At 37.6% G+C, this 144,179-nt stretch overlaps 1 protein-coding gene across 5 annotated transcripts; it reads left to right on the top strand.

The window, feature by feature from the left end:
* The first annotated feature begins 566 nt into the window (after window positions 1–566).
* Window positions 567–115,238, top strand: LOC128855342 (uncharacterized). 5 transcript variants are annotated; one of them, XM_054090187.1, is made up of 11 exons: window positions 567–1,196; window positions 34,143–34,447; window positions 34,516–35,098; window positions 85,102–85,634; window positions 88,298–88,524; window positions 88,597–88,793; window positions 99,224–99,370; window positions 99,581–99,665; window positions 103,482–103,563; window positions 103,633–104,441; window positions 110,460–115,238. In XM_054090187.1, the coding sequence occupies exons 3-11, from the start codon at window positions 34,825–34,827 to the stop codon at window positions 110,839–110,841; spliced, it is 2,736 nt and encodes a 911-aa protein (XP_053946162.1). In that variant the 5' UTR covers window positions 567–1,196; window positions 34,143–34,447; window positions 34,516–34,824; the 3' UTR covers window positions 110,842–115,238. The 5 variants fall into 5 exon arrangements, with proteins under 5 accessions (XP_053946162.1, XP_053946161.1, XP_053946165.1 ...); XM_054090186.1 differs by having other exon boundaries at window positions 34,143–35,098; XM_054090190.1 differs by having other exon boundaries at window positions 34,143–35,098; window positions 103,633–104,413; window positions 110,460–110,565.
* The last annotated feature ends 28,941 nt before the right edge of the window (window positions 115,239–144,179 follow it).

Genomic DNA, 144,179 nt, shown 5'->3' on the forward strand with positions numbered 1-144,179 from the left:
TTATTCACTTTATTTTTAAATAAAATTACCTATGAGGAAATAATCAGACTTACAAGCCTGAAATGAATGAACTTTGTACCCTGCACAGTCGCTCAATATAGACTGCTGCCTTATGTTCTTATTCCAAGAATTAATTTGAAATGAACTGTAGAGGTAAACAATTAATTTTTCGGAATATTTTGTTTCAAACATTTCTCTGAAATACGAGTATTATCAAAACTAAAAATAGAATTACTTATAAATACTTAATAAATCAACAGCATTTTTTAACGAATTCTTTTTGACACATTATTTTAACTAACTGCGTGAATTTTTGTAGTTAGTTCATCAATAATACCGCCAAAATCAATTTCCGCCTCAAAATCTCTCTCTTCCGTCTAATCCGCCTAATTGGTCTAATTTCATATTTAGGCATAATATTACCTCTTCACTAGTGGCAACACCAACAAAGCAACAGCTGTTGCGCAGAGTTGCATTAGCTGGCAAAAAATTATCCTCCAGCTTGTGTGTGGGAAATTTATTTTGAGTGATTTTCTTATGCGCATTGTTTGTGGAATTTAGTCGAACGTTAGTTGAGTGCTAATTCGCTGCTGATGAAGTTTAAATTGCGCTGCGGGTGATTTTTCCAAGTTAACGGCTCTGCATTGGCATTTTATTCACACCCACTAAATAAAAAAAAGCGTTTTTCCAATAGTGTTTCATGTTCAAAAGTTTAATAGAAATCGAATTATATATAAAATAACATATAATAAAAAAGGCTTCCTTAAAGAAAAAAATTCTAGAAATGCTTTGTGTTTTGTTTTGTATTTTTGTGTGATTATCGAGGTAAGAATAGTGGCTGGAAAAGTGTGCAAATGCACACAAATCAATTAGCACACAGAGTGCAAAACGAAATACGTAAAAATAAATAAGTATTTAAGTACATATGTGCGTGCGTGTGTTGTGTTAAATAAGAAGCACAAAGCAAGTGATGCAGATCTGTGCGAATATCTGTGAAGCAAAAAATATAAGCAAATTTTAAAACAAAAATCTTGTTTGGAGATGTGCTTCTTCTTCTCTATGTGGCGGTCGCTGCAGCTGTGAAGCGTAAATTTTTGTGTTGTACTTAGTGAAGTGAAAGAACCTACACTGTTGCTGAATGGAATTTTCAATTACTTGCTACCGCATCACCGAATAGCAGATAAACAACCAATAAGGTAAGAACGGGCCTTCAACACTTTAGTTGTCGTGGGCTCAATAAATCGATGATAATTGATTGCAAAATTGACCTCACTTTATTCAAAAAATATGATCAGAGAAATATACATACATACATAAATACATGCAAGCATAGGTTTTTAGTAAAAACGTGTGCGTTGATGGCCAATCTTTGACATTTCCAAATGGCCAAATACAAAAGCAACGAATGCCAAATAAAACAAAATTCAACATCGATTTATACATTCTGCTTTGGTTTTATATACATTCACACATACATACATATACTCAATTAAGTGGCAGGCCTATGTTAATACATAAATACGAGCATGCATTTGCTTCGGACATTTGTTGCCATTTTATTTTGTCTACGAATTGGACTGAATCTCAGACAGCTGAATCTAAATACATATCTGCTCATCCACCCGCAACATCTGCCCTCACTGACCAAAATACGTTGCTCATATGTATGTATGTACATACATATATGTAATGTAAGTGAGTACGAACATGCAAGCATAAATACAAGGGCGACTCAGCTGTAGAGGAGCGATATTGGGGGCACAAAATCTCCGGTGACGGTTGGGTGCTGAAAGAGCACTCTTTAGATTAGAAAAAAGAAAAAAAGTGATCCTAACCAAATTGTCATTTATATTGATTCGCTTTTCAAGACAAATAAAGGCGTAAAGTTAAAATTTTAGAAAACCAAACTTATGTATATCCATTTGAATCTTGTTTTGTTGCCAGGAGTGGCTTTTTTTCGTAGGCTGTTTATCCATCTTTTAGTGAAGATTTTTGAAATTAGAATAGGTCGAGTCAAGGAGCACCAGGAGATTTGGTGGCTCCTAAAACACTCAGGCTAAAGAGCCCATTGTATTTAAAGCTCTGGAAAGGGGGTAGATAGTCAAGGAGGGAAGGAGAAAAGTATCAGAGAAAGAGATAAGAAAGAATAGAGACAGAGATAAAGGTAGTTAGTCCTGTGAGAATTTTCCAGATTCTTTGGCAAATCTGTAAATATCCTCTAGTTTTAGAGAACGAATATTACTCATTCTCACGATATCGGAGCAAAGGCAGGACACTCACAGAGAAAATACTCAGTGATATTCGCCTACTCCAAGCAAGACAGGCACATTCATCGACAATTTCGATTCCTTGAACACCGGAGTGTCCTGTATCCCATATAAGTATGTACAAGCCTGTTCTGTCTTGCGACAGAATTAAGCTTCTTCTTACATTCTTCAACAATCTTTGAGGTGTGCTTCGCGTTCTCCAAGGCCTTCAGTGCAGCCTGACTGTCACTGAAAACTCCAATCTGTTTCCCGCTCCATCTCCTCTCGATTATCCATTCGGCTGCTTTGAGGATGGTAAAAGTTTACGTTTGATACTTATTACTATAGTTTAAGTACCATCCGGCTCCAGACTTTATTTCATTCTTGGACCCATCGGTAAAGAAAATATCCATCAACCCTCCCTGAATACATTCTGAATTGCCTCTGACATCAAGTTTCCTTCCAAATTAAACTATGGGTATTAGGTTGTCTTTAGGTGCCAAAAACAGTGGATACTGCTCAACAACTTAAAGATTTCACTGTGCTCCGAAGTTCCGTCTTCGTGACAGAAATCATATTTATGGAGTCTACACATTGCTTTTATTGCTTTCTGTTGTATAGTATCTTAAGATCCAAGGGGAACAAATCAAGCATTGCATTTAGGGCATCGCCAGAGGTTGTAATCATGACACTTCTTTGCAGCCTGTGTAGTTCCCGGTGTGTGGTCTAAACCATGGTCTGTCGCTGTCCGTGTTGTGTATATCCATAGGACCACATCAGGTTTCAGATTCCAGGTTTTACCAAAGGCTCTGTAGTGAAACGTGTGTCTCCCAAGTCAGCTTCTTATCCAAGATTACTTCTAAATATTTAACTTCATCGGGAAGACCGATACCATCTTTTTGTAGTTTTCTACGAACAATCATGTCAGAAACAATGAAGTTTACCTCTTCTTTAATTTGTATGTCTCACTGCATGAGATTCTCTTTGGAACATCTTACAATTCTGCGACCGCCTTGCTGGGAAGTTTTTGATTGCATTTGAAATCATTTTTGCTGAACATGAAATTTTGTATTTCTGTGTAGGATCTTCCATCTCCTGTCAATTTCAAAATCTGCTTTCGTTGTTCTCTAGTGCAGTCTTTAGCTTGACCCACTTTAGTCAAAACATAAGAAATATATGCATGACACTCACCAAAATTTAAAAATAAAAAATAAAAAACGTACTTTCGTCTAAATACTTTTCCTATTTGTGATGTGTATTTTGATGGTTTTCCACAAATGGAGGAACCTATAGTAAAAATTACAGTCCGAAATATCTACAAACATTTCTATAGTGAAATCGCTTCATTCATAGAAATACTCTTCGAAAGTAGTGGTGAAGTGTTATGAACAATGAGGAATGCTCGCAAAGTTTTTCTCCATAACTCTATCCTGGGTGTCGTAACTGTAAGGTGAATGAGTTAGTTAGACTCGGCGCTACGGTCCAAATTTCTCAAGACAAAATTGATATACTTATACCCTTGGCAACATGTAAGCTGCAAATAGAGAGATGCACCTTAAGTATTGCCAACAATCGCTAGAAACAGTTACATGTCTGTAGCATTAGTAGCCAAACCTGGCCAGAATGGAATAGGGGTTGCACTACCAGTCTACTTAAATTTAATGGAAAAGCCTTAAGAATATTAGTAGGACTCCTATCTGGGGATTGTCTTAAAGAAAGGCATGCCAGTAGAATTGGGGCACCATATTTTGACTTTTGCAGAAGCTGTCAGGATGTAGAAGAGGAAGAGACAGTTGAACACCTTTTATGTGGGTGCAGAGCTCCGTGTAGAAGAAGGTTAGATTTGCTCGGAATCGCTTTTCTGCAGATGACTTTTTATGAGGTGCTTTTGCCCGGTGTTTCATGCCCGGAGATTTGAATTGGAATTGGACTTCACAAGAAGACATGCTGGCGAGACAGCTGACATGTGGCGTGATGTTTCTTGAACTGACGTGTCTAAAATAGTTTGTATGGCGGCACGGGCTCACGGCAATAGATTAGATGTCTACCTGATGCCGTAAATCAGCCTAAAAACCACTAAACATGAGGACCAAAAATTATGGTATGGGGATGTTTTTCATATTATGGCGCATCGCCCACTACAGAAAATTGATGGCACAGGGGACACCAATATTTATGTGGAAAGAATCCAGAATGTTATGATGCCGTAGTGCAGAGAGGAAATGCCAATAATATGGCTCTACCAGCAAGGTAATAATGCTAAACACACAATTCGGAAAGTCAAGGATCGGTTTCGCGCAAATAAAATTGAGGTTATGGAACGGTCAGCTCAGCCCACCGATTTCAATGCTATATAAAATATATTGGGGGAACTAAAAAAGAGCTGCACAAAATGCCAAACCGAGTACAATCAACAACTTTTGAAAATTGTTAAAGGTGCATGGCTTAAGATTTTTAAGCAGCGATGTGAGCAATTGGCTCCGCCGTTGAGTTGCTGTAATAAAATATGCGAGAAACCCAACTATCTATATATTAACAGTTTCAACTTTGTAACTGCAAACTTTGTCGATGTAGTTTTTCTATACCTTTTTTATAAACTTGGTCAGCAACCTTTACAAATCGTAAAATTTTTTTACGAAAATCGACGCTTTGTGAAAAGTGTTGAGGTCAACTTATGCTGTTCATAATGGTGACGAGGCCTATTTTTGGTTTAATGACCACGTCAATAAGCGAAATTTCCATATTTGGGCTGAAAAACAACCGGAAGCCATTCAAGCCATTAGATCCATTGAAAACAACCGTTTATTGCGGGCTATAGGCTGTGGACGGCGCCACGGTACTCTGACATTAATTAAGTCCATTGTACTACATTTGGATTCCCTTTTAATTTTCTTTAAATCTATTCGATCTCCGAAGAAATCTGAGTAGATCTTGTGGTGCCAAGGAGCGAAGGTGGTCGCTTCTTAACACATCAGTGCCAAAGACCTCAAACCTGATTCGAGGGAAGGCGCGGCAGACGCACAGGAAGTGGTCCGTCGTCTCATCCTGCTCTTCACAAGCTGGACAGAGTACACTGTCTGAGCTGCCCACCCTTTCTATGTGTCAGCTGTCTGCACTGCCTTCTATTTAATGACAGGAGAGTTTGCGACAGTCGATCAGACATGACAGGTAACATCAGTTTAGTCCATCTGCAGCCTCTCTCAGCTTGCCAAGCTCGCTTGTGGGTTGTAGTAACCCACTTGCTAACTGTGTCTTTGATGGCCGCAGAAGGAAGTGGCAAAACGGGCTCTGGGCCAAAGAAGTTGGCCTGAGAGCCCATCTTAGCTAAGGCGTCAAAGGTCTCGGGATCCATGTTAGCATCAGGCTATTATGCCTACCGACATAGTTTAGCCTAGATTTACAGGACTCGACTACCCCTCATGCGGTTGGGGGGCTGTCTAAGGCCATGAGCGCAGCTTGCCTTACGCTGTAGATACATATAGATCAGTCACTCCATCGGTTTTCCACAACGTTCATCGCTTCTTGAACAGCATACACCTCCGCTTGAAACACATATGCATGCATTCCAAGAGCAAAGTGCAGTTTTGCCCTGCTGGATTCCTCGTAGACCCCAGAGTCGAAGCCATGCTTTTCAGAGTTTGTATCGCTTTTCAAGTACGACTCTTGATGGCATGGAGTCAAGGGGCATGGAGAGTATCGTTGGATCGAAGTCCATGCCATCTCTGTTTTCCAATGCCGGACCGGCGCCGTACCAGTTCCCATTGTGTTTCAGCCTGCAGATGGCCTTCAAGACCTCTCCTTGGATGAAAGCATCAAGTGGTGGTAAACCAATCAGAGCAGCTAATGCCGGGCCTAAAGTAATCGGAAAAGCTCCGGTGCAACAGATGGCCACAGTGCGCCACAGGTAATGATGAACGCTATCACGCCATGATAAACGACTTTTTGATGCCGGAAATTGAAGGCCGTGATCTCCACAACATTTGGTTCCAACAAGCCGGCGCTACTTGCCACACAACCCGTGAAACCACGGATTTACTGTGTCGTTGTTTCGGTGAGAACTTGCCTTTCGTCTCGGACCAGTGGATTGGCCACCAAGATCGTGTGATATCACAACTTTGGATGTAAAGTCCAAGTGCTTTGTGCGTAAACCTGCTTCGGTTGAGGCTTTAGAAGCCAATATTACTAAAGTTATTCACGAAGTACCGACCGAAGTCCTCAAGCGAGTGATGCAAAATTGGTGTTTACGGATGAACGAATTACGGCGCAGTTCCATGCAACATTTGAAAGGAATTATCTTTAAAAAGTAAATGCCATGAATGGTTCTACACAAAAATAATAAAGATTGCCCGTTTGAATATTCGTTGTTTTATTTCAATATAAAATCTGATATCTAAATTTCTATTTTTTGTTATACAAATTTTTGTTTTTGTTATAGAATTGATGCTATATGTAGATGTGTTCAGTTAAAAAATAGAATGATATTTCAAAATAGTACACTTTTTAAAATTTTTTTGAAAAAAACTAATTTTTTTTTGGTAGGGGAGAATGGGGAGTTGTGAGACATAGGGAGTTGTGAGACATTGTTACCGTTCGGCATTATTCATTTGTTTACATTCGATTTTAAGTGTCAACAAGTGTTCTCGATGCGATCTCACTTTTCAGCTAGCATTGGTCATATTTACACGCATTCGACGCGTCTCTACAGTTACTGTGTTTTGGAATTTCTCGGTAAGTTTTTTTCATCATTTGTTTTGCGATTCATTCGATCAGTTGTTGAAGCAAATTGCAAATGGTAATATATAGAAGTTATTAATTGTCCTATTAGCTTTGAATTTACACATTCACTTGGGCATGAACGTTCGATGTGTTTATGACTACGCGGCCATTTATAAAAAAAACGATTTGGGGAGTTGTAAGACAACAAATGTGGGGAGTTGTGAGACACCGTTTTTTTCGACGTTTTAACGCATCTTTCATAAGTACCTCGCAATATTCATGCATTGTTTGTACATATGTCATGAAATTTTTGGTTAAATTTGAGTTTTTATTGTTTTTCCGCTTTTAAAGTTAAGCAGAAAAAACTCCATTCATTGTAATGTATGCGATCGAGCTGTGCACCTAAAGTGTGCCAATTTACGAACTGGTTATTATACAATACATGTTCTCACTGCGAATCATCAGATTGATGGCATTGCATATTTATATAACAATTGTCTTCTCTTTTTTATTTTTCATCTTAATAAAGAACTAACAACTAAAATAAGTCATTTATATTGATTTAAACCATGGTGTCTCACAACTCCCCACATTTTTGTATTTTGTATTATATTTTATATTATATACAATTTTAATTTTAAGGAAAATTGTAGTTTTGTTAAATAGGCCATACCAATAGCTTCCAGTATTCATTGACTAAAGATTCCATCGTTGACATATGCAGAATATTAAGATTTTGAGTAATACGGGTCCAAAAACAAAACCCGTCTCACAACTCCCCATTCTCCCTTACTACTATTTTCGTGTTCGCAACTTTAAACATACCGGCATACATACATACATATACATATATTTACATATTTAGATTTATATTCTTGATAGTTTGGCTTTTCCACTCTTATCCGATTCAGGCTTCACTGCTTCTTTCTCTTTTTGCTTCTGATTATTTTGATTTTTCAAGTACCATAAAATGCTGTTGTATTACTCGGCATTATCTGCTCTGACGGTATCAAAGCAGCAAGATTGAACAGTGCGTCGAACAGCGTCTACGGAAAATAGTAAAAGGGGAGGGGAGCAAAATAAGAAATAAGAGGAGAGCAAATAGACAATAAAAACACATACACATAGTAGAAAAAGTCTGCGTTCACCTATGCAAATATTCTTTGCATTAGAAAAAGTTCAAAACAATAAATATTTCAGAAATTTTTTTTAATGAGTTTTATTAAGTTCACTTAAACGTAACTATCACACATATTTCGCTACCAATAACAAAATCAAATTTAAAATGAGATCACATAAAATTAAAAAGGCCATTCAAACTAAACGGAAAAAGTTTGCGTTCACTTCAGTAATAATAAAATAAAAGGCTTAAGATCATTGAAATGTTTTAAAATTAATAGCTAGTTGGATATCCCCGGCTTTTTATGACTTCTAGGAGGCGTCTTTTCATTGATCCAACTAGGTTGGCTGTTATTTCTGGACTTATGGGTACCCATTCCTCTTTAAGCGCGTTCTTAAGCATTTCCTTGCTAGTTATTGTACGCTCTCGTATTTTTTTTTTCTAGAACGTCCCATAAGTGCTCAATGTCGTTAAGGTCAGGTGATTGTGGGGGTGTGCGAAGTTGTTTTGGAACATTATACAACAACCACAACCTAACAATCTCTGCTGTGTGTTTCGGGTCGTTGTCCTGTTGGAAAACAAATCTTTCACCGAGTCCCAGTTTGATTGCACTTTCTCACAAATTCGTTTTTAAAATATCGAGATAATCATGTCTGTTCATTGTCGACTCAAAAAACTGCATATTTCCAACGCCCGAACTAGCCATACACCCCCATATCATGGCACCTCCTCCCCCATGCTTTACCGTAGGTACCAGATTTTGCTTTCCAAGTGCCGTTCCGTTTTTCCTCCAAATAATTTTACGACTTTTTATCCCGAAAATGCAAAACTTGCCCTCATCTGAAAAAATCACACTATTCCAAAACTCAGGTGGCTTGTTTACGTATTCCTTGGCGAAAGCCATCCGCTTAAGTCGATTTACTCGCGATATGAAGGGTTTTTTTCGGGCCACTCTGCCGTGAAATCCGATTCTTTTTCGAATTTTTCTTACTGTATCTGGATGTACTTTCTTTTGGTATTTTACTTCTATGTCTTTTGAAATTCGATTTGCTGTTAGTCGTGGATTAGAATTCACAAGAATAGTTATGTTGCGTTCTTCTCTTTCCGTCAGTTTTTTTGGACGCCCAGAACGAGGCTTAGACTCCAAACAATTCGTTTGCTTGAAGTTGTTTATCACTCTTTGGACCGAGGAGTATTGCCTCCCAGCAATTTTCGCGATTTCCCGATAGCTCATACTATTTTGCCACAAGCTTACAATGATTTTCCTTTCACCAATATCTATTTCTTTTCGCCTTTGGTCGATAGTAACAAAAAATGTATTTCTAATATCAATTTTTCCCTCTTTAGATTTGTTCTTAACCGCGTCAACTACATGAATGATTTAAAATTTAATTTAACGTAATTGCCATGCAAATAATCGTCACTATTCGAAATGAACGCACACTTTTTCTGCTTAGCCTATTTAAGTAACTGTACTACAATCCCGTTGTCTGAACACGACGCAGCTCAAACTCCAAAAAATTTTGTTCATAACCTCTATGAATAATTTTCTTTGAAATAAGTGAAAAGAAATAACTGAGAGTTTTAAGATAAACACGTTAAATTATTTTAATACTTTATAACAGTGGGTGAACGCAGACTTTTTCTACCATGTGTATGTACATGCACACAATGTTATGTAGATTGGAAAATTCATTCACATCTATGTCGGTATGTATGCATAGTTATTTCCTTGTTTTATAGCCAGCGGCTTCCTATGCCGGGTCAATAAACGCCACACGTTAATCATTACCGCTACCGCTGCTGTTGTCTTTGGCGTGGCTTCGCTGGATTTATTTGATGACAAGTGAGCGTATGGAGTGTAGCGCCTATCAGTAGCGGAGCAAAGTCAATTAAGTAAATATACACAAGTATGTATGTGTGTATGTATGTGCACATATTCTTTCAAAACAGTCCCACCCCTTGGCGGATGCCTTTAGTAGTTTAAATACATTAATATGTATGTATGTATGCGCATATATGTGTGTGTGTGTATGTACATTTAAGTGCTAACGGTTCGGGTATGTGAACCACTTTCTTCATCGCGTTCGCTTCTGCTAATTTAGAAGTATCATCAGCATAATCAAGGTGCGCCTCTGAAGAGAAAATAAAAGACAACAACAATGAGAACATCAAATTTAAATGCCCTTCCTCTGTTTTCATCAAACGCCATTGACCATTGTCACGAAACTCGAAAACTTCTTTGTTGTTGCTTGCCACTGGTTTTCGATGTTTCTTTCTTCTCGTAAAACGCTTGTTTTTTTAGTTTATACGTTAGAAAGTTTCACACAAGCTTCCTACACCATAGCCACGCTAATTCTTGCTTTGTTATACGTGCGTATGTGTGTGTATGTGTGTATGCTCTTATATACAAGTATTTAAAACTATTTTCTTGTTTTTAGTTAATTCTTTTTCGCTTGATATGTCGCGCGTGTCTTTATAGTATTGCTCAGTTGTTGTTGCTTCCTTTTTCTCTGCTTTGCCCTTTGGTACACTTTCTGTGACATCAACAGCGCAATGTAAACAAATTTGCCGATTTGACTTACCTTTCGCTTGTTGTTGTTGTTATTGTTGTTGCTTAATATGTGTTTTATTGTATTTGTACGTTTATTTGTCGCTTTTTATGCGTTTATTTGTCGCTTTTTATGCTTTTATTCTACGCTCATTGGCAATTAGTTTTTTTTCACTCATTTTATTATTTGTACTGCTCTATTTTAAATCAGCTGAGGCTTCAAAATCGCTCAATCATCCACTCTTTCAGTGGTTATGCGCTTGCGATTGCGGAATTCGCTGTTTCGTCTGCGTTTACTATTACAAGCGATTTGCTTTTTGCTGACCGTAACGCCTCACTTTTCACGCTATTCAAAATTGTGTCATTCGTTAACGGTTTTTAGCTGACTACAATTTTTTTCGGTTCAATGATGATTTTATTACTTCACGCGATAAGTTTTCAAAGCCTTTTGTATACTAGTTTAATGAACAATAATACTTACAGTGGTCAGAAAATTTATTCGTACACTCACAGTTTATACACCTGATACTTAGCACGATTTATATTGTACAAAAGAGAACAATTTGGATATATTCGTAAAAAATAACATTTTTATTCAATATTTAAGGAACAAAAACTTACTAACTCATTTCTGAAATTAGAGAATTTAAGGCAATAACAAAATAAGGCACAATTTTATGCAAAAATATTAATCGTACATAGCCGTCAAAGAATATTTTATTTATATATATAAAATAATAGAAAAAAACGAGTATTCAGTACTTTTTTGGGCCGCCTTTAGCTTTAATAACTGCTTCCAAACGTGCATACTTTTCACCAATACCTTGGTTTCATTAGCTGCAATTTTCCCCCACTCAACACTTAAAGTTGTCTTTAATGACGCCTTGGACATTATTTTGTGCTTTCTGATTCTCTTTTCCAAGAGCTCCCAGACATACTCAATTGGGTTCAGATCCACTGATTGAGGTGTAGTTTTAAGCTGCTTCTTCTTCTTAATTGGCGCGATAACCGCTTACGCGATTTTGGCCGAGCTTAACAAAGCGCGCCAGTCGTTTCTTTCTCGTGCTAACCGGCGCCAGTTGGACACACCAAGTGAAGCCAAGTCCTTCTCCACCTGATCTTTCCAACGCAGAGGAGGCCTTCCTCTTCCTCTGCTACCACCAGCTGGTACCGCATCGAATACTTTCAAAGCCGGAGCGTTTGTATCCATTCGGACGACATGACCCAGCCAACGAAGCCGCTGGATCTTTATTCGCTGCGCTACGTCTATGTCGTCGTAAAGCTCATACAGCTCATCGTTCCATCGCCTGCGATATTCGCCGTTGCCAACGTGCAAAGGTCCAAAAATCTTACGCAGAATCTTTCTCTCGAACACTCCAAGCGTCGCTTCATCGGATGTTGTCATCGTCCACGCTTCTGCGCCATACGTTAGGACGGGCATGATGAGAGTCTTGTAGAGTGTTAGTTTTGTTCGTCGAGAGAGGACTTTACTGCTCAGTTGCCTACTTAGTCCAAAGTAGCACTTGTTGGCAAGAGAGATTCTACGTTGGATTTCAAGGCTGACATTGTTATCGGTGTTAATGCTGGTTCCTAAATAAACGAAGTCTTTTACAACCTCGAAATTATAACTGTCTACAGTGACGTGAGTGCCGATACGCGAGTGCGCCGACTGTTTGTTTGAAGACAGGAGGTACTTCGTTTTGTCCTCGTTCACCACCAAACCCATTCGCTTTGCCTCTTTATCCAGTTTGGAGAAGGCAGAACTAACAGCGCGGTTGTTAAGGCCGATGATATCAATATCATCGGCATACGCCAACAATTGTACGCTCTTATAAAATATTGTGCCTGAGCGATTAAGTTCTGCGGCTCGTACGATGCTCTCCAACATCAGGTTAAAGAAGTCACACGACAGCGAGTCACCCTGTCTGAAACCTCGTTTGGTATCAAACGGCTCGGAGAGGTCCTTCCCAATTCTGACGGCGCTGCTGGTGTTGAGCAACGTCATCTTACATAGCCGTATTAGTTTTGCGGGGATACCAAATTCAGACATAGCGGCATACAGGTAACTCCTTTCCGTACTGTCGAATGCAGCTTTGAAGTCGACGAAAAGATGGTGTGTGTCGATTCTCCTTTCATGGGTCTTTTCCAAGATTTGGCGTATTGTGAATATTTGGTCGATGGTAGACTTTCCAGGTCCGAAGCCACACTGATAAGGTCCAATCAGTTGGTTGACGGTGGGCTTCAGCCTTTCACACAATACGCTCGCTAGAACCTTATAGGCGATATTTAGAAGACTAATCCCGCGGTAATTAGCACAAATTGCAGGATCGCCCTTCTTATGGATTGGGCAGAGCACACTTAAATTCCAATCGGCAGGCATGCTTTCATCCGACCATATTTTGCATAGGAGCTGATGCATGCACCTTACCAGCTCCTCGCCGCCATGTTTGAATAGCTCAGCCGGCAGTCCGTCGGCGCCCGCGGCTTTGTTGTTCTTTAGCCGTGATATTGCTATTCTCACCTCGTCATGGTCGGGTAACGGAACGATAATTCCGTCGTCAACGATTGGGGTATCGGGATCTTCACTTTCTCTATGACATTCGGTGTCGGATTTGTTGTGGGAGAGAGACTTTAAGCTGCTTACAGTGGTAAATAAGCCATTCTTTCACGAGATAAGGTGAGTGTTTTGGGTCACTGTCTTGTTGATGCAAAAACCCTTTAGCATCCAGTCCAAGTTTAAAGGCACTACTATCATGCAAATTTTTCTTTTCAAAATGTTAAATTACAGATGTTTGTCCATTTTGTCATCAATAAACACCAGTTTTCCTACTCCAGATGCAGATATGCACCCTCAAAACACTGCATTTCCTCCTTCATCCCTCACAGTAGGAATACGATTTTTTTCATTCTGTTCTGTATTTTCTTTTCGCCAAACTTTTGGAGGGCCATCTGCTCCGGAAACATTAAATTCCGACTCATCACTGAATATGACGTTTTCCCAAAAAGAATCTGGCTGATTTATATAGCATTTGGCGAACTTCAATCTCTTCTTTCTGTTCATATCTGAAATGTAGGGCTTGCGGCGTGCCACTCTGCTGTGATAACCAGCATTTTGCAGACAACTACGAACTGCTTGTGGGGTTACTTTTTTATGCAAAGACTTTTGAATATTTCGGCATAGTAACGTGGAAGTTGTTTTTGGATTTTGTGTGACTGATGCTACCTTGTTGCATTCCGCACTTCGTCCCATTTTGTCACTTTGAATAGAGATACTACGCGCACCTGAAACTGACTCGGCGTTTTCTTCGGCCAGGTGATGCCTCCCTTGATCTCACCATCGGCGATTGGATCTTCCTCTTCTTCGTCGTCCACCAGTGGACTCCCTCTCGAAGGACTGCCGTGCCGGAGCACTTTCGTTCACCCTCGAGGAATGGCCAAGCCAGCGCAGCCGTTGTATTTTAATACGCTTCACTATATCCACATCTCGTTATAGCTCATACAGCTCTCTGTTTCATCGGATACGGAATTCATTCTCGGCAATGCGAAGAGGACCACAGATTTTTCGGAGAATTTTTCTCTCGAACGCTCCCAGTGCTCTCTCATCAGTTGTTGTCATCGTCCAAGTTTCTGCGCCATATACAAGGATGGAGATGATTAGGCTTTTGTACAACGTTGTTTTCGTTATTCGAGAGAGGGATCTGCTTCTCAATTGCCTACAGAGCCCAAAGTAACACCTGTTGGCGTCGTTCTGGCTGTTCACACTGGTTCTTAAATAAAAAAAGTCCTTCACCACTTCAAATTTGCGGTTGCTAATAGTGATGTGTTGTCCAAGACCCGAGGACTCAGCAGGTGATGGGACTTTATGGAAAACCTTGAAAGAAGGAAGAGATGTAGGTAGATTAGCAGGTTATACCGTGTTTCAAAGCGGTCTTGGACCCAACTGCCTATGCTAAAAGGCAATCAAAAGCTTTGTTCGGTAAGAAGTGATTTCAAATTGATAATTGACGAAGGCATGATGACGAATATATGTATGTACAATCATGCCCCGAACTTAAAGCTCGTAGAGTTTTCAATAAGAAAGGGACAGTTACAAAATCCGAAGTATAGTATGGGTCTTTATAGCAATTAGCAATTTTGTATCACAAAAACAGAGTATATATCTAAAAAATTATAATTTTTTAAATAGTAAATCTATTATTTCAATTTAGTGCAAACGGTTTTTTTTGCAAAAAGTTTCAATTTTGTTTTATGAGTCAAATTGTCTCACTTCAGTAAAAATAGGTATATAATTAACACTCGTAGTCTAGTCTTAAAATTGATTTGCTTCGCTTAATGGAGACGTTTTTAAATCCATATGTTTTAGTCGTCGGCGAAGAGTTCGGGTATATATTTCAGTACCGCCATCTTTTATGAACTTTTTCATAATGTTGTCACTATTTTTGAATCGATGTTGCATACTGATGTGTTCCAGACAGCGTTTTGCTTTCACTGAAACCGGTTCTCTACTTCACACATCCAAAACCCTTTCATAATTCTTCAAGAAATTTGTGACCCACGTCTTTGACATTTAACATTTTTTCCTTTTAATTTCCCAAGTGGCATAATATTTATCTCTTGTTTCTCTGGCCCAACATGTTTGCTTTGGTAAATTTATTGAAATTCGGCGGACTTGAACTTTCAATGTATTTGTGCAGATCACTTTTCACTTCGTTACAAGTTTTATGTTCGCTACTGTTTTCATTAATGCAGGGTGATGAATTGGCCTAAACTCAATACAAAATGTGGTAATATAATTTTTGATGTGAATAATTATTTGTTTTTGAGGCTATGTGTTCCAAGGTCATCGTTATTACTGTTCGTATTTTTTCTGTGTGCACAGATTTGCTCCAAATTTATGCCACCGATTTTCTAAAACAAATGCTTACAAAATATAAATTTGTTTGGATGTAAAGTCACTCGAAGGTGGCTGCTATATTCGTAGTCGAATGGTGTGTGTGTATGCGCCAATTATATATTTGTATAGTAGATATGAAGTCATTCGAAACTTATCTGTACAACTTTCGATGTTTGAGGGATTTCAATACCTAAACTTGCATACTATATATCCATAATTTATAATTTATATGCTGAATTATATTTTTTTGTGCGAATATAATTTTATTATCACTTTACTGGTAAGCGACATGGGTCGACTCCGTCGACAGTAGGTTCTACATCACAGTAATGACACGGATTTAAATCCGGCCAAAATCTATCAATTCAACAGTTGTCAATCAGCTAGTGGTTAAGCTATATTTCCATTCTTATAAAGAAGCCAAAAAACGGTTCGATATGTAAGGTTAAGTTAAGGTTTGGAGGCTGTCGCTTTGCATGGTTGGTAAAGAAATATTCTTGGATCCAAAGAGTTGTGTTCTCTTGTTTTCTGAAACGTAGGCTGTTATAGATACTCGCTAATTCTTTGTTCTTTAGGTATACAAAGGAGAATTAGCGTGACGGAAAAGCTGTGGTAAAAGACGGAATTGGAAGCATTTCTTATTCCACGTACAGTCAATACTGTTCTATTTCACCGTTCACCCAACTTATAGCCAGATGATCAAGATAGGTGATTTTTGGTCAAATTTGTCGGATCACCCTGCAGGTGGGTTCCAGATAGGCCGTCATTTAGTTCTTGAATAATGGTAGGTAGGTAGGTATGGTGATTGTCGTAATGCAATACCAAGAGTGCGAAGCCTCCTTCTGTCTAAGTCACATAGAAGGTGTCTGATTGCTCCCTCTTCCTTTGCGTTAAACGTGGTATGGGAGTCCTAACCTCCTGGCATGTTCTGGAATGATGCTGGAATGCTTATACTTTGAACAGTAGTAGAAGACAGAAGAAAAAAATTCGCCTCTCTTCTTTTTAGTTTATTCGCGGATAAATACTTCATTTATCATATTAAGAAATATTGGTGAAATATAACCTCGTCTTAACTCAGGTTCATGAAATATTTAAAAATAAAAAGATTGTAATACAAAAATAACAAAAAATGCTATGTAGTCAATTTCGCTCGGCGATAACTTCTATTACATACATAAAACTTAATATTAATATTTTGTCTACAGACCTTTGGCCTTAATGATGGTATTTATACGTATTGGCGTGCTTTCGACCTTCTTCTTCTTCTTGAACAGAGTTCGACAATGTACCATGGGGTCATATTGTAAGATGCTAGCCGTTTCTTTAGATTAACTCATACATTTTCAATTGGGTTAAAATCAGGACTTTGAGCTGGCCATTCTAAAAGCTGCAAGTGTTTTTTCGCGATACGCATCGACTCGGGCTCTTTTATTTATTTTTTTCCTTGTTCACTCCTCTCGGGAGCATAGGGCCTCAGTCTTGCGTTGGTATCGCTAATCTATTTTAATTTCTGGCAGGGTAGCTGATTAGCCTACCGCTACCAGTCCTAAGTAGTGGGAATGCTCACCTGTCGTCGCTTAGGAACGACGCCTTCTTACTGCTTAGAGCGCCATCTGCGTTTTAGACTTTTCTGGCAGAAGGATCGCACAGATAGTTGAGTACTTCACTAAATTTCGTGTGTCTGCGTTATTACCGCGATCGCCCCCTTCCTCTTGCTGGCGCCACTAATGCAATGTGTAACTGCGTGTTTTCCTTTGTTTTTGCTTCTTTTAGCAGCTACAATGCAAATAATAATGCGCAGGAATAGGGATGGAAAGGATAAGATTTTGGGGTTGAGGAATGATTTTTTTTTGTAGAAACAGAGAAACTAGGTAAATTTGGAAAAGTGCGAGGACCGTGATTTACGAGGGACTCGAACCCACAACCTCTGGGATTGCATGCAAGTGCACTTACGCTAGACTACCGAGACCACCTAGACTACCGAGGCCGGTAGGCTCTTAGGTCAACAAAATTCGTGCTAGTTTATCCGCGTCCTTGAAAGCAGGAACTCGTCACCCAAAATTTTGGAATGCCGGATCTAAGAACTGTGGCAATCTTTTTTTATTATAACTAGCTTGTTACCGAGATATTACTGCAGCTACGTGCATACAGTTATATTTGGAGATGGCTTGATAAAAGTTCAAAAGTGGGAGAAAAATCCAAAGGCCTTGGGAATAGCTTGAAAGTGCGCTATTGAGATTTCGAGGTTTTATTAGTTGGATTTAGTTTCTATATTTAGTGCCGTAAAGTTAAAAGCAATTCGGAGTAAAAATCTTTGCGCTTAGTTATCTAATAATGACCTCAACATTTTTTTCAAATTTCAGCCTGTGCGATAAGATTAGTGGTAGGAAAAATATTTTTTTTTGTTTGGAATGAAATATTGCTTAACGTGTATTTTATGCTATCAGATAAACCATGTTTCGTCGCGCTGATTTGAAGAAGAATAGACGGTATAAAAAGACTTTGTTTAATCAAAAGCTATTGTTTAATTTATTAGAAGCGAAAAGTAAATTGGAAATTCCACTGACTGCTTGAATTCCGTGAGATATAACTCTAAATTGATTAGAGAAATGAATTTCTTAAATAAAATAAAATTTTTCAATTTATTTTACTGAGCATGTGTTGTGTATACCAGGTACGTTTATTAACAAAAAATGGTTACAAATTTAATCTTCAAAATAATAGCCATCGCTAGCGGCACATTTTTCCCATATCTCAGGCAATTTGTGGATGCCACGCCAAAAAAATTGGCCATCTTTGGCCGCAAACCAATCATCGAGCCATTTTTTGGCTTCTTCGTGAGAATTGAAGCGCTGCTCGGAAAGTGCGTGGCCCATCGAAGCAAACAAATGATAATCGGAAGGCGCCAAGTCTGGTGAGTAAGCCGCATGCACCAGCGGTTCCCAATCGTACGTCTCTACCAATTCCCGTGTCGCTCTTGTTCGATGTGGCGGTGCATTGTCATCAAGAAAAATTACTTTGTGACGCCGATCGGCATATTCTGGGCGCTTTCGGTGTACTATATAGCGCTGTTCAAATCGGCCAATTGTCGTTGGTAGCGTGCACCGTCAACTGTTTTACCTGGTTTTAATAGCTCGTACCAAATTATACCACGCTGATCCCAGAAAACACACAGCATTGCCTTGCGGCCGGGCGGACCATACGATCGTTTAGGCTTGGGATTGGAGAAATACACCCATTTTTCATCACCGGTAACGATTCGATGCAAAAAAGACTTCCTTTTGAACCGGGCGAGAAGCATTTCACAAGTGGTTATTCGGTTCTCAACGATGTCCGCAAATCGTAGTTTGAAGGCACGAAATTCGACAGTTTTAAGAACGATAAAAATGCATTGCTGTATGAAACGTAACAAACAATGAACTGAATATTGTTGGCAGATGACAGACGAAAAAAACAAGACATTGGGGAAGGTTTAAAAACACTCCTAGCGACATCTATGGACTAATAGCTGAAAATCTCATTTCATAGGTATATACCTTGTGCACTCTTTTCAATCTCCATAAATTGTATGATTTCGCATTTTAAATACGCTGAAAGAGTTTCAGAGTTTTTCGGCCTCATTCTGATTGTAATTAAAGCTTAAGCTATTGCAGCTCATCCTTGCTAGCCGCCGGAATTTAAGTCATTTAACTATGCAGAAATCTACTTAAAGCTCATTCAACTCACCCAGCTCAGCGTTTCAACGTCATTTAAGCTCTTTCTTTGGAACGGAACATGCATACATATACATATTGGACGTTATTTGGGGATTGAGTCTGGTTTTTACTCGTCGAGAAGGGACCTGATTCTTTAAAAAAATAATAATTGGCGTGCACACTTCTGTTAGGTGTTTGGCCGAGCTTCTCCTTCTATTTGTGGCGTGCGTTGATGTTGTTCCACAAATGGAGGGACCTACAGTTTTAAGCCGAGTCCGAACGGCAAATGGTTTTTTTGTGAGGAGCTGTTTCATAGTAGAAATACACTCGAATTTCAATCTAAAAATTTGCAAGTATATTTTTGTAGGTATAAACTATCATGACATAAAAAAAATTGATTTTTTTGAAATTCTAGACCAGAACGGTGCGTTAATTGTCATAATTTAATCGGATTTTGGGAATTTTCGATGGCAACATTGGCGAAAAATGACAGTTACTATCTATTGTGAATGGAAAATAATCTAACTTTAAAATAGAAGATCAAAAAATACGAAATTACATTACAGTTTGAAATTACATGAATCGATTTGATATTACGGAACAGTTTGCGAAATTGCAATTTAAGATTTTTTAAATAAATAATTATTTCTTAGTATCAGTATTCAGTATCAGTTTAGTATGCAGTTTGAGAAATCGTAATTTAAGATTTGCTTTTAAATAAAGAAATATTCTTTAGTACAAGGCAGGTAATATCCATATTTCTTGTCCGGAGTCCACCTTTTACTGACAAAAGTATCCAATAAAAAAATCAGCTGTTCACTAAACCGCGTAACAACCGTCTGTTACAGTACAATTTTAATCAGAATTAACTGCGCCGGTAATTCCGACAGTGCAATAACAGTCCATTCTAGCCACGAGTAAGGCAAAGCTTAATTTTTGAATTTTCACAATACATTTTATATTTTGTTGTAATATGAGAAATGCTGTTCTTATGTTACACTGTATACGAGCAGCGTCATTCCCCTTCTCCAGTCTTGCTGTTATGTACGAGTATACGAGCAGCATCATTCCCCTTCCCCAGTCTTGCTGTTATGTGGCGTGATGAAGAAAAATTCACTTTCATCTACATTTCGCGCTACATATTACTCTATAAATATGCACCTATGTGCTAAAATAAATATGTATGAGAAGTATTCTATGTGCATGTAGTGCTCGCATATATGTACATATTATTCATAGGTATATGTACTTGTGTGTACAGCTAGCATTTCATTTAGCAAGTATCTTCTGTAAGACACTTGATATGCGCAAAGCAAAGTGCTGCCTTTTGTTGCTGTTACCAAATGTTTTGTTACGAATAAAGTGACTGCGCGAATTTGGCATTGGATCAGTTGCTATATACACATACATACATACATATGTACATACATATGTGAATGCTATATATGCTCGCTCTACTGTATATGCTTACCTGTCTATCTATAATACTTGTAGATGTGGGCGATAGCGTGACTGCAGTGCGGTGTCGGGAGTTTCATTGTAAAACTAGTTTGTGTTGAATTTATTTATTTCTAGTGGAGTGTAGGTATGTAAGTATGTAAACACATATTTATATGCACATACATAATTGTAGTCGTAAAGAATGGAGAGGGGCACCAAAACTCCTACTGTGCGATGCTATATGTGCCGTGCCTTCTTAATTCACTTTTCCACAAGCAGTTAACTCGAAAGGTAAACAAATGCGCTGGTTTAAAATCCCATATAAAAATATAAAGTTTGATACAAAATATTATAATACACTTACTCATACATATGTATATGTATATGTATGTATAAGTTATTTTTCACAATCCATGGGAATATGCGTAGAAAAAGTGACTGTTGAATAGCTTTTGCTGGCACACGAATGCGCATTTTCTTGATTTTTTCCACCACAGGAATCTGCACAGATTTTCACTTTTACTAAAATAACTGCAGTACCCACTAAGCCAACTTGTTTTTCTTATTTTATTTTATGCATTTTTTTCCTTTTTTCGTTTCGTTTTTTGTGGCATGGCATTTTTTCTTGCAACTGTGTTGTATTTATTTATTTATTCTTTTTTTTTTATTAAACATGTGAATGTGCAATTCTTGCTTGTCGGCGAAATCTTTGCATTGCCTCAAGTGCAAATCTCGGAAATCCGCTAAAGAATGCGGTCGCACCGGTATTGGCTGGGCGCACGTCTGCTGCCACTAAGTTGACATGAATACGTTGAGCTCTGGGGTACAGAGGCGCGTGCGTGCATTAAATAAAAAATGGAAAATAAAATAAAAGTGCAGACACTTAAGCCAAACAAAAGCATAACGATTTTCCCTTTTTTTATATTAGCATTACAGGTACATACACATACATAGATGTACATATACATACATACATAACATGCAATGCATGCTGCTCCTGCTCATTTCGGCTTTTCTCCGCTTTACAGAATTATCATTCCTATACAATTTTTAGCCCATTCATTCATTCATTTGCATGCATGTGTGTGTGTGTTGCAAGCGCATATTAACCATTTTAAATATATGTGCATACATACATGCACATATGGACACGTATACAGATGCCACAAATGGCACGATCATGGCGTGAAGGGTTTCTTCTTGGGAAGCTTGGGAAGTGCTTCAGTGTGGTTCATGCCTGCTGCATTGCTTAGCTCATTATACGAGTTACGTGTAAGTGGCGAATGCATAAAGTGAAGCTGTAAGTTGAAGGAGTGTGAAAAAAATCTTATTAAAAAAATAAAAAAAAAAAATAAATAAAAAAAAATAAAAATAAGTAAAAATTAAAAAATAGGTTTGAAAAATAAAAAAATATGTTAAAAACATTGAAAAAATATAAAAAAAGTAAATAAGTAAATAAAAAAAAAAAAAAAAATAATTTTTATAAAAAAATAAAATAAATAAGTGAAGAATGAAAAATAAAAGTGTGCGGGCATATCTTCGTTTATAGCTTAAAGGGCACAAAGAAAAAAAAAACAAAAAGGTTTGAGAAATGCAGCAGTACCGGGCTGTGCCAGCGCAATTAAGAGCTGCTGATTATTTTTAATAGGTCTGTTGAGGTGCATTAAGCTAACAAAACACTTCTTGAAACTCAATAAATTAACCATCAAATTAATAGGAGTTCTTTGGTAGTCGTTTTGGGGAGGAACAAAACGTGAAACTTTCATATTTTTATTTATTCAATTAATAGTCTAAAAAATACAGTATTTCTTGCAGACTATGAAAACAGATTAATGCTAAATTTTAAATTAATCAAAGTAAAATTAAACTAAGAATAACTTATTTCAATTTTAATGAGTGAAAGAAAAAGATAACACTTCTTAAAACTTACAGAGGAATATTATTAGATAATACTAAGAATTTAGTTCAACAATTCGTTTAGTAACAATTTGAAGTGGTTCTTTGAGGAAGAAAAATCTAGGCCAGTATCATTTGAAAGTAGATGGGCTGCCAGTTGCGGTCTCAGGGTCAACTCTGACAAAACGGAGTTGATGCTATTCACCACAAAATACAAGCCTCCACCTTTTAAGCTCCCAAGACAACAGTGTCTTACTCTTTCATCGGAAGTCAAGTATCTTGGTGTAATACTTAACCCCAAGCTCCACTGGAAGCTGCACATAGAAAATCGAGTTAAGAAGGCTAATATAGCCTTCTACGCCTGTAAATCTATGTTCGGCAAAAAATGGGGTCTCAACCCACGTGTCGTACTTTGGATGTACAACTTAGTGATTCTGCCAATTTTAACATATGGTTCCCTAGTTTAGTGGGTAGCTCTTGAGAAGGGCTACAACACCACTAAACTAGAGAGAGTGCAGAGAACTGCATGTGTGAGCATCACTGGTGCGTGTAGAACATGTCCCACTGCTGCGCTCAACGTTATTCTGCACTTACTTCCTGTGGATCTGCAGGTTAAATCCATTGCTGCTCAGAGTGCTATTAGGTTGAAGGAAATTGGCCTTTGAAGACAACTTCCTGTAGGACATAGTAGCATCTTGAAGCAGATCTCCCCTTCCTGCTCTGTTATTCGCAATGACCTCTCCATCCGCAAACTGTGCTTTGAGGGTTGTGCTAGGGCTATCTCTCCGAGCAGGCAAGATTGGAAAGAGGGGAGAGTTGTTGCGGATATAGATGCCTCTGTCTTCACTGACGGATCCAAAATGGAGTCTGGAGTGGGAGCGGGGGTTTACTCTAAATCAGCCAGCATTTCGGTCTCCTTTAAACTGCCGGAAACAAGCAGCCTTTTTTAAGCAGAGGTCTTCGCGATTATTAATATTTTTTCCGATAGTCAAGCTGCGATCAAGGCCCTGTCGTCGCCGTATTGTAGTTCTCTTCTGGTGAACTCCTGTAAGGAAGAGCTCAAACGTCTCGAACGTGCAGAAAACATTTCCATTATCTGGGTTCCTGGGCACAGGAATATAGAGGGAAATGAAATTGCCGATGAGCTTGCCAGGAAGGGGTCGGCAGAACCGATCCAGCTGTCTTCTTCTCAGACATCGGTGTCCTCTTGGCCGTCGTTAAGGGGAAACTACACAATTTCTTTCTAAAAAAAGCGCAAGACAGATGGAAACAGAACGCTTAAGGTGATGGCCATTCAATTTCCAAACTCATTGCGGTGTTCACTGGTCACTGGGTGATCGGTACTCATGCGGAGAAGCTTGGAATTCCGTACAAACCCTATTCTAGAAGCTGTGGGGATCCTGCAGAGAAAGATACTGTGGAACATTTTCTCTGCAAATGTCAGGCTCTGGCGGCTAGGCGCTTGAGATACCATAACGTGCCCTATGGGGATGACTTGAAGAAATTCTCCAGCCTAGATCCTTTTTCCCTCCTCCACTACATTAACAGCACTGGATGGCTGTAGACGGGGTTAAATCTTTTCACAGGTAGTGGTCCACATTATGGTATCAAAACGGCACGTAAGTGCTACTTGAAGTGTACCTGGGGTACTCTTGCCATCTTACCTATCTACTTATGATTTGAAGGCGAATTGAATTCTCCCAGAGTTCTAAAAATCGAAGCATTGGAAGCATAATTAGTTTTTACCATCCCTAACCAGAAAAATATCATGATTCCGTAAACTTCTCTGAGGAATATTAAAATTAATTTTCTCGAGTAGCAATGGGGAGTCAATAACCCTAATTATTAAATCGAAAAGGAAAGTAATAGAGAGAATAGTCCTTCTAATATCTAGTGATTTTAGATTTATGAGCAAGCACCGACTTTTATAGGATGGAATTGGATCAGTGAAATTTAAAGAACGCAAAGCAAAACGCAAAAAAGCTTGCTGGACATGTTCAAGCCTACTAATAGGACAAGCATAATATTCCAACTTCGAACGCACCAGAGACGTATATATAAAGTCCGAAGTAAAACGTCGAATAAATGCAAGTGCGGAATAAGACTTTGAAATTGTGTAATATAAATGTCTTTGAAAAGAGAATTTAGAATCAAATACGACACCAAGATCAATAATTTCACTTCACAACAACGTTATCTAAATCAGATTGAATGTTTAAAGAGCATTGCCTGGCGGCCGAAGCGATTTGGTTTGGCCGTTGTTTTTGGCTTGTGGCCGGGCGCACCATACGATCGTTTACGCTTGGGATCGGACAAATACACCCATTTTCCATCACCCGTAACGATTCGATGCAAAAAATAATTCCTATTGAACCGGGAGAAAATCATTTCACAGAAAGTAAAGGAATTGGGATTTAATTTAATGTCCGATTCGAACTTAAGAGTATAATGTCACCTTAAATTTCTATCCAAAGATTTAAATTCTCTAGAGAAATGTATATATTTATCTATATAGAGTGAGAAAACTTTAACTTTTTGAATTACTTACTTCTCAAATTTTAAGTTTTCCCAGTTGCTTGGTATGCCACGGTACTTTATAACTAGTCTTTTTTATCACAGGTGTATTATTTTTGAAAATATCATACTAAAATATATCCCAATCTAAAATATCAACATCTAAATTAATTATATTAAAATCAAAGTTTCCAAATTAAAAATTAGTAGTCACATTACCAGGATTCAAGTCATTAAACTCATACAATTCTATATGAAGGATAAGTGGTACATGATGCAGACCAAGTGTAGACAGAGGGTCTACGCATTATAGTAAAGAAAAACTATTTGAGAAATAATTTATCGGAACCAGTTAAGAACTTAAGAATTTGTCAATCAAATAAGTTTCGGATGTACCACTAACATTTCTGGACATAAACTAGACCATTCAATATTGTTCAGATTGAAGTCGCCAAGAACACAAAAGTTTCCATTATTTTAGGTAAGAGCTAAAGCGTTATCCACATGTGTACTTTATACAGTGTATCAATACTTGACGGAGGAATATATGACGCACAAATCAAAATATTTGAAGCACCATTCACAGAGATGCACAGCTGATCCAGGAGTGTATCATTGTTCTTCAGAGCTACTAGTGAGGAGCGGTACTTTTGAAACAAATTTTATATTTTATAAAATTTTTTTAAAATTTTTCATTTCACTTCTTGCAAACTTCTAAAATTATCTCATACGAACTTTGCAATTTCATGATGTCTCGACCGTAAGTGGTTTGAGTAGGACAAGCCAAAGAATGCGAATGGATGTCTTTATTTTTTTAACTTACCAGTACATAGCTAATAACCGAGGGTCATTGGAAAAGTCCACGCAAAGTCAGAGAAATGGCACTACTGGCGCGTATCGCGGTTATGTTTAGTTAGTGGCATCGTTTCTAAAAACACACTCACCAAGTTTCACCCAGATCGGTATATTCACTTAGTCTTGCCATCAATTCTGTGATATTTAACTCTGTAGCTTACGATCCCAGAAGCAGAAAACGTGATCTGCTATAATTCTTAATATTTCGTGTCTGGGGAAATGTAATCGTTCCCCAACCTCTAAGCTCGCACAGTCAATATCTCTCGTAAAACCACAATCCACAGATTGCGACCACCGCCTACTAATTTCACTAGCAGACAATGATAAGTAGCAATTTCGGCCTGCACCATCACTTAAAACTACAAACTGCAACAAAACGGCGTGCAGCAATAAACACCGCCGTGTGGCGTTTCGAATAACCCACCAGAGCCAGCATTGATACCCTTTAATTTCAAAGTTTACTCTTTACGCTCGAACTTTCGCGCGCCGCTATTAAATTACAATACTAACAAAAGTAGATAATCATGGACCCGGAAGATGTGGCTCACATACATACATACACATAATTGCATACTAAAATCTCACCTTTCCCATCCGTTGTTTTGTTTTTCTAATTTGTATTTTTATTTTATTTTTTATTTCATTTTCGCTTTTGCAACATAAAATTAACTTAAACGCCTTGAACTCGCATTAAGTCGAGTAATCGTTTAAATACTTAATTCGTAGTGACGTTGCTACTTTCATTTAAAATTACAACTACAATTAAAAAAATCCTAACAACGCTCACCTTCGGCCATTTTTGTTTTAAATTAATCGGCTCAAGAACTCGTTGATGGACATTTGGACTGACATGTGTATATACTATATGTGTGTATGTATGCATGTGTGTCCATACGCATTTGTTTAAAATTGCACACTCGCACTCCAAGCTGTACTACATTTTTGCTTTATATCTACGATTGTAAATAAATCTATTCACTCGTGTTTCAGGAGCTGTCTGCCATCTATGGTTGTTTGCCTATTGTCATGGTATTGGACGGACGTGTCTTGCATGGCAATTTGTTTGTTGCCGCTGGGTCCGCACTTGTTAAGGTTTATTGAACCTTTCTTCGCTGCTGTTCTTTTCGAGTCTTCCTCAAAACGAGTACTCACATTTAATTTAGCTGAGTTTGTAATTTGTTTATAGGGCGTCAATAAGCTTCTAGCATTACATTTGTTTACGTTTGGTCGCCGGCAGGTGTTGGTCGCCTCATTCACTGCTAGAATAAACAAAACCTGAGCGAAACACTTAATCGACCACCGATCCATTGCATATCGCGTTTGACGTAATGAAAATCTTGTGTATACTCGTATGTATGTGTGCATGATATGAATACTAATATAAATACATACATATTTATGTATATTCAGGTGCAGTATAAAGTTCTGAAAAAGTTCGACCGTCGTAGGCGAGGGAGTTTGTGCATGACTACCAGTCGGTGAGTTCGAGTTCGAATTCCATTTCCTGAAAATTATAAAAAAACAAAGCTCTTTCAAAAGGTGGTTGCCAAAAACAGAAACAAAAAAATGTTTTTTTAAATAACAAACAAAAGTTTATTTTTAAATAAAAAAAAAGTCTTCGAAAGTGGTATTTGTTTTTTTTTTTAATAAAGAAAAGTGCGTGTAGCGTAGTACACATAACAGAAGTGAAACTTTCAAAGGGAGAGACCCGAGAGAGAATGAGAGAGAGAAGAGAGAGAGAGAAGAGAGAGAGAGAAGAGAGAGAGAGAAGAGAGAGAGAGAGAAAAAGAATATATATCTATCAGGTCGGTCCATAAGTTCGCGCGTTTTTTAAAGGTGGTTTTAAAATTAATAAAAAAGATGTTTAAAGTATTTATTAATCAATAATATATTTTCCTTCATTATTTGCAATGTCTTCCCAACGTTTAGGCAAATTTTTAATTCCCGGCTCAAAAAATTTTTTGTCCTTGGAGCCAAAATACGCTTCGATATCCATTTTTAAAGCTTCTTTTGAGGAGTAGTTCTTGTTACTCATATGGGATTGAAGTCCACGGAAAAGGTGATAAGCACAAGGTGCAATATCCGGAGAGTATGGTGGATGCGGCATTAGCTCCCATCCGAGCTCGTTCAGCTTGCCTAATGTTTGCCTTGCGGTATGAGGTCTTGCGTTGTCGTGGTGCAACAAAACTTTGCGTCTATTCACTAAAGACGGTCGATTTTTTTAAGAAGTTTATAATAAAAAATACCGTTCATATCCCACCAAATAGACAGGAGAATCTTCTTGGGGTGAAGGCCATCTCTAGGGGTCGGTTCTGGTGTTTCATCTTTATCTAACCATGAGCGTTTGCGAATAGGATTATTGTAGAGGATCAATTTTTCAGCACCAGTAACGATACGGTTCAAAAACCTTTAATTTTCAGGCCGTTGCAGCAGCTGAGAACACACATTCACTCTCTGCTGAAGGTCGGCGACGGAAAGTCTATGCGGAACCCATTTTCCCAGCTTTGAAACCTTTCCCAACTGAACCAGGTGCCTGTGAACTGTTCCATGCGATGAATTTAACCTCTGAGCTATCATATCGACTGTCAAATTTGGCTCAGCTTCCACGAGTGCGGGCAAGGCGTCGGAGTTAAAGACTTCAGGACGACCAGCGCGCGGAGCATCCTCCATGTCGCAGTTACCACTTCGGAATTTTGAAAACCACTTTTGCGCGGTCCTTACACTCACGGTATCCTCTCCGTGGACAGTGTTTATTTCTACAGCAGCAGTTGTGGTACTTTTACCACTTTTATAAAAAAAATACAAAATATGCCTCATATACGCGTTCGAAGACTCCATTTTATTTTTTAACAACACGTGCTTCTATCCGCGATTAAAACCACTTGTTGAATGCACAATATATCAAAGAAAATGGTAATAGTTCTGTTATATTCCGCAAATAATTTTTGGTATGCAAAAATTGTACAAAAGTGAAATTATGAGTAAAATACGCTCGAACTTATGGACTGCACACAACATTTGCAGAAAAAAATTTACAAAAAACGGAAAAGGGTCGACCGGTATAGGTAAACTTCGGACACAAACCGCGGCAACATCGCGCACTACTCCGAGTGTTTATCACCCGCACAAACGCATCCATTCCAGGACCGCAGCAACGGCACAAATTACCGCAAGGCAATACCAATAAAACCGACGCCGGAATGGATAGCACTTTATAGTATGCATAAACACTAAAAGTAGGCACCAAAACAAAAACGCCAAAAAATTGGGACCAGAAAACGTCCCAAACAGTAGGCCCAAATGAAATATAATGCCAAAAAGTAGGCACCAAAAATATATTTCCTACAAGTTTGCACCAACAAACAAGCGCCAAACAGTAGGCAGTGTTATTTCTCACTAGAAATTAGCAACCACAAGGAAAAACTTAGGAAAAATAGCCTTATGTGTATTTAAGATATATACTCGTATAAGGTATAGCTCTCTCTCTCCTTTTCCTCCACGTTATATCTTTTTTCTCTCTCGCGTAACGAAAATGCCCAAAACATTGCATGGCCTTGAAATTTTACTCTCCATTCTCTCTCGCCCATCGACGTCTAAGAAGTTTCACTTCGAAAAAAATAAATAAAATCTACTGTTCTATGAAATCTCTTTGGAAAGTGGTTTGTGTGAGCAGCCTTTTAAGCGTTGTAGGCGTCTGCGTTTCTGCTTGACTAACATTCATCTGGTACCGGAATTCGATTTTTCAAACATCGGTCCTCTCTCCGCAATCAATGACAAACCTGCACTATGAAAAAGATCCTCATAAAAAACCATCTGTCTTTCGGAGGCAGCATACCACTCTAAGACCACTCATTGAGCTTTGTTACTTTAAAATTCATTCAATGCGTTATACAACTGCATACCCAGAAAAATTCTAAAAATGCTCTCTGAAAAGTTAAAAGTTTTAATGAAATGTTTAAAATTTTTGTACAAAGTTTGAGACTTTGCGTTATATGGTTTTTGTTGTAGGAGGCTAGGTTAGGTTATGGCAGTTGTCCACTATGGAATACAATCAGACTTTCAAGCTTAAAGCAGCAATAAAAGCTACATAGCTAAAATATAAAAATAAGCCTAAGATTTCTATTTCTAAAAAATTAAAAATCTTTGATGGGTGCTCAAGATCGATTATGTTTTAATGGTGCACAGGTTTGGGGTGTTGAAAAATATGAGTCAGTAGAGAGAAGGCCTCCTCTGCGTTGCAAAGATCAGGTGGAGAAGGACTTGGCTTTACTTGGTGTGTCCAACTGGCTTCGATCAAAATCGCGTAAGCCAATCAAGAAGAGAGACTTTTGCGTTTCTTGATTAAAAAACTTGTCTTTTTGTGTGTAAACACGCCGAATTACAATCAACATTGAAGCTTATTTGCTGCCGCAATATTTGCTCTCAGAGCTTATATGTATTACGTTTGGCGCTGTTTTTCTCTGCCACATGACAGACTTCCCCATATCCTTGCTAAAGAGACTGTGCGCCTTGGTGTACACTGGGTTAAAAAATAGAAATATTTATCGCAAACTATGAATACGGAGCCTCTAAATGTTTTTTCTTCTGCTTCCTTGAGGACATATATTCCGCAGTTTATAGAAAAACTAAATGTAAAAGAATTCCTACTATTTTTAAACCCAGCCAAAAAATGTACACCTCGCGATTTGTATCCAGGTCTATCACTTACAAACATCAACTACTTCAGTGACGACTTGTCTGTCTATGCTATAAGCTTGATCGCTCGGTAAGGGGAGGGCGGTAGGGGCAGGAGGGTGATTTTGAACAGTAGTGCTAATGAAACTCTTCACAAACTCTTATCTAGCTGCCTCAAGTACAGGGAGTTTATTCTTAATGAATTCTCGTAATCTGCTTGTTACTTGTTGTGTATCTACTGATTAATTTATGCCTTTATATGTTTATTTAAATTTTCATTTGGATTAGTACTTTTTTTTAAGTAATGTTGAAGAACAATAAAAAAATAAAAACAAAAAAAACTAAATATGTGCCAAAATAATCTGTTTATTTATTATACCCCTGACTGACAACTTATGTTATAGTCGCACGTTCTGTTATTTATTATTATGCCATTGTAACTATTTGAATATGAAATATAGAACATGAAACAACAACAACATTGAGGCTGATAGCCCTTTGTAATGCGACGTGGGGCTTCTTCTAAAACAGTGTGAACTTTTCAAAAATTGTAGAAGATCCCTGATTTCCGTAGCACTCATTAAAAAAATGTCTACCTAGAATAGTAAACCTACGACTGTATAGAGCAGCACAATCAAGGATGATAGATTACTAAGGCCTCTTCTTTTCGCCAAGAGTTTGTGCGGTATACCAGTCTAATGAGCTATAGCCATACTCGCTAGCGGCGAAACTTGCTCGATAAGTTTGTTGTTGCTTTCGCATGCTAATTTTTCGTCAAGTTAATCGAGCATAGAGATGTGGGGAAATTGCGAATAAAATAGGCCTTATGTTTGGCCAATAACTATGGTGAAAAACAAACACGAATTCTGCACGATCATTTCACATGTATTCACACACTCGTCCACACGATTGTTTGTCAAATTCGCTAAGGGTCGACTAACGGTCTAATATTGGATACAGTTTGTTACAACTTTTCACCATGCTGCACAATTATACAGAACGTCTTTTCTTTCTCTTCTTTAGACAGCTTTTGCAGATCCCATGTGTTTTCAAATCCATCTTGTGAGCCTCTCTGTCTATTAGGCACTTTGAACGAAAATCAGTGTGCTAAGACTATGCTTATTTTGGCATAGCAGACAGTCTGTGCGTTTAGCATTGAGAGTCGGCCACAATTGTCGGGTGATTATCCAGTTGAGTTCATTCCGCCATCTTTCATTCGCTGCTCTTACACTTTTCTAAAAAATAAGTAGCATACAAGCCTGTAAGAGTATGTCTATGTTATTATCTGCGTACTCATTAGTCAATTTGGTGCCAAGTCTCGCTAGGCTCAATGGCCAGGAACCCATGTTAACTTTGAGTGAAATCAATCAGCCATCTCGTTGAGAGATGTGCGCCATTTCATGGCTACCTTAGAGATTGTCGATTGCTTTATGAGGGTTTTTTAAATATTTTTTTAGTTTTTGTTATATTGTACAATAGTAAAAACTGTATTTTTATTAAAAAAAAGTGGTGTACTTGTAATTTTGTAACGGGGTGTATATAAGAAGACAGAAAAAATCAAGTATCGGACAGTGATTGAGATTTTATTTTTGGAAGGTTTACAAGCAAAGAAAATTTATGAACGAATGTTGAAAGTGTATAGGGACTATTCGCCATCAATTAGTACAGCAGAAAGATGGATTGCTGAACTCAAACGTGGTTGTCGTAAAAGCCTTGAAGATGATCCACGTCAAGGACGTTCAAAAACAGCAGCATCCCAATTACGTTCTAAATAAAACAGCTGGTTAACTTCTACCTATCCAGAATTGACCTCGATATACTAAACATATGTCCAGCATATGAAAGCACTCTGCACGATACTACTCATCTTTTCACATGTCGCAACAAACCCATTCATCTAACACGGCACACATCTGTCGAAACAGCAAGTTTCCTGCGCCTACCCTAACATGAGCTAGACGAAGACGACCGGTAATCTATACTGACAGGGTATAGTATGCTGCTGCAATAACAACAACAACACCAGAAATCGTAGAAAAAATTCAGGGTATCGTATTGCGAAAACGTTGAGTGACTGAAAGAGATTTGATAGAAGGCCTAGGCTTCTCTTTGAGCAATGGAAGCAATTTTCTGACTGAAATATTGGAAGGATTCGAAAGGATTAAGTGGATTTTCTGCGAAGATTCAGCGCTATGGATGAGACTTGGGTCTATCACCATGCTCCTAAATCAAAACAAGTGGCTGAAGAGTAGTGTGAACTTGGTTCTTCGGCTCTGAAACGAGTTCGTGCCCAGAAATCGGCCAAGAAGGTGTTAGAATCGGTTTTATCGGGGTACGAAACGAACTTTGTTTGTGGATTACTTGCAAACTGGTAAACCAATAAATTCTGAATATTATTGTAACCTCAAAGCCTAACTGAAGGAAAAAAATCGTGAAAAAAGGCTCAGTTTGCAAACGAAAAAAGTTATTTTTCATAAGGAGTATTCGAGCATTTGCCACAAAAGCATTTGGGCAATGGCTAAAATCTATGAATTAAATTTCGAAGTGTTGGATGACTCACTATATTCACCAGTCTTGGCCCCTAACGACTTCCATCTGTTTCCAGACTTAAAAAAATCATGCATGGAAAGCGTTTTTCGTCAAATGACGAGGGTATAACAGCTGTGGAAGCGTTTTCGTATTTTGTAGCCCTTCCAGCTTCTCTCTACAGGTATGGAATTCATAAATTGGAGTCTGGTCGGAAGAAGTGTATTGATGTTGAGGGATTTATTTTTGTCAGGACAACTAGCAAGTGCAGCACTCAGACACAATTAAGTCCATTGTACTACACGGATTCCTTTTGATTTTTTTTAAATCTATCCGATCTCCGAAGAAATCTGAGTAGATCTTGTGAGGGCAAGAAGCCAAGGTGGTCGCTTATTAACACATCAGTGTCCAATACCTCAAACCTGATTCGAGCGAAGGCGGGGCAGACGCACAGGAAGTGGTCCGCCGTCTCATCCTCCTCTTCACAACCTGGCCAGAGTACACTGCCTGAGATGCTTCCTTTTCCATGTGCTTCGCCCAAAAAGTCGCACGTCATCAGTCCAACCAGCTGTCTGCAGTCCCTTCTGCTTAATGGCAGGAGGATTTGTGACAGTCGGTCTGCAGCCTCTCTCAGCCTGCCAAGCTCGCTTGTGGGTTGTAGTTACCCATTTGCTAACCGTGACTTTGATGGCTGCAGAAGGGAGTAGCAGAACGGGCTCTGACCCAAAGAAGTTGGCTCGGTCCTGGAGCCATCCGTGAAAATGTGAAAACAGTGTTTGCCGAGTTATACTGCATAATAAAGATTATTTCAAACCACAAAATTGTGTTTGTACTCTCGAACCGCAAAAATTACTGAACAACCTAGTATATACATATGTATATATACCTTGTTATCCCATAAATACATATTTTTCAACAAAGACCGTTACTCAAACTTTTCTTCGTGTTGCCCAAAACATTGCTATATTTTTCATCATTTGTTTTTCTACTAAAATTTTTCATGCATTAATTTCAGGGTAAACATCAAATTAAAGTGGAAAGTGAAATTTGTTTATTGAAAGGTAAAAAACAATAAACTAAGAAAATTTTATGCCAAAATCATAAACGACCAGTCATAAAAAAAAATTATAGAGTATACAAATGCTACAGTAACGACAACGGTAAAATCAACACTGGTAACAACTGTAACAGCTGTCAAAACGTTTGCAACGCTGAACCTGTGAAAAAACAGCACCAACAACAACAATCAAGCGCTATTTGAGCGCGCAATTCGAATGGCCGCTGCAACGCCATAAAACAAGCAAAGCAACAACATAAAAGGTTAACTAATAACTAATTACAACAAAAAATAAAAAGTGCAACAAATTAAAGGTAATGTTACTCTACAGCTGCAACTCGCCACGGTTCCAACTTTGTTTCGTTCGTCTATAAACTCTTTTGCCAACTTTGGGCTAACAATTTTTTCCTGGTCTTTGCTACCGCCAAAGGCGCAATCAACTAGGAGCTCAAGCAATTGCCAGTGAGGGCAACACTTTGTAAAAATAAGGGTGTTGAACGTTGCCGTTCAACAACACAACACAACGCAACTCATAACAAATAACAAACAACAGCAAGCAGCAACTGCGGATAGCAAATAACACACTACGCCTGCCTGCCTGCCTCGTTGAGAGCGCGCCAACGCGCAAGTAATAACAACAATGACAACAACAATACAAGCTGACATCAATACAAACACCACAACCGCCAACGAAGTTGCTGGTCACGTTGCAACCGCCAGCGGCACTGGCACCGACACCGGCAACATTGCTGGTGCTGATGTTGACAATGGCCTGGGCTCACCGCTGACACCGTCCCATAGAAACTCGAATAGTCACACAAACAACACCAATCATTTCTACAGCAATTCATCGAATTCAAATTCAAATATTGGCAATAATGGCAGCACTACAGCAACAAATAACAATCAGCGTGGTAAGTACTTATAGTTATGTAGTTATGCCCACATCTACACACAAAGTTGCATAGTTGCATATTTTTGTAAGTAGAGACATTTTCAATTTGCTTACGGCCATTTGAAGTTAATAGCAGCAATTTCGTTAAATACCCTTCGGTGAGAGTGACTATCTTGGCATGCGGGTTGTAATGCTTGATATTTGGTCCGAAGCTCAACATTTCTTTAGTTTCTGGCAGTGCAGTTATTCAATTAGAAATTGTAAGAAAAGCAATAAAGCCTTCGGGAAAATGGCAGAAAAATTCTTAAAATACAGTGTATCGTAAAATAGCTGCTGTCGTATGTAGGGATAGATGGAAAAGCGTGCAAACGATTGCAGAAATACAGTGGCCCAATAAAGAACTCGGACACCCAAGTGATATGGCTTTAAAGCAAAAAATATTTATTAAAATGCAAATCTAATGCGTTCATGTGTCATATTTATTTTCGTTCTTCAAAAAACATAAACAAAATTCAACTCATTCGTACATAGAAAATACAAGCATAAATACTTAGCCAAATACATGACAAAAAAGAACTCGGACATTTACAGTGACTCACAGCTTATTTGTTGCAGGTAATACTTTTTTAGAAAAAAAGAAAATGACTCGATGTTTATTAAATTTAATAAAAAAAATGTATACGACTTGTAAAGAGATATGTATGTACTGTTTACCACTGCAGAAACAATAACTAAAACAAAGCTTGCTGAAAACATATACAGGGTTTGATTGAAAAGTAATGAGCCCTATTTTTTTAAGCAGTTTTATGAAACCTTTTGGCTTATACAACTAATATTCTTCAAAATAGGACCCTTGAGCGTCAATACACCGCTGGTAGCGGGAAAACATTTGTTAAACTCATCCGCCGGAATTGCGTTCAATTCGGCTGTCACAGTTCTTTGGATTGCCTCGATAGAGTCGAAACGCCTCCCCTTCAGCTTTCTTTTCAGGCGCGGGAACAAGAAGAAGTCCGGAGGGGACAGGTCTAGGCTGTAGGGAGGGTGGGGAAGCACCGGAACCCCCATCGCATCTTGACGAACCCGGTTTACATCATCCAGATCGCTGTTCGTCTTCGACGCCCTCCCGGCCTTCCTTGAACGACTTGTGCCACCGTTTTACCTGGACACTGGACAGAGATTGGTCTCCGTAAACCTCCTTGAGTAGCCCAATGGTTTCGGTACTCATTTTGTTTAGCTTTACGCAAAATTTGGTCGAGTAACGTTGCTCCAACGATCGCTGCATTTTCGCCACTGCAAAATCCTAACACACTTTTAAAACAACTTTCACGCGCGGAGCGATGTTGACTGTACCGCTGTTGCCAGCGAACTGGGACCGGTTTCTAGTGGAAGGGGAAGGTCCAACGATCCTTTTCCCCCACCAGCCGATTCGGTTGATCGCTTGACAGACGCTCCTCGAGGGAAGGCTCATTACTTTTCAATCAAACCCTGTAGAAACAAATATTTAGTTTTCTCATCAAAATATGCTTACAGCTTAAATGATGCAGTGTATTTTATATTTTCTCTGAGAATGCAATAACGGTGAAAGACGGGAAGACGTTATTCGTCACTATAAAGAGGGCAAAAGCTAACGAAAAATTGCAGAAATTGTTGCTATTTTGCTATTAGGCTTCCTTAACTGTCTAGCATATTATAGAAAGGTTTCGCCAGAAAACACGATAGAAGATAAGGCCAGATCTGCGCCAAATAAAATATTTAATGATGCAGATAAGAGGTGGATTGTTCGCAAAGTTAAAGAAAACCCCGATTAAGCGCTCCAAAATTAACGAAGAAGTCGAAGTCGGACTGCCCGAAATAAGCCGTTGATTAATGCTCGTAACAGAAAACAAAGAATAGAGTTTTGCAGACAACATTTGAACAAAAACATTTCCTTCTGGAAGTCCGTTGTTTTTGCAAAAAGATAATTTGGCGCGGATAAAATGGGCGTTAGGGATTCGTTTAGGTTTTACCAAGACAACGATCCCACGCATACGTCTGGTATTGTAAAAACTTGGCTTATCTGGAACTGTCCACATGTAGTACCGACACCTGCACAGAGTCCAGATCTCAACGTTATTGAGAATTTGTGTCCAGTGCTGGAAAATAAAGTAAGAAACCATAATATTTCTAATGCTACTGATCTGAAACGGGCACTACAGGAAGAATGGGATAAAATGAGTTCTTTCTACAGTAAAACTTGTAGATTTAATGAATTCTCGTTTAAAAGCTGTTCTCAATCAGAAGGGATACCCTACTAAGTATTAGCCAAAATCATGAAATCGAGATATTAATGTATTTATGTTTTATGCATCATTTAAGCTGTGATCTCAAAACTGTAACTGAATTACTTTAATTTGCAATATCTTTCTTATAAAGAAAAATTATTTTTTTATTTTTTGTTATTAAATAAAACATTTTATTTAACAATAAAAAAATATAAGATTTTATTTGGCTGCATCAAAAAGCTGTGACTTACTGTATATTCAGTGGGAATATTATCTCCATAAATGAACCTGCATATTGCCCTGCAAGGTCTATTCACTTTATGTCTCTGCACAATTTTTTGCAAATCTGATTTTAACATATCAATTCGCTCGATGGTTATTCTCGCTTTTGCATGGATTTAAAATTATTAACCTATTTTAAATGCTTGAAAATTAGTCAAAAACTACTGTTTCCAATTGATTTACCTCTTATGCCCATCATCAAAGTGTGAAATTAAAAAAGTCTTCAGTATTTTGCGTCTTTACTTTTTTGTTTGAATTTTTAACCCTAAACCTATGAAAAATACCTTTTAGAATACTAAATCGTCATGGTGAAAAGAGTTTTAGAGGTGTACTATCTAGCAGACCGTTATTCGGTTCTGAGCGAATTTGACAGATATGCCGACGTCATTCGTTTTATGTTTCACTAAGCTAAAACTAAATTTTGTGAAAAACAAAACGAATGACGTAGAGTCCAAAGTTCCCTCAATTTTTTTTTCACCATACCTAACGAGCAAACCTGCTTAATGGCCCTAAAATAGTACATAGCAGAATAAAAATGCCATACAAATAAGAACAAACCCAGCAAACTATTAAACTGGCCATTTGATAAGCTGCTACAACAACAACTGCTCATTAGGGTGGAAGTTATATTTCATTTGCTCATATTACCCCTCCCACATAGTAGATAAGATCAAAGCATTAGCCTTAACCTCTACACCCCTTCTATGAATTTTTCAGTGCTTGTCGAAGTAATGAAGTGCATTTTCGTGTGAAGAGCCAATATATTTTCTTATGTCACTTTTGAAAGCATGGACGCACAATTTTGGTAGTGCCAGATGAAGTGGTCCTCCTTTTGATATTCGAAATTCAAATGCAATACAAATAACCGAGACCCGCACTAAAAGTTTAATGCAATAACCACTAGTCCTATTTGAAAGTGCATAAATATAAGTACATTTACACATACAGTTGCGGACATACAAATACGGACACTTATGAAATTGCCACTTTCGTTTAATTACAATACTTTTCTACATGCGAATGTTTTGATTATTTTATTCTGTGTTCCTTACTAAGTTAATTCAATATAAAATAATGATTTTTTAGTGTTCCTTTTTCTGACAAATCATTTTTTACTTGGAGAAAATTAAAAAAAAATTCGTGTATTTTGGCATTGGCAGGGCAGGACGCATTAGCGTCTTTAAGTGCATGGCTTTTTATCTGTGAATAGTTTCGTCTGACGTTCGTTTGTTTTCGTCTAATGTTCGTCTGAGCCAGATTACAAAGACCATAATAGAGCATCATTCGTTCACCAGCCTGGCTTAGGGTGTGTTTATGCAGGAGGTAAGAGCGCAGAGAGTAGTGTCTAACTGTAGAACAGCGAATTTTATTTGTTGTGGTGCTTATAGGAGCTGCAATAAAAGTGTAAATCTCAGTGCGATTTTAGTGTGAAGGGGAAGCAAGTCGAAAAAATTAGTGATACCGAAGACGAGACGTTGTTGCTGTCTTCAAGCGCAATTTATCAATTTGTTAAAAATACAGAGGGCCCCTTGGACAAATTTTTTGCACAGCCTATTAATGAAGATAGCCAGAAATTCGGTGAGTTTCTTAATCTGTACGAGACTTTAATTAATTAACCGCAGCATTTTAGAATGTGTGCGAATTAAAATCGAGTCGACTGATTGCATTTTATTTAAAAATGTACGGAAAACTTCACAAAGGACTGTACTTCACAAAGGACTGTACTTCGCAAAGGACTATACTTCACAGTAGACTCATTTCACATAAAAAACGATTGATAGTAACCATAAAGCAAGCTGTAAGTTCTTCATTTGAAAATAATTATAAATTTGGTAGTTAAAGGTAGCGAAATTCAAAAATATATATACATTTATATATTTCATTTTAGTTGCGCCCTATTTTTTTAAGTTTTATTTTATAATTTTTGCATCATTGAAGTCTGAAACGCCTACTCTGCATTTGGGCTGCACTTAGCAAGACATGAATAAACTGCTCTGGTTCTGCATCATTTTCAACATTAGAAAGTGTGGCAGACCAAAAAAATTAGGAGCCTACTTAAATTATCCAAACTCTGTATTAAAGAAAAAGCATAAAATAAACTCTCCATGCTAACACTGGGTATCACTACAGTGAGTTACAAATGCGTTCATACAATGATTTTTACAAATATTCAGAATGTTTTTTAAGCTGCATTTTCTACAGATGGTCGTGCGCATTTTTTCATGTAAAAGATGGAAAAAAGTACAAAGAAAATGATGACCACTTTGAACTTGCAATTTATTATTCAAATTTTTATTAAGAAATTTAAAATTTTAATTAAAATTTGAGATTATTTACAAATTCTGTACAAAGTTTGAAGCTTTGAATAAAATTCTACTTATAAAAACTCGGGGTTCATGTCCATCGGAGCGAAGAAAATCGTTGACTGAAATTTTTAGTCTTTGTTCACAGCTCTGCTCCATTTTAAATACACTTGGGGGATACCCACGATGGGGAGAATAGAAAAAGCGGCCAAGAATAATAGAATTGGTGTCCCGCATAGAGGCGTAACGTCACTCTGGTGCAGTTGCTTGAAGGAAATGTGAAAATGCGAACAAAAAAGCCAAGAAGAATATTATTCTGAACTCAGTGAATTTGACTAAATCAGCTGGTTTGCTGACGACATAATTGCACACTTGTGTTCATTTTATTGTTGTATTGTTTTTCATTTTTATTGTTGCATTGTTTCTCATTTTTATTGTTATTGGCTAGCGCATTTGTCGTATTATGGCGTTCTCTTTCTTGTTTGTCCAATTGTTGCGTTACAGTCAGAAATACTTGCACATACTGCGGCAATCTTGTAATCCATCATTCATGCGCGATACCCCTTTACAATTTCAACTATTATTATACAAATTATTGTAACTGTTCCAACATAAACCCACCTTAGCAATAAATACATACACACGTCGCTTTGGCACTTATTGACGCTCTTCTCACATTTTCTCATCATATACTATTAGAACATCAATAATTGGATTTGAACTCATCTGAGAGCATAATTTTTGGTGTTGGTTTGCTAGTCTCTGTTTTTGTTGTTTAAAGTAGATTGCTGGCACATTGTACAGAATGCAGAGGACGACATCAGAACGTTAATTGGCTCTCAGCGATTTTGAAGGAGTCACCTGATTCGGTTACCTCGTGGGAGTTGTGACGGTGCTTTGTTTACGAAAAAACTGAGATTTTACTGGTGATATACGAAAAAAATTAAAGCAATTTTCGTTCATGCTACTTAGTTGCTTGCTTGGCTTCGTTAACTGTAAAAAATTAATAGAACAATACTGAATTATATGAAATGAGATCAAATGACAGCTTTGCTTGAAGCGCTTGATGTACGGCGAAGTTTTTATATATATTTATATATATGTAATTGGCGCGTGCACGCTTTTTGGGTGTTTGGCCGATTCTCGTCGTCCCATTTGTGGCATGCGTCTTGATGTTGTTCCACAAATGGAGGGATTTACAGTTTTAAGCCGAACGGTAGATATTTTTTATGAGGAGCTCCTTCATGGCAGAAATATTTTTTTTCTTTACTCTCTTTTCGGTGTTTCACCGAGATTCGAACCTACGTTCTCTCTGAATTCCGAATGGTAGTCACGCACCAACCCATTTGGCTATGACGGCCGCTCAAATAGCTCAATGTTCTACTGGCAGCGCTTTTGACTTAGGAATTGAATACCCCTGTCTTTCATTTTGATTTGGTTTAGCGTCGTTTGTCAATTTTATGTTGCAGTCATAGGGGAAGCTTAGCCGAAGACGAAGATAAAGACAATTCGTTACTGCTAGCAGCTCAGAGCCAGAGTAGTCAAACAAAATTTTAAGTGCACTCTGTAGTTGGAGTAGCAGTAAAGAACTTGGAATCGGGCGGAGCCCTACTTGCGATATTATTTATGTGTACGAATTTTAGCAGGTAGACGAGTGATAATGCGAAAACAACAAAAGACTGAAACTTTTGAAAATACAGCCTTGCGAATATGGTTGACATCTCTGTTTCCTTTTTCTTTTTACGAAATATCTGATTGTTATGACAGCGTCAAAAGCACCCATTTGGCTATAGAAGTTTTCAAAGCCAAGCAAAATCAGTTCAGCCAGCACAGCTAGACTGCATGCGGTCAACACCTGAAGTTACTCTCACAATTTTGCTTTGGATCTCCTCCAAACCTGGCAATATATCATCTTTGGATTGCTGGCAGGACACCACGTAACTAAAATTAAAAATGACAGAGTAATTCTGAATGTGACGTAAAAATAAATAAACAATAAATAGAATACCGTTGTAGGGAAATTCGCAATTTATTCGTGTGTGGTTTGTAAAGGGGTTTTCAATTGGCGCGGGTCGATTTTGGCGCCCTGTGGCAGCCATTTTGTTTTGGTGACATCTGTCAAATCTTTTGTTTATTATTCAGTTGTTTATGCCAAATCATCATGACAAGTTACACGATTGAACAGCACGTTCAAATGATAAAACTTTATTATCCAATGAGTGTTCATTAACGCAAACGTTGCGCGCATTGCGCCCATTTTTCGGTAGACGTGGTGGCCCTTCAAAGTCGACTCTTCAACGTTGGGTGGCCAAATTTGAGACGACCGGGTCAGTAAACAATCAGCCAACACCCGTACGTTCAAGGAACGCAAGATGAGCCGAGAACATTGCCGCGGTCCGTGAAAGTGTACAGCAGAACCCGAGGCAGTCTATTCCTCGCCGTGCACAAGAACTTGGCCTTTCGCAGACTTCAACTTGGCGAATTTTGCGACGGGACTTGGGCCTACACCCGTACAAGATCCAACTAACCCAGGAGCTCAAAGTTGATGACCATAGACAACGCCCTTTGTTCGCTGACTGGGCTTCGAATCGTTTGAAAGAGAACCCCAGTTTTGGGCGAAAAATCATCTTTAGTGACGAGGCGCATTTTTGGATGAATGGCTGTGTTAACCAACAAAATTGCCGTATATGGGACAACATCAATCCACACGAGGTTCACCAGGTGATAATGCATCCTCAAAAAGTTACCGTTTGGTGTGGATTTCGGGCCGGCGGCGTCATTGGTCCGTACTTTTTTGAAAACGATGTTGGTGAGGCGGTCACCGTCAACAGCGAGCGCTACACAACGATGATAACCAATTTCTTATGACCCATATTGAACCATATGGACCTAGACGACATGTGGTTCCAGCAGGACGGCGCTACGTGCCACACAGCAAACGCCACATTCTCAACCCGTTCTTATTGAAAAACCCTTTATAATTTGCTCTTCTTGCATTTTGGTACGCATTCTCACATTTCTCTCAAGCAATTGCATTTTTTTTTGGCATTTTGAATAATTTTTGTTTGTTTGTTGTTTTCAGTTTGTTAATTGAAAATACGCAGAATATGTACATTTCTGTCGAAAACTGGCTTAGCCACTGAATCTTAAGCCTGCCAGACCTTGTAATATTTTAGTTATAGCCTATCCTGATTTTCTGCACGCCACTGTATGTGCAACTGCATGCATTCGACTGTAAGTAACTACCCGCGCTTGGCATTCACAGCTCGCAATCAAATACCACTTGTAACAGCAATAAATATGCAAATGTGCCATTCTCTACAACTGTATGTAGGTATATAAATTAGTAAATTACGGGTGGTATGCGCTTAAATGTGCTCGTGTGCGTCCAGATGTGAACGTATTGGTCCGGTGCACACGGCCATGGCCAGTGCACATACACCGCCGCCAATTTTTATGGTTGAATCAGCAGTGGCACAGTGAGAAAGACAAAGTGGCGTGCGTGGATTTTGTAGCCACTTTGTGGCGACACCGCTTCAACAAAGTCGTTATGGGCATGCAACGTTAAACGTCCATATGTATGTAAGTGGGTACAACAGCATATAGCCGCACAACCACTAACACAATAACAACAACTCTTACGCTTAGAAATGCAACACACACAACAACGCCAACCTCCATTCCATATTCAACGCTCGTTCACGTTCTAGGCCATTAATGCAAGAACAAGCAACGATACCGGGTTTCTATAAACTCCCATTTCACACGACTTCTCTCGCAGCTAGAACTTGCAGCAAAATATTGCACACTTGCCGCGGCGTCATCACAAGGCAGCGATGCATATCTGCAACAGCGCGCTCGCAAAGCAAGTGAATGGCTGCACTGCTAGCTAATAGAGGCTACAGCCCGATGTCCGCTTTGTACTCGTCTGGTATACTTAAGTGGTAGCTGACAATGTGTGGCTGAATAAATGTGAATATTAAAATGTGTCTTTGAGTGAGGATACTCTTCACCACCGGCATTGATGATGGCGGGCGATAGTGTTTGCAATAAAGTTGACGTTGATGGCTGAAGTTGATGGCGTGGAAGAAAAAGAAGGAGAAGAAGAAGCCGATGTCTGTGCTCGTGCTGATGTTGCTGTTGATGAAGATGGTGTTGTTGCCACTCTTATAACCATCACTTTTGCCGGGTGCAACTGCGTTGAGTGCCACTCACTTTTTTGCGTCTCCAAGTGCTTCAAATGATTTTTTTTTTTAATTTTTCATTTTTATTTTCAGTTATGTATTACTACTTTTTTCAATCATTTCATTTTTTCTATTGCTTTCTACAGCGTCAAACAATCTTGGCTGTAATCTTTGCGTGCTTGTGCACGCCTAAATAGCGTCAAGTTAACAACAATTAACGTATTTTTTTCCTCATATATCAATTTCGATTTTCTCTTTTCGCTCGCACAGTCCATGTTTGAGTGTTTGCACCCCATATGGGGTATTGCAGCCAAAATAATAGAAATATACACATACATACGCACACACGTGTAGATACATATATTAAAAACCGCTGGCTTAAAACATTAATCAAACGCTTGTTGTGCGAAATGTGTAGTTGAGGAGCTACCAATTTCATGCCGGATTGCTGTCAGTTAAAATTTAATGAAAATAAATACACATTAAATTAAAACATAGCGATAATATTTCGATTTTATTACAGAAATTACAACAACAAAAATTGCTAGCCCGCGTTTGTAAAGCAATGTGGAGAAATGCATTCGTTGCGGAAATTAAAGCAGTAACAATAAATTGGATTTTCTCGAAATTAAAACTCGTATCCTTCTCTTCTTCTTACGTGGCACAAGCGTATTTCGATTTCAGTCAAGGCACATTCAACAGGCATTATCAGTAGAGCAGCTGATTTCATTTGTTTCTATTTATTTGGTCTCTAAATTTCAAAATAAATAATAATAACAAGTGTCTCACTCTTTGCGAAAATGCGTCATGTATTCCAGCCTAGCGCAAAAAAAACGCTCTAAGCTTGGTTCTTCTACTGCATTCCTTGGTTTTTCAAGTACCCTTGCTTTCAATTTCCATCCAAACATGAACAAACGACGGGTCCTTCCGAAGAAACAACATGCCGATATTCGTGTTATTATAAAGCTTGCACATTTACTATTCCATCTTCTTCTTACCCTTCATATACTTCTAACAACATCTCTTTCTCGGCAGTGTTCACGTTTCTGTGCCAATAAGGTGAGCGCGTGATGAGAGACTGTAGTTTTCGTTCTTCGAGAGAGAGAGAAAATGAGATATATGTTATTCAACTGCGTAATGAGCCCAAAATAAAAAGCAATATAAATAATGCAGAGGTGGGGCCAACATCAGACTATCAACCACTTTACAGAGATTTTAAAGGAAACAGTTGATTTGCTTACGTCCCCGATGTTACGACCGCAATTTATTTACGACAGACGTCGGCAAAACTGAGATTGTGCAGGGGATATTCGAAGAAAATCAACGCAGTCAACGTGCATATTATGCTGCGCACACTCACCGACGTAAACCCAGTCCCCTGTCAGCTGTTACGATCAAACTAATGAGAGCCCTATGTAAATGAAAAATTACTTCCCTTCCGTATCGTAGTATCGTAGGTTTTGCCGCAGGATTTTTGAAAATTCCTCTCATCATTGCTCTCTCACCACACAGTGTTGCCAAGCAGTACATTTCGAAATCATTTACAAAATAGACTTAGAAAAATTATAATTTTTGTTAAAATCACTTAAAAACAATGTTGCATAATGTTAATTATAGATAAATGAACTATATGCATTTGTTGGTTTTTTGGCTTTGGTTTATTAAACAATGAAAAATTGTAACTGATAACGCGGATGTGTGGAAAAGTGTGTATGCAAAAATATCAATGACAACATTGTGTAGATACAACTAAACACATACGAAAACAAACCGAATTATTGTGCAAATATGTAATTAAAAGAACGCAGTTGTTCTCTACCGGATAAGTTTTGCTCAATTTTGTGTTCTCTAAGCGCTGCGGTAAGGGCTACGATACGTCTGTAAGTGTGGCCACTATTACTTCTTGCAGTCAGACCAAAGATTGACTGAACGAACGCAAGAAAACATGCCGGAAAAAATAATACTTTGCTCTCACAGAATTTGACAATTCGTGACGTCATATTAGCGCAATTGGTGACCACTATGACCAGATTACCATTTTCGTAACTTGATTTAGCATTTGTTTTTTTTTTTATTTAGTCTCGGAGTTTTAGTTAGTTCTTCATGACATTTTTGTAGCCTGTTTTAATTAAAATGTAATGCTTATAATTTTGGAAAATATACATATTTTAAAAATTAGTTCAATAATTCACTCAGTTTTATTTAGCTTTACTTTTTTTTAACATCTGGTCGCATTGTCCGCGATTGCGGTTGTTGTTGCCGTTCCTCTGCTTTCAGCAGTCAAATCTCTCTCTCGCTACCGCAGAGTTGTCTAGCTTTGGATATAAAAACGCACTAAAATTAAAAGATAATAAAATACCAAATTTGTATTAAATTACTTAAATAACCTTCTAGGCGTGACAAATTGTGTTTGGAATGCGCGTTTTTTTAAGTATATGTGCTATGGTTATGTACAATTCAGTTTATGAGTTTTTTTGCTGAGAGAACGACTTTTGCTATATATGACGTTATGTAACAAGATAAGGTACTCTTTTTGTAAAAAATTCGTTATGGTTTCTTCAGTATTTTCTGGTATTTTTTGCGCTAATTTTTACTATGAATGCACCTCTTGATGACCTATGACCCACTAAGGATTGAGGACTAGAAGAAACGATTACACCTTTATGGTTTTTATTCGCATTCAGTAAATTCAAACGCTTTTTAAAATGTGTAAAAAGGTTTTCAATGTTAAAAAGAGTTGAGAGAAGAAAATTTTATATTCTTGCAGTAACTTAAAAACAGCCAAAAATTAAATTTGCCTTTTCACCATATCAAATTTTGCAAGAATCAACAAATTTTTATTAGCACTAGAGTCTTCTCACAGTGACCTTTTTTTAACCTGCTTTTGTTTAATAATACAAATTTTTTATAAATTACAGTTTCGGTAGCTTTAAATTAAATAAAGAAACAAACACCAAACTTAAAAATTTTCGCATTTTGAGTATAAAAAAGCACTAAATTCATTGCGAAGAGCAAAAGGTTGGCAACACTGCACAATTCAGCTAATGGGACGTCACGCACTCTCTGATGGGCGCAAGCTTGTCTCTATCATTATTGGAGAGAATACATATGAAATGAGTCACCGATGACGGATACTTCGGATGACCAAACCTGCAGCAGGTTCTTTGTTTTTGCCTCGTTCACTGTTAGATCAGCCTCTTTTATCTCCTTCTTTAAGTTTGAATAAAAAGTGCCTTATATGGAGCCTCGTTTAGTTTTGAACATTTCAGAGAGCACTCTGCATACCCACATGAGACGTCTTATGAAGAGTGACCAAAAACGAGAGGCCGAAATACGTGAGTGCGAGGAGCTTGAGATGCTGGCCAATAGGAACAACGCCTGAAAATTCTACCAGAAGGTTCGGCGGCTTACAGAAGGTTTCAAGACCGGGGCGTTTTCCTGTAAGACGGCGATCTGGTGACCGACATCCAGAGCATTCTTAAATTATGAAGGGAACACTTCTCGAACCTACTTAATAGTGAAAGCTGCGCATGTCACCGAGAATGTGAAGATCCCGAAGCTCCCATCGACCAAATATTCACAATACGCCAAATCTTTCGTCGACTTCAAAGCTGCATTCGACAGTACGGAAAGGAGTTACTTGTATGCCGGCTATGCAAGTTGACGTTGCTCAACACCAGCAGCGCCGTCAGAATTGGGAAGGACCTCTCCGAGCCATTTGATACCAAACGAGGTTTCAGACAGGGTGATTCGCTGTCGTGTGACTTCTTTAGTCTGATGTTGGAGAGCATCGTACGAGCCGCAGAACTTAATCGCCCAGGCACAATATTTTATAAGAGCGTACAATTGTGGGGTATACCGATGATATTGACATCATCGGCCCTAACAACCGCGCTGTTAGTTCTGCCTTCTCCAAACTGGATAAAGAGTGCTACTTTGGACTAAGTAAGCAATTGAGCAGTAAAGTCCTCTCTCGACGAACAAAACTAACACTCTACAAGGCCCTCATCATGCCCGTCCTAACGTATGGCGCAGAAGCGTGGACGATGACAACATCCGATGAAGCGACGCTTGGAGTATTTGAGAGAAAGATTTTGCGCAAGATTTTTGGACCTTTGCACGTTGGCAACGGCGAATATCGCAGACGATGGAACGATGAGCTATATGAGCTTTACGACGACATAGACATAGCTCAGCGAATAAAGATCCAGCGGCTACGTTGGCTGATTCATGTCGTCCGAATGGATACAAACGCTCCGGCTTTGAAAGTATTCGATGCGGTACCAGCTGGTGGTAGTAGAGGAAGAGTAAGGCCTCCTCTGCGTTGGAAAGATCAGGTGGAGAAGAACTTGGTTTCACTTGGTGTATCCAATTGGCGCCGGTTAGCACGAGAAACGACTGGCGCGCTTTGTTAAACTCGGCCAAAATCGCGTAAGCGGTTATCGCGACAATTAAGAAGAGAAGAAAAACTGGTTTTAAGTATCTTTATTCCCCCATGAAAAATCAGTGATACATTCAATGTGTCACCAAAAAGGTGGAATGTTGTTAATATGCAAAATAAGGATGTCTAAAGAAAATGGGGTCCAGAAGATAGTAGTATACGCATAAGCCCTCTTCGAGAAATAGTCTCTTTTAAATTACCACATTTAATGGCAAGCCTCCAAGTGTATTTCTGCCATGAAAAAGCTCCTCATTAAAAATATCTGCCTTTTGGAGTCGGATTGAAACTGTAGGTCCCTCCATTCAGTTTTTAGTGCAAGTTTATCTCTGCTTTCCAACTAAACTAAGGTAAGAGTTAAGTGCAAGAATGAGATAATGCAAAATTGTGGCTACCAGAGAGGCGTAACGCCACACTGTGCAGTTGTGTGTGAGAAATGTTAAAATGCGAACAAGAATAAATTGCACAAGTGCGACGTCACACAAACAACGATGCTGCCAAATTCACTTAAACGGGAGGATGAGAGCGGTAAATCCACGACTGAAAAACTAGACCAAACTATGTTGAAAATTAACTTCAGCTGCATTACCTCACGGTAGACCCGAATTCCAGGATTATGACTTCAATCTGTTTCGTCTTTTTACTTTATGTTGCCTTCGCACTCTCAGTTTTGACTGAGTGATTTGCACGTTGGCGACGATATGAGCTTTACGACGCCATATACATAGCCCAGCGAATAAAGATCCAGCGGCTACGTTGGCTGGGTCATGTCGTCCGAATGGATACAAACGCTTCGGCTCTGAAAGTATTCGATGCGATACCAGCTGGTGCTAGCAGAGGAAGAGAGGAAGGCCTCTTCTGCGTTGGAAAGATCAGGGGAAGAAGTACTTGGCTTCACTTGGTGTTTCCACCTGACGCCGGTTATGACGAGAAAGAAACGACTGTCGCGTTGTGTTAAACTCACATAAGCGGTTATCACCTCAATCAAGGAGAAGAAGAAATAGGTTACTCTCATAACCCTGCATACTTTTATGTTTTATGTTGTTTTCTATTCTGTTTTTCAAGTAACAAATTTCACTATTACTATACTTATATATAAGTAAGTATGTAGATTTATTTACAAAAAAAAAATCGCTTAAAAGCTGTCAAAAGTAATATTCTTTCATAGTGTCTCAATTAGCAATTCATCGCAAAACTTTCAAAAGTTAATCTCCACTATTCGCACTATGCATTTACTTTTAGGTCACAACACAGTTTAGAGTATACGAAATCCACCAACAAAAGCCGATTTCAAGCGACATGCCAACACGTTCTACGTGTTATGCGACAGCTCCGACACTTGCGTGTAACTGGTGGCAATTTTCTTGCAGCTGCTGCAGAACCGGAATGTATCAGTAAATTGTGAATTATTGCAATTCCCATTTATGAGGAATTAATCAAGCTTCCTTAAATTGTTAAAGTCGTTTTATTGTGTGCCATTTACACGTTATCACACTGATACGCGAAAAAGAGAGAGTTAACCTATGCCAATTGGTCAGCTGGTTTTTGTGCAAAACATTTTATGCGACGGTTGCGTTGAAAGTTGTAATCATTGCAATCTGTTGGGGCTTCGTCAAAATGGGTTCATATGTATATGTGATATTTCAAAGTTTTAGCTTTAATCTGGAATTTGTGGATTGGATCCCATTTTTGTCAATTTTAAGCGTTTACAGTAGTTAAGTTTTACCAGAAATAAATGTCTTTAGAGGTATTGAAGTGAAAGGGTGGCAGACATAGCAACACTACTACTTGAAATGATCGCTTCTCTTAGGAGAATTCTGATATTTTTAACTTTACAATCAAGTCTACTGCACGAATATCAACGTTTTAATACTCGACAGATCTATTAATAGGTGGAAGAAGAAGAGATATGTTATTAATTTAGTCGGTGTATCTACTACGATATACGGAACGTAAAGGGGTAACCAACGTCAAACCGTTACTCGGCTCTCAGCGAATTTGAAGGAATTAGTTGATTCGTTGAGTAACAGGGATTATGAGAACGATTTACAACAAAAGCCCATAAAAACTGAAATTGTGTTGGGGAAAAAATGCGAACAAATCAAAGCAGCCAATGCTCGTGTTACTTGCTTGCTGTTTATACACACACCTGATTAGACGAGCGCAAGAATACGTGTAACATGAGCGGGCACTCTTCTTGTTCCTATTCTTTGCCAGGCACCCTTGGTGTGAGTTTGACAAGCAGTCAAGTGTATGATGGTGTGAGTGCTTTGTATTTTTGCTTGAGCTTATTGGCGGGGCTGCTATGCCAAATTACAATTTTTATGATAACATTAGAAATAATTGAATATCGCCAAAAAAAATTCTTGCTAAAATATTAGCTGACTATATTGTGGAAACTGGCATTGCAGAAGAGCAACAAAGATTCAGACGGAACAAATCGACAGTACATAGATGCCATTTTTATCTTGAACCTCGTCGAAAAAGTTATTGAATATAAAAAAACCGACCTGAAAAAAGCATTTTAAAGGGTTTTGTTTAAAGATGTAATTAAAATTCTCGAAAAACGCAATATTGACAATAATGTTTTGGCAGTAATTAGGAATCTCAACACTGAAAACACCACTTCCGTCAAGTCTAATAATGAAATATCAATATCAATACCGGTGTACAATGGACGTGGCAACCGAAGCCACTCTCACAATTTTGTATGGCTATCAGCCTTCGTAAGTACCGTCCGTTTACTGTCTCAATGAACACTGCGCCCATTGTATGCTCTGTAAAGAATGACTTAAAATCGCATTGGTGAAAGCTTATACAGGGTTTGATTGAAAAGTAATGAGCCTTCCCGCGCGCAGCGTCTGCCAAGCGATCAACCGAATCGGCTGGTGGGGGAAAATGATCGTTGGACCTTCCCCTTCCACTAGAAACCAGTCACAGTTCGCTGGCAATAGCGGTGCAGTCAACATCGCTCCGCACGTTAAAGCTGTTTTGAAAGTGTGTTAGGATTTTGCAGCGGCGAAAATGCAGCGATCGTTGGAGCAACGTTACTCGATCAAATTTTTCGTAAAGCTAAACAAAACGAGTACCGAAACCATTGGGCTACTCAAGGAGGCTTACGAGGACCAATCTCTGTCCAGTGCCCAGGTAAAACGGTAGCACAAGTCGTTCAAGGAAGGCCGGGAGGACGTCGAATACGAACAGCGATCTGGAAGGGCTTCGACGACGCAAACAGACGAAGATGTGAACCGGGTTCGTGAATTTTTGAACTTTGACCGTCGTGCTAGTTTACGTGAGATCAGTGAGGGGTTAAATTTAATTTATTACAATGTGCGGGAAATCGTGACCGGAATACTTGAAAAGCGCAAAGTGTGCGCCAAATAGTTTCCAAAGGTTTTGACTGATGAACAAAAGCAATTGCGTGTGGAAAAGAGTCGTGAAGTATTGGAAAGTGACGAACAGGATAATACTTTAGACAATTGTATCACAGGAGAGGAAACCTGGTGCTTTGAGTACGATCCTGAGGGCAAGAGAGAGAGTGCGGAGTGGCACACGAGCCAGTCGCCCCGACCCAAGAAGGCGCGTATGTCGAAATCCAAGGTCAAAACCATGCTGATCATCTTTTTCGACTCTCGAGGCATCGTCCACAAGGAATTTGTACCTCCAGGAAGCACTGTAAACGCGGCATTTTACAAAGAAGTGCTCCTTCGGCTGAAAAACCGCGTCGCCCGGATTCGGCCTGATCTCGTCAACAATTGGACGACAATGTGCCGGCGCACGCCGCCTTTCTCTGCACCTCTGCATTGGCCAAGATGGGGGTTCCGGTGCTTCCCCACCCTCCCTACAGCCCAAACCTGTCCCCTCCGTACATCTTCTTGTTCCGCGCCTGAAAAGAAAGGTGAAGGAGAGGCGTTTCGACTCCATCGAGGCGATCCAAAAAACTGTGACAGCCGAATTGAATGCGATTCCGGCGGATGAATTTAAAAAATGTTTTCTGCAAGGACCGCTACCAGCGGTGTGTTGACGCTCAGGGGTCCTATTTTGAAGAATATTAGTTGTACAAGCCAAAAGGTTTAATAAAACTGCTTAAAAAAAATAAGGCTCATTACTTTTCAATCAAACCCTGTAGCTGAGTTCTCATCGGATATGGTTGAATCGGCACGGCTGACTTAGTTACATAAATGGCAGTGCAGATACTGCTCCTGTAGCTAAGACTTTTAACTTTTTGCAAAAGTACATGAAAATGGTTTTTAAAGCCATTACTTCCTAAGTTTTATTGCGCAAACACATTTACAATCGAACGAAATTCTGAAAAAAAGAAATGTAAAAGATAATTTACTTACCTCGCTAAACTTGCTTTAAGTCGTAAAGCAATGAGAGAAGCATTCAGGCTTAAAACTATGTATAAAACAGTTATTTTAGCTTTCTTTTAAATATTTCCGCACAAACTACTTAGAACCTTTTAAATAATTTTAAAATTAGCCTTCGAAAACCTCTCAACTAAATCATATACGGATGTCCAAGAAAACAATTTGCTATTATTACTACTAATACGAGGATTGCCTTTTATAATTTGCGCACAATAATGAAAACACTATCAGATACTATAATAATGGAAACGGCTTTACTGTTTTTCAAAATGTTCCCCTAGGAAGACAATACACTTCTGCATCCTCTTGGAATATTATTCAAATCACTTTTGCTACTTAGAAGTGCTTACCGCCAAAACGAGCTGTTTAAAAGCGCAAACAGGCGTTGAACAAAAAAAATCATTAGGTTCCAAAATGGCTGTAAAATGAATGCCCGATTAATTTGTCGTTTGACTGCTCAAAAACACTCTTTTGTGAGCCGATATGTGGATGATTCGTGAAGGATAATTCATCTTCGGCGGTTGGTTTTCCTTAATTCTCCGAAACTTCTGGCAAACAAATGGCTCTATACCACTCAGAATCGACTGTCAATCTGCTCTCAATAAATCCAACTTCAATATATGGATGTGAGTAGGTAGGTTAGATGGCAAGAGTACTATAATGGCCGTTTCGATACCATCATATAGACCACCACCACCTGCGAAAAATTACAAAACTAAAGGAAGGAGAAGCATTTACAGCCATTCAGTGCTGTTGATGTAATGGAGGAGAGAAATAGGATCACGGCTCGCGAACTGCCTGAGGCTATCCCTAAGCAACCTGAAGTGCCTAGTCGCTAAATCCGCACAATTGCAAAGAAAGTGTTCAACAGTCTATGTCTCTGCCGGATCCCAACAACTTCTGCAATGGGAGTTGTACGGGAGTCCAAGCTTCTCCGCATAAGTTCCGATCACCCAGTGACCAGTGGCCACTGCTATGAGTTTGGAAATTGAATGGCGAGGAATCCTCAGAACTTTAAGCGTCCTGCTTTTGCAGTACTGAGATGAAAATGATTTTGAGATAGCACAAGATAAGATAGAACTCCATCTGGCCTGCGCTTTTTTAAGAAATAGATTGTGCAGTTTCCCTCTAACAACGGTCAAGGGCACACCGATGTCTGAGATGGGGACAACTGAAACCGGTTCGGTCGGCGCCTTTATGTACCCATGCCCTGGTCTCCAAATAAGAGAAATATTTCCTGTCCGTTCGATACGCTTGATCTCCTCCTTACAGGAGTTGAACAGAACAGAGCTGCAGCACGGCGACGATAGGGCCTTGGTCGCTGCTCGAATATCGGAAAAGCTATTTATGTATGTCTCCCTTACAACAGCGTCCCCTAAACATTTTGGTTTTAAATGAACCAATAGTTTCTAAAATGGCTTTTAGTCTGTAAGAATATTTTCTAGATTCTTAATAAATAAATATCTTAAAATTGCAAATAAAAGTATATGAATAAAAAATTTCAAATACCAAAAGCCGCCGCATGGATTTCAAAAAGTCCAATTTGATCGAATTTTTCAAAAGTTGGAATCAGAGGTAAGGATTTTCTTTCCAAAAGATCCAATTTGTAATTTTAGTCGCTCCTCCAATTTTTTCTGCCATAATACAGGAAAGATTTATTTATTCAGTTTTGAACCTAAGTTTAATAATTTTAAAATTATAGCCTAGGCAAAAGCTACGGCTGCTATGGCCTTAAGCTTAACAGAATACATTTTTCTTACTTTTTCCCGGAGATCAGCAAGAAAGTGACGATAATGTTGACTAATAGTTTGACCTTAAAGAATAAAGTGAAGGTGCGATTTCTCACAGTTGTATGTGAAATTAAAAAAAATATCAACAGTACCTAATACGGAAAAAGTTACGAGTATACTCTTTTGTTTATAGAAGTGAGAGAGGTACTACATTCCAAACACAAGGCTTTTCGCTAAACAGCTGGCCATCTCTGGCGTACTTCCCCACTCTCGTTATTTAAAAGTCACACCTCGCATGTAAGCACGTTGTCATTCTTGGCATGTAAGTATATGCACATACAAGCGTACACATGTATGGATGTACTTATGTACAAAAATGAGTCAGTGTAAATGGACTGCCGTATATTTGTGATAAAAGTGTATTAAAGGGCGAAAACTAAATTAAATAATGAATTGCACTACATTCGCCCTTATTTAACGGGACATGTTTGTGCCTGACAATCCCTGAATAGCAAAATGTTATTAGTCCTTACATGAGCGCACCCAGCTGAAATGCGTGGAAATGTGATTTATGTATGTATTTATTTCCTATTTGTTGCTTTTCACTTTTTTCTGTCGAACATCTGCTCATATTTTTTTAAGACTGCTGTACTGCTAGTTTCGGCTATTAGTTGTTTGTTGTCTCGTCTGGTTTCCCCTCCTGTTGTGGTGCTAACACTCTCATTTTATTGTCTCAATGGTGTGGTAAAAAAAATACTCAGTGTAGTCTCTTCTGCTTTCTTGCTGTTCACATTAGTGAGTGTCTTCGGCGCCCAAGTAATTATCGTCGCTTTTATTTGTGAGGTTTAGATTACAAAGGAAATGCATAAAAATTTAATGCACCACATGAATTTTAGTTGAAAATATTAAATTACATACGCATAAGTATGCGCTTCCTTCTTCGGTTCATCGCATAAGCAACATTCATATACATCCATACATACATATGTACATGCATACCTATTGCATAATATTATATGACTTCGTCTCAACGCATAGGATTTCGATAGGAGTAGATGCCATGTTGGAAAAGCCTGAGCTAGTGAACTAAATTTAAATAGAACCAAATGAAAAATAGTGACAGGTATTATAAAAGGTTGTGTTTGCGTAAGAATTGAACTAAGAACCCTTTAAATTTCATGTATTTTTCGACTTTAAACTTATATTCAATAACCATATAAAGGGTAGCTAAATTTCAAGGGCCGATGTTGAATGTAAACCACACCTAAACGTCAAATTTTTTTCTGCACTTGATTCGGCATTTTTCAATTTCAGACTAATTTAATTTGAACCATGGAAAGATACACAATCGAGCAACGCGTTAAAGTTATTCAGGCCTATTATGAAAACGGGCGTTCGAATTTCGAAGAAAATCATCTTCAGGCACATTTTTACCTAAGTGGATTCGTCAATAGGCAGAATTGCCGCATTCGGGAGAAAGATAATCCAAGAGAGATTGCCGAAAAACCAATGCACCCACAAAGAGTGACTGTTTGGTGCGGTTTATGAGCCGGCGGCATCATTGAGCCGTATTTTTTCTAAAATGAGGCCGCTCAGGCAGTGTTCGCTATCGTGAGACGATAACGAACTTTTTATGGTCCGAATTGGAAGATATGGATGTGGACGATATGTGGTTTCAACAGGACGGTGACACTTGTCACACAACTAACGAAACAATGGCTATTTTGCGCGAAAAATTTGATGGCCGAATAATCTTACGTTGCGGCGATGTCAATTGGCCGCCAAGATCATGTGATTTGACACCGTTGGACTTCTTTCTTTGAGGTTATTTGAAAGAAAAGGTGTACGTCGATAAGCCAGCAACAATTCAAGAGCTAAAGAATGAGATAATTCGGCACATTAACGGCATAGAACCTCAGTTATGCTTCAGCGCCATCGAAAATTTGGACCATCGTATGGAGGTGTGCCGCCGAGGCCGCGGCAGCCTATTGCCCGATATTTTGCTCCGTACGTAATTGAGCCATATCAATATTATTATAGTAAAGAGAAATGATAATAATTATCAGAAAAAATTATATTTTATTCAAAATCAACACCGACCCTTAAAACTTAACCACCCTTTAGATTACTTTATTCCGAATCCATGCGCTATGTTAACCTTGGTTCGGCGTAATTGTACAAATTTTTCAAGTCTTTTACTCTCAAAATGATGAAGGATGATGGGTAAATGAACAACTGGAATAAAATCGATCATTAACTCTTTAAACTCTTTGTGTGGATACTTTTTCAAAATCTGACACGGTGCACCGTTAACATTTTCAACGTTTATACTCATGAAATTTTATTGGAAACACAAGATTTCAGACAGACCTTTTGCTCAACAAAGTAATGACTTGCTCACAAAGCAGTTGCGCAGACACTATCTAACAGGTCAATCGTGATAGGTAAATAACAAACAAATAACAAAACAAGTAACAAAAAAAAACTACAATATTTGTAACAATATCTTAAATTAGAAATTATGGGCGCTTTTTGAGCAAATAGTATTTGGACTTATGCAAGCATTGATAGAAATTGTAATTTTTCCTATACATTTTTTGAACAAAGCTGTACATATCTGATCCAAAAAGAAAGCGAAAAAATGTCCGCCAGGAAATGAATTTTTTTTTATCACTTATTTTACGCGCTCTCCAACTGGTAAGTGGTGCTTTCAGTTATGCAAAGAAAAAATCGCATATGAAGTAGTGCCAATGAATCGGATAGGATGGGGTATCTATGTAGACACATGTATGTACGTATGTAGATAATTGTTGCAGATTATAATGGTTCCTCTACGACTACATGCGACTAACAGCACTTGAAACGGTCAGCTAGCCGGCCGTTTGCGGCGTGCAACGGAAAAGCAAGTCAAGTTATAACAGAATAGAGCAAAGAAAATAACGATCTGAAAACATTTATGAGCAGATACATACATACATACATATATATAATAAGCATGGGCACATATACGCAGCACCAACAAAACAAGAAGACTAACAACACTGACACCATCTTTTCAGTGCGGCATAAATCTTAAAATGCCATTAATGAAATGGAAAATGGAAATGAAATAACATTTCTGTTACTATTAATAAATAATCGGAAAGCGAAGTGTGCTTTTACATACATACACACATACATACATACAAACAAAAGTAGTTGAATGTTTATTAGATTTCTTATTTTGCAGAAAAGATATTTCGCCTCAACTCGAACAAATCGCCATCAAAGCTGATAGCAATAAAGGGAAGTGCTTTGTGCGGATATTTACCCTGCAAGAAAAGCGATTAGTTCTTGGGCCTAGAGAATTTGCAACCAGCACCAGTTTGCGTTCCTCTTCTTTGCTATATAAATAATTGATGAATTTTGTATGACAAAGTTCTGGGAAATATAAATGGTTCTCGTTCTGTTGCTAGTGCTGGACGTTGTCAAAGCACAGATTTCGACCCACACGAATGCATGCAATTTGAAACAAATATACTTAATCTCGATTCATCTACGAAAGTAATTGAATTTCAACTCTTTGAAGGCTTGGAAACATATTCTTTGGAGCTAAATAAAAAACAAAAAAAAAACCATGAAGTCGACGATGAAACATGACAGTGGCAGCGTCATGGTCTGGGCCTGTAACGCGACTGCTAGTACCGGGAGATTGGCGTTTATTAAAGCAGAAATAGAAAAGTATTAGTACCTGTATATTCAGAAGGATTATTTGTTGCAGAGTGCCAAGAATCTGGGCATAAAATAAAATTTCCGATTTTATCAGGATCACTATCTAAAGCACAAAACGGGTATTGTGTAATCCTGACTAAAATCATTTGCCCACTATTCTAAAAAAAAAGATGAATATTTCGCCTTGTCTTACTCAAAAACTGTTGTCATCACTGCGAAATTGGTTAAAGACTGTTACGTATAACAAAAATTATCATTTTTTTATATCCTTGCCCACTGTGCTCGGGAGCATAGGGCCTCGACAAGACTCTTCTATCGTACTCGATTCTGCGCTTGTGGGCTGTTGTTTTTGCGCCACCCCATGTCACGTCGGCATCTGCTAATTCGTGTAACACCGATCTTCGCCAAGTGAGTGGGGGCTGACCGCGACCTGTGCTCTTTTGCGGGTTCCAATTCAGTGCCATACTCTTGATGCTATCTAGAGGTTTTCTAAGCGTGTAACCTATCCATCGCCACTTTCTGCGTTTCGTTTGTCTTAGGATGGGCTCCTCATTCGTTGATTTCCACAACGCATTGTTGCATTGTCGTAGGATATACTACAGATGAGGCGGAGGCATTTGTTGACGAAAAATTGTAGCCTCTGTGTGGGAGCAGCCATGTTTCACTTCCGTACAACAATACAGACTTCACATATGAGCTGAATATTCGTAGTTCTAGAGCGCTAGGGGATTTGTGAACTCGCCCATACTGTATGCATTCGCCCGAACGCCGCCCTTGCTTTGTTTAAGCTGCAATTGACTTCTTTATCTGCTCCGCCGTCTGTCGTTATAGTGTAGCCGGGGTAGTAGAAGTTAGTAGTTGACTCTCCAGTCTGAAAGTGCGTGCCAGCGTGACTAGTCTGCCCGCTTTTGCTTGCATGCCAGTGAGTTTGTGAGAGAGGAGGCAGATGTCATCGGCGAAGTCAAGATGTCTACTGAAACTCCATACGATGCCTCCTTTGCGCAGCGTCAATTAACTCATAACGTCGTCTAGGACGATGCCGAAGAGAAGGGGCGACAACCTTGCCTTACGCCTGCGTTGATCGTGAATGTGTCGCAGATGTTGCCGTTGTGAAGCACTGCCAGAGCATAGTTCTCGTAAAAGGCTCTGATAAGGCGAACTCCCTTTCTACTTTTTACTTTACTTCAATAGTTTGAAAATCATAAGCGCGTGCATTAAATTATTAAGCCATTGTATGTAGGTAGTTGGTCTTTGTTGGTAATTGGTCCTTTTGCAACCACAGTTCTACAGTTCTAGTCACTCTCGGACTACTTATAGCATTTGTTCTCCATTAAATACCAGTTCAAAAACTAGAATGCTTGCTGCTGGGTGGTTTAACATTTCACCACCGCTGTAAGCGCACTAGGCAGTCGCTTTGTTGGTTTCGATCGACAAGTGATACGCCCCCTGGTAGCATCAATAAATATTTTATTATTACAAGTTGTTGCTACATACTCGCACTCGTTTTGAATACGTATGCGGTAGGTCGCTTTGAGTCAATGAGTAGGTTCCCAACTTAACTTAACTCGACATCGGACCGCTAAGGGTTAAAGCACCTCTTACAAAGAAAATGCCTTAAATGTCTTACTTTCGGTGAAGAACTTAAGCCTCCTGATTTTTTATGGCCCTTGTGAGTGCCGAGGGCGAAGTGGTTTTTTGTTTTTGTTTATGCAAAGGCAGATCTGCCATAATTTTTTTTTTGTGGCCTTTGATATCATCATTGCTTCCTAATAAATGCTGTTCTACAAGTAGCACATGGGCTGAAAAGACCCGGGCCTAAAGAAGAAAATTTTCCACTTCTGTAGAACGATTTATCTCTGGCCTCGAAATAGGCCTCAGTTTTGCTGGTAACCTGATCATTCGAGCGAAATTCCTTACCGGCGAGCATTTTTTACAGGCAGTAGTCGCTGAGAGCCAAATCTGGCGAAGGCGGAGGATGTGGGAGCAATTCGAAGTTCAATTCAAGCCGTTTTGCCATTGTTCTGATTGACTTATGACACGGTGCGTTGCCTTGATGAAACAAAACAGTGAGCAAACGCGGTACACACTTTGAACAGAGTTTTATCATAGTCAAATCCCCATGCAATATAAAGCCAAGACGTTCTTTTGATATCTTTATGATGCCAGTTAACTCACGCAACTTCATTTTTCGATCACTCCAAATTATTTTGTAGATTTTTTTGACGTTTTCTGGTGTTACCGTCTCATTTGGACATCCACTGCGTTGTGCATCATCGGTGTCTCTACACCACATCTCTACGTTGAAGTCAGTAAGCCATCGCTTTATTGTTGTTTTTGAAGGAGCGGAATCCCCATAATACTTTTCAAGCCATTGCTTTGCTTGAACGGTATCTTTGCCCAATAAGAAGCATTGTTTTGAAAATAACAAAAGTAGCGTCACTTTTTGCGCGAAATCACGGTATTAACTCACGAACTAATGAATAGAATATCATCAAATTTTAACATATAATATATCTTTTTAAGGTTAGTACTAACTGAAAAAGTGGTGAATGCAGTAAAACTAGTGTCATCTCTGTGTTAGGCCCGGGACTTTTCAGCCTATGTATTATATGTATGCAGATCGAACTTTCTTCTTCAATATCAAGCAACTTGAGGGAGAGGGAGAGAGATACTCTGTCTTAATCGATTCAGAGATCTCCTCTACAATTCTGACGAATGTGACCATCGTACTACACAGTTATAATTTTTGTTATGGAATTACCAAAATAATTGTAGCGACATACATATTTATACTTAAGCAACACCCAAACCTATTTTAAGAATATGAAAATACAGTGTCACCTCTCCTAACGGGCACCTCTATTAGCCGGACATTTCCCTTGAGCGGAAATTTTTTTTTTACACCAAATCTTATGTATCGGAAGAAATTACGCTCTTTTGAGTGGACACCTCTCTTCACTGTATACATCTACAGTGTGTGCCGCTACTTTTTTCTCGTGCCTATTTTACGCTTTGGAGTATAGAGAGAGGCATAGTAATTTCACAAGTTTTACAAACAAAGTGGCAATGTCTAATGGATGTGGCTTCGTACCTTAAATGCAAAAAAAATGTCGATCACTCTTTTGAGTTTCCATCATCAGTTATCAATAAGCTGCCACAAATTATGGGTTGCAAGTTTGCGTGGACTTAAATGGAATTTTGAAAGTAGTTTTGTCGTGAATTAATTTTAGATGAGCTAAAAGTGGAAAGTGTGAAAAGGGCGAACATTCGTAAAGAAAAATATATTCAAAGTGAGCAGAAGTTAATGTTAATGGGTTGGGTACAATATGATTTTGGTTCAAAATTCTGTATTTAAAATTCTGTATTCAATATTCTGTATTCAAAAATCGGTAATGCAAAATTCTGTAATGTTAAAATTCTGTATTGCGGAACACTGTAATTTTAAATTTTGTAAATGAAAATTATGTATTGTCAAAATTCTGCATTGCAAAATTCCGTATTGAAAAATCGGAAGAGCATATGGATAAATAAAAAAAGTGCGCACAACTAGCTAAAATTCAAAATGGTCACAAAATTAGTCAAACAAAGAAAGCTGTAAAAGCAAACAACAGAATTAAACGAATAACAAAAAAAAAGGCTTATATTAAGGCATGTTTCTTTTCTAAAGCGAATTGCTAAAAATTTAATTATATAATAATTGTTTCGCCATTATACTGTAATAACTTTTGTTTTGAATGAATTTTTGAATTTTTCTTTAATTGACGTATGTATATATACCGTTGTTTCTATAAAATCAGAATTCCATTATTCATAAAATAAATGTGCTATTCAGGTAAGCGTGCTTATCAGGTTATCTGCTTATTTGGTTATATTTTTACAGCATTTTGATCGAAAATAATTTTGATTCCAGAATTTTAATATACAGAATTTCAGTTCTCCATCATTTTGATGAATGAATTTTAAATACAGAATATTGAACCAAAAGAATTTGGACAGAATTTTTTTTTTGATTTTTACAGAATTTTCATCCAAAAGAATTTTGAACAGCAGAATTTAGTACCTCTCCCAATGTTAATGTTGATTTTGGAGAAAAATATAGCGAAATTAATTGTTTATAAATAAAGAAAATTTAAGCAAAATTCGAAAACTAAGTATAGTTCACAAATTATTGTCTAAAAATAGCTGAGAACTGAGTAGCGGTACCGTGGTATATGGCAAAAATATAAGAGCGAGATTCCAAATTTTGCTTTACAATATTCTTTTGGGTACCATTTCTGGAGAAAATGTGAAATTTAATTCTAAACTGCCTAAATTCCATTGAGTCATAGTTCAGTATTCTCTAAACCTTTGTAAAGCGTTTTTCAGTAAGAGCACTTCAACTTTTTTTTTGAATAAAACACAAACGGTTTGACTTTTTTAACTAATTTTTTTTTTATTATCGAGTTTGAACATATACATTTAAGTATGAAATTCGATTTCTTTTGCATGACCACCGCGTGCACGTTTTACGAAGTCCAATCGTTGAACCCAATTTTCGACCACTCTTTTGCATAAATCGGCCGAAATTCCAGCAATTTCGCGTTCAATATTGGCTCTGAGATCACAAATCGTCGCCGGCTTGTTACTGTAGACCAATGACTTCACATAACCCCAAAGAAAATAGTCTAGAGGCGTCAAATCACACGAGCGCGGCGGCCATTCGACGGCCCATTTCTGGAAATAATGCGCTCATCGAACTTACTCTTCAACAAATCAATTGTAGCATGTGCTGTGTGGCTTGTGGCCCCGTCCTGTTGAAACCACATGTCGTCTAAGTCCATACCATTCAATTGCGGCCAAAAATAATCGTTTATCATGTCGCGGTATCGATTTCCATTCACAGTAACTTGGCGATCGTTCTCGTCAACGAAAAAATATGGGCCAATTACGCCGCCGGCATGTAAACCGCACCAAACAGTGATTTTTTCGGGATGCAACGGTGCCTCATGAATCACGTGTGGATTACTTTCTGCCCAGTAACGCATATTTTGCTTGTTGACAAAGCCATTGAGCCAAAAGTGAGCTTCATCACTGAAGACGATTTTTCGGCTTTAAACTTTCTTAACAGAACACGCATTTTTGTAATAAAATTCAATGATTTGCAAGCGTTGCTCAAGTGTGTAGCGTTCCATGATGAAATGTATACTAATGAAGTTTACAAATGACATGCGAAAAATAAAAAATATTGTGTCGTTCGCCCTCCCTATCGGGGAGTTGAAGCGCACCTATTGAAAAACGCCTTAGATATGATGTGGACAAATAAATCATACTCTGTTCTTTAATTATCCTTATACGTTTTTGGAACTATTCTATATGTTTAAGGCTCCATAATGTTTGCATTTTTCTGGAAAGTAAATTTAAAAATCTCTGGCTAATTGACGCTCAAGTTTTCCTTGCGATTCAAGAGTTCTAAGCCTCTTTTTACCTCAATCAGTTGAAGCGGTTACAGGGAACAAACAAATTTTTCTTTCTACTTTTATGCAAACCAGCTACTCAAATTGCACCTTGATTGCGCCTAGAACTTGATAAGTTATTATTTATAATAATTTACTATCGTATGCAGCTGTATTCAATTTCAATTAATTTTGTCCGAACTCATCTACATACGATTTCCCACAAACCAAAATTAAACCCACGTGTAAACGACCAGATATCACTTGCTATCGAGTCGTATGTAGGTATGTATGTACTTCCATATGAATGTAGAAAGATAGTTGTTACTCCCCTAAATTATTATTGTTGCTTCGACTATTTTGGTTCTTTTGTATTTGTTGGCTCTATTGTCTCTATTGCCGATTAAAGCAGATAAGAGAAATGTTCATATGGATTTTAACGGACGAGTGACGCTGGTGCCGCGTGACATGCGAATACGTCAACTGCGCATATGAACAAACACGCAAACTGAAAACTAAACGTTTGTTGTTTGAGTAACTACTTCCAAAAAGGAATGGAGGTAAACGCTTTTAATATCGAACTACGACGATGTGACAAAGTCTAACGGTCGGACAACCAATTAATTTCCATAACTAATAATTGAGATAAGTGTGAAGTAGCTGAGAGCTAACAAACAAATATGTATGTACATGCAAGTGTATACTTACATTTGAATATAATAACAGCAAGTGTGCTGAGTTCAAATTCATTTCTGTACGTTACCTGATGAGAGATGTTCGTACGTAAACGATGATTTTTTAAGAGCTATAGAAAAGTTTTTCAAAAAAACACACGTAAAATTCAGAAAAATGCATGCCATTTTTATTTAAATCGATAGTACAGTCCATATAATTTAATGTTTGAAGATTATTTCATGCAAATGTTGACCGCGACTGCGCTTCAAATGGTCCATCCGCTTAGTCCAATTTTGGCATACTCTTTCCAATGTTTCGGCCGCTATCTCACATATAAGTGCTTTAATGTTGCCTTCCAATACGTTAATTGAAGCAGGCTTGTCTGAATAGACATGAGCTTTAACATAGCCCCACAAAAAATAATTTAAAGGCGTTATATCGCACGATCTGGGTGGCCAATTGACTGGTCCCGAACGTGAAATAAAATGTTCACCGAACTCGCCTCTTAATAAGTCCATTGTTACGCGTGCTGTGTGACATGTGGCACCGTCTTGCTGAAACCACATCTTATCCAAGTCAAGCTCTTGCATTTTGGGCAAAAATCATCGGATATCATGTCACGGTAGCGCTCACCATTCACAGTTACATTACGATTCGCAGCATCTTTGAAGAAGTACGGTCCAATGATGCCTCCAGCCCATAAACCGTACCAAACTGTGACCTTTTCTGGATACATTTGTAGCTCTTGCAATTCTCCTGGCTGATCTTCACTCCAAAATCGACAATTCTGCTTATTTACGTACCCATTTTGGCATTGATCCAAAAATGAGCTTCGTCGCTGAACACACAAGAGGATCTTCGGCCAACTTTCCAAAAGCCCACTCACCAAAATTTCTGCGTTGCGGTAGGTCGTTCGGCTACAATTCTTCCACCAGCTGTATTTTGAGAGGCTTCACACCTAAATCCTTTCGCAAAATTTTTCCGCGTTGTTGAGTAACAGAGGCCCAATTGCTTCGAACGGCGACGAATTGATAATTGATGGTCATCATTAACACTGGCCGATACAGCTGCGATATTTTCTTTAGTTCACACTCTTCGTAAGCGTGTTGGTGGTTTGATGTCCAATAATGTAAATTTGGTTCTAAATTAAGTCACAATAGCTCGAATAGCCGCTTCAGTGGGTCGATTAAACTGACCATAAAATGGATGAAGCGCACGATAAACTTTCTTAACAGAACACGTATTTTTATAATAAAATTTAATGATTTGTAAGGTTTCGTTTGTAAGACGATGTATAGTTAAATTATAGACCAAACTGAAATTTTTTGACAGTGAAACAAAACCCGAAACGAAAGATAACTTAACTTAACATAAATGCAGTTTGTACGTTATATGTGCACAGAGATACAGATTAAGGGGAGCTGTTGAGTAGTCTGAGGGGTGTAAATCCCTGGTATAAGTATAAGACGCTAACCAAAAGACGGGCTGAACTTTAGAAACACATTTTTTTATATGGAGGAAAATTTTAACACTGTAAGAAAAAAAATGTACATATGTATTTCAAGCAATCCCATATTTGGGGTACTTTAAACTTCAATTTTATTATAAAAAAGTTAAATGAACCATTAAACTCAAACTCAAAAGTTTTAGAAAAATTGTGATAAGAAATTTGGAAATCTTGAGGAAAACTTGATGAATTATTTTGAATTTCATGCAAAAATTGGAATTTTGATACCTACTGCTTTTGTTAAAGAATGAAGTAGGAATGTACATGAAAAAAAAAAACATTTATATTTTATTCGATATGATGCCTCGAAACTTGACATCGATATTATGCGTTGCATCGCATGAAAACAGCGATGCCACAAAAATATGCTTTGAGCATAGAGCGTTTTTTTTTTGCCCCGTTTTTATATCATAAAATATGTTTTCCGTTAACGCGAAAATACTAAAGCAACGCCGCTCTCAAAATGGTTGACCAAACGTAATGTGAGTATAGTTGCCATTTTACTGCAAAAACAAATAAGAAATATTACCCCACATCTACACCTACAGACGATGTTAAAAAAGTTCTGTTACATAGAGACTGCAAATTTGCACTGTTAAAACACGTCTAATCACAGCTTTAACATCAATTATCAGTTCGAAGTTTGATAACTCGATTTAAATTTGACTGTGTTATTTGCATTACAGAACGATTTGAAACTATTTTAGAATATTATATTCTTAATTTTATTATTCTTATATACAAGTACTAGCGTACCCTCGCCCGCTTCGCTAGACGATAAATTCAATGATTTGCTGAAAGAGAATAAAATTAATACGAAACAAAGCAAATTCTTTGATACAATTTCATTCGAACTTTATTGTAACACTTTTTGGTAGACAACGTTTTTGGTTTTTTCATCTTTCGCGTGAATAATGACGATGGTTTGCCAACTCGTGAGCAAGCTACATACAATTGTCCATGAGAAAAAATTGGGTATTCTAAATTAATACCGCACATTTGTAGAGACTGTCCTTGCGCCTTATTAATTCTCATAGCGAAGGCAAGGCGAATAGGGAACTGCAAACGTTTGAAATCTAATGGTAAATCCGCCGGAATCAGTGGAATTCAGGGTATCAAAATGTCTTCTCCTTTGTACTTCCCTTTCAAAATTGTTGCTTCGATAACGTTACCCATTAGCTTCTTCACAGCGAGTCTGGTGCCGTTGCAAAGTCGGGGCACATTACTATTGCGCAGCATAATAATCGGTGCTCCAATTTTTAATCGTAAATTATGAGGTGGTAAGCCTGGCAAATCGAGTGAGTTTAAGAATTTAGTTGGATAATTTACGACCTCATCTTGATCAGTAATAGTGTCCATTGACTTATACGCAACTATGCCACCAGGTATTTGATCTAAAATAGCTGAATTTACATCATTGACGTCCTTATTTTTCCCAGCTAAAATTGCTCTTTCGCTGAGTCAATCATGGTTTTTGTAATGTTGAACTATGTTTGGAAATACACTCTGTATCAATGCCTCTTTAGACTGTGCAAAAGTGCAGAAATTGTTAGGCAATGTTGTCATTCCTGTTGTTTTTGAAAAAAGGTTTTTTTTTTTTGGTTAAAAAGTGTTTTTTGAAGTTTTGAAAAACACTTCGCTCTAACAAATTTCTTCTCAGTTAATTGCTGAAAATTAAATATTTTGAAAAAACTATTTTTTTTTAATTTAACGTTTTTGAGAAAATTTTGTTCTTGAAAAAATTTCATACTTTTGTAAAAGTTTAAATTGATTTGTTAAAAAAGATTTTTTTCCGCTTTGAAAAACACCCCCTCGAAAAAATGTATTCTCTATTAATAGTGGAATATGAAATGCTTTGAAAACACCATTTTTTTTTTAAATTTTGTTTGGTTTTCAGAAAATTTTGTTTTGAAAAAATTTCATACCCTTGAAAAAGTTTTATTTTATTTTATTTGATTCAAATTTTTGAAATTTTTTTTTTTTGTAATTTTAGAAAAACACCTCTTCGAAGAAATTTCTTTTATCTTTTTGAGGAAAATTTGGTTTTGAAAAAATTTCATGCTTTCGAAATTTTTTTATTTTATTTTTATTTTCTTCAAAATTTTTGAAAACAATTTTTTTTATAACTTTCGAAAAACACCCCTTTGAAAAAATGTTTTCTATGTGTCATAGTGGTATTCCATTAACTTTTAGGATTATAGTCAAATACTTACAAATATCTACGCTTTCACAAATAGCAACAATAAACAAATTTCCTCAAAACCAAAAAATTTACTTTTTTTCTAAAAAAATTCTAAACAAACAACGTAATAAATTTAGAATTTTGTGTTCACGAAAAAACAGTATTGTTTTTATTGTATTAACTGAAAACCAAAATGTTGCAAAAAATCAAAACAAAACTAAATTATTTTTTGTGTTCATTTGGTCTATATGTTCCATAAAAAGTTGATATGGTAAATAATATGCAGGGTCTGATACACGCAAATTTCCATTGACCATTATAGTGACAAAATTATCGATCACCAATTCCAACAGGATTTCAAAATCAGAGTTGGAATGAGTTGTTGTGTGGTGTACTTCTGAAAATATGAGAAATAAACAAAATAAATCTAAAAATTCGAATTCTAACTTTATCTTGTGTATGTTCTTATTACCTTTGAATTTTTCCAATGTAGCACCATTCATTTTAAATTTTCCAAGAATTTTTTTTATCATTTCGCGTTTCTTTCCTTTTTCATTCGATTCCAACATTTGTTCATAGCCGAAAACATCGTTTGCAAACGCATTTATTTCCATATAGAATTGGTCAAAGAAAGCATTGCTCAATTGAAACATTATTTTCATAAATACTTAGGACCTTAACTAATGCACCTTGGTACATACCTAACGCAGATATTCATCGCGACCTTGACATCGATACTATTGATGAAACAATACAAAGCGCTAGCAGAAGACACATAAATAGACTATTAACGCATACAAATCCTATGATGAGAAGACCACCAAATAAAGAAAAATCTACCCAAAGTCGGCTTAACCGTCAAACACCAACAGATCTTGCAAAATCCTTGTAATCAATTGTCAACTAATCGTATATGTCATTGTTTGTTAACCACTTGTTTTTAAATAATATGTATATATTTCTTCTAAATGAGCTTGGGGGCATTGGCCCTTCAATACACTCTCATTCCATCTTTTTGTAAATCAAATTACTTATTGTCTAACGACAGGTGTAATATTTTATGGAAGAAATAAAAAAAAAAAAAATTTCAATCGAATCATTTGAAATTTCTGTATACAATAACGAAAAATTCAAAAAAAGTTGAATGTCGATTCGAAACTTACTTTAATCTAAGAATCGAGCAAGTTTTGTTTTGTACAATATTTTGATTTTTTCTTTTTTTTATATGAAGAAAATATTTAAAAGAAATTTTTTTTTGCTAAAAACCTTCCCCTAGTGGATCCCTATAATATGAAAAAAGAACGAATAAAATTGGCCTCGTATCGGCCCAAAAAAATGCGTACAAACGAACATCATTTCATTTTTATATATATAGATATATGAAGAGCTTTTTCATGGCAGAAACGCACTCGGAGGTTTGCCATTGCATGCCGAGGAGCGAGTGAAACTTTTTCTTTATTTTGGTTTTTCATGCACGGAGATTCGAACCTATGTACTCCGAATGGTAGTCCCGCACCAACTCATTCGGCTACGGCGGCCGCGCAGCGTATTTGTCTATAGTTCTTATAAATTGTGGATAGATAAAATAGCAATAAATTAATTAATTCTTTTTTTTTAATAATGCGAAATTTCATAGGATTTTTCGGGAACTCGTAAGTAAAACTGCTAGATTAGGTAAAATGGCTCACCTACGACGCACTTAGGTCAAATAGAGGCCCTATGTGATACCACCGGCACTATCCTGTGGACTTTATAACTATAGCTCTAATATGGTACCCCAATACTACTAGCATATCTTCCTATATGACAGCGCCCAGATAGGACTCCTACTAATATTCTTAAGTATTTCCTATCGAATTTGAGTAGACTGTTAGTGCGACCCCTATTGCATTCTGGCCCAAACTGCTATATCATGCCTCAATTTGGGGGGTTAAAATTTCAAAAGATCGCGACTTTGGCTCTTTATAAAGTATAGGGTTTTCCAATAACAGGTGTTACAGGTGAATGGATTGCGTTATCGAGAGATGATTAACGATTTTTTATGACTGGAATTGGATGGTATTGATCTGGACAACGTTTATTTTCAACAAGACGGCGCTACGTGCCACACAAGCAACGAAACCATTGATCTTTTACGGGAAAAGTTTCCGGACCGTGTTATCTCTCGAAGAGGCGATCACAATTGGCCACCGATCTCGTGTTATTTAGCACCTTGTGACTTTTTTCTTTGGGGCCACGTGAAATAGAAGGTCTACGCCAACAGCCCAGGGTCGATTCAAGACCTCACAGATGGAATTCGTGAGGCTATTGAGGACATAAGGCAGCCACTTTGCAATTCAGTTATGGAAAATTTCATGAAAAGGATATTATCCTGTAAGCGTGGTCGTGGTGGCACTATTAACGGCATACCTTCCTCTTTATAATGAAGTAAACATCCGATCAATTATATTAAAAAATAGCATTTTTCTTCGAATATCAAAATAACACCTCTTATTAAAAGCCCTTTATTATAGGAAGTTCGATATGATTGAAGGCTCAAATTTGGTGCTCGGAGAAGTACTATGATTCTACGAAGAGGTCACAATACTTCTTTTAGGTCGCGGAGCTTAATCTCTTAATGATAATAAATAATAAAAATAGTAATAATAATAATAAAACCAAACTGTACAAAAAAATGTTTTGAAGTTTTATTATTATTATGTTTTTAAAGAAGGAAATGAATTACAAATTTAAGTTTAATTTCTAGCACTAGCAGCAGCAGGTCTTCGGCTAGTTCCTCTTTGTCTTATAGTTAAAGAAAAAGAAGTTATTGCAAGGAAAATATTTCGGTAACTGGCGTGTGATATTTCATATCAAATATTTCTTCTTTTTAAAAATTTGGAAAAATATTTATGTTTGTTTCATGGTCATTACTGAGCGGATTTTGTAGAATGGGGATCCCTATCGAATTTGGCGTGGCTCGCGCTGTTGTATATTGACTTGTGAGGTGGTGGACTGAAATGTTGTTATGTGTGGAAAGTTGTGGAAAATAAAATTTTCGAAAATTGATATTATTTTCACTGACTTTAACCCCAACTCATATCGTTCACAAGCTTTTCTCAAATGTTTGTAAAAGTATGTTTTCTTGTTGACTGAGAATAGCTCACCTAAACACGTACGGGCACAATCATAGTCGCCATTCAATGACAGTTACCTGCATAGCTTCACATTCATTCATGTTGTCACACAACTTTCTTCTGCTCATTAGCGTCATTCGCAGCAGTAACTATGAGTATGTCAATCCCATGGCAATTGTGCGAGAAAGTCAAAATGATTGTAGAAATTATCTGCATTCACATTCGCTAAGCCAAAAGGTGCATATGTATGGGTGTATGTATGCGTGCATATATTAGCATTAGCTAAATATTTGCAATTGAAAGGCGTAATTATTAAATTTGCTATTGAAAATATTTGCCATTAAAGCAGCAGTGCATGCATTTGGTGTAATTTTCAGAATTAATAAAAAGCATTTGACATTATTGGCAAATCGCATGCGATGCCTCCGACTTTTATCTGCCACTCTCATTGCGTGCAATAACCACTTCCTACTGCATAAATATGTATGCATGTGTGTATGTATATCATATTTTTACTCCTTATCGAATTAACCGTTTCGTGTCCATGGCGGGGAGCTACACATTTTTTCCATTCATTCAAGTGCTTTAGTCTATTGTTAATAATGCGAAATAGCCAATTAAATTTGTTATCTGCCAATTGAATTGCCTCACGAATATGCGCCATTTGAACTTCCGAGCGTGCAGGTGATGCCACTCACCCACAAATTCATCTATACGCTTAAATCACTTGACTACTAATAAAATGGTAACAGTATGTGTGTGTGTGTGCGTATAGTACTTGAAATTTGTTTGCATGTAAGGCTGTAAATATACAAATTGGCACATAAATTCAATAATATTTACCTACACACGTACACACACACACTTCATTTCATGCACACAAACATACATACGCAAGCACTCATCAGCGCAGCCAGTGGCCCGTTTAAGCGCCCACTGTATTGAGTACCCATCGGAATTGAAGATAAATGACTATTGCGGTGCTTTGTAAAATTTTTTCATTCGTATTTTAATCTTTATTATTTTTTTCTCTTCTTTATTATGTTTGTTAAACGTCAAACCTAGTTTTCAAATAGTTAATTTTCAATCGATTTTCATCGCAGTCTTTTGGCAACCTGAATTGCAATCGTAATTTGTTGACGACCAAATGCAATTTAGATTAGACATCAGTGGAAGCTCGTGGCCCGTACATTTGTATTTAGATATGCAGCTATGTACGCAGGTATGTGGACGAGTAAAAACAGTAATTTTTGAATTAATTGCTAATTGTGCTAATACAATCGATAACTGACAATAACGGCAATAATGATGGAAATGATGACAGCGGGTCTGTATTGAAGTGGCTTTGGCGTTACTTCTCACAATCATGTCCAGTCTGGTCTTATGCAATATTTTTTCATTGTTTTCGCGTGAGCGAATTGGCTTACATCCGCTATTACATGAAGGCCTTACAGTAGCGCCAATTAAGCGATTACAAAGTAATCACGTAATAATAAATTACCTACACAGATATTTGTGTAGGGTATCACCGGTCACTGTAGCCGAATGGGTTGGTGCGTGACTACCAAGTGCGTTGGTTCGAATCTCCGTGAAACACCAAAATGAAGAAAAAGGTTTCTCAAATTTTCGATGTGAAACATCTATAGGCTCACTTGTAAACCGAATCGTTGGCGTGGCGACGCTTGCCGTGGCGACGGGTCGCCACGCTATACTAAGGTATACATATATATATTTTATGTGTAGTAGTATGAGAAGTGCTAAGCCAATTTCAAAGGAACAACTCACAAATGATGTGGGTTAAAGTGTGTTGGTATGTGTGCCATGTTAGAGAGGCAAATGTAGAGTTGCTAAAGAGCGGCAAGTTGGATGCTCGTGAGTGCTTAGTAAATGTTGGTGCGCTATGTGTTTTTGAATGTGTTCGGTAATTTGGATTAGGAATTCGATTACAAAGAATTCATGGAAAGTTGGAAGGCTGGCTAGAGTGGGCACCTTTGAGGGGCGCTCTCTGTGCGAAGAAAGGACGAAGGTCAGTGTTTGAGTTGAAAAATATCAAAAGGTCACAGAAAGCAGAGCCACAGCAGAAAGAAGTTTCATTACTCAATTATTTAAACCAAGTGGAACTATTTTGAAATTCCAAATTTATTGCTTTATTCATTCGAAATGAAAAATGCAAACTTATTTAATAGCAAATACGAGATATGTCAGCTCGTAATGAGCAAAAGTTGAAATTGAATAAAAAGTTTAAGCCTATGGAGGAAGGCATATTTTAAAGACACATTTTGATTATCATACAAAGTGACACAAAATTAATCATGCTATCGGATTGTTTATATTTTTTACAAATAGTGCAGTACGTCAATCATAATTGAAATTTGGGAAGTGTAGAGCTGCTGTATAAAAACAGACAAGCAATGGCGGGTGTAAAGGTCAAAAGTCATCACTCAATATAATTTTTTTATTTATTACAATATTTTTTTTATTTTATTTAATAATTTTCAAATACAAATCTGGACGATTAATTTTGCGCCACCTGAAAATTCAAAAATTCCATCACTCAAAATCATTTTTTTATTTAATTTTTTTTTAATTTTATTTAATAATTTTCAAATACAAAACTAGATCATTAATTTTGCGCCACCTGAAAATTCAAAAAATTTTTTTTTTTACTTCAATAAAAAATAAAAAAAAAAAACGCATTCGTTTTAAGGAAGAAAATGTATAATGCCGGCTGTGCGTGGGGTGAAGCTTTGAGAGATGGTGTACAAGAACGTCATTCCCCAATTTCTATGTAAAATGGACCTTTAAAGCTGTGATCTCACGTTCAAAAAATTTCAGCACTCAAAGCACACTTCAAAAAGAATTTCAATTGCAAATCAACAACAATCCAAGAGAATCTACTACCAAATATGGAACAACAATAGATGCTGTATTTGTGAGTTATTTTGATAATATTTCATCCAATACTCTTGTAACGTACTTTAGTTATCATCGACCAATCGTCACAGTAATACCGGCAGAGGAAACATCGAATATAACTATTACTGAAGCCACAGATGAAAATATTTAAATTGTGGCTTGATATCAATATCGCATTTTGATATCACATGTAAATAAATGTTTATTTAATAAAGTTACCATTTTCTGTAAGAAATTCGTAATACTTCATTTTTTATTAGGCTATATTTAATTCCTGTAATAATATTATCTTTTATTCATATTACTTGTACACACACGATGTTTCACATCTGCCGGCGTCCCGTGACGGCTCACATATTTTTTTTGTTTTTGTTTTGGCGGTGAGGTTGGGTTAAAAATGCCTTTGCACCATATAGTAACCGGCGCTAGTACGTGTGTGGTGATTTCACTAAAAATATCTCTCCTCTTCTCTTGGCTTTTTCCCTCCACCCCGGGACTGCTTCCTCATTGCTTCGAGGTAGAGGACCAAGGTGGTGTCTTAAGAAGAACACTTTAAGTGTCGGAAAAAACATATTGAACTCATTCATACCTCGATGTAATTATATTTTCCTAACGTGAAATGTCATTTCAAATATAAATTAAATACCCAGAAATTAAGACGAACTATTTATTTCTTGAATGCATAAAAAAACTTAACAAATATATTAGTTTACTTCATAAGATTGTTTGCGTAAAAAACAAAACATATGCGATGTTCAGAGCGACAAAACATATTGGAATAACAGTAAATAACTAATATTTTATAGCATAACCATTATTTTTTATAACTTCTCTACATCTTTTTGGCATGGAAGCTATTAGATTGTTGATAACGTCGAGTGAAATATCCAACTAGGCTTGTTTGACAGCTTCAAATAGCTTCTTTTTGTCCCTATTTACTCCTTGCCTGTCTATCCTCCTATTGAGTATCTCCCAAAAGTTCTCAATTGGATTATGGTCCGGAGATTGTGCTGGCCACTCGAGCACATTGATTTTTTCCGATGCGATCCAATTTGCTACCAACTTCGAGGTGTGCTTTGGGTCATTATCTTGTTGGAACGACAACGAAAGTGGCTTATTCCACTCAGCATGGGGAAGCATCACGCTCTCTAGTATATTTTGGTATACAAACCTATCCATAATTCCATCTATTAAATGGCGGAGGTCCGACACCAAACCCAGAAAAACAACCCCACACCATAATACCACCTCCGCCATGCTTAACCGTACATTTGTAGTATCGAGGATCTAAACGTTTATTTTTTGGTCGGCGAACTCTTCTCATTCCGTCTGAGTATTTCAAATTGAATTTAAAATTCATCAGAAAAAAGTATAATTCTCCATCGTTTCACTGACCAGTTAATGTGCTCCCGAGCGAATTTCAACCGCTTTAGGCGATTTTTTGTGGAAATAAATGGCTTTTTTGCTGCTCTATAACTGTTCAGTCTTTAAGTTCAGCTCTTTAACTATACTTGCTGCCGACTTCTCTGCATCATTCTTCAATTCTATCAATATTTTCGAGTCTTTATGCTGCGTACTACCTTTGGGTACTTTTGAGAAACCTATGTTCAATGATCTTCAGCATAACTTTTCATTTCACGATTCTTTTTCGGATAATATCTGCCACGAAATTTGCGTCGGCATTCCATTTTTCTTTGTCTATCATAATTTTCTCGATTATTGCTTCAGGTGTAAATACATCAATAGCTCGTTGCAGACCTGTTCTCTCTATGGTCCACCTCTCGCATTTAAAGAAAGTGTGCTCCATACATATATGCAGTTTGGGGGGCTCACTTTTCTCATTCGCCACAAATACTTGTGAGAAGACCCATGCCCAGACAATAACTGTATGAGGTAATAGTTAACCGCACCGTGCTTTCTTTCTACCCATTTTTTTAGATCGGGTATTAGTCTCACTGTCCATCTACCGTACCGTTTAGAGTTCCATCTTGCCTGCCAAAGTGTGAGCGTTTGAACTCTAATATCTATTGTGCTAGAATATCTATAGGGATGGTTCCGCTGCTTTAGATACTGTTATGTATGAAGAAGCCTCTCTGAGGTTTCTATAATAGCAGTCGCCTGTCGGCAGGCAATGGCAAGCCTCCGAGTGTATTTCTGCCATGAAAAGGCTCCTCAAGCTCAAAAAGCTTAGCCGTTGGGAGTCGGCTAAAACTGTAGGTGCCATCATTGCAACAAGACACACACCACAAATAGGAGGATGAGCTCGGTCAAATACCCCAAAAAGGTGTAAGCGCCATTATGTATATATACAATATTCGTTCAAGACGAATTTCATAACAAAATTTTCATTCGGCTAACTTTTTTAACGATATTATGCGGAAAATTCCTAAACAATTAATAGTTTGACTATGACAATATTCAGTGGTGTGACTCTCGGTAATTTCTCACCCCTAAAAGGTGTGTCTCAGGCTTGCACGTGGAACTCATGAGAACTTCATGAAATGTTCGAACTTTGAAACTCGGTACAAATTTTCATTTTCGAGGCAAAAAGTGAGTTGCGTAACTAAAAACAACCAAGGAAGTTGCAATTCTCTACACAAACTTATTGCTGCAATTTTCTATAAATCGTTCAATTTCCGTCTACTTCGTTTCTTTATTGATTTTCAAATTCAATTTGTTTACTGACACAAGTTCAAGCGTCGACGTAAGCTAACACTCACATACCCACACCTAAATGTGCATTTGCATTAAGGTGATCGAGTGAGTATTTTATTTAATTATTTATTTATGAAATTTAGATAACATAAATGTATAAAAACGCAGCACTGAATAAAGAGCCTCGGGAAAAATATTGCATTGGACTTCGTCTAAAATGCAGTATTGTCGATCAAAAATACCAGGTTTGAAACACCGATAAGTATTCTAAGGCGTTTCGCAATGGCCATTTTATTTTCCCTTAAAAAATACACCAGAAAATCGGACACTGAAGACTGACTCCAGTTAAATATATTAGATTTTACTTGATAAATTATATAGAGTATTTCCAGGAAACTGGGCATAGACGTGACATTTTTAGTGGACCTTAGTTGAGGCGTGGTGTTGACATCATCCACAAGAGCTTCTCATTTAAGAAGAATCTAAGGACACGATCTCTCACATCTGTGTGAGTGCCCAAGTCTGGATGCTCTACGACATAGATTTCTGGGGGAATTCTCGACGGTGAACTTGAAAAGAATTGTAGAGAAGAAAATATAGGAAATAGGCAGATTCATAGTCAAATCAAGATGGTTCGGTTAATAAAATAAAGTGATTCTAGAAGTGGTGTATCAAAATGGCATCTTTGGTGCTAATTGGGTCTGGGCTGTGTCATTCAGACAACACCTCCATCAGCACCACAATCTGCTCACCTATGGGTAAACACCCGGCACCAAGTGATTACTAGCTGCTTCTGATTATGGCGTTTGACTATGCGTTCGAGTTTCCCAGTTTTTTGCCACTTGGGACTATGGTTTCAAGGAGAGAAGGATAAAGGCACTAAGTTCAAAATTGCAAAAATTTATCGAACAAAACAGGGAACCAAATCAAATCAAATCAAATCAAAAACCAGCGGCCAATTGTTGTAGCCGAATGGGTTGATGCGTGACTACCATTCGGTAGTCAGAAACGATTTTTCTAATATTGGGTGCAGTCGGTAGGCAATGGTGCAGCTCCGAGTGTATTTCTGCCATAAAAAATCCTCTCATAAAAAATAAGCGGCCATTCGAAAGTGAAACTGTAGGTCTCTCCAAATGTGGAACAACATCAAGACGCACTCCTTAAATTGGAGAAGAGCTTATTATTACCATAACTGTCGCCGTCCTGACTAAATTCAACAATGATAGAAACAAGATTGCGCGCATCAGAGAGTGCGTTTTGTTACATTGGTGCATTTGCACGAGAAATTGATTCTCTCCATTTGTGGAGCAACATCAAGACGCACGCCACAAATAGGAGGCAAAACAGTTAAAAAAGGTATAAGCGTCAATTAAATAGAAAGGGTGATCAGATTGGAGGCACTTTTTCCAAAGAGGTTCTTTTTTCACAAATCACGCGTGACTACTGTCAAACTAAATACATAATTTTTTTCAGTATTCATTGACATTTAATGGTGGAAAGACTTGCGCCTCGACGACATTCATAAATCGTAAAATTGTACTCGTATTAAGAAAATCGACGTTCTGTGAAAAGTGTTCATCGCGCACTCAGATCAACTTATGGTGTTGACAATGGTGATGAGGCCCATTTTAGGCTTAATTTCCACGTCAATGCTGCGATATTTGGGCTAAAGAGCAATCCGAAGCCATTCAAGAACAGCTATTACGTCCATTGAAAACAATCGCTTGGTGCGGAATCATTAGTCCATATTTCTTCAAAGACGAGGTAACCACCTATCTAAAAGTGCATTTTGATGCATATTTGATGCTGGAAATTGAAGGCCGTGGTCTCCACAATATTTGGTTCCAACAAGACAGCGCTACTTGCAACACAGCCCGTGAAACAATGGATTAAGAATGTAAAATCCTATAGCTCTAAATTGATCACCCTTGATAGAATATATATCGAGAATTAAACCCAATTTTATGTAGTCTATCATGAAATCAGATGCCACGGAAATGCTTTGTATTATTTTCCAATTGAGATCCTGAATATTTAACTGCATAATTGTGATTGAACTCTCAACGCCAGGGTTTCCTGTGCATTTGAAATGACCAAAGAAAATAGCCTTTTCAATTTTTCATTAGCTTCCACAACCAGTCCTGAGCACCGGCACTTCTGTCACGATTTGAACAGCGCGTGAAAGTAATTAAAGAGATTTTCTCGCACGCCCGGTCACCCTAATGTTTACATATACATTTAATGATTTCGCCCCTCATTATTATTTTAATTTCATTTAAGCATTGAGTTCGCCGCTTGTTTAACTGTTTATTCCTACAAATATCGATACCTGGTGGGTAAACAAATCCGATTCACTTCAGTCAATTACAAATCAAATCACCACAATTATCGAAGCGTTTAGCGATCAGTGTAAACATAGCTCAGCTGGTCGGTAATTAGCGATTATTTTTGCGCGCTGCCCCCAAACAAATAGTACTCGTATGTACAGAGCGCACAGTAAAAATGGAGGAAATGCTTTAGTTTGTTCAGCAGCTAATTTGGCTGGAAATACAGAGGCAAAAACAAAATGAGAATGGGAAATTGACGTGAGAAATGCGATACTCAGTTGTGGTATCGAATGCCAATACCGGTAACTGGGCTATTAACCAGCTGGTAAGCGGCAATATGTCATGGAATAAAGCTTACAAATTAGGCAGACTAATGAACAATAAAAACTATGTTACATACCATACACATATATACATACATAAACACAAACATACATACGTAACTAGTTTTGATTGGTGTTGATTTTGCCTACAAATTGGCGCGCCCATAAAAATTGAATTCAATAATCGAAAATTTCACAAAATTGGGAACATTTCTTTAGATATTAAATAATTATTTGCCACACTATACACAAAATGGTCGAAGTGCATACCTAATTTCCTATAATGATTTGGCAGAAGGAAGTGGAGGCTGCGGACGCTCATAAAACTTGATTAGATTTGCTTTACTTGAATTTCCTTTTTTGTTGTTATATTTAGTTATCAGGTAAAAGATCAGGTTTGTGCGACAAAAACTTAAAACGTAAACATTTAACGCTTTCATTCTGTGCACTCAAGCTCGATCTACCTAGTTTTGGTTTAGACTAGTCAAATCATAAATATTTACTAATTTTTCTTTGGATTTCTTTTTGTTATGGATTTGTAAATTTTTTTCGATGAGTCAGTTGTATTGGCTGCATTTGTGTAGTAAAACTGGCTTTACCAGCTTTTTACCTTAAGGTGGTGAGAAAAAAGCGTCGCAGGAATTCGTGACTCATGGATTCAAAGCATTCAACTTATTTTTATACATACATACATACATATGTATATATATTTGTACTTGAATTGAAGTACTGGTTGTTACATATTATCACTCAAAAGCTTAAAAAGATTGTATAATAAATTTATTAAAAAAAAAAATTTATAAAGATATGTCATGCCCACCCATGCACATTTATTAAAAAAATAGTTAAATAAGTTTAAATACAAGTTTTTATATTTAATTTCACTTTCTGAGAAATGTGTTTGAAAAGAAATTACACTAAAATATCTTAGTAACTCTGCTTTTAGTAATTAGTGTTTGCCACCTCCTGTCATAAGAAATTTTGGTCGTGAAAAAAGTATTCATTTTAAGGCACGTAATTTCAAAATATTTTTAATTTGGAAGGAAAAACAGTGCGTGTAGCGTAGGACACATAGCAGAAGTGAAACTTTCAAGGCAGATAAAGAAAGAGGGAGAGACCCGAGAGAGAATGAGAGAAAGAGAGAGAGAGAGAACATATATCTAAATAAATTCACAACATTTGCAGAGAATACAAATAAACAAAATTTACAAAAAACCGAGAAGGGTCGACCGTTTACCTACACCTACACAAACCGCGGCAACAACGCGCACTACTCCGAGCGTTTATCACCCGCACAAACGCAGCTATTCCAGGACCGCAGCAACGGCACAAATTACCGTAAGGCAATACCAATAAATCCGACGCCGGAATGCATAGGACTTTATAGTACGCACAGGAAACGGAAATGAGCGCCAAAAAGTAGGCATAAAAAAGCCAACAAAATTGGGACCAAAAACGCCCCAAACAGTAGGCAGCAAGGCAATATAACGTCAAAAAGTAGGCACCAAAAATAGATTTCCTACAAGTAGCCTCAAGTGTATCTGAGATATATATAAGGTATAGCTCTCTCTCTCTCCTTTTCCTCTACGTTATATCTTTTTACTCTCTCGCGAAACGAAACTGTCCAAAACGTTGCATGGCCTTGAAATTTTGCTCTCCATTCTCGCTCGTCCATCGACGCCTAAGAAGTTTCACTTCAACAGTTTTCACAAGTTCCAAAAAACAATTTTTTCATCTACATACATACACACATGCACGATGGAGAGAATAATGAAGTGGTGCTTATCGTGGTATCGTTACTTTCTCTCACCGAATTTGACAATAGGCCTATTCTTTTCGCCAAGTGTTCGAAATTGGCGAATAGATCAAGCAAGTAATATACTTAGTCTTGCCATAAATTCTGTGACAAATTTTACAATGCACACGGCGAGAACAAATTCGCAGAAAAAACGTGCGTTATTTTTGCTTTTGTTCGTATGCATTGTCTATCATAAATTTTACTCAGTTTCGTTTCATATTTCGCTTATTAACAATGGAGTGGGGTGCGAAGGAAAATCGCATTGCAGTGATTGCATTACAGAAGTGTGGCCTTCCGTCGCTCAACTGGTCATCTTTTGACAACGCGCTTGAAGAAAATTAGACTCGACAGATGCAAGCAGCTTCTTCGGTGGCACGCGGTCAACGGCTATGAAAATATTCTTTTCACAGACCGGGGCAAAGGTGTACCAGGAGGATGTCTTCGACGGCGTGGTGAAGGAGGTGAGCAATACTCCCTTCAACGGAGAGTGTTAGATCTTCCAGCCAGATACCGTTCCAGCTCATAAGATAAAAACCACCCAGCAGTGATTAAAAAACAATATTTCTGGGTTCCCAGCCGCAAAAGAGGGATTTACACTTTCAAGCCGACTCCCAACGGCAGCTATTTTTATGAGGAGATTTTTCATGAGGAGCATTGCCTGCCTAGGGGTGACCGCTATTGCTTCTTCAATTTTGTGTTTTATGCACGCTGATTCGAACTTACGTATTCCGAATGGTAGTCACTCACCAAACCATTCAGCTACGTGACCACGCTTACCTCCATCATTACGAACTATTTCAACTTATTTGATCAGCGCGTCGTTTTCGTTTCCACTGGTGAGGCACTGAGTACATTCATTTAAACCTTCTTTACATAAAGACTCAGACTGTAATTTTAGAGCCATAGTTTGCAGTTCTTTCTTTTTTGTAGATATAAGATTCACCTATACCTTTTGCGAATACGTTTCGCTTAAAAATGCCCTATCTTTGGAGTATTCGAACTCTAGCACTACACTCGCAAATGAACTGCCAGTTTTCGCTCAATTTTAAGTGGCATCTGCATTTTACAAAGGTGTAAACAAATGTTGCTGGCATGTTGTGAGGTATTTCTCGGGATTAATACCAGCTGAAATTTTCAGAACTTGATTAAAGAAAAATATATTTTTTTACACTAATTGTTTTGTTTTAACACGATTTTCAATATTTTATGAATTTTTCTTGGGTGAGATTTTTCGACTTATGTAAGCCTTTAAATTAGTCTAAAGAAAAGTGTCTAAGACTCGGTAGATTTCGTTCTCGCCGTTTAATAATTTATTTCTTAGCGTGCGACCAGAGTGAGCGCTGAAAGCCGAGCCGAGATTGTCAGTGCGATAAAGATTGTCAGTGCGATAAAACTGATTACATACAAGTCAATACAAATAAGCATGTGTATAACACAGTGAACGCCGACAAGAGCAGAGAGCAAAGCCGATGAGTGCGAGAAAACAGTTTCAAAGCGTTTTGCGCGCTTTTTTGCATTGTTGATGTTTACTTTTTAGAGTGCAGTTGTGTTTTTTAATGGTTTAAAAATAAACAAAAATGGATATCGATCAAATAATAAGTGAAATTTTTTCCCGGCCTGCTTTGTGGGACCAAAAAAACATTACCTCAAAATCACTATCAATCTTTCGCAAGAAGTTACTGGCACCTTAATAAAATTTGTCCAGTTTTTGTTTAGTGTGAACACCTATCTTGTCCAGAATGTAATCAAATGTTTCAATTTTCATTCGGGTATATTGTTGAAATTTAGCTGGATATTTTTTATAAATCATTATATAAATGATGAAATTCACCAAATTCATTCCTTTTTAGTGTAATTGGATGTTTTCCAAACTCTTTTGTGTTAATAATTGCATTAATACCACTTGGAGAAGCAAAATACTCGTCATCAGATGAATCCATTACCGTGTACAGCAATTTTATAAACACAAATGAACAACAAAATTAAATGACATAAAAGCAAAACACATGGAATAAACAGAATTTCAGCGCTGATTCTCGCATTCACTGTGTTATATACAAATTTTCTTCTCGCATGAAAATAAGCGTCAATAAGCTCGGCTCGGCTCCGCTCGGCATCAGCGCTCACTCTGCTCGCACCCTTATAATATATTTAATGAATTAAGATGTGTTAGCATGAAATAAATTCTGAAGTCAACTCTAAAAAAATTACTAATATTGCTTTGACATAATTCTCCTTTTACACGAATTTTTTGGGAACGTATCTATCGTGCGGCCTCGGTAGTCTAAGTGCACTAGCCTGCCATCCCAGAGGTTGTGGGTTCGAATCCCACTTAAAGCACGGTCTTCGCACTCTTCCATATTTACCTACTTTCCTAGTTTCTACTAATATAAAAAAAAAATACCAAAAAACCCAAACACTTATCCTTTCCATCCTTACTCGCGCACAATAGTCAGCGCATTATTTCCATTGTGGCTGCTAAAACAAGCAAAAAGAAAGAAAAACACACAGTTACACATTACATCAGTGGCGTGAGCAAGAGGAGGCGGACAGCCGCGGTAATAGCGCAGACACACCACTTTAGCGAAGCCCTCAACCATATGTGTGATCCATCTGGTAGAAAAATGTGGCACACAGATGGCGCTCCAAACAGTAAGAAGGCGTTGCCCCTAAGCAACGACAGGTGGGCATTCCCACCACTTAGGACTGGTAGCGGCAGGCTAATCACCTACCCTGTCAGAAATCAAATAGATTAACGAAACCAGCGCAAGACAAGTCTTGTCGTCTTGTCCTTGTGGACAAGGAAAAAAATCTATCGTGTAAAAAAAGAATAAGGTGCACCGAGATCCCATGACTTGGAGACTTCGTATCTCGGGGCTCACACCTCTATTCCCAACCAATTCAGAACATCATAATTCTGAAATCTTAAAAATTTAATAAGATCTGTAAATCCGCTGTAATTGTTATTCAGCTACATTTAATGGCTCCTCTTGTATGCCTTCGAAATACATATATTATGACATACGAGTATAACATACATTTGTATGCTCGCTTATTACTTGGCCACATTGCCTTCAATATGCCACTAATTTCTTCAACCCTTCTTGAGTTCGTTCGATTACATTTAGTAAAACCATTCGCTCAGTCTATTTTAAAATTAAATTTGAAATGAGTCATATGTTTGCATTACCGTAAAATCTTCAAAGTGACGTGACGGCTTTCTTTTAGAGACATGGAAAATGTAATTCGAGCGCGAACAGATGTGACAAAAATAGCGCAGGCGTTGGAGATGCGGGTACACTACGCTCGCCAATGCGACTCATGTTTTATAGGCTTTAGTTTTATGAATGAATGACACTTAATAATATTTTACACTTATTGCATATGAGCTTTTGTCTTAAGCGCAACAGGCATTACAGCAGGAAAAATAAATAAAAAAAGTCGCATTACTCACATTTTTTCACAAATATAAAAATTAAAATGAAAAAAAAAAAAAAATTTATTCACTATGATCCATTCATGACATCATTGCTAGCAAATCACATCATCCATTATTTTTAAGCCGCTGGTATCAATACTGGCATTGAGCGAGCACTGCTTTGTTAGCCCCAATTCAATGCTAAACACTTTTAATTGCGATTACATAATTTTCGCCACACTCGATTGCACTCTCTGAATACCAAATATTGCACAAATTTACATACTTTTATACAGACTTGCATGCAATAGAAAAGTTTAGAGACTCCTAAATTGCGATTGCCATTAATTCAATACCTCCCTCTCTCTCTCTTTCCAACTCTTCTCCTACACAGCTATGAATGAATCGAACAAACGCAAAAAGCTTAAATCACGCACGGCAACTGTACCGAGTGGCGGTCAGGCTCACGGCCATGGTGATGGTTATATGAAGGACCACTTGGACGCTTGGCTGGAGACATGCCTCAAGGATGCCTCCAATACGCAGCTATCTTCCTCCTCTGAATTTTTAGATTATAATCCAACACCAACGGGAACTAGCGGTGGTGGCGGTGTTGGTGTTGCGGATCGCGGTAATGTGGCGAATCCACAAAAATTCATACAACAACAAATGCAGCAGCGACATCAGCACCAACATAGCCAGCAACAGCAACACCAACAACAGAATCAGGCATATTTATCCAATAACAGTTTGAACAACGCAAACCAACAGTCGCAGTTTTCTTATGCACAACAACAACACTCCTCGCAGCAGCAGCAACACCAACATTCCCGTCAACAACAATTCGGGTTGCCGGCTGGCCCAATGCCGTTTTCAAGCGGCTACACAGGCGCTGGCAGTGGACCCTTCAGCCAAGGCTTTCAACGAGTGAGTATTTATTTAATTTAGTTTTATTATTAAGTGGCATTACTCGATTTGAACCCTCCTCACAAACTGATGTTGATGGCTTGTCTGCGATTTTATTCAAGCCGTGTGATTTCTTTGTATAACCTCTGTTGTTAATCTTTAACAAATCACTAGCTTCGGGTACTTTTATTGATGGAGATTGGCTTTCATTTCTCCTATTTTCAAGAGCAGTAATAAAAATGTGCAAATATCATTATAGGCCTATTTCAAAGCTTTCCGCTACGGCAAAGCTCTTTGAATACATCATCCAAGATAAATTGCTTTTTCCTGTCAAGAACAAGGTGCGTCCGGAGCAGCAGGGTGTCTAATTGAGCTTTCTTTTCAGATGATTGTATCGCTGAGTTGTAATCAGAGCACCCGGTTGACACTATTTATATCGACTTCTCTAAGGCTTTTAATCGGGGTTCACATAGTTGGTTGGTTAAAGTGGGGATTCATCTAGAATCCCACTAGCGCTTCGCACCATTTTATTGACATATCCTCGTCACCAACTTGTTTACCAGTTATTTACGGCATGACTATATCCAGTCTGTGCGGTTTAAGAACCTTTTAAGGTTGTTGATATCTAAGTCAGACAGTTGTTTGAGACTCTCGAAGAGAGGTTGACCCAGGGTTAGTATTCTGTCCTTCCATAGAGCAGGGCATTCACAGATGAAATGGAAGATTGTTTCCTTTTTCTCCGTTTGTTTACAACTGTGACAGTATGTGTTGTGAGGGATACCCATTTTGGCTGCTTGTTCTCCGATAGACCAAAAGCCAGTTATGACTGCCGTTAGTTTTCAGGCGCCCCGTCTTTTTATGCTCTTTAATGTCGACGATTGCTTGGGGTTGTAGGTGGGCCATAACGTTCTGCTAATTTTGCATTTCGTCTGGTCTTTCCACCTATAATCCACGATTCGGAGGTATTTTAGGGAAATTATATTCTTGACTGCACCTAATGGTGTGTGAATACCAATTTTGCAAGAGCGTTATTCATTGCAGATCCTCCTATTGCCAGTTCATCTGCTTTTTCATTACCTTCAATGTTCCGATGTCCAGGGACTCAGATTAAGGTAACTTTATGGTTTTCACTCAAGGTGGTGGGGCTATTCCTACTGTGTTTCTTCACTTTAGAGGTTGTTGTAGCCGAACCCAGTGCCTGGATTGCAGCTGGGCTATCCGAAAGAACAGCGATATTGCCCCTAAAAGAGATATCTGCGATTAGTAGCCTAGAGGCTTCCCCAATTGCGAGTACTTCCATCTGGAAGACACTGCTGGTATTAAGGAGACGCATAGATTTCTCAATTTTAAGTCTGTTAGAAAATATACCAGCTCCAACACCATAGTCCATTTTACTGCCATCTGTATAGACTGTAGTGTCGACGTTGTTTAGAGAGAATAAGGGCATTTTTCCTTAGATGGAAAGAGAGTATCAAAATTCCTATTGACTGTTACCGTCGGGACGATGTACTCAGTCCTCACCGAGGTTAACTGAATTTGTCGCAATAATAGACTGGCATGACCATACGTTTTGTTTTTTTCCAGCGACCCGCTTCAATTAACCTAAATGCACTCATGGTTGCCATCTTCTTAATATGTAGGTCTATTGGAATAACGTGTGCCACTGAATTGAGAGCCTCTCTAGGACATGATCTGATTGCACCGACCGTTATTGCACAGGCTGATCTTTGTATTCTGCCGAGTAATTTGGTATTGTACTCTCTCCCTAGAGCTTTCCACCAAACTACCGAAACATACGATAAAATAGGTCGTATACAACCATAATGTATACTTGGGTTGAAGACCCCAACTTTTTCCAAGCATACGTTTACAGGCATATGAAGAAATTTCTGCTTTCTTTACCCGTTCTTTGGCGTTTAATTTCCAGCCAAGTTTAGAGTCCAGAATTACCCCTAAGTACTTTGCACTGGGTTAAAGTGAGAGAGTTTGTCCGTTAATATTTGGTAGGGTAAAAGTTGGTCCTTATATCTGGTGGTGAAAATCATAAATTCTGTTTTACGCGGGTTTAAACTTGGGCCACAATGACAATGTTAGTCCTCTTCTTTTCGTTGCTTGTTGTGCACTTCCGCAAGTTAATATTCTAGGTCTGCTTTTTTATTCTATTTGCTCTTGCTTCTTGTCAGCAAGATTCCTGCTTCATGCAGATGACGTTAAGATTTATTCGGCGATCAATAGCTCTCTCGATTCTGAATTGATGCAAATTAATTTAGATAATTTTAGTAACTGGTGTATCAATAATCGTCTACCTCTGAACATAACTAAATGTTTCTAAACGTATCACTGCTATTCCCACCTGGTGCAATATTTGATTCGAAGGTTACTTTTGCTACGTCATGCGAGCGTTTTTTAGGCGTGATAGCGTGGATTTCTCCGCCCCTTATATGTACACTGAAGCTTTTGTAAACGGCGTCTTTCATTTGCCCGATGTTATTTTCCGCTATTAACGGCATACCTCCCTCTTTATAATGAAATAAACATCCGATCGTTTATATTAAAAAATAGCATTTTTCTTTGAATATCAAAATAACACCCCTTATTGGAAAACCCTTTAAATGCATTTTAGACGTATTGATTACCTACAATTTTTGAGATTCTAATTCCCAACATATTTTTCACTCCTCCAGAATGTGCCAAATTACGTGAAACACTCCCAATACAGCAACCGGTATGCCATGATGTTCCCGCATAGTGGCATGGGACCTGCACCCGGCGGTTACTATCAACAAAGCGATGGACAAGATTTTGCCAGTCTACCGCCCATTGTGAATATGATGGGTGGTTCGTCGGAGATGGAGAATAACTCAACAGATGTGCTCGATGGTAGCGGCAGTAATCCCAACATTAGTCGCGGGTGTGTACTCAAGTGGCAGTAATGGTGACGAGAAAAACAAAAACATTTATTGATTTGCGTATTTTCCATTAGTTTCCGCTTCAGCGACCCTTGTTTGTTAAATCCATCCGATAATGATTCCAAAGTGAGTGGCCAAAATACGCCCGATCGGCGCAATCAGATGCCCAGCGACTTAGAGAATAATAAATTCTTCGCCGCATTGATGGAACAAATCAATTTATTACATGAAACGAATACGAAAATTTGTCGAAATCTACACGAAACAAAGGGTGAGTGTTTAATGCGGATATATTTTAACACATAGGTGCATATGTGCATATGTATATGTATGCAGGAAGTTTTAGCCTCGTAGTATTCACCGTAACTTTTTTATATTTTATTTGTATACTTGTATGTTTGTATGTTTAAGGTTTAATTATTTATTTTTTATTATTACTTTTGATTTAATTGTGCCACAGCCTTACCTTGAGAGTTTCTAATTATGTGCACTTAATTGCTCGTAACTGCATTATTTTGTTGGAATCTTTTTTTAGCTTAGTGTACATTCATGGATACATGCAGTGCACCTCGAAACCGACACAGATATTTATTTGCAATCAAACTTAGATATTAAACTTTGAATGTCGTGGACATTTATTTGAGTGGAATAGTAAAAACATCGTTTATTTTTCTCTGTTCTAACTTTGTTACATTCCTCTTGTGTATTAGCGCGTTTTTATATTACTAGGTTGTTCAATAAGTTTTGTGGTTCGATAAGAGTGGGCGTTGCTATTAGCCAAAATAGTTTTTTATTATGTTGATAAACTCTTCATATGAACGTAAGTGACGTTTAATTTCAATCTGTCAATCCATTCTTTGTCTACAAGCCGTTTAGTACCGACGTGTCGCAGTATTTTCTACAATGGAAAGAATCAAATGTCGGGCAGTGATTGAATTTTTATTTTTGGAAGGTTTAAAAGCAAAGAAAATTTATGAACGAGTTTTGAAAGTTAAGGACTATTTGCCATCAATTAGTACAGCAGAGAGATGGGTGCCTGAATTCAAACGTTGTCGTAACAGCCTTGAAGACGATCCACGTCAAGGACGTCGAATAAAAGCAACAGCACCAGAAATCGTAAAAAAGGTATAGGATATCGCATTGGCAAAATCGTCGAGTGACTAAAAGGGAAGCTCTCGGCACCTCTTTGGGCACTGTAAGCAATATTTTTTTTTTTTTTGGGCTGGGTGCCGCATTCGCTAACAATGAAAAAAATGCGACTGCGAATGCGAATTTCTCGGCAACATTTAGAGCGTTTCCGAAAATATAAAGTGGATTTTGTGCGTCGATTCGTCACTATGGTTGAAACTTGGGTCCATCACCATGATCCTAAATCAAAACAAGGGACTAAAGAGTGATAAGAACCTGGTTCTTCGACTCCGAAACTAGTTCGTGCCCAGAAATCGGTCAAGAAAGTGTTAGCAACAGTTTTTTGTGATAAATTCTGAATTTTATTATGACCTTTGAGACCAGCTGAAGGAAACAGTTCGTGAAAAAATGCCCAATTTGAAAAAGAAAAAAGTTCTTTTTCATCGAGACAATGCACCGTCTCGCAAGAGCATTTTGACAATGACTAAATCCATGAATTAAAGTTCGAATCTACCGTATTCACCAAATTTGGCTCCTACCGACTTTCATCTGATTCCAGACCTACGTGATGAATTAGAAGTATAGCTGTGGTAACGTATTTTGCAGCCCTTCCTGATTCGCACTTCAAGAACGGAATTCATAAATGGGAATCTCGTTGGAACAAGGAAGACTATACTGAATAATAAAGTGTATTTTGAACTACAAAAATGTATTTTTTTTTATCGCACCGCAAAACTTATTAAACAACCTAGTAGTTAAATATTTTTCGAACGATTATTACAAATTTAGATCTATTAGTAAAAACATTAGCTCTTAAAAAAGAAATATGCTTGAGGGTTCAGATCAATAAATTAAGTACAAGGTGGTTCAAAATTAATCATCCAGTGCTCCGTTGCTCGATTGTTTGTATACTGCAGCTGTCTAGTTCACAAAAGTCAAATATGTAAGATTGACTTTCAACGCTATTTACAAAAATTGTAACATCTTGCGATAGAGTGATTAATTTTGCGCCACCTTATATAAAGATGGTTTCACACTGTATTGGCTTGACTCATAAGTCGACATGAAAAAATAGTCATAACTTGCTCAAATCAGGGTGCATAAATTTCTACCTTGGTTTACATTTTTGTAGAAGGTTCTATAAAAGCGGAAATTTTATACGAATAGAGTTTAGTTATTTATTATAATCTTTTAAATAAGTGCAAACATGAAAAATGGGTGTTTTTTCACAAAATATTCATTTTCATCTCATTGATGTGTTCAAACTTCTTTAAACGGCTTAGTGAAGTAATCTCACATTTACAGGGTGTGCCATCCAGACCCTTGATGATTTTAACATTAAATAACTGTGATATATCCCAGCAAAATTCGAACCGACATTAAGTACCATTTTAGGTGTGAAAGAAGTTATAGGGCTTTACATTGAAAGCAATCGTTCAATCGTGAAAACTGTGCCGTATGAAGTATGAGACCAAAATTGCCGCCTTCAGACAACACATTTCGCAGTTTGACAAAGAATTCCGTTGAGTGCGCGCTTGTAGCTAATTGTCAGCGTTTCATTCTACCTCCTTCGCGACGCCCGAATGAAGTTGTTGAAGCGGTAAGAGATTGCTCAGGACTTAAATGTAGGTGGAATGGCAGGCTACTACAATGAATTTCTTGCAGCGCAAGTTCGTGAAACGCGTTTTGGGGCGACCTCCTCGCTCTCTGAATTTTAAAGTAAAGGTTCTAGATTTTTTTCTGTAGGGCCATCTAATTGCCAAACTGCTCTTAAGCCTGAATTTCTATAACTATCACGAAAGTAAATAACTAATAGGACTATGAATAAGTTCGTGCGGTTTTTTTTCGAAATTTGAAACTTTATTGACGTAAAATGGTTACAAATTTAATATTCAAAATATTGTCCATCGCTTACTACTACTTTTTCCCATCTTTCTGGCAATTCACGGATTCGCTTTGTGAAAAATTCGGTCGGTTTTGCCGCAATCCACGAATCGATCCATTTTTTGACTTCATCGTAATTACGGAAGTGCTGGTCAGCCAGGCCATGTTGCATCGATCGGAAGAGATAGTAATCGGATGGCGCAAGGTCTGGACTATACAGCGGGTGGGGTAGGACATCCCATTTGAGCGTTTCTAAGTATGTTTTGACCACTTGTGCAACATGTGGCCGAGCATTGTCATGTTGCAAAATAACTTTGTCGTGTCTATCGGCGTATTGCGGCCGTTTTTCTCGCAGTGCTCGGCTCAAACGCATCAATTGTCGTCGGTAGACATCCCCCGTAATCGTTTCATTCGGTTTCAGTAGCTCATAATACACAACACCCAGCTGGTCCCACCAGATACACAGCATAACCTTCAGGCCATGAATATTCTGCGCCGACGTCGATGTTGAAGCATGGCCAGGGTATCCATACGTTGCCCGACGTTTTGGATTGTCGTAATGGACCCACTTTTCATCGCCAGTCACAATTCGATGCAAAAAACCCTTTCTTTTGTGCCGTTGAAGCAGTTGTTCGCATGCCATAAAACGGCGTTCAACGTCTCTTGGCTTCAATTCATACGGCACCCAATGGCCTACCTTTCGGATCATTCCCATGGCTTTTAAACGTTTGGAAATGGTTGATTGATCAACTCCCAAAGTTTTTGCAACCTCTTCTTGCGTTTGAGCCGGATCTTGATCGAGCAATTCCTCCAATTCGGTATCCATGAACTTTGGCGGCGCACCCTCGCGTTCTTCGTCTTCCAAGCCAAAATCACCACTTTTAAAGCGTGCAAACCACTTCTGGCACGTTCGCTCAGATAGAGCATGCTCACCATAAACTTCCACCAAGATACGATGACTTTCGGCTGCTTTTTTCTTCATATTAAAATAATGAAGAAGAATTCCCCGCAAAAACACATTATTTGGCACGAAATTCGACATTTTCAAGTGTGGTAAAAATATTGTTGTTTACGCTTCAAATAAAAAACTTATACTGACGTTTGTGCCTTACGACAGTAGCTCTCCAATGAATGTTTGGAAATGTGGATCGATGGAATAATAATCAAGTTACGCCATCTGTTGTAAAACCGCACGAACTTATAAATAGACCTATTAATAGGACTATGAATAAGTTCGTGCGGTTTTACAACAGATGGCGTAACTTGATTATTATTCCATCGATCCACATTTCCAAACATTCATTGGAGAGCTACTGTCGTAAGGCACAAACGTCAGTATAAGTTTTTTATTTGAAGCGTAAACAACAATATTTTTACCACACTTGAAAATGTCGAATTTCGTGCCAAATAATGTGTTTTTGCGGGGAATTCTTCTTCATTATTTTAATATAATATGAAGAAAAAAGCAGCCGAAAGTCATCGTATCTTGGTGGAAGTTTATGGTGAGCATGCTCTATCTGAGCGAACGTGCCAGAAGTGGTTTGCACGCTTTAAAAGTGGTGATTTTGGCTTGGAAGACGAAGAACGCGAGGGTGCGCCGCCAAAGTTCATGGATACCGAATTGGAGGAATTGCTCGATCAAGATCCGGCTCAAACGCAAGAAGAGGTTGCAAAAACTTTGGGAGTTGATCAATCAACCATTTCCAAACGTTTAAAAGCCATGGGAATGATCCGAAAGGTAGGCCATTGGGTGCCGTATGAATTGAAGCCAAGAGACGTTGAACGCCGTTTTATGGCATGCGAACAACTGCTTCAACGGCACAAAAGAAAGGGTTTTTTGCATCGAATTGTGACTGGCGATGAAAAGTGGGTCCATTACGACAATCCAAAACGTCGGGCAACGTATGGATACCCTGGCCATGCTTCAACATCGACGTCGGCGCAGAATATTCATGGCCTGAAGGTTATGCTGTGTATCTGGTGGGACCAGCTGGGTGTTGTGTATTATGAGCTACTGAAACCGAATGAAACGATTACGGGGGATGTCTACCGACGACAATTGATGCGTTTGAGCCGAGCACTGCGAGAAAAACGGCCGCAATACGCCGATAGACACGACAAAGTTATTTTGCAACATGACAATGCTCGGCCACATGTTGCACAAGTGGTCAAAACATACTTAGAAACGCTCAAATGGGATGTCCTACCCCACCCGCCGTATAGTCCAGACCTTGCGCCATCCGATTACTATCTCTTCCGATCGATGCAACATGGCCTGGCTGACCAGCACTTCCGTAATTACGATGAAGTCAAAAAATGGATCGATTCGTGGATTGCGGCAAAACCGACCGAATTTTTCACAAAGGGAATCCGTGAATTGCCAGAAAGATGGGAAAAAGTAGTAGTAAGCGATGGACAATATTTTGAATATTAAATTTGTAACCATTTTACGTCAATAAAGTTTCAAATTTCGAAAAAAACCGCACGAACTTATTCATAGTCCGACAGTCACGTCGACAGCCTAGCGCAATCAGAACCCTGCGCTCGATGATGATGTACTCGAAACTGGTCGAGGAATGCCAGACTTTACGTTCCCACGCAACCGAATTATCCGAAGGCTTATCTGAGTCCCTAATCATGACGAAATTGCAGGAAACTGCGTGGCGGATGAGCTGGTTAAACAAGCCTGTGGTTTCCCCGCGAGATGGCTTTCCCGCGAAAGGAGAGGATTGGCATCTCCTTGATCCCCTGCGGGTGCTCTTTGAATGGTGGGCTTCGCGTAAACTCGACGGGCGCTGGGCAAATACACAAATATGTAAAGTCGCGAAATATATCTGGCCACGTGCTGATCGGAGGTGATCGAGAGGTCTTCTGAGGTTAACAAAATCTCAGATCTTGAATTTCGTGGGTGTCCTTAAAGGATACTGTTCTAGGCATGCATGCTGTGAGTTCATTTCTTCGAGTTCTTCTTGTGTCTGGTGTATGGAGGGTGAGCTAGAATCAATCATTTCAGCATCTTATTCTTAGCACCCCTGCTTTCGCGGGCCTACGATTTAGGCATCTTGGCTCTCACTTCTTTGCTACACCGTTGATATAACGAGCCTTGATATTAGGGAGTTAGGGGTAGTCAGAGGCCCGAAAAAATGATGATTTCCAATAATATGTTTTTGCTAATCAATTGCTTTATTTCACAAAAATAAAAACATAGCATTAATACATCATGTTTCGACTTGACTTTAGCAAAATTTCAAACAAAAAAAATTAATAATTCTAAAAGTTATCGCTGTTTGTGTTCCTCCCGTTCCTCCAGAAGTCCTTTGCGGTCATCATCAAAAGTCCTTGGAAACTCATCTAAAATCAATCGGACAAGAGAAATTAGTTTTATTAATAGATAATCTTGTACTGATCGAAGTTTTTTTTCAAAATGAACAATATGGCGGCCTCAGGAAATATTTTTCGCATTTTCGAGAAAAATAACCGACCATTAATTGCTATTTTAAAAATTTAAATTAAATTAAAAATAATCGAAATTTTGAAAAAAAAATCTTCGATCAAGCACGAGTTTTCTATGTTTTTCAAAAGCAGTATAAATTTTATTGAAATCTACCAAGCGGTTTTTAAGTTACAGTGATCCCCAGTTCAAAAAACATGGTTTTGAGGAAAACCCATTTGAAGTTTTGCTATCGATTTATGTAGAGTTATACGAATTATTTCCGGCAGGCTAATCACCTACCCTGTTAGAAATCAAAAACAGATTAACGCAACCAACACAAGACTGAGTCTTGTCGAAGCCCTATGCTCCCAAGAGGAGTGAACAAGGGGGGAAAAATAACAGATGCTTTCCATTTCAATTCAACCGCGCTATTCGGGTCATGTTCTTCGATTTCGATATAACTCAAATATGTTGCTCTCTGATCAAAATAATGAGACACGTATTTTTTTGTTCGCCCGAAAAAAAAATTTTTCAAGATTTATCGGCAATTTTGTTCTTCGGCTCAAAATCGATTTTTTTCATTATATAAGAATATTTTTTTTTACATGCTCATAACTGAGTCAAAAATGAACCGATTTTAATGATTCTAGGTTCAAAATGATCGCCATTAATAAAAAATTTTCAACTACTTTTTTGCAATTGTTTCTACATGAACTCGCTCGTATAAGTAATTACGATCATTTTGAACCCAGAACTATTAAAATCGGTTCATTTTTGACTAAGTTATGGGCATTTAACCCTCCGATGTTCATATGGGTCTGGCCAGACCCATTCGATCTTTAAATGTATGTAGATCTTTTATTTTTAATATCTGAGGCTTCTTAGTCCATGACTTCCTAAAATGTAGTGTGCCAAACACAATGAAGTAGCAAAATTAAGATTTTTGCTATATTTGTTGTAAAAATAATAATTTAAACTAATTTCGTTAATTTAGCTCACATGGGTCTGTGCAGATCCATATAAGCTTCTCATGTAAATTGGTTAACCGTTAGGTGTAAACAACTAAACTGTTAGCGGAGGCAGCGGCAGAGATAATTTTTTAGTTGACATTTGAAAATTAAAGTGAACACGTGTTTTTTAATTAGTGGGAAGTGTCTTTTTAAATGAAATGGAACAAGTAAATATGGATGAAGTTGATGTGATGATGCGTTTGCTTCGTAAGCTAAGTGGAGCAAATGTGAGTCCGTCAGCGACTTCAGGCACAAATTGATGAAATTATGGGACAGGAGTCCGATCCATTTGCAGCACATCTATTACCCAGGGCCTTATATACAGGTCGAAAGATGGTAAGATGTGGAATTCAAATCCTCCACCACCTGGAAGGCCTCGTTGTCAGAATGTTACAACTTTTACTCGTAAAGAGCCACTACGAGGAGCGTCACCGAGTCATAAAGCTCTTTTCAAGCTATTGCTGTCTCCTGAAATCGTAAGTATCATTGTGCGGGAAACCAACAGAAAAGCCGTTGAAGCGTTTCGTCTATGGAATGAAAAGCATCCCAGTAATAAACAGAGTTCTTGGGTAATGACTAACGAAGACGAAATGTATGCTTTTTTTGGGATGCTACTTGTTGCTGATGTATTCCACTTTAATTCTCAGCCAGCGAAAGAATTGTGGGCCAGTTACAATATGCCAATTTATAAGGCCACTATGTCATTGAATCGGTTCAAGAGCTTAACTACTTTCATCCGTTTCGATAACAGTGGTACTCGTACTGAGAGGTTGAAGAAAAGCAAATCTGCTGCCCTGGACGATGTATGGCTAATGCTGATGGCCAATTTAGAGAAAGCATACACTCCGGATTGTCATGTAACCGTCTATGAACAGTTATTTCCATATCGTGGGCGCACTCGATTCACCCAATATATTCCGAGTAAGCCGGCAAAGTATGGCATGAAAGTGTGGTGGATTTGTAACTCTGTTTCAAACTACCCTTTGAAAAGTATAATTTATACCGGAAAACCACCAGGTGGCCAGCGAGAAACGAATCAAGATGAAACGGGTGACAATTTTTTTTCAACATACAACTTGGCAGAAATGTTGATGGATCGTAGAGTGGCTTTCGTCGGTACCGTAAAAAAAAATAAGACCTTCATTCCGCATGAATTGCTTAACCCGAAGCGTGATGTTAAAAACACTTTATTTTGTTATCACAATAATAATATCGCTCTGTGCTCGTATATGGCAAAGCCGAAAAAGCCAGTAATTATGTTATCCACTGCCCATTACCGTCAAAGCACCGATCCATTGAAAGGATTCAAGCCAGATTAAATTTTGGACTACAATAAATTTAAAGCAGGGGTAGATACAATGGATCAAATGTTGACTGGCTATTCGTGCAAACGCTCGACAAACCGTTGGCCACTGGCAATGTTTTATAATATGCTTGATATTGCCGGTTTGGCCTCATTCATCATCTATGACGAGCTGAATCCGGCAAAGCAGAGTGATAAGAGGCGCTCATTTATCATTGAATTGGCACGGCAGCTAGTTATCCCACATATGACGAAACGGGCGACTAACCCATTAGTATGGAGGTTTGCTCATATAAGACAATGAATCTTTTCAATATCAGGGTGAGTATGAATTATATACACACCTACGTATATCTCCGCGTATAAAGATATGTGTATACATGTATTCATATTTACTAATTTAAAATAAATTATTTCGCTACTTTTAGGTACCGGAATCTTGTCCATCGACATCAGATGCAGCACAGCAACAATCATATGCTCAAGTTGCTTCAACACGGCCATCGTGCTACCATTGTGCTGCTTCTTCTTCGAAAAAGCGACGTAAAACTCGTTATAACTGCAGCAAATGTAATCGTCCCATATGTCTTAATGAACATTCCATGCAACTATATAGTTGTAAACCCAATTGCTCTTCGTAATTAATACTAATCCGTTCAAATAAATAAATAAAATTATTTTTAAAACCGTATTTCTTACATTATTTGTATGGGTCTGGGCAGACCCTTATGATGCACTTACCGCATCATAAGGCACCGAACATCGGAGTGTTAAAAAAAATTGCCGATAACTCTTGAAAAAAAATTTTTTCGGGCGAACAAAAAAATACGTGTCTCATTATTTTGCCCAGAGAGCAACATATTTGAGTTGCATCGAAATCGAAGAACATGACCCGAATAGCCCGGTTGAATTGAAATGGAAAGCATCAACAATTATTAAATTATTATCTATTCCTGGGGCATAGTTCTTCAGCCGTCATAAGAGCTTCCAAAATATGGATTTGCTGTTGCCTTCGGAGCGCCCGAGCGCCCTTTGTTGAATCACTTGAAAAGCATTTATCGGATTCACTTCAAATTTTCACACAATATTTTTAAGGTATTATACTTTAAGAAAATGCAAACAATAAACCAAATTCAATTTTTGTTTTTAATTCTGACTATCCCAAACCTCTTAAAGACCTGATGAACGTCATTAGCACCATGAAGCGGTTAAAACCACTGTTCGGTCGTCATCACAAATAGTCAACCAAATGAGATCTGCCAGTAAATAGCGGTCCGCGAAATACACAAACTGTTGTATTCTTTTAATAATTTCATTTTTTCGATCCACCCACAACGGCCTCTACCTGCACCACGTTCCCGATCTACTTACTTAGAGAATAAAGTGAACACTTTGTAAATATTTATTTAGAAGCAGTAATTACTATTTGCTTAAATAAATTACATTTGTGTTTACACACATACATACATACATACATATATTACATACGTACATTTACTGTATATCTTTTGCACTTTCACAGCTCATTAGTTTGCTAAGCAGTATTCAGCTCAACTACGTACGGAGCGTGCAAATAAATGCACTTATTTGTTTTGCGCCTAATTATCAATTAACTGCAATGTTAAACAGCGTTTTCTTAATTTTATTCACTGTAGCTATTTTTTATTTTTATTTATTGTTATTGTTTTCGATCCTCTAGTAAATGTATTTGTATATGTATAAGTATTAGTATTTGTATTATGAATTATCATTTAGTGTTTCGTAGTCTCGTATTTACCTATTCTTGTACACTTTTTTTATTTGAATTTGTATTATAATTTCTATTTGTTTCTATGTCTTCCCTTTTTGTTCTTCTCTCTCTCTCTCTCTTTTGAATCGCTCTTTAAAACAATGAAAAAATATTAAAAAAACAACAACACCATAAAAACAAAAATACTCTTTAGTTGATATTGAAGCTTTAAAGCACGCACCCAATTGGGGTTTGAGACACCGTAGAGATAGCTTGAGTGGATTAAGTACACACAGTCAGCCCATGGTATTTGGCGGTGGATTTGGTGGTATGCAAAGTCCAGCGCCAACGTATCATTCAGGTATGTTGTCCAATGTAATGTTTATGATTTTTATATTTTAGTTTTCGAAAACATTTTTGGCTTTTTCGTTTAAGTATTTTGAAATTTGTGTGGTTTAGTTCTCATCAAACATTTGCTACACTCTCGTATATGTTCCATATTTGTATCATTTTATATCTTTTTTTTTTGTGCAAGTTTTCGTTAAATCCCTTTAATATTGCATAATTGTAGGCGCCTACACGCCCGGCATGATGACTGATGTGGTGCGCGAAGTGAAGGAAGCAGCACGCGTGCGCGAAGATGCGCTACTAAATCGGTGAGTGAAGCGAAACCATTAGAAGTGAAATACTTTTGAATTCGAGCGAAGGCAGCTCGATTAAGTTAAATTGAAAAAAAAAAATAATAATAATAATAAAAAAGTGCTCTTAAAAATACTATTATTATGCACGGCCATTTTTTCAATAGCTAATAATCTGACAAATACAGATTCCCGTTACCAATTGGGAAATGCGTAGTACCTTATACAGAGTCCGGCATTCGAAGTGTAACCCACTTCAGACCACTCGCGCAGCTGATGCACGGACATCAGCTGTCTGTTAGATGGCTAAATGACAGTCCAGCGTATTGTTTACAAGCGCGTGGAAGCATTTTGCCGAGTGTAAACGCGAAAAAAGAAAATCAGTAACGGATTTCAAACGTAATAATATGATTGCATTATATTTGGCTGGAAAATTACAACTAGCGATTGTTCGTGAGCTCGAGCACCTTAAAGTAAATAAAGCAAAAATAAAGTAAATAAAGTTTTTGTTTATCGCATCATTACTCATTACAACGATACTGGTAGCATCGCGAAACGTCATGGAGGTGGTCATCAAAAGACTGCAACGTCACGTGAAATGGTTAAAAAAGTGAAGAAGCGACTTGAGCGAAATCCCTGACGAAGTACCAATCAAACGGCAAAAGAACTGAAAATATCTAAGCATAGCATCCGCCGCATACTGAAAAATGATTTCAAAGTCAAGCCTTACAAGATTCAAAAGGCGCGTGATCTCACACCAAAACAGCAACAAGTCAGACTTGAGAGAGCGAAGAAGTTGCGTCGCTTGGCCGAAATCGGTCAATTTCCGAACATTGTGTTTTCTGACGAAACAATTTTGACTGATTGAACAATTCGTAAACTCCCAAAACGATAGAGTTTATTTGACCGATCGTTTATACGAGAATTTGAGACATCGATTGGCCACCAGTTTGCAGCACGCGCCACAAGTAATGGTTTGGGCCGCTGTAACTGCAGATGGGCGCTCTCCAATCGTTGTCATTGAGCCTGGCGTCAAAGTAAATGCGAAATATTATCAGGAGCGTATTCTAGAGGTTTCTTTAAAGCCGTGGGCAGACAAACATTTCGGTGGCAGATCAGAGGACTCGGCACCGTCTCACAAAGCTCGAGTGAACCAAGAATGGCTGAAAAACAACGTTCCGAACTTCACATGGCTTTCAAATTCACCAGACGCGAATTTGGTGGATTATTCTCTTTGGGCGAGTTTGGAAAGCGAAGTCCGAACTAAAAGATTCACCAGTCCTGAGGCGCTGAAAAAAGCCATAACCAGCTTGCGATTCGTTTTTGGACCGCCTCAAGGTCATAGTCAAGGCAAAAGGTGCTTATATCGAGCAAAAGTAAATTGATTTTTAATTTTATATTATTTCCAAACTAAATTTATGGCCTTATTACACTTCGAGTGCGGGACACTGTATTTTGGCGATAGTTAAAAAAATTTAATTCCCATGAGCAAAATAGGACAAAAAAACACAAAATAGTAAAAAAGTCATGCAACATTTATATTCGGTTTTGGAATACTGAAACAAAATAATTATAAAGAATGCTTTAATTAACAAAATTAATATTTAGTACTAAATCGATTGTTTTTAGTAACATCGGACCTTTTTCCTGTAACCTTTCTTTTAGTTCCCTGGGCGAAGAAACTGGCCTCTGCCCTACATTCCGCTCCAACTCGTTCCACAAGTTTTCTGTTGGGTTTAGTTCGAGTGATTGGGGAGGGGTAGCAATAACTTTTGGCCAGTTATAGAGCAGCCGTTCTTGCGCAATATGGGCTTTATGCTTAGGGTCATAATCTCGGTACAGTTTAAAATTATTTAGCATATAATGTCCATCCGCTCTGCTGACTGTTTCAAATTTTACCTTAATAGATTCAAATATATTTTCTTAATTGTGTCTATGTCTGGGGGGTCGTTCAAGTATTATGTAAGCAGATTTATTACAAATATTTAATGTCTGGAAAATCAGGAACATCTTGTTGACCTGCCCCAACATATTTTGCAGTAACATTATTGCCATCAATTTCCATTGAACTCCATACTTCAGCTAATACATTTCCTGCAAATTCGAAATTAGACCTTTCTAAATTGTAACGCCACGTTCATCCAAATGAGACCCAAAATGGCCATGAGGCAATATTAAACCAGCCAGTTCCCGACTAAGAGGAGCCATTCTGCGCTCTACTCTGTTGTACGCTTTTCTTCCAGGAGCATTGGTAGCTAAAAACAATGCATCGAGATCATGTCGCTTAAAGTGTTGTATAGCAAACCCTAAGACTTTTTCATAACGCGGATTTTCATCTGGCCGTCCATCAACCGCCATGATTACCACTGGTTTTACTAGTCCATGGTCAGTTTTAGCTAATGGTCGAAACTCTTCAAGTTCGAGAAGCGTCTCGAAATCCTGAGCATGAGTATTAGCAGTAGATGAACTATGCTTTCCACTTCGAATAGCGATGTATGTTGGTCCAGAATATCCAATGGCTTGCGGTTGTCCTAGCATACTGGAAGTGATTTTGATACCAGCATAAACAGATGGTATTAATTTATGACGCTCAGCGATTACCCAATCGTGGTCAGGTAATTTGATTCTATATTCGATGTGCATTAGAAGAGGTGCTTGCTTATTTGCCGCAGTTACGCCAATAGGGACTCGAGCTTTATCATCTTGAGATATGAAAAATACTTGATCTGGTCCAAGTATGGATGCTATGTTCTCTCCGATACATGTCTTCGTCCCTCTGCAGAATTAGATTTTCTGGGAATCGAACGAAGATATGTCCCACTGCGACTAATGTCAAATCCTATTTTACGTAATTCTTGTGTGAGTTCACCAAGAGTTTTTACGCTGCGAATAGATTCCATTCGTCTTCTATCATCTGCTGTACTCGCAAATAAAGCTATATCCGCAATTGTTTTCAATAGTGATGGTTGATTGCTTTCAAGATTAGGACGTCCCACTGAATCCCTCAGAGATAGTATTTTTTTATTTCTGGATTTTCATGGCAAATATCTTCTAACTTTCTTTTTATACCATCCCTGTGTTTCTTCTGGGTAACTGTGTTTTGAATCTTCCTGTTTCAAGACTGTTTTGCTGTTTTTATTTCCTCACACAATTTAATGATCTGTTTATCAACTTCAGCACGGCTTGGCATAGTATCTCTGGCAGAATACAAAGCGTTCATATTTTTTTCGAGTAGAGCAATCTTATTTTTCATAGCTTCCTGAGAAGGTTTTGCTCTCTGTTTATCTGCATTTTCTTTATTTTCGCATTGCTGTTGTGATTCATTACCGGGATTTATTTTATCTTCTTCCTGTTTTTTAATCTTTGAAACTGGGTGTTAATAGTTTTTGTGGAAACAATTATGAATAAGAACTTTTATTTTTGCCTTGGTATCTGCCATCCTTGATATATCCGACAGCAATGCTCCTTCTTTTATCATTTTCGTAGAATTTTCCAATTTGGCGGTATTGGATTCAATTTCTATTTCTTAATATTTATAGAATATACGGTGAATTAAATAATTTTGATATTCACATTCGAAGCGCATAGAAACTTGAATAATATCATTGATTCAACGAAACTATACTTTGATCGATGTGTACCTTGGTTGGATGAACTTGATTTCCCATTGACTTGCGCAGGATTATTGTTTGACGTGTCTCTAAAGAATATCTTAGCTTTTAAGCTTAGCTATACATATAACTACTAGATTAAGTGATAAATGCCTTATAACTAGTTTTTGAAATTAAACAACACCCATTATTACACACACATATCCATGCTCGTACATTCCAGGGTAAAAGCGATGGTCGAGGAACGCCAGTGGTCATTTAATGAGAGCAACTTACGCATGATGCGCGACATTGAAGATCTGAAGGTAAAGTTAAACTCCCTCCTTTCATGGCCTTCTCTTTAAAATTAACACCCTTTTCCCTCTACTACTTAGTCTCAAGTTCATCATTTGCGCGCCGATCGCAAGGAGTCCAACAAACGTATCACACATCTTGAGGCGGAGAACAAATATATGCGCCAAATGCTGACGAGCCTCTTCAATCAGCGCAACACGCCCGATGTGATTTATGAGAATGAAACACTGCGCACACAACGCAAATCCTTCCCCACAGCCTCAACACGACGCTCACAATCGATGAATCTTCACTACGGCACCATACACCATCAACCGCCAACCGCAGCGCTGACAGTGGATGAGCAGGGTGAGCGCTTGCATATCGTCGAAACGCCCGGAACTTGTGCCGCAGATTTGGTGACCGTAAGTGATAGGCGTGCAGCAGCAGAATTGCGCAGCTCATTCTCCAGTTCGGATGGTGGCGGTAGCATAGGAGCGGGTAGTGGTGTTGGTGGTGGTGGTGGTGGTGTTAGCGTTGGTGTACGCAACAATGGTGCCAGTGGAATAGGCATTTGTACAGTAACACCATTGCCCAATGGTAATGCCGCCGCAGCGTCTAATCAGCAACAAATCATGTCACCGCCTAATTTCGCATTGATATCAACGCCAACCGAGAAGGAGGAGGAGGAGGTGAAACAACGAAAAAAGAAGGGCAGAAGAGTGCCAAATGTTGTTGGTGATTCGAAGCGAAATGGTGAAACTACTACAGGCGATGTTGTACACTCTGTTGATGCAGTTGATGGTGATAAAGATGTTCACGGTCAGAGCAAATTGTCGGCGCAGGAGCTGCAGCAGGAACTACAGGATGCGGTAGCAGCTCGTAAGGAGGCCGATATTCGTGTTATTGCGTGGGTTTAAAAGCTTGAATACAAATTAGCGAAATGTTGTGCGGCACAAAAAAAAAAATTTAGCTTCGCATTAGCTACCATTTACACAAATTCTATCATTTGGAATTTTTGCTTAAATTATTTTTAGTTTTTTAACAGTTTTATTATTGTTATTATTTGTCGAGCGTTTAATGCAATCAGCAGTAAATTAGTCGTATGCCAGTATTTACACTACAGTATAGAAAATTATTATTGTAATATTTGAGAAACTATCTGATGGACAGTTTTTTTGGAGACTTGGAAGAAAATAATGAATTTGTGAACGAATGAAGTTCCGAATTGAATGAGAGATCTACATTAACGAGCATTTTAAGCAAATCCTTGGGCATACACGCATACACGCATATATAGACATATATATATATATATATATATATATCTATATATATATATATATATACAATATCTATATGTGCATGCGTATATGTATGTGTGAGCGGGTTAAAGAATAAAACACCTTATGCCAGTTAATTTCACATCATTCGACTCTTGTCTTCGACGAGGCTCCCAATTAGAATTGTATGATTATAGAAATATCTACAACCGTTGGCTACTGTAACGACGAATGAAAAATGTTTCTAGGTATTTGAGTGTTTATTTATAACGCGCCGTGTAAGCGTTTTATTTCTAGTACAACTGGCCTTAAAATAATGCAAGTTTCTTTTTCGTACAAAAATTTTTTTTGGTTTGTGGATTCTCAAAGTTTATTGTTTAACTTTTCAAATAAAACAAAAAAATGTTAAATTAGCATGTGAGCAAACTTTATTAGTTAAATAGTTGATATTTCGAGTTCTTATCATCACTTGCTATGTTGTTTTTTTTGTCGTAGCGTAAAGCGAATGTTGCTGGAGTAAAATACTTTGACAGGATATAAATCCGAATCGAACATATCATATGCATATATATTATATATATACGTACATACACATATACAGACATACACATGTATACATACATATGTATATATAATTGGCGTCCAATAGATTACAGTAAAATACAAAAACAAAGTTTATTCAGACGTATTTACAAAGAAAGAAGCAGCCGTCAGTCGCTTTTGCGTTACCGAAATTATCCGGATTTATGTTGAACTGTCACTTCAGCAGCATTCTCCAAAGATTTACGGCGACTTCTGTTTGGATAAAAATCATGAAATTTTGGCGGATTCCGATTAAAAAACAAAATATATACAAAAAACTAAAGAAGAAAAAAAATACATAATTTATTTACATTATCCTTATAGGATTATCATATACTACATAAAAACTCTCTGCGACAAAGGAAAGTGTGCGCCTTATATTGACAATTTATTTATTTTTTAATTTAAATTATTTTTTATAAAAATATAATATACTTCTTCGTATTATAATATATTATAATTTTTATAAAAATACAAAATTTATTAATAAAATTATTTTTATTATTTTTATGAAAATATATAATTTATTGATAGAAATATTTTTATTATTTTTATAAAAATATAAAAATTTTTTAATAGAAATATTTTTATTATTTTTATAAAAATATAAAATTTATTAATAGAAATATTTTTATTATTTTTATAGAAATATAAAATTTATTAGTAGAAATATTTTTATTACTTTTATAAAAATATAAAATTTTTTTAATAGAAATATTTTTACTATTTTTATAAAAATATAAAATTTATTAATAGAAATATTTTTATTATTTTTATGAAAATATATAATTTATTGATAGAAATATTTTTATTATTTTTATAGAAATATAAAATTTATTAATAGAAATATTTTTATTATTTTTATGAAAATATAAATTTTATTGATAGAAATATTTTTATTACTTTTATAAAAATATAAAATTTTTTTAATAGAAATATTTTTATTATTTTTATAAAAATATAAAATTTATTAATAGAAATATTTTTATTATTTTTATGAAAATATAAAATTTATTGATAGAAATATTTTTATTACTTTTATAAAAATATAAAATTTTTTTAATAGAAATATTTTTATTATTTTTATAAAAATATAAAATTTATTAATAAAAATATTTTTATAAAAATATAAAATTTATTAATAGAAATATTTTTATTATTTTTTTAAAAATATAGTTCATACATTGACAAAAACCATACAACGTAAAGTTTCAAACTTCGTAAAAAAATTTATCAAAATTCGGGAAATTTTCCTTAAAATTTCAAACTTTTTAATCAGAATCTTTAGAGTAAAAGCCGATCATACATTTTTATACGCGTGCAATTTTCAGGTGGCTCAAAGAACGCGTAAATTGTTTTAATTTTTCTTTTTTTCTAATGTTGTTGGGTGTTGTTATTTTTAGACAACTATATTTTTATAAAAAATAATTGAAACTGAAAAAAATAAATAAAAAACTAATCGAAGCACTTTCTTTTGACGCCGATAGTAGATAGTAGAAAACTTTTCAATATATTTTACTAAAAAATGCATTTGTCAAATCCTGTTATTTGACTAAGAATTTTTTTTTATACCAAATTATACTGATAAAGATCCATGAAATTACCTTAAGGGGACAGATACCTGTAAAGGGCCATATTTTCCCTAATTTTCATCAAAATTATTTAAAATAAAGAAGTAAATACATTTTTTTTTTAGATTGGCACACAGTTTATTTATACATTAAAATAATATAAATTTCTTTTTTTTTATCACTCAAAATGGCGGATGTACACTCAATTCTTCCAGGAAGGTCGCAGCGGGGCTTCTCAATCGGCGGGCATTGTAGCATCGGCGTCAGTTATCTGAATACAAAAACCAAACATTTTTTTGTTTATTAATGTCATAATTTTTATATGAATTAAAAACAAATGGAAAAACAATTCGCGGAATAAAAAGCTTAAAAAAACGAGTTTTGAGGCGAATTTTCCTACAATTTTTGCTTCGAAAAAATAATTTTTTTTGAAAAATTTTCGAAAACTTTTAAATTCACATAGAAAGTAATATCATAAAAAAGAAAAAAGATAAAATTTCAGAGAGATCGGTAAATAACTTTTCGAGTTATCGTGTACGCCAATTTGAAAAATATAGTTTTGCGAAAAACGCGTCAAAAGTCGGTAACGTAACTATAACTCTCCCAGCGCTCGAACGCAAAGAATAGAGTCGTCACGGTTGACGATCTATAATATAAGAAATACTTAAATTTACGTTCTAAAATTTTTTTTGACAAATTCTTAAAGGATTATATAAAGATTTTAATTTTACGGGTATCTGCCCCCTTAACAAATTGAAAAAAATATTCTAAATACGCCATATATATATTTACAGTGTACAATTTTGATATGGAATGTTTTAAATTTTTAAATTAATTTTATTTTATTTGTAGATAAGTTGTGGAACCTGGTCAAAATTTTGAGAAATATTCCATGTTTTCCTTTTATCATATTTCAAATAATATAAGTTTTGAAATCTGGTCAAAATTTTCGAAAATATTCCATGCTTTCTTTTATTTTCTAGACATTGTTTTATTGTTTTGACTTTGCAGAGTAATTTTTAAATAGTACAAATTTAAAAAATATTTTAGTCTAAATCTGCAATTTTTTCAAATCTAATTTTCTAATTTAATTTTTGCGAGGCCAGCTTAGAAGTATTTTAATTTGTGAGATTTTCTATGTTTAAATTTTCACTATTTTTCACAATATTTTACCTCGTTTTGCCTCCATGACGAATTGAATCTTTGGCAGTGATCTTTATCTGTTGTCCATATGAAGAGATATTAAAATTACCCAATTTTCAAGTCAATGTTCCGCTTCAATCTGTAATTTGTGTCCAACAATTCAGCAAAAAGGTCCATTACTCGCAAATTTAATCTTAAAGTTTTCTCCAAAAAACGGGTAAACATTGCGATGACTTCTTTGTGGAGCTGGACATTCGACGATGTCATTAACAACACTGAAAATAAGCGAAAGTGAAAGGGCTGTCCTTTTCTTTTCCAGAGATTCTAAATCAATTAACTTTAGCCGATAATTATAGGATGGAACAGAGGATCCAAATCGTAGGGAACGTCAGGCCTGCTTAAGAACAATTTTTTGAACGTGCGCTATTCTATTAATCGAAAGTTGGTCGTAATTTTGAGTGATGGAAATCTTTACTTTGACCTTTACTTTGACCTTTGCTTGGCTGTTTGTATACTGCAGCTGTCTAGTTCACAAGTATCAAATATGATTGATGTACGACGTCATTTGCTAAAATTATAAAACTTCCGATAGGGTGATTAATTTTGCGCCACTTTGTACTTTCGTTAAATAAAAATGAAAAACTCCTATAAATGTAAATTTTGATTAAAAAGCGTAGCATTTGCATGATGTTATTTGATTTGCTGAAAGCGTTAGATGTATTGAATCTATGAACCATGTAAGGAAATGAATGAACCATATAATGGAATGGATTAGTTTGTGAAAAAAGAAATCCCTTCATTTTGCGGAAATGGTTTAAAATTGTTTTATGGTCGACCTTTAGCTCCTGGGTTATGCTACGATTACTAAAATGTCGGTCAACTTCGATTATTTCTGTGATTTGATCGACATTTTCTTTAACATCAAAAATACCTGAACGGAATCGACCAAACCATATTACAAATAATGAGCTGTTACAGTAGAGGCACCATAAACACCATTCCCAATTTCAGCGGTCTGGCTTGCATTTTCGCCTTTATCAAGGAAAAGCTGTAAAATGTAGCGAATCTTCCTTTGTTGACTTCTATTAACATCCTGTAACAACGGAATGGAACAAACAAAGAACAGCAAAATAAGTTTTTTAGTGTGAAATGTCACCTTAACAACGGGCACCAACTTTAAATTGTTTGATCGATACATAATATATATGTATATAATTGGCGCGTACACCCTTTTTGGATGTTTGACCGAGCTCCTCCTCGTATTTGTGGTGTGCGCCTTGATGTTGTTCCACAAATGGAGATACCTACAGTTTCAAGCCGACTCCGAACGGCAGATATTTTTATGAGGAGCTTTTTCATGGCAGAAATACACTCGGAGGTTTGTCATTGCCTGCCGAGGGGCGACCGCTTTAGAAAAATGTTTTTCTTAATTTTGGTGTTTTCACCGAGATTCGAACCGCCGTTCTTTCTGTGAGTTCCCATTCGGCTTCGGAGGCCGATCGATCGATAGGATTACGAGAAATCGATAGGATTATGAGAAATCGATCACTACACCATCTACCGAAAAAATAGTGGATTTCTTTTTCCCCTAACTAAATATTTAAAAAAAATTCCCAAACAAGTGAAAATGCAATAATCAAATTATCTAATTACTGGCGAAATAACTTTTATAAAGCTCCAGAGCACATCTTCTTTAAACTGTGGTTGTGGCTTAAGCCTTAACTAATTTATATATAGGCGACCAGAGATATTTCGAGGGTAGCTGAAATATTATATAAAAAAATATTTGGTAAACTTTGAGAATCCGCAAATCCGGTTAGTTGCTTAAGTTATTACATAATTTCAGTAAAGATTATATTTTCTTATATAAATATTTTAATTCTGTAAATACCTTGTTCTTTTATCATAAGTACATATATTACATACAAACACACATATATATATTATTGCTGTGTTTGAACAAATTTTCTTAAAACTTTTATTTGATTTTCAATGAAACACTAAAAAATAAACGCACACACTCACAATCAAATGAATAACAATATTTACTAAAAACAAAAACAAAAAAATATGCCCCTCCTTTGCCAACCATTTAATCACAAGCATACATACATACATAAAATTGCATACTTTCTTATCCATGTGTATGTACATACACGCATGAGTAGTCTTACTCACCACTCTCACTTACACTTATCTCACCTCATCATATCTGGGTTCACTTTTTGCTCTAACTCTCAAACATTTCCAACCAACATAACTTGTAGCGTCTAACATTCTAATCATTTTGTTTGTACGTTTGTGGCTCACTCGTATTTTTTCGTATTCTCTTACTTACTCTCATTTTAGGCTTGAGAATATGGTAAGAACACAGCGCTTGAACTCCACTCAAGCCAATTCCGCTACGACCAACAATACAAGTACATCCATCCATCCATCTGGGTCGGTTGCATATAGCCTAACTAACGGTACTGCTACTGCTACTGGTACTGGTGCTGGTGCAAGTGTTGGTGAAGGTTTTGGTATTCTAAATCGTTTTGTTGGCGGCGCATATAATATTAACCCTTGCACCACCACCACTCTTAACTCTCCACCATCATCATCGACGTTGATTATACAGCCTCAGCAGAAACAACATAAGTCCCATACGATCGTCTCGGTCAACAGCGTTGGTAGTGTAGCACAGACGCCAACCAAACTAAGCGTTGCTGGACCCATAACCGATTTATAGTTCTAGCTAATGGCTACACAGCGCCGAGTTCGTGTCACGCATTTTTGACTTCAGCGCCACAAGACAAGGCACGCGTCCCGTCATTTTAGCAGCGCCAAGAGAGGAGTGGACCAGTTTGCAGAAATTAGAAGCGCGCACGATGAAAGCATTTACGTGAATAAATACATATACATATGCATGTACAGCTACATACATATGTATATATGGAATTTGGCAGAATACGATACTCGAAATGTGCTCGAAACAATGAAGTGTTGACTTCGATAACGAACGTCCTTTACGATCCGAACCGCTACGATATTTGCTTTTATTATTTAAAATTTTATACGATAATTATATTTGTAATTGTTATTAACACTTGTTAACGCATTCGTATTTGCATTTTGTATGTGTTAGTGAATATTTACATACATGTATACATACATATAATCCCATTCAAACGTACATACATACATACATATGTGCAGATGTAGCTCGTATAATAGCAGCTTCGTTTTCATATTTGAAAATCGTCCCTAATGTTTAACTCTCTACAAGTAATTTGTCCGTAGTTTGTTACTAAAAATTAACGATTAAATAATTCGTATCATCGAGGGTCACTCTATACATGGATACAGTATTGTGCATGAACTAAGCAACTTATTTCCAGCAACTAAGCAACTGTAATCCAATTATTTGGATTGTTTTTCAGTTCACAATATTCAACTAGTGTTGGACGCTTACTGGAAGTGGATAATTGAGTAAATGATTGTGAAGAATCTAGAAATTAAATTAACTACTAATCGGTCATCAAATTGGCTGCCCAAAACGGAAGCCACTTGATTATTTGAATTTAATTTATTTAAATTATTTGAACTCTATAATTTTGGCCACAAATCTTGATGAATTGCAATTTTTGCTACTAAGTCAGTCTAAACCATTGTTCTTCTTCTTCTTCTTGATTGATTGACGTGATAACCGCTTAAGCGATTTTGGCCGAGTTTAACAAAGCGCGCCAGTCGTTTCTTTTTCATGCTAATCGGCGCCAGTTGGAAACACAACAGAAGAGACCTTCCCCTTCCTCTACTACTACCAGCTGGTACCGCATCGAATACTTTCAGAGCCGGAGTGTTTGTTTCCATTCGAACGACATGACCCAGCTAACGTAGCCGCTGGATCTATATTCTATGCGCTATGTCTATACCGTCGTAAAACTCATACTGCTCATTTTTTCATCGCCTGCAAAGGTCCACAATTTTTTTTCTCTCAAACACTCCAAGCGGCGTTTCATTGGATGTAGTCATCGTCCACCTGCGCCATACGTTGGGACGGTCATGATGACAGCCTTATAAAATGTTAGTTTTGATCGTCGGGAGAGTACTTTACTATTCATTTGCCTACTGGGTCCAAAGTAGCACTTGATGGCAAGAGAGATTAAGTTTCAAGGGCCGGTGTTGATTTTGAATAAAATAAAATTTTTTTAGGAAATTATTGTCATTTCTCTCTATTATGATAATATTGGTATGGCTCAATTAAGTATGGAACAAAATATCGGCCAAATGACCACCGCGGCAATGGAGGCGTGCCATCCGATGGTCCAAATTTTCGATGACACTGAGGCATAATTGAGATTCTATGCCGTTAATGTGCCGAATTATCTCATCCTTTAGCTCTTGAATTGTTGCTGGCTTATCGACATACACCTTTTCTTTCAAATAACCTCAAAGAAAGAAGTCCAACGGTGTCAAATCACATGATCTTGGCGGCCAACTGACATCGCCGCGACGTGAAATTATTCGGCCATCAAATTTTTCGCGCAAAAGAGCCATTGTTTCGTTAGTTGTGTGGCAAGTGACACCGTCCTGTTGAAACCACATGTCGTCCCCATCCATATCTTCCAATTCGGGCCATAAAAAGTTCTTTATCATCTCACGATAGCGAACACTATTCACAGTAACTGACTGACCGGCCTTATTTTGGAAAAAATACGGCCCAATGATGCCGCTGGCCCATTAACCGCACCAAACATTCACTCTTTGTGGGTGCATTGGTTTTTCGGCAATCACTCTTGGATTATCATTCGCCCAAAATGCGGCAATTCTGCTTATTGACGAATCCACTGAGGTGAACATGTGCCTTGTGTTCTTGAGTCAATTGCACCTTGTATGCGTGTAAATGCAAGTCTTTATGCATAATGTTCATCAACGACTGGCGTGAGAGGTGCAATTGGTGGGCACGACGACGAGTTGAGGTGGACGGCTCTTCAGCCACACTATCGCGAATAGCAGCAAAATTTTCTGCAGTACGAGCTGTACGAGCATGCACTTGTGTTTTCACATCTCCTACAGACGCGGTTTTCTCAAACTTTTGCACAATTATTCCGACTGTACGCACATTTGGACAATTAAAATGACCGAAAAAATCACGAATATGCATTTTGATTTGAACGCCCGTTTTCATAATAAGCCTGAATAACTTTAACGCGCTGCTTGACTGTGTATCTTTCCATGGTTCAAATTGAATTAGTCTGAAATTGAAAAATGTCAAATGAAATGCAGAAAAAAACTTGACGTTTAGGTGTGGTTCAAATTCAACATCGGCCCTTGAAATTTAACCACCATTTACGTTGACTGACACTGTTAGCGGTGTTAATGCTGGTTCCTAAATAAAAATTAAGTCTGAGCGGAATGCAAATGTACCGAACAAAAATAAATTCGACAAGGTTAAAAAAATTTAATTTAAAAAAATTCAAATTTTATTGCAAATTTGCAAAAGAAACAAATTTTTTTTAGAAATTCTTGAATATCCAAATGTTGCTATTCCGCGAATTTCATTGTTTCCCGCTTCATCGACTTCAAAGTAAATTTGACGAATTAGCTGTCAAAGTCTGAATTTGACAGTTCATACGATGTTTCTTACTTGATATCGTATACAAATTGCCATGAACGATCTACGCAAGCGATATATCTTTTGAGATGAATCGTATTATAGCGCCCATAGCAGGTATAGATGCCCATTAATAAATGGGAGGGACCGACCATATATCCTTAGAAAATTTTCTATTATCCTATTACTAGAAATTCCTTCGTATTCTGAGATATCGCTGAGAAACACACTTTTCAGCTATTTCCTTTTTTTAACTTTTACTGAGCGCCGTGGACGAATGGCTTGATGCGTCACTACCATTCGGAAGTGCACAGGTTCGAACCTCTGGTCATGAAGCATCAAATGATAGAACAATTTTTTCTAATAGCGGTCGCTCCGCGGCAAGCAATGGCAAACCTCTGAAGGTATTTCTGCCATGAAAAAGCTCCTCATAAAAAACCAGCGGGAGCAGCGTAAAACTGTAGGTGCCTCCATTTGTTGAAAAACATCAAAAGGCACAGCACAAATAGGAAGCAGAGCTCTGCCAAACAGCTAATAAAAAATTTAAGCCCAAATTGTATATAAAAAGAAATAGATGTGAAGATTTTGCGAAACAAAAGTGGCGGTTATATGGAGCCGTAAAATTAATCATCCAAATTTGTTTTTGATAAAAAACAAACAAAAAAAATTAGCGATGAAAATCTTTACTTTGAACTTCACACACTCCATTGCTTGTTTGTTTGGATACTTCAGCTGTTTAGCTCAAAAGTGTCAAATATTATTGACGTATGACGTCATTTGCAAAAATTATAAATCTTCCGATAGGGTTCAAGAAATATGCTTACAAACAAAGTTCTTTAGATGCTGGACAGACATTTTTCCAGTACTCACATTTTAGCAATTGCAAAACAAACAAAAAAAATTCTGAATTTTATTCACAAGTTTGAAATATTTTTAATCAAATCCCGCGTCTGTCTCAATCTAATTATCCCAAATAATATGTTGCGTAGTTATTGTAATTTAGATATATTTACTTTCGAAAAAGTTACCATCTATAACTCAGCTGAAAAACCTGCTTATGTCTTTCACAATACTGTATGTGCGCATTTTAACAAAAAACGCAATTTATTGTTCTTTAGCAAATGTAGCGCAAAGTGTAATGCCCTTTTGTGTAGCCGCTAAAAAAGTTTCTCTAAAAGTAATCTACTTCGAAATTCATTAATATTTCAAAAAATGTTTAAAAATTTTTTAGATCTTTGCTCTTTACAAAAATTCTTTAAAAATTTTAATAACTTTATTAATCCCAAATAACTTCAAACAACCATTAAAATCAGAGAAAATAATGGAAAAAACCTGTCTCATATCCCTGATAGTTTGAAACTAAAGTTGATGGAATGCATCTTATACAATATCAGAAAATACCACATATACATACATATATACATACACATATACAAATAGCGATGTAAGTAAAAGAGAGTAATATAAAATATTTAATATATTTTAAGTGCCATTAAATTTAAATGATAATAAATATTTTATTTTCGAGTTAACCCTTTTTTTGTTGTTATTGTGGAGTGAGAGAGATTTAAATCCAGGTCGGTATGATAATGTAAGTGCAGCTGTGGTTGTTGCTGTTGGTGTTTTAATAGCATAACACATGGGCTGAAAAGTCCCGGGCTTAACAAAGAAAGAAAACGTTGATTTTTTGTTCAAAATCAGCTTTATTCATCAACGTAATTTCCATCAAGAACAACGCTATCATTCCAGCGCCGCCCAAAATATTTCATTAACATTTTTGTAGAACGGTTTGCCTCAAAATAGGTCTCAGTTTCAGCAGTAACCTCTGCATTCGAGCGAAATTTCTTACCGGCCAGCATCTTTTTTAGGTCTGCGAACGGCCAGTAGTCGCTGGGAGCCAAATCTGGCAAATACGGTGGATGTGGGAGCAATTCGAAGTTCAATTCACGCAGTTTTGTCATTGTTCTGATTGACTTGTGACACGGTGCGTTGTCTTGATGAAACAGTGAGCGAACGCGGTAACCACTTTGAACGGAGATTTCTCATAGTCAAATGCTCATGCAATATGAAGCCAACTCTTTCTTTTCATATCTCTGCGATGTCAGCAAACTCTCGCAAATTCACTTTTCGGTCATTCAACATGTTTTTGTAGATTTTTTTGATAATCTCTGATGTTACCGCCTCATTTGGTCGTCTGAATTTTTTCTTGGTTTAGATAGTTTCTGCAGAAGTCATGAGTTTGCACGACTAGCTTTTGAGCATGTCTGCCCATAAGACAATGCGATGCTCATTTTGGCATAGGGATGTTGTGTTTTTAGCATTTAACGTCGGCCGCAATTGTTGGGCGCTTCGGAAGTTGGAATAATTACGCAATCTTTCCTTCGCTATGCGTAATTACAATTTCATTTGAATTTTCTCGTTAAGAAGTGTGGTGCGAAGTCCCCCGTAACGACTCTGTCGTATCGTTAAGAGACGTGCGGCATTTCATGGCTAACTTAGAGGTTGTCGACTGCTTCGTGAGAGAGGTGGTATCAGTAAATCAGCCGATTTGTTTTTTGTTTTTTTCTTTCTCTCGCCGTGTCCATTCGGAAGTCAGCCTAAAATGAAATGACAAAAAGCCATTCCATTCGCACTATCGTCGCGCGCACGTCGTTCGCACATCATGTAGGCTGTGCACTCGTCGCCAAATTTGTTGTTGTTGGTCTAGTGCCGCCACCTTTCATGAACGCGCCCTGCCAGGATGTCAGGGAGAATATAAATATTAATTCCTGGTATCGTATCACACTGTACCAGTGTCACGGCCTTAATTATTGCCATCAGTTCAGCATGAAAAACACTGCAACAGTCGGGTAGTCGAAAATTTAAGTAGATCCTTAGACGGAATGTATGGTATGCCTCCGTACATCCGGGCTTTGAGATTTGAGTGATCTGTGCACTTATACATGGATGGAATCGCACTGTTTTACAACGTCCTTTTCCGACTCTTTAGGTCAGGTCTCTAAGTCAGAAGTCTATACTCTAATTATAATACCATACATTTAGGCAGACATTCTTTTGTAAACGAGGTCTTAGGTCTTTTATTGAAATATCTAGATCGCTAGAAACCGGGATACCTTGGAAAATTTCGAAATTTGGCATTTACACTTGTGTTCAAAATAATAATATACATATACATAAGGTCCTCTAACTCCTAGTTGGAGCAAAGGGCGTCAACAACTCCTCGTCGCCATCGAACACGGTTTTGTGCAAGGGCTCTCAGTTCGTTCTAGGTCTTATTTAGGGTCCTCATTTCCGCCTCCGTTGAGCGGTGCCAGATGGTTCGTGGCTTGCCTGCACTGCGTCCTGTCTATTGGAAGGGGTTCCATCGCAGACCTGTTTGGCGATGTTGTCGTCACTCTTCCTCAGGGTGTGGCTGATCCATTGCCATTTTCTTCTGCGGATTTCAGTCGCCACATCGGATTGATTAGCCCTCCTCCGTAAATCGGTGTTGAGTATAGATCGAGGCTAGAAAATTCGCGTTATGCGGCGCAAGCAGCGGTTCATGAACATTTGGAGACGCCTTGTGATCGTTGCGGTGACCTTCCACGTTGTACAGCCATATAGCAGGACAGACTTGACGCATGTTGAAAAGTCGCAGTGCGGGGTGTGATGTGCGTAGTTATGTTATTATTTTGCCAGAGTCGTGCAAGAGTGCCAAACGGGCTTTGGCTTTGGTAATTCTGCTTTCAACGTCAGACTCACTTCCTCCAACTGCGGTGATAATACATTCCAAGTAACAGAGATTTATACGCCTTCACTTTTAAAGAATCTGATGGGGGCAATTCAGGTTAAATGCTTTTGTCTTTTCTATGCTGGTTTTAAGTCCCGTTGTTTTTAACTGTTCCTTCGTGTGGAGTTGTCTGTCTCCCATCGGACGCGTGCCCAGGCGGCGGGTCGGGGACGGCTAGCTTTATGCAGGGTTGGTTGGTTGGTTGCAGGGTAAGTGGGAAATAAAATACCACTCGCGGAGCAAAAGAGACAAACACCTGCTTGGAGGTGCGGATAGTTCAAGCTTGGGTAGGAAGGCCAGCAACCTTCTTACCTAAAACGCAATATGCTAACGAAACAACAAACAACCAGCCTCGGATAACAAAACCAATTCCATCGTCGACGACATTTGGGTAGCGTACAAGGACTAAGATCGAAATATGGAATGTTACGGCACTGAGAGATGGCGACAACATAAAATAATATCAGTACGAAGAATTACTAAGTTTTAAGAAGTTTTTTTTTGGGTAGTACATTTTTTTCTGATATTTTTGATTTTATAAGTAAAGTATAGTATGTACACATGAAGCAATAATTAAAGGTGATGTAAGTAGCCTAATTTCACCCTGTGTTAGCCATCTTGAAGCTACTTTATAAATCCGTGTTGTCCTCTTGGAAAAGCTACTTTTTATTTCAGAGCAAATTCTAAAGAAAAAGTACTCAAAAGCGTAGAAATTAAAACTTTTGCTGAAAAAGTTAGCAGGCAATATTGTTTTGCCTATTCCATTTTGCTTAGACTTTCGCATCTTTCAATTTCAATTTCAATTTATTTGATTTTTTTTTCAAACACGAAACGCGCTGCATTATTTAAAGCGATTTGCAATTTTTGCTTCGAATTATTATCAAGCCTGCAATATGATACATGAGGAACAATGAGTGATCTAACAAGTTTTAATTTAACTTTACGCAACGGAACAAACCTATCAAATAGATAGCTGACTAAAGCATTGAAATGTTGCAGTTTTTCATCCACTGTTGTGAATAACCGACACATATTCTAATTAAGCTCGGCAGCCTCCTTATTTAAGAGATCATGCTGAATAAGCTTAAAGTCTCTAAAAAATATCTCCTTTACTTGATTGTGTCTGTTGAACTGGATGTTGTAAGATAAGAATATCAACTCGTGGTCGGAAACTCCAGCCATAGGAAGCTGATCAATATGACTGACGTAATCTCTGTCACTGACGCAAAATACATCCAAAAGACTTGGTTTGCAGTGGGGTGCAAAGCGAGTAGCATATTCATTGATTAAGGAAATTCCTAATGATTGGAAACGATCTATCAAACTCCTGGAAGAAAAATTATCACAAAGAAGGTCTACATTTAAATCGGTGAAGGAGTTTAAATAAAGCAAGGGGATAATGAGATAGATAGGAATGAGATCAAAATAAAAAAGATTACATTGTAAAGCCAAGAATATGAAAAGTAACAATGAGATGAACGAAATAGAAATGATACTAAAATAAAAATGATTACAATGCAAAGCAAAGAGTTTGAAAAACATAAATGATAAATAAGAGAATAAATTTAACGCAGACATAACATTAATAATATAACGCATAAATGTTTTTGTTTTTACATATTAGCAGTTGCCATGCTCTCTATACTTGTTTTTTCAGTTATAATTACAGCATCAGTTTGGGGTCGAGCTCTAACAAACACTTGCCCACGAACAGAGAAAACTGACGTTAGACGCTTTTGCTTTTTATACTGCATAGCCAAACGCATTAGTTCGCGATTTTTTCTTGCAAGACATTCGTGGATAAATCTTCCCTTCAATACTGACGCCGACATCACTAAGAGAAAGTGCTCGTCTCTTATCTTTGCAGAATTTAGCTACAGCTTTCAGCAGTTGAGAGCGATCTGCAGAAGAGCTCAATTTGATTATAATTGGAGCTACGCTTTTATTGTTTGGGCGTCTACTTGTGTTTCTGCGTATATATAAATTTATCTTTTTTAACACAGATTTTATACTTGTAACTTTGCAGGTAATCTCGTTAAAAAATCAAATGTATGATTAGCGGACGTGACGAAATTAAAGTGGTTTTTCCTTGTTAAGAGTTTCCACTATTTGTTTTATTTATTACTTCAGTGTAGGTTTACAAGTGGCACATATAGATTCCAATCCGATGCATGGTCAAAATACATATATATATATGACACAAATCCATGGGAATAGTTAAGTTAAAAATATAAATAATTAAGTACCAGTTATAAAATAACATAAAATTATTCTATGGCTTACAACGACCTTTTTCAATTTTTTACTACATTTTCAGAAAGGGGATAAACTTATGCCCTTTTTTCCCTTGCTTCCAAATTGCATCAATGAATTAAGTAGCATCCGAAATCAGTTGTCAAACTTTACTTAACCTTGTATAATTGAATCATGGTATGTACATATATTCTACAACAAAAAATATGTAAAGCTTTAAAATATGTACAAAATTGAAAAAAGTTTAACAAATTTCAAAAAATATATCAAAATTTCAAACTTTTTATTGACAATGTGCAAGTTTCCTGTGGCTGAAAATACTTGTTGATTTTTTACAATTTTTTTTTTCGCTCAGCATTTCAAAAAGAAATCCGAATATGCGTTTCGTATGGAAGAAGTTTCTCAAAAAAAAAAAAAAAAATTGGGAAAAAGCAACGCGATTTTCGAGCGACTTCAAACTTAAACTCTATTATACTCAAGTTGAATGGTTTACAAAACTATGTATATACGTACACAGAATATTTTTTGAAAATTCTGATAAAAATTTTGAAATTTTTTATAATTTAATTTTGTATGGAATCTGGAGTTTTGTACAAAGTTTGAAGCGTGGAGTTATATAATTCTCGTTGTAGAATATACCATACTTAAAAACAAAAAACACATATAGTTAGTAACATAAATAAGTATACAGGAGCCTGATTTATGGAATTGTTTGAAGCTAACGCTTTCCTTAATATGTAATCAAAATATTTTACACATGGTAATTGAGTACTGGGATAAGCTTTCATATGCGCCTTAATTTAGCTGTCTTTGATGCCAGCGAAATTTATGTCACAAAAGTTAGTATACAGCAAACGATTGTTCAGTTACCATAACATTTATTTTTACGTATTGGCACCCAGAGGAAAAGAGCTTTCTGATGATTTAAAAAAACTGATTATAAAATATCACAAGGAACATACATAAATCATTGCGAGAAATCGGTCGTTTGATAGATAGGAGTTTTGCTACAGTTCAAAAGATTGTGAATAAATATAAAAGTGCGGAAAGCACCACTAATAAAGAGCGTTGTGGGCGTCCGCCGCTCTTAAGTCCCAGAGAAAAAAGCTTAGTCGTACGGAAAATCAAGACAAACCCCAATGTATGGCTGCGAACGGGGTTGGAAACTTGGTATTTGCCGAAAATACTATGGACCGATATGGTTATTTAAATATTTTTAAAAGAGAACACTACGAAATTGTGCCTTGGAGGAACGTTTACCTTCCCGCAGGATAATGACCCCAAGCACACATCCAACATTGTACGAGGGTGGCTGTTATACAATGCGCGAGAACAGCTGAAAACACCGCCACAGTCCCCGGACACCAACCCAATCGAACATTTATGGAAACATTTAAAGCGGCAAATACGTTAACATCCCATTAGAAATAAGAAACAACTGAAAAACGTCCTTCAAGAGGAATGGAATAAAATACCACCAGCTGTAACTGAAAACTTGGTGAAATCAATGCCATCACGACTTAAAGCGATTGCAAAGTCTAATGGTTACCCTCCTAAATACTAGGATTTGATTTAAATTACGTTTTTGATTTCACAAATTAATAATGATGAACTGTATACTTACTTTTGAGACATGCATTTTTATAAATTTTAATATAAAAAGCTATAATTTTGTTCCTTTTTTAAATTTTGCCATTATTTGGATTAAATATGATTTCTGTATTTCAATCATATAAATAAAACACAATTCTGTTATAACTTACGTTGTTTGAAGGAATCGATTGGGGGAAAATTCAAAACGTGTCCGGTGTATACTTACTTTTGTTACTAACTGTAGCTAAAAAGAAATTAAATCCAAAAAAAAGCTAAAAAATGTATATAGTCAACTCCTGCAAAGTGGGTTTACGCAGAATTTGAATATAATATTTATTATAAAAACAAAATAAATTTTACCTTTAGCCAACGTAATAATTTTATTTGATTTTCGTATAGGTGTATAAAAGGTTCTTAAATTAAATTTTTATTTTGTATGCAATTAAGTAAAAATGGTAAAATAAAGGCCAACATTCTTCGAAATATATATTATAGTTCAATTCTTGCAATTCAGTGTATTTCGCCATGCCATTTTTAATGTTAATTTTGCAAACACTGACTTTCATTTTCACATAAGAAGAAAAATTACTATACATATCACCTTCGCCAGGTTGAGGATTTCCTTGAAGTAGTTTGAAGTATTTATTTTATAATAAATTATATTCTGATAGACTACATTCGCATTTTTTTCTTTTATACAAAATACTCATGCTAAGGTATAAATAATGGTAATACTCATTAAACTAATTCTTAAAAGCAATAGAAGTTTATTTATTTATGAAATAATTATTATTTTATATTATTAATTAATTTAAAAGATTTGCATTCAAAACGAAATGCGCTATACAATCACCAATACTTACAAATTCCTCTGCGTAAAATTTTTCCCCACTATGCTATTAACCAGCCGATGGCGCTGTTCGCAGTAAGCACTCATGCACTACGCTAGCAACAGACTGTAATGCAGCTACACCCTGTGTTGACATTTAGCAGAGACACTCGTTTGGTTTTTGTTCGCGTGCACAATAACGCCTCAGCCTATGCAATGCCCCATTAATGTTTCGAGCACACGCACATATATGCGGAATACAAAATTGGATAAACAAATAACTACTGCACTCTTTTGTTCGCCTGGTAAAACGCAAAATTTTTGTGAATTGACAAATGCGACAAATTTCGTGATCCGCATGAGAGAATGTGGATGTCGTGAGAGAAATTAGTGTCGTAATGGGGATATGAATTTCTCGCAATGGAAAACTGAGCAAAAATAGTTTAGTTCTAAATAAAACAAGGGTTGTTCTCACGAGAGTTGTTAGATTTTATTGAAAAGAAGAATTTCAGATAGATCCAGTTTTGCATACTCACAGCTGAATTGCAAAAACCAACTGTAATTTTCGTAAATGATTGAAATTAAGTGCAAGAAATTAAACAAAAAATGCTAAAAATTTGTCGTGATGGCCCAGTGATATTGCGAAAAGGATGCATATTTTGGATAAGTCGGTTTTATGGCTTGTAAAGCAAATGATGTTAACCCTCCGTTGGACACCTTGTTTAAAACCTTCCGTTGGGCACCTGGATCTAGTTTTTTTTTTCGTCATGTTCGAGGATCCTGTTTAAAAGATTATATCCTCAAATCGATAGAAAATTAAATTTTTCGATGTTACCTGGCAACTCAAGTCGTTAGCTATAATAGAAATATGTTAAATTCACGCCCAAAACCGAAAAAGCTCGTCTGGTCAAACTCGGTTGCCCAACGCAGGCTTAAAAGGAAAACGGTCGGCAAAGATGGCAGACATAAAATATTGGAAGGTTTCTGAAATCGGTTATGGAAAATTTTATGAAAAGGATCTTGTCCTGTAAGCGTGGTCGTGGTGGTCATTTGCCTGATGTTATTTTCCACTATTAACGGCATACCTTCCACTTTATAATGAAATAAACATCTGATCAGCCGATCTGATGGGAATAAGTTCGTCCTTTCTTAGCCAAAGTTATGAATTATTTAAACAATTACAACTTTACTCCACCTTTCCCGCAACATATCGATTCCTCTAACAAAAAATTTCGAGTTCTTTTAAATTGATCCATTCATTGAGCCAGTTTGCGATGCTCTCGTAATAAGTGAAAAGCTCTTCAATAAGGGCTAACTGCATTGATCGGAACAGATGCTAATCCGAAGGTGCAGTGTCTGGAGAATACATCGGGTGGGACAAGATTTCCCAATTCAGTCCCTCTAAATATTTCTGGACCGATTTAGCAACGTGTGGCCTGGCGTTGTCATGCAACAAAATCAGTTTGTCATGTCTACCGTCTACTGTTCCATTCCGGCCGCTTTTCTTTAGATGGTTTAAGGAGTTCATAATAGATTACACACTTCTGATCCCACCAGATGCACAACATAACCTTTGAAGCATACAAATTTTGTTTCGCTGTCGATGTAACTGGTTCACCTGGCAGGCTCCAACAAATTCGGCGCTTAGGGTTATCATAATAGATCCATTTTTCATCGCTAGTAACGATGAAATGCTGTGATTACCGGTCAATAGCCGATCGGCACATACGCGCAAAAGCTAGGGTTACCATTTAACCCCCATTGCAGATGCTGTGGGGACCTTTCAGAGAACGAGACTGTTAAGCACTTTCTCTGTAAATGTCCGGGTTTGGCAGCTAGACGACTAAGGTCACTGGGTGCTCCTTTTTTCGACAGCCTAGGGCAGTACGCCAACTTAAATCCCATCAATCTTTTCCATTGTATCAACAGCTCTGGCTGGCTGTAGATATCTGCCTGCTGGAGATCTCATAATGGTATCAAAACGGCGCTTCAGTGCTACTTGAGGAGTGCCAGACTGGCACTTCAACCATTTCACATACCTACCTACCATGCAATGCAGAAAACCTTTTATTTTCTGTCGTTCAAGAAGCATCTCACACGTCACCAAACCTCTCTCGATATCCCTCTCCTTCGATTGATGTGGAACCCAGTTATCTGCTTTTTGGACCATTTTCATCGCGTGCAAACGTTTACCGACGGTTGATCTGTCGACATCCAACATATAATCAAGGGTTCGACATGCATCTTCATTCAATAATTGTTGTAGTTGAGTATCTTATTTAAAAAATTTTTTTATTTTAATAATATTTTTCATAAACAAATTGTATGAAACGTTCACCGTGCAGTAGTTTCATACAAATTCATGATTTCTCATCGATATGGGATTAGGGTTAAAATTCTGCAGCGGATAGCTTCGATTAGGTTAGGTTATGGTGGTAGTCGGCCTGTACGACTAACTCACTAAGACCTTACAGGTCCGTTGTGATACCTCTGTGCGACACAAGAACCTCATTTATTTTTCTTGGTGGAGCACTTCTGTGGCTCTTATCAGGCGCAGGATTGGACCCATCCCACGCTAGGCAGTTCCACATAATTATTCAAACAAATATTGGGAAGTCGAAAAAGTCTTTTCGTATTTCTAATCAAACTTCAACTCATTTTTTTTATATGTATTTATAATGGACTTTATTAAACCAAATATGTACCATTTTGTTCGACCACTTTTTGCCATTGGAGTTCTGCATTGACCGAAACAAATGGTAGTCCGATGGTGCAAGGTCAGGGCTATATGGTGGATGCATCAAAACTTCCCAGCCAAGCTCTCAGTTTTTGCCGAGTCATCAAAGATGTGTGTGGCCTAGCGTTGTCCTCATGGAAGACGACGTCCTTTCTGCTGACCAGTTCTGGCCGTTTTTTTCGATTGCTTGCTTCAATCTCATCAGTTGTTGACAGTAAAGTGTAGAATCAATCGTTCGAGCAGGCGGGAGCGGCTCATAGTGGATGATTCCTTTCCAATCCCACAAAACACACAGCATAACCTTTCGAGGCGTAAATCATGACTTTGCGACCATTTGTTGAGCTTCACCACCCTTGCACCATGATATTTTTCGCACATTATTGTCGTACTCGTATTTGATCCACTTTTCGTCTCCTGTTACCATTCGCTTCAGAAATGGTTCGATTTCATTTCGTTTCAGCAAAGAATCGCAGATGTTAATTCGGTCCATTAAATTTTTCACAGACAATTCATGTGGTACCCAAACATCGAGCTTCTTTTTGTAACCAGCCTTTTTTAAATGGTTCAAAACCGTTTGATGATGAATGTTTAGTGCCTTGGCGATGTCATGGCAGCTTATGTGACGGTTCTGGTCAAACTTTTCCATAAATTCATCGACTTTTTCAACGATAGGTCGACCGGAGCGAGGTGCATCTTTCACATCGAAATTTCCAGAACGGAACTGAGCGAACCATTGTTTAGCTACACGAACTGATACAGCATCGTCTGCGTAAACTTCACAAATTTCATTGGTTGCTTGCGTGGCATTCTTCCCTTTTTTATACAAAAATTTCAAAATATAGCGAATTTCTTCATTACTTTCACTCATTTTTGAACAGCTTTAACTTTTTTTCAACATGTCCGAATTTAATTTTTTTTGGTTAAATGAAGCTTAAAATGTCACCTTTCTAACACCATATGATATGGCACAATGTGATTGGTAGCACTGGAGATAGATGACTCCAACGACATCTATTGACAAAATACGAAAAGACTTTTTCGACTAGCCAATATTTATCTAGAAAATCTGCTCTGATTTTAACCAATGCTGGACAATTGTAAAGGAACTATTTCTTCCTTATCTCTACAACTTCTACAATATTCATGAGAGACAACTCCTAGTCTTATGGAAGCCTGCTAAATAGTTAATGCTCGGCCTTCGAAATATCCTCTCTTTACAGGCTAAGCAGTTCCTTTGCCTCTTTCTTATTTATTAGCGGCCACAGTCTAGCCTAGCTGTTGCGCATGTGCTTTCATTTATCCGTGATCTACTGGCCTCTTGACCAATGTTGTTTTTGGTTAATAGTTTGTTCGTGGTCATAGGCATCCAATTGGTGCTTCTATCACTAAGCAGTTTAAGATTAGTACCTTTTTTGGCTAGCTCATCAGCTTTACAATTTCCCTCAATATCTCTGTGCCCCGGAACCTAAATAAGACTGATCTTGAATACGACGCTAATATCATTTAAGGTTGCCCGGCATTCCTGCGCAACCTTTGATCTTAGTATAGCCGGATTTATTGATTTAATGACCGCCTGACTATCCGGGAATATATTTGCTGTTGTTTTTGTTACGTATTTAGATACTTAGCCACTTCTTTTATAGCTAGAACTTCTGTGTGATAGGCGTGGCAATAGTCTGGTAGTAGAACGGATAGTTCAACTCCATTGCCAACCTTATCGTCTAGCTTGGAGCCATCTGTATAGAAATTCCCTGGAGGGGAGAAACGGATAAATGCACACTTTTCCCATGCGAACTGTTTACTATTTAAATTAGTTTTAAGGAAAATGTTTTGGAAATTAAATTTTTATTAGTATCGCTGCTTAAGGTAGTAGTCTGGCCAAATACTCAATTCTTATAGATATTTTTTAGGAATTTTTTTTAACAAAATAAAATGCGATCGTTTTGATTTTATAGTATGTTACTCGTATTATTGACATCAAATACATTTTTTTTTTTTTTTGACATATTTTGTTTTAATAGTGTGGCACCAATGTAAGCGCCTTAAAAAAAGATAGGTGGCTTGACAACAGGATTTTGGTTCTTCACGACATCTGAAACGAAAGAGTTAAACTGATTATTATTCTGTAGGCTTGTCATTCTGGCAGGTGCTACAATGGAAAAATTATTTGGAAAAATAACGAAATGGCGGACTTTTGAAAAAAAGTTATGTTTTTCGGGTGGAAATCAGACTGTAGTATGGAAAGAGAGAACGTAGGTTTGAATCTCGATGATAGACCAAAATGAAGAAAAAGTTGTTTCTAATAGCGGTCACCCCTCGGCAAGCAATGGCAAGCCTCCGAGTGTATTTCGGCTATGAAAAAGCTCCTCATAAAAAAATATCATCAAACAAATTATTTAAAATTGAATTTTAATACTCATTTTTTAGTGCAACGTACTCTGCTATTTTTGCTACTTGCTGATATTTGATAATGAGGTAAATGACCACCAATTCCAATGATCTGCATCTGCACTTCAACGTCGAATTCAGTGTGCATGCGAAATCAGAAATGTATACTTATGTGTATGTATATACTGGGAGAGAATTGACAATGGCGTACAGCCCTTTTCATGTTTCCCACAATGCATTTTTGCCGTCCTTACATTATGATTTCTTTCGTTTTTTTTCCGAGAATTGTTGCACTGAAAATATAGTATGAGTAAATGTATATGTATGTGTAAGTGTTGTACTCTGTCCCTACCATATAATGCATACATACATACATATGTACTTTGTTGTGAGCTTACAATGGTGAATGGATGCCGTGAATTGACTTTGGCGTGAAAGTCCACCCAATGAAAAAAAATCCATTAAACTTATGTACGACAACTTAAATAAGATTAAATTGTGTACTGCGTTGCACGCTGCAACATACGAATATCATTTTCTGCTCGCGCACACACACACGCGCTATAAAATGCGCATTCGACAACGCAACATGGCCCTGTGCCACACCCAAACGATTTCACGACTCTCATTGATTTTGCGTGTGAAAGAGGTGAATGAAGGCATCATTGTGAGCGGAGGGGATTGTGAGGTGAAGCTTTAACTTACCTGTGGGTGTCATAAAAAATATACACACACAAGAGAATATATATAAATATTCGCTGCAGTTGAAAATAGATGCGATTCATATTTACTATAAATAAACATTAAACGCTCAGGTTAGTTGCATTTCACATTCTCTAAAATCCCTGCAGTCAAACTTTGTAGTTCCGAATTACCTGACTATTGGTTTTCCATGTGACTTAAATAGTTGTTGGTTGGTTCGTTAGAGTGGTGATTTATCCAGAATCCAATTAGCGCTTCCGCACCATTTTGTTGCCACATCCTCGTTACCAACTTGTTTACCCGTTATTTACGACATGACTATATCCAGCCTGTGCGGTTTAGGAACCTTATTAGGCTGCTGATGTCTAAGCCAGACAGTTGCTCGAGACTCTCGAACAGCGGTTGGCCCAGGGTTAACATTCTGTCCTTCCATAGGACAGGGCATTCACAGAGGAAATGGAAGATTGTTTCCTTTTTCTCCGGTTGTTTACAACTGTGACAGTATGTGTTGTGAGGGATACCTATTTTGGCAGCTTCAATAGTTAGTCTGTTATCTTTTTTCAATACTATCAACTGATATTTTTAAAATGGCGGTGTCCTACAAATTGCAAATATATTGCCTATACTGCGTATACATAAATTTTATATTAATTAACGAACTAAAGGGATTTCCAATAAGAGGTGTTATTCCCGTAAAAGATCAATGGTTTTGGTTGCTTGTGTGCCACGTAGCGCCGTCTTATTGGAAATAAACGTTGTCCAGATCAATACCATCCAATTCCGGCCATAAAAAATAGTGAATCATCTCTTAATATCGCAATTCATTCACCGCAACTGTTGCTCCAGCTTCATTTTCGAAAAAGTAAGGTCCAATGACTCCGCCGTACCATACACCGCACCAAGCAGTCACACGTTGAGGATAGAGAGGCTTTTCAACAATAACTCTTGGATTTTCTGAGACCCAGATCCGACAATTTTGTTTGTTGACGAAGGCCTCATCACTCAAGATGATTTTTCGATGGAACTCCGGATCTTTTTCATGCATTTCAACGACCCAATCAGCAAAGACACGACGTTGTTGATGATCGGCCGGCTTCCGTTCTTGCGTTAATTGGACTTTATAAGCCTTAAGACCCAAATTTGTATCCAAAGAACTACGAGGAATGGACAAACCTGGGTTTTCTTCAACACCTTCGGCTGCAACAGCAATATTTTCGATTGTTCTTGAACGACGTGCACGGGTTTTATTTCTCACATCACTAACTTGTCCCAACAGCTCGAATTTTTTCACCAATTTCTGTATTGCGGTCCGACAAGGTGTTTCACGATGACCCAAAAATGTTCGAGTTTTACGAACCATCTCTGCCAAATTGTCACCATTTTTAAATATAGTTTCTACTTTCTAAATATTGTCTCTATCGAAATAGCGGGCTATTCAAAATAACAACTGTTATTGGAAAACCCTTTAGTTCATATTCATTTATAAATAAACTAGTCCAGTATTAGGAGAAAATCTTCCGTTTTACAGTAGTTGAAAAATAAATAAAAATTGTAAATTAATCAAACTGTTACATTTATTTCTTATCCTTGCAACTGTTGTCCGACTTAACATATTTTTGGTTTTAAAAATTTTGTGCATATTTAAAATTTGTATTTATTCTGAAATTAAATAAAATTAATTTCAATCAGGGATTACGAAATATTGCAATACTAACTTAAAACATAATAACAATAAAAACAACAAACAAAAGTCGAGGAAAAGAAGAGGCTAGGAATGAAGTGACAGTCATAAAACGAGAAAGAAGCAAGTTGAACCCTTTGCTTTCGTGCCAGAGTGCTGACATAAACTTGAGTACCTAATGACGAACACTGGTACTAGACATTTTTTTAGATCTTCTTCAGCTCCTTCAGCGAATTCTCCTTAATGGCCTCTATCGACTCAAAGCGCGGTCCGTAGAGTGACAATTTAAGCTTTGGGAAAAGGAAAAAGTCACAGGGTGCTAAATCCGGTAAATACGGTAGCTGTTCGGTGATATTTGTCGATTTGCCGAGCTTTTGGTCAAAAAAGTATTCACAATAAGAAATTGGGCCGTTTCCTACGCACATTCTCTTGCAAACGTCGCATAACTTCCAAATAATATTCTTTATTTACCGTAGAACCATTTGGAAGGAAATCCGAGTGCACAATGCTATGATGATCAAAGAAAACGAGTAGCAATGTCTCCAGCCACCTTCTTCCGATGAATTTTTTTAAAGAAGTTCATTTCTCTGGGAACGAGTCGAGCAGCCACGCGCCTCCCCTCTAATTATAAAAAGGCAGTACAAGCTTCCTTGGTTCACACGCGAGCTTAAAAGACTTAAGAATAAGCGTAATAAATTCTTTAAGAAGTTTAAAATAATCAAAAAAGGAGAAACTTATATAATTATATATCAACATTAACTTAAAAAATGTAATTGCTTAAATAAATTTCTATATAATAATTATATTTTAAGTGTGGAAAACAACGTCAAATCCAGTCCGAAGTTTTCTTGGCAATACACCACATCTAAGAAGTCCACTTCTGGCGTTCCATCTGCTGTTTTTCTGGGTGGTAAATAAGCGGCCACTCCGTCTGAAGTGCTAAATCTGTTTGCTGATTATTGTAAAACTAATTTTGTAAGCGGCCGCTGTAGCCGAATGGGTTGGTGCGTGACTACCATTCGGAATTCACAGAGAGAACGTTGGTTCGAATCTCGGTGAAATACCAAAATTAAGAAAAACATTTTTCTAATAGCGGTCGCCCCTCGGCAGGCAATGCCAAACCTCCGAGTGTATTTCTGCCATGAAAAAGCTGCTCATAAAAAATATCTGCCGTTCGGAGTCGGCTTAAAACTGTAGGTCCCTCCATTTGTGAAACAGCATCAAGACGCACACTACAAATAGGGGGAGGAGCTCGGCTAAACACCTAAAAAGAGTGTACGCGCCAATTATATATGTATATATATATAATTTTGTAAGTAATGAACCTGGCTCACACTGTGTCTGTCCTGTGGATGCTATCTCGTATCTCAACTTTGGGTGTTTCAAAGTATGCCTGCAAAGCTCCTATTGCTCGCCCTCTTCATGAACACAATGAGATGTCGAGTTCTATTGAATTTGAATTTTTCTAAGCTATGTTTTGTTTTGCTCAACTGTCTATTGTAATTAATTTTTTTTAATAACAATATTTTTGTAGTATTTATTGCGTAAGATTTTAACTTTTTTATTAAATTTACTTTTCTAGTAAGTAGCCAGTAAGAACAATTGTGTATTGATTTATAAATAAATAAATACATATTTAGTAGGTCCCCCTTTGAGTTGATAACAGCAGCAGTTCTCTCAGACATGCTGCGTACGAGCTTTGCACATTCAGCTGTACCTGGCGCTCTACTCGTGAATGTCTATTTTTTTGGACTGTTTGCGATGTGGTATATGGGGCTTAGATCTGGAAATTGCGTGACCAATCTAACAAAACAATGTCTCTAAGCCAACGCACCGTAGTCGCTGATTTGTGACAAGGGCTCTGTGTTGTTGGAATTGAGTTCCATCTAAATTAGTGTCGCCGAAAATGCGCATTAATGAAGGCAAAAGTACAGTTCCGAATACATTTATGTACTTTTGACTGGTCATGATACCCGACATTTCGCCGACATCTTCAGCTGCCAATACCTGTAGAAAGAGAAACAAAATCGTTCTATAAGTTTTGTGTTGTTTCCTCGAAATTGGACTAGTGTAAAATGGTATGGTTGTTGATATTTTTAAATGATGTATACTAAACCTCCCTCAAAGTCCGATTCATCAGACTACAGAACATTCGACCAATCTTTTTTCGTAAAATGTTGGTATCGGAGAGCCCATTCTAAATGCTTTTCCGACTTTTTCCCTGAAAGCCACGGCTTCTTTCAGGCTTTGCATTCTTTTGAACCTGCTTCCAGAAGCCTTCTTCTTGTTGTTCCCTAATGGATTTTATAATTCCTCCGAAAGGGCAGCTGCGAGGATAGAAGAGATCCTTGAGAAAGGCGCGCATAAGTTTGCGGTCTTCTCGTACATTAGAGAAGCGTTTCCTTTCACTTTTTTTGTTATGGTGGGATTTTGTACATGCAAATCGCTTAATGCCACTTCTGACTGCGCGCCGCGAACATCCCACCAAATTGGTAATCCCAACTTGGGACTTCCCTTCCTCACCTAAAACTTGGATTCTCACTCTTTTTTCGTAACAAAGTTGACTTTTTTAGGCATTTCGATAAAAAAAAAATATTTATATCTACTTATTATTTACACATTGACTACCAAATTTAAAATGCCAAAATATTTTAATATACTATATAATTTCTACTCAAAAAGTGTGCGGAATCTCTTAATTTAATCGAACTGTGCCTGAAATATTGCTAACAATATTTTTCAATTCCTCACTTATCACCTGTGAAACCATTTGAGAGAATGTTGGTTTGCAAAAGGCTGAGGGTGTGAAAAAACTACTCGTTGTTTTTTTATTGTACTGGTGCGGTACAGGTAACCTTTGAAATGATGATTTTTTGCGCGTAAAAAAGGAGCTGAAAAATAGTGAAGTTTTCTCATTACTTTAAATGAAACTAAACTTTGTGATTTGCTTAAATACACGTAGTTTGTTTACCAATGTTTTTGAACCTTCAAAACAGTAGTTAAAAATGATTTCTGAATCGGTCTCCAGTTTAATTGTTGAATTTCTGCTATGGATTCCAGACGTTGTTCTGCTAGGCTGTAGGATCTTAAATGATACAGTCTATGCCAGATAAAGGAACCGCGATTACTCATGTAGTATCAAAACTACGAGTCGCAATTACTCAATAAACTGTGTAGTCTTCATCGTTGTCAAGTATGGCCTGGCATCTTCTCGGCATGCTTTGAACCAGCTTTTCTGCGTAGCTCGTCGACAAACAGGACTTGATTTTGAGAACTTGACGCATGAGTTGCTTTAAATCATGGACTGGCCTTCCGGCAAGATGCGTTTTCATAATTCCCCACACATTTTGAATTTGGTTGGCGTCTGTGGACTAAGAAGGCCAGTCATATACAGTGACGCCATTTTCTGGTTTTGTTGTCGCTCAATATGTTTTTCTGAGAGCAGTGGTTTTGACGGTAGGATATGTTCGCCTCCTTCCGTCGTCGTTCGACGGTGTTGATACTCACATCTGTTCCTTTTTTAGCAAGAACTGATCGTGCTTGGCGTAGTCACAAAGAAAGGCCCCGCTTAAAAATTTGGACGATCACTTTATCCTGCTTTTTTGTCGTCACTCGCTTCAAGCAGCGCTCGGACATCAACATCATCAACATTTTTGTATACTTTATACCGCTGATTCCACATCACAACAAACTTTTTTGATTTTTTTAATCAGTTTTGCAGCCGCGGCGTAAGATAATTTCGGCCCTTTCGAAGGTGTGCATAAAAATACCGCCTCAAAACGCTGCGCGAACTTCTCACTCATTTTTGTTTGGCTGCGTTTACGGGAAAGTTTCGAACGACACTAACCTGAGTTAGTACTGGCGTCGTAGCCCTTAAGTGGGACTATTACGCAGTAAAAAGCAGAACGAAATATATTTTGAAGTTACAAGATAAAAACCGGTTGTTTTCTTCTGACTCAGACTGTATATTGAAGTTGGAATTTGATAGAACTAAAATGTGCCACGTGAGATCCCTCGTTGCTAGCTTAAATTAGCCTACCTTGGCTAAGAAGATTCTCCGTTCAATTCCAAAGCTAGAATTCTCTACTGTGACTCGGTAGCGGAACTCGAGTATGCTGACTAATAGCTGGATGAGAGGGATATTTCAAACCCTTCCCCTTCGCTTCTTTCTATTTACAACAGAAATAACGGTGCGATTAAAATCAGCTGCTATAGTACAATTTCCTTTTTTATCTGCTATATTTTTACTCTCATTATTACATTAAAATTGCGATTTTTCTCTTCAAAATGCTTTAACTTAATTGTGAACTCGCTAAAGTTAATTTCACACAAAATATAGTAACATTTCCACTTAGGAAATGTTTCGCCATCTCTTTCGCCCGACTCTCTCGCTCATCTCTATTGTTTAACCGCAATTTAAAGCCTGCAGTTGTAAGTTTTAATTAAGCAGTTAGTGAAAGTTCAATAGTCGATTGTGTAAGGACATTTTTTTGTGACCTTTCAATTGATATTCCCGCAAATAAATTGCGCATAATTTGGTTATATGTTGGGTTGCCACAGAAACATTGCGATAATGCTAGAATTTTCTGGCATCGCATTCACCACTTGACTGAATTAGTTTCTGTGTTTGTAAAATAAAATTAGTTTCGCTACATATGGCAATAAAATTGCCCAATTAGAGCAAACGATTGTTGGTTCACCGCTGTGTGTTTATTACAAATCTGTGACAACAATGGCAATAAGTCCCCCAATGGGCCGCATGGGAGGGTGTAACATTTGTAGTTATTGATACTTGTTTACCGCCAAAAATATACAACGCTTGTACATCTTCCCCATCCTTACAATCATACAATAGCAACATTGATGCAGATAAATGGGGACAGCTGGTGTGTGATTACGGGAATACGTGAACTACTTTGGTGGGATTGAAATTGCCCTACCGAAAATCGATTGGTTCGAAGTTGGTGCTTTTCGAGTAAATTTTAATTCGTGACTTCACCTTTTCTAGTAGTAAATGGAATATATTTCAGAATAGAGAGTTGTAAAGGGTGAATTTTTAGCTATTATCTTTTTAAACAGTTGGTTTAAACAGTTGTCGCACGTTTCGTGTTTTGTTTCACTGTCAAACATCTTCAGTTTGGTCTATAATTTAACCATGAATCGTCTTACAAAATGTTAGATTAGTTTTTGTGGGGCTATGTTAAAGCTCATGTCTATTCAGAAAAGCTTGCTTCAATTAATGCATTGGAAGACAACATTAAAGCATTTATATGTGAGATACCGGCCGAAACATTGGAAAGAATATGCCAAAATTGGACTAAGCGGATGGATCATTTGAAGCGCAGTCGCGGTCAACATTTGCATGAAATAATCTTCACACATTAAATTATATGGACTGTACTATCGTTTTAAATATAAATTTCATGCATTTTTCTGAATTTTAAGTGGGGTTTTTTGAAAATTTTTTTCAAAAACTTTCCTATAGCTCTTAAAAACTCACCCATCATAAGGTATTTTTTTGCTTTATTAACTAAATCCCTTAACTGTCACTTTTTAAATCTTAATCTAATTTGAATGTGCTTTTTTTGATCGACGTATCTCCATCTAATGCCACATCTCCATTTGCGATGAGCCATCGCATGCGAGTTGGTAATTTCATGCCATGCGAAACAATTATTGTTCGGGTTCAAAACCCCGTGCATGAAACACCAAATGATGAATGAATGCGTAAAATTGGCCTCATGGTCTTTTGTGATCTTTGCTTATCACAGCACCTTATTCAAACCCAGTTCGTTTAATAAACTTAAGGTAGTACTGGGTTGGGTTAAGCGTATATGCCTTTCTTCTGGCCGAAATATCTCAACATTATCCGCTCATAGCGTCACATTCAAGAAGAAGGTGTGTGGTATTCTCCGGGTATTGGCTGCAGAAACGACAGGAGTCAGAGGACCAAATCCCAATCTTGAGCAGCCGACTGCGCAATCTACAATGACCTGTGAAAATGCCCGTGAATATTCTCTTTTTCTCCTTAGGGAGGGTTAGGAGTTACGTGAACCTCCTTTGATAATACCCCGCAGTAAGGACCTCACCTGGCGCCTTAGCTTTTCTCTGCTAAGCTTTTCCTCGATGTCGTATTATCCCATAGCAAAGGAGGTCTGTGGTCCTATTAGTAACGAGGCCGCAACGTATCTAGCAAATGAGTCCGCTGCTTATACCCCTGTGTCGTGGGACCCATATGATCCGGATGCGAATACCACGTGATAAAAAAAGCTTTTTTTAAGAACAGGCAACCCTGGGCAGGCAATGGGAAACCTCCGAGTGTATTTCTGTCATGAAAAGGCGCCTCATAACGAAAATTCATCTGCCGTTCGGAGCCGGCGTAAAACTGAAAAGATATCAAGACGCAACCACAAATAGAAGGAGGAGCTCGGTCAAACACCCAATAAAGGGTGTAAGCATGTATTATATCGTCCCCTTAGTATTAAAATAGCCTATACATTTTTTCATGTTTTGAGAAAATGAATTTCAAACTTTTTGTCGAAAGTAGCTCTCACTCAAATCTCGTTATGTCTGTAAATATTTATTATTTTTTGACTGACGTTTTGACCCACTTTGTGGAACTAGAATTTGACAAAATTTTGACCACATATAAAATCGACGATGGAGAATCCAAAAATTCAATAAAAAAATAATAGCCTATGAGCACATAGGCTATTGTTATACTAAGGGGACGATATATAGGAGGGACGTTTCAAAACTCCATTCAAAAATAAAAACTACTTAATTGTTTGGGATAAACCTTTTCTATTCTCCTTTTGGGCTTACACACTTCGTCAAATGCTATTGATCCCTTCCGAATAATAGGATTTGTCCAAGTCTGAAAAATAGCCATTCGTTTCTGCAATCACCTTTTCGATTGAATAAAATATTTTTCTTTTATTTGTTCTGCCATTTCCTCAAATTGGCGAATAAATAGTAATCCGAGGGAGTCAAGTCTATACATCAGGGGGGATGTGAAACGAGTTGGAATCTATTTCGATTACATTTTCGACCATAACTGCTGAGGCGTCAGCTGGTGCATTTGCGTGAAGGAAGAGGAGAATCACTTGACTTTCTCGATTCAAACGAATGCCAAACACAAGGAAATAGACCGATCTGACTGACACTTGGTATATGTTCTTCCAAATAGTCATAACCTTAGTACCCGTCAATAACGTCATATCTCTGATGGACTTTTCAAACAACGAGTATATTTCAAATAAATTTCAAGGGAATCAAGTGAAAACGTGAGTGAAAATTGGGCAATTCTGTTCTTATTCCAAGGAGCTCGGAGGGACTTATAAGCATCCTAGTTGGTTAGGGGTTACATTTTCGGAAATGTCAGTTCATGCTGCCTTTCCCTCCACCAAACAACGGCCATTATAGGAAAGTTTTCCCGGTTAAGCTTTCACGTTCCGTACCATCAGGTAAAATCTATCATTATTTTTCTCCTTTTTCCAAAACTAAATCACACAAACTCGTTACTACGCTAGTGACAGATGAAGAAACGTTGACTCTGCAATGCATCAACATCTTAAGTTCTTTACGCATTTCGAGCTTTCAAAAATTTATTGCATTTTTTGATGAGTTTTCCCTTGACATTTTCATTATTACATTTCATTTCGTTAGGGGGGGACAATGAACTTGTGGGAAACTGTTGCAAGTCAAGCACCCACGCGAATAAAACAAGAATCAACTCATACATATACAGCAAGCAAAATAAGCTTCACCACCGATTTTAAATAGTAAAAAAAAAAAAATTATTAAAATCATTTGAAATGTGGTTGCTAAAATGAATTTTTGAACTTCTCTGAATTCGCGCTAGAATCGTTGGAAGAACGGATTAATGCAAAGCAACCCCACACAATGTAAGAAGGGACAGTGAATACGATATAATAACTGTAAGTCAATGACTGTGGGTGTGTACCTGGGCGTAAGTGTGAGGTAAAGTTGTTTGTGGATACACGTCAAGGACAAATGAATGCGCGCCATGCAGTCGCCGACCTTTGGCTAAAATGGTAGCACATCAGTAATTTTCATTCAAATCAAACAGCGAAAAAAATAAACAACTGTAAAACGAAAGCAAAACACTAAACCTTTTCTCCAAATTCGTCTTTTATATGTACGATTAAGTAAAACTCTAATTCAAATGAAATGCAAATTTGTGCTTACTATTTCAAAAAAAAAATAGGTAAGGTTCCACACAATAACGAAATCAAATGAGGCTAAAATATTTGGATCTCGTATGCCAGAAAAGTTCACCAGTAATTATGAGTACATAAATAATCATATTCGTAACTCAAGTTTGAGGCTAAAATTAAAAAAAAAATGCCTACTGTTGCGGTGGTTTGAAGCCTCCTTACGCTTGTAACATTCCATTCAAGCTTAAGCATAACGGGTGTGAGAGGAAAGGGATTTTTAATTCACTCTGAAAGTCGTCGGTTCATGAACTTGTTCGACCTTTTTATGCCTCTCACTGATGGCTGAGGGTGACCCCCGCACGCTCTTCAAAATTACTCAAAAGCTTGTTGACAGAAGCATTGTTGCATCCCATAAGAGAAACAAGCGAAAACATTTTGATCACCGAAGAAGAACAAATAAGACGGTGGAAAGAGCATTTATCGGCTGTGCTTAACAATGTAGCGATACCGTCGAAATGAACTCGAGGATAAAAACATCTCCACCAGGTTTGGCTGAAACAAATACCGCCATAAAACAACTTCCGAAGTGGGCAGCAGAACAACAACCAACAATAAAATAGCAACAACCTGCCCCAGCCTTGCGGAGATTAAGGATGCAATTAAGAAGCTGAAGCTCAACAAAGCGGCGGGCGAAGATGGCATACAGCCTGAACTAATAACAGCCGACTCGCAAATATCAGCGGAAATTCTTCATTCGCACATCACCGCCGTCTGGAGCAATGAAAAGCTACCTCCGTTCTGGACAAAAGATATCATAGTGAAGCTGCCCAAGAAAGGCGAACTGCGTGACTACGGCAACTGGCGAGGAATAACCCTACTTAACACCATTTACAAAAGTGTAGCCGTAATCATACAAAGCAGACTCAGAGATATCGAACGCTCCTTAAGAGACGAGCAAACTTGGTTTTCGTCCTCATCGAAGCTGTGTTGACCAAGCCAATATACTTCGGATTATAGTAGAACATTCAATTGAGTGGCTGACATGCTGTTTGTAGATTTTAAGAAGGCGTTCGACACTATCAAACGAGACGCAATATGGCTGGCACATCAGTAGAAAGGGAGTTCCCGCTAAGATAATCCGCCTCCTCAAAGCTCTCTACGAGAACTCCGAACTGGCAGTGCTTCACAAAGACGATATCAGCGATCCATTCACTGCCAACGCAGGCGTAAGGCAAGGTTGTCCCCTGTCGCCCCTTCTCTTCACCATCGTCCTTGATGACGTCATGAGCCAACTGACCCTGCACAAAAGAGGCATCGTATGGAGTTTCACCAGACATCTTGAGGACCTGGACTTCGCCGCCATCGGCCTCATCTCTCACAAAGTTTCAGATATGCAAGCGAAGGCGGACAAACTAGTCGCGCTGCCACGTACTGTCGGACTGGAGATGAACATCGCTAAGACCAAGGCCATGAGAGTTAACCACAACAACACAAGGCAGATATTGGTTGACGGATGCCCGGTGGAATTCGTTGAAAGCTTCTGTTACCTCGGCTGCATCATCACGGCAGATGGGGGAGCAGATGAAGATGCCAACAGCAGGCTAAACAAAGTAGGGTGGCATTCGGGCGAATGCATACGGTATGGGGGAGTTCGCAAATCTCCAACAGCAAATCTCCTGTTGTACGGAAGCGAAACATGGCTGGTCTCTAACACCATCACACAGAGGCTACAATCCTTCATCAACAAATGCTCCACATCATCAAGAAATTCAACTCTCTTGGAACGAGTCGAGCAGCCACGCGTCTCATGCCCAATTGATGGTTTTCCATCATCATTTCCTTGGCTTTTAGTTTTGGTCGACGTTTTATCCGTTGACGACGTTGATGGACGCCCAGATTGTGGCAAATCTTCCACGACTTCTCGGCCCTCTGCAAAAGTCTTATATTCACTATTCTAGATCCATGTTTTTCGTGTTTTTGATTAAGCACACTCGCCATAGGCTTTCTGTAACATTTTAAAGAATTTGGCACATGAAATCCCGTCAAAACACAAAATTTAAGACAAATTCATGGCAGAAACACACTTGGAGGTTTGCCCATGCCTGTCGAGGGGCGACCGCTATAAGAGAAAAAGTTTCAAGACAAATAATTACTTAACGGAATAAAAGAAAATAATTGCCAATTCATAGGTAATTGACTTTCTTATTTTTAAATAATTTCACAGTGGACAAATGAAAATTAAATCATGCTTCCAGTTGTCATTTGACCACTCACCAATTTGGCTGACACCCCAAAGCCTTCCACAGCAAACTTTGTGTAAAATGAAGCATAATCACAATGCAGACTAATCAACTTTCAGAGATCTCTTGAACAAAACAGGGGACGTAAAAATTTCATTAAAATCTTCAAACGATATCGCGATTGCGATTGCGTTTTTAACCGCACAATAATAAATGCAGTTAGCGAGTCGAGTTAGCCAATCAAGAATAAACAAAAAAAGTACAGTAATAACACTTTTAAAAATAAAACTTGGCAAAAAAGAATTACGAGTTACTTGAAGGTGGCGGGTCAGTGTATTATTTGCAATGGAAAGGATCGAATATCGTCTAGTGATAAAATTCTTGGCTTTAGAAGATTTAACAACTACAGATTTCCACAAGAAATGCTGAAAGACTTTAAATAATTCGCTTTTTCATTTCCAACTGTGTTTCGAAGGGTTTTAGAATATAATATAAACGTAACGGTAGAAACGTTGGAGATGAACCATGTAAAGTGTAACAAAGCTACGAATTATTTTGACTTAGTCTGAAATTGCTGATACCATAGACATTTCAGATGAACGAGTATTGGATCTTACATGGCACATATTCGTATGAAAGTGTGCCGCTCTGAAACAGCCGATTGCTGATTTTCCGGAAAATCATAATGAAGAATGTATACAATTATTGGAGGATCAAGTGGATGTAAGTTTTATTTTATTTATTTATGAAGAGATTATATCGAATAAAAAAATAAATTTCATTTTACTTTTTTATTTTTGCTTTCATACTTTTCAACCAACCTATAATACCTGCTAGGTTGTTAGTAGCCATTGAACGAAAGATTTTTTGTAAGCCGAAAAAGATTGCGCACAAGGGAAGCATAAAGTTAGGGTATCATTGAATTACCTGCCCACTGCCGCGTTCTTTATTTTTTAAGACTTCTTTGCTATTTTGTTTTGTAAAATTTTCCTTTGTTTCTATTTTTGTCTGTTTAAATTTAATGCTCTTACAAAGGGGTTTTAGCTAGCAAGCAGACATGAAATAAGATAGATATTATTATATTTTATTGTATATATATAAGTATGCATGCATACATATTTACTTATTACAACCAAAATGCTGAAACAGAAAAATTTCAAGTTAGTACTTTTTAGAGACCATCATCAAAACTTTATATGCTAAATAAATTTGCGCATTGCGTACAGCGTGGCTAAATAATCGTGGTGTGACAATTAAAGCTCTGGAAGCTTTGTTTTAGCTCGGGAACAAGCAACATTGCCAGCTTGTAGGTGTCTGGAAAGGGGCCACCGTCCTTTATTTTCGGTTGAAATTTGAAATCGAGGTTCGGTTGAAATCGATCTGCGAGGATTAGAGTGAAGAGAGATTGTATGGCTTGGGTAGCCACTAGAGATGAGAAACAAAGTCAGCAATTGGTGACCGGCCACCAAAGCCCAAGTCACTACTGAAGGCATTTTTTTGTCTACGACATCATTCATCGTGAATATGTTGCTGTCAGACAGACAGTGACTAGATAGTTCCATGTTGGCATCTGGTAGGGTCAAGAAAATGCTGTAGCCGCAATGCTGAACTGGCTAACTTCGTATAATGACCAGGCGTGATTGCAATCGATTGAGAAATGTTGGAATTTTTGTATTTGTCAGAGTTAGAGGGAGACTTTTGGGAAGGCCGATAATAAAATTTTGCTCGTAACTTAATTTGCTTGAGTTTTATTAACAAATTTCCGTACAAACTAACAATTTTGTTTAATGTGAATGAAGTATGCCCAGCAACTTTCCTTTTTGTTCTCTCAGACTTATTTTAAAAATAGTAAGCCGAAGGCTACTTTATACATAAAAAAAGGTCAGATAAACCAAGTTTAGGCAGAATGTTTATCTGAGTTCAGCAAAGCCAGAATATCGAATGGCATGCCCACAATTCTCGCAGTTGGTTATTGGTAGGTAGGTAGGTGAAATGGTTGAAGTGCCGGTTTGGCACTCCTCAAGTAGCGCTAAAGCGCCGTTTTGATACTATAATGAGACCTCCAACAGACAGATATCTACAGTTAGCCAGAACTGTTGATATAATGGAGGAGATTGAAAGCATTTGGATTGGGACTGCCTCATGCTATCGAAGAAAGGATCGCTCAGTGACCTTAGTCGTCTAGCTGCCAAACCCGGACATTTACAGAGAAAGTGCTCTACAGTCTCCTTCTCTGAAAGGCCCCCATAGCTTCTGCAATGGAGGTTAAATGGGTTAAATGGCAACCTTAACTTTTCCGCGTGTGTGCCGATCGTCCAGTGACCAGTAAACACAGCTACGAGCTTGAAAATTGCATGGCGAGAAGTCCTTCGTATATCGCATTGGGGCCAAAGGGTTTGCGAAATAGCCCATGAAGAAATGGAGCTCCATCTTTTCTACGCTTACCTGAAAAATAATTTGTGCAGTTCCTCTTTAACAACTGTCAGGGGGATGTCAATGAGCGGATAGGAGGTTTCTGAGGTCAATTCAGTCCCCTTCCTGGCAAGCTCATCAGCAATTTCATTTCTCTCTATGTTCCTATGCTATAGAACCCAGATTAGAGAAATGTTACATGTACGCCCAGGAGATTTGATCTCTTCCTTACAGGAGTTGACTATTTTGGATCTGCACCATGACATTGTCAGGGCCTTCATCGCGACTTGGCTATCGAACAAAATGTTAATATTTCCTTGCTTCCTTGCCTATTTTGTAAATCTCCATTACCGCTAAGACTTCTGTTTGAAAAACACTAGCAGTATTCGGCAATTTTAAAGAAATAGATAAATTGGCTGATTTAGAGAAAAGCCCTGCTCCGTCTTCCGATTCCGTCTTCGAACCGTCAGGGAAGACAGAGGCCAATCTCCTTTAACCTGATTGCACTTTGAGCTGCGATGGAAATAGCGGAAAAGTCGGTGGGAAGTAAGTGCAAAAGGACGCAGTTGGTTATATTTACCCAAATTTATTTCGCGGCGCCTTGTATTCCTAAGAAACTGCATAGCATTTGATGCCTTTCCCACTTTGATCCAAAAGTTTCCGTAATATATTCCGAAAATGCAAAATACAAGTTCATTCTTCAAGACTGATATTACGGCCTTCAAAGTAGTCCCCATTAACTGCAACTCACTTGTGCCAGCGTGTGATCAAACTCTGGAAACATTTCTGGTGCTCTATTTTCGGTATTTGCTTGGCCCACGGCCACTCTGGAGTGGAGGTAAATGAAAGAGCGGATGGGTGTTCAAGGAAAGGCACTGAGCTTGACCTTCAGCGAGCGGTAGAGGACATAGCCACCGAGTGTCCTATACCTATTTTCGTTATAACCATCGTCGTCATTTTCGATTTTTTCAGCACTTTCTTTCAGCTGCTGAAACGCGTTACAAGTAGTGCTTTTTGACTCGATCAAACAGAAAAACCGAGAAAAATCTCAGGAAGAAAAATCAGGTGAATTCAATGGCTGTTGGCTGGTATTCATTTCATTTTTGGTCAAGAATTCACGGATAATGATGGCACTAGGCGACGGTGCATTTTCATGGTTCAACTCCACGAGTTGTTTTCTCACAAATCCTTTTTTTTTTGCGAATTGCTTCAGGTAAACGTCCCAGAATGGAAAAATAAGTGTCTTCATTAACTGTCTGACCTTCTGGAAAATATTCGAGGTGTACAATAACGTTGTAATCCATAAAAACTGTGAGCACTGCTTTCTTTTCTAATTGAAAACGACGTGGTTGTTTTGGCCCTGGGTTATTCGGAGCTCTCTACTCACTTGCATGATGTCTGCGTGTCGTACTCATGAATTCACGTCTCGTCTTCAGTAATGTTTCGTTTGATAAATGTTGAGTCGGATTTAGCCTTTCAAATCATAGCTTTGGCGATATCAACGCGGCCCTTTTTTCACATGAAATACAGACCCTTTGACACCAACTTTGCAGCAACACGGCGCAAAGCCATATCAATAACTACTTTTCTTTCACTTTATTGATGTTTTCATCAGTTTTCGATGTCGACGGCGTGCCAATACGTTCATCATCCTCGATGGACCACAATTTCTTCTGAAGCGTTCACGCC

This window comes from Anastrepha ludens, chromosome 2 (genome assembly GCF_028408465.1).
Source record: "Anastrepha ludens isolate Willacy chromosome 2, idAnaLude1.1, whole genome shotgun sequence".
Lineage (NCBI taxonomy): Eukaryota > Metazoa > Arthropoda > Insecta > Diptera > Tephritidae > Anastrepha > Anastrepha ludens.

Excerpts from the sequence above, each read along its gene's own strand:
- LOC128855342 (XM_054090186.1), top strand. The coding sequence starts at position 34,825 with ATGACAACAACAATACAAGCTGACATCAATACAAACACCACAACCGCC. Across the intron at positions 35,099-85,101 it reads AACAAATAACAATCAGCGTG|CTATGAATGAATCGAACAAA; the intron begins GTAAGTACTTAT and ends TCTCCTACACAG. Across the intron at positions 99,666-103,481 it reads GAAGATGCGCTACTAAATCG|GGTAAAAGCGATGGTCGAGG; the intron begins GTGAGTGAAGCG and ends CGTACATTCCAG.